The sequence below is a fragment of the Lonchura striata genome, chromosome 2 (genome assembly GCF_046129695.1).
Source record: "Lonchura striata isolate bLonStr1 chromosome 2, bLonStr1.mat, whole genome shotgun sequence".
Taxonomy (NCBI): Eukaryota; Metazoa; Chordata; class Aves; order Passeriformes; family Estrildidae; genus Lonchura; species Lonchura striata.
The window spans coordinates 84,225,173-84,361,610 of record NC_134604.1 but is presented as its reverse complement, the minus strand read 5'-3'; the positions used below and the strand labels follow the sequence as shown (position 1 = coordinate 84,361,610).

Here is a 136,438-nt window from a genome sequence, read left to right as displayed (position 1 = left end):
TTTCTTGGACCATATTTGTCCTCTCTGACATATACGGACAATACACAGAAGCCTTTTTAATTTCTTTAAGGACTTCTAGTAATAAGTCCTTAGAAGAAAGAAATAAAAAATGACTTCTAGTAAGAAGTTACCATATCTGAAGATGCATGGCCAAAGTCTGCCATCGTCACTTAGCTGGAATTTCAAAACATTTATAAAATGTGAACTAGTTTAGACAGGGCAATGCAGATTCAACCCTGTCTTCATGGGTGAAATTTGCTAGTTCAGCAGTAAGCTGAACACAGAGGATTCATAAAGCTGTGTCAGGAGAGTTTAAAAAGTAAATACAAAGATGAGAGAGGATAAGTCTGCTCCAATTCAACATTCTCAATGCATACATCTGCTTTGGCACTGGGCGCTCTCCCTGCAGTCAACTGAGAGCAACAGATGTTTCTGGGCATGACTCATCCCATTCAAAAGCTGGTACTTGTGCAAAGTGCACCTTGAGATTGCCACTCTCTCCAGTGACTGAGGAGGGCAGACAGGGTGATCAGCTCAGCCTCAAATGTTTCTGCCATAGATGCACAAAAACAAGTTAGAAGATTGAGTGTTCCAGCTTCAACCATTCTGTGAAGTTCAGGCCAAGTGCCAACAAGTAAAATTAGAGCAGCCAAAGGCAGTTGCCACTCAGCTCACCCAAAGTAGCTGTAAGTCCAGTCTTTCAAAGCATTTTAAATGAAAGCATGATGGGCGTGAGGAGTCAATGCTATTATCCCTTAATTTACTCATGTGGGTGAAAAAATGCAAACTTTGACAAAAGAGTATGTGCAGAGGCTCATTAAGTGACTGTCAGAAAAGCAAAAGAATTACTGACGTGTCTGGCTTGTTACTGACAACCTTAATTTTGTTAAGATATTGATCTGTGTACCAGTAGCCATTTTTAAGAGATAGCTGAAACTGTGACTCTTGGGAACAGAACAAACAACTTTTTATGTTCTGAGACTTAACCAATTCCTAAATAATGGTTTTTATCCCTTGTGGACTGAGAAACAGGTGCTGAACTGGTGTCCGAGCCACTGAGAAATATAAAGTGCCTCGGGCTGGAGGGAATAAACGTGCAGCTGCCATAGGAAAAGGAAACAACAAAAATTACATTTCTGAGGAGACTGTGATGGCCAAAGAAGAAACTAACTAGGAAATGATCACTTTATTTGCCTGAAAGCATCATTCTGCCACTAGTTTCTGGAAATAGATCAACTCAGAGGAGTAAGTATAATCATCTCCAAGCCATTTATGAGCCTGAGATTAAAGTGGGCTGGTGGGGTGTGAAAAAAATATGGAGGTGTGAGGAAAAGAAAATGTTCATCTGCAACTGCTGTCAGATACAGCATCCAACTGCCCATAGGCTGATTGCATATACAGAGGAAATGTAATACATTTTGTAATCATCACAGGATTTGGTTTTCAGTATTCTTTAGATTTGCATTTTAATGCAATTGTCTAGGCCCTCCAGGAGCATCTTGACCTGTGATGGCCACAATTCCCACCCCCAAAAAAAAAAACCTTAAACATTCCTCCATTCTTTTAATCAATTTGGGAAGGAAAAACCGAATAACCCCCTAAAAAAACCCCAAAAACCAAACTATAAACAAAAAAAAAACAAAAACAACAACAACAAAAAAAAAAAACAAAAACAAAAACAAAACAAAAAAACAAACAAACAAAAACAAAGAGAAGTAGCCTTTCTCATTTGCCCAAAACACTATTAAGTAATAGCAGGTAGCTTGGATAGGTGGACTTCCATGGCAGCAGTATTGGACTAATGCCTGCTCAGGAGAAAAGGGCACTTTATGTGCCCTTTCTCTTTTCAGCACTTTCAGCCTTGAGGATTCTATGAGTAAATCCAAGGAAAATACTTGGGTGTACAGTGACAATATCAAAAATGTATATTTACTAGACAAATAAATTTTGTTAAGCAAGCCAGGATCATGATAGAGAGAAAATTAAGGAAAGAGAAGAAAGAGAAACAAAATACCAATGTCAGAATTCTTGGTGTCTGTTTCCAAAACAGATAGAGAGAGAAAAAGGAATGCATTAGGTTGGCATTGGCAATTTTATATTCAACCTTTTTATTACTTTCCTGATACAGTTAGTTCATGAGGGATCCGATTCCTCACTTTGCTATCCAGTTTGAAATCAGGTAACTATGAAAGGTAATACCTGTATCTTTTACTGTGCTAAATGAAGCAAACTGGCTTATGTGGCAAGGAAGTAGATGATCTAACATGCATATTTAATATTTTAGTACAGTGTTGCTTAGTTTTTTTGTTCCTTACAGAAATATTTCTTCATGTTCCTAGCCAAAGGAACTTGCCATGCTCACAATTGCCAACAATTGCTGTCCTGAAGGAGCAGACAGGTCAGCACCTCCAAGTCCCATGTATGAGTTAAGGAACAGCAGCAGATGTCACAGCATGATCAATGCAAACTAGGAGTAGATCTTAAAAACCATGGACTCCTGTGCACTATATCAGCAAGGATATGGTGTGGACACCAATCAATTAGAAATCACTTTGTCCCAGATCTTTCTACCTTGAACAAGTGCAGTATCTCCAGGTCTGACCAGTGAATTTTCTGGTATTTGATGAATTCAACTCTAAAGTCACTCACACAAATACACAGGAAAAAAAAAATCAAGTAATGATTTTCTGGTAAAAGCATCACAGGAGGAGCCCACAGCCCTCCAGAAACTAGAAAAGCAAATTTTTTTTAATTAATAGATACTTCTTTTCAGCACACCTTAATAGTCTCCACTATTTTGCTGGTTTTTCATCTCGTCCCAAGGCATATTTACATGTTTGATTGTTTCTTTCCCTCTCAGATTTGCTGTGATATCATCAGCAGTTACAAATACTAGGCCAAAAAAGCATAACAAATGCTAGACCGTATTTATGGATTCTCAGTATCCCAGCCCTTTGCAGTTTCTGAAACTGGGGCCTGTCCCCTTCTCATCAAGAATTCCTGTGGACTCTCTCCTGGGCTGGCAGAGCTACTGGCTTCCATCTTCAGTAGCTTGGTTCAGATTTATAACTCCATACCCTCACCTCCAAACATGACTCTCTCTTAATTTTTATTCTCTGCTTTCTCTGCTGGCTGCTGGTTGCTTTAAGCAAATGAAAAATGAAAAAAACAAGGATGGTAGGTACTGCTTTAAAAGGAGTGCCCCCAAATCTGCCCCTCAAGTGAATCCTGCAAAGGTTAACCTGCATGACTGTTCTAAGTGCAGCTGCTGCTGCAGGAGCCTGGGAAAACCAGCCCCGTGACCCATTTTAAACAGACAATCCTTGATTCATGGCAGAAATCTCATTATGGACAAGCATTTTTTTAAGAACTGCTGAGTGGTGGGTAACAACATATCTTCAAATTAAATCCAGTTCAATAAATAGGACAAAATTAAATCATTCAAGGTCTGGTCTGCCTTGAGCTTTACTTAAGCCCTATGAATGATTAACAGATTAGAATGTGAAAAAAAGCAGCTTAATATGTCCACTGCAGAGATGCTTTTATTCCCCTGTGCTACAAATTGTTTTATCTCTAGATACTACACCAGCCTGCTCTGCCTGTAGGCCTGAGCAGATGGTGTGGCTAGAGGAGCACTGAATTTCCAATTTACCCTGAAACCTGGATATTTGTGTTGTGTCCTTTTAATGCTAATAGTGTTTTCAATTTTTGCAAAAAAACTATGTATTTGTCTGCATTTCACTCATCAGTAGTATTCCCAGTAAATATCAATATAAACAAATGCTGAGAGGCTCAAATTGGTCCCAAGCCATGCAGGAATTCAGCATAAAAGAAAAGGCAATAGCATCCAGATAGCCCAAATCCTGCCTTCATGCCTTATCTGTAACAGCACACTATCTGCCATAGGGCTGTCACCATCATTTAAATTTGCACTTTATATTAGGACATTTAAATCCTAAGTATTCCTGACAATGAACTTTAATTAATTAACAAAGCCAGTATTCTAAGCTTTTATTCTCTCAAATGGAACCTACTTTTATGCTTTTATAAGACTGCATAGCTGCATGACTACACCACTGCATGTAAAATACAAGTAACTAAAGTAGATTAATATAAAGCTCAATACAAGAGAATATAATTTAAATTCTTCTGGCATGGTAGGACCATGTTTCACTTTCAGCAGAAATGGAGAGGTGAGAGGGCTCAGCCTTGTGCAGGATGAAACCATTTGTAATATTGCATATGCTGTGCATAGCACTGAGGACAAAGAAAATCAGGCACACATTGAGACTATGCTCAGGTCTCAATTAGAAATATCAGTGATATTCCAGGCTCAGATGCCTCCAATATCACTGCAAAGCCTTTGGCACTTAAGTAACCAGAAAATTGTTGTCATAATTTGCATTTCATAGCTGAAACTCACTTAAATATAGGGACATATCAGAATAGCAATGAGAGGCACTGACATATTCATGTATTTTTAAATATGAAAAAGGCCACCCTGCTGTAGCAGGTGACATTTTGCAGTCTGCTCCAATACCCTCCTTCAATCATGCCAGCAGATGTTTTCTGCCAAAGTGCCTGAACAAATTAGAATCCTGCTGGCACAGGCGATTTTTCAAATTGAGCAGTGGGATTTAATTTAGTGATTCTCTTAAACATAACACCCTTAAACCCCTCTGTGGACTCACATGCTACATGGCCAAGTCAGACTCGCCTCAGGTACAAATCCCAATGACAATTAGCCTGCACCAGCTGTAAAAGGAGTGGGCTGGTGAGTACCACTGCAGGATGGTGGTATGTCACCTGCAGCTGCTGAGGCATAGACTCATGTCAGAAGAGAAAAGCTGTCCTAGGAATAGGTTTACCTGTGATATTGTTTCCTTTTGGTAAGGTTCCGTGTAATTTTCCTCTACAGAGATTTCAGAAATTAGTCAGGTGATAAATGACCCAGTTTTGAACAGGAAGGTTACACCAACTTCCTATGCTACTGTGAGCATGTGTAGTCATCTGATTTTAAGTACATCTAAAGAAAATAAGAGTTGATTAAATAAATCATTAGTTCTTGGTTGTAAGTTTTCAATGAATTGATGTTTGAGCAGCAAGCTTTGTTGTGTTAGAGTTTTTTCCCAGCAGCAATTTCTGTAATGACTTCTACTAAGACAAAGGCAATGTGGTTTTAAGACCATTTGGTGTGATAAGGCTGTGCTGAGAAATTAAGATCCTGAGATAATACTTTTCTGAGGAAATAAATCAGAACAGCAGTCTGAAAAAATCAGAACAGCATTGAAAAATGTGAGTGCTTTTCTAGTTGCTTGCATAAAAATGACTGCATTTTTAGTGCTCTGCTTCAAAGTCAAGTGGCCACGATTCTGTTACCTGATTGATCTGTAAATCTTGGAGTTTGGATTGTGCAAAACCCCTAAAAAATAATCAGATGAATCTGAGACATCTAATACGAGGAGAGACTGACTTTAGAGGCTCCTCAAAACATAAAATCACAGGAAAACATCCCAATGTCAACAGCTAAGCCTTCCAGATGCTCTCCAGTTCACCTTGAATCAGCAAGAAAACATCATTTTATGTGATGAGCTCATTGCCTGCAGTTCCAGACTCTGCACTTCCAGAATCCAGGTGCTGGGGAAAGAGTCACTGAGCCCAGTTTTTCCCACCTTTTCAGTCATTTATTATCATTGACAAAGGGACATCCATAGCCATGTTCTTACGCTTTTTTTGTTGCAACAAGGGCACTGACAGCTTTGCACATGCCAGATATAAGAGGCCCATGTCTATACACAGCCCAGCCAACATTAGCAGCCAAAAAGAAACAGCCAAAAAGATTAGTCCCAAAGTCTCAGCATCTTTCAAACATGTCAAATTTGCTGTGAATAGGCTGATCAGCTGGGCTCCTGCAACTGGTCTGAGAATGTCCAACTAACAATTTTAAGTTTGTCCAGGACGGCTGGAAAAGCAACCAACAGGGTTGGCCACCAGAAGTTCAAAGACTGCAGAAGCTCAGAGTATATCAGCAGCACTCCAGCCAAAGCTGCAGCAAGGTCCCCGCCTGCAAGTGATTTTTAGAGTTAAATGTTATATGACTGGGGGAGGAAAAAAAAAACTGTCAGTAAGGCAGGAGAGTGTAGGTGAGAAAATTTTCTCCAGATTTAACAAGATCTTAAATATTTTCATCAAGAGAATTTGTGAACAGTTTTTTTGCATCTAAAATACCCTGGAGACTGTTGCATTCTCTTGTTTAATTAATGTTTGTTACAAGACCTACTGAAACGATTTTTCTCATGTTGATATTATAAAGGCTCTGTGATAATAATGTGAGACCAACAGGAATAATCCCATCTGCACAACAAAAACTAAAGGGAGATCTCTAAGTGATTGAATTGTATTGTATTTCAACTACAAAATACATCTTTTTACATCAGAAACACATAATAAATTGCTTTGCTGTCAATAGGTAACACAGATGAGTACCCACTCTATCAAAATGAAATTTTAGTAATTTCCTGTTATTGCAGCCACATCCAGACTTTCGATGCAGAAGCGCATCCTTCCAAAGATGTTCCTTCTGGACTGATGCAGGCTGACAAAGAAAGAGAAAAGAGCAGACAGAGTTAATACAAGTAGGAGAACTGTGAGGTACAGACAGGAAATACCCTTTCTGGTTTTAAGTAATTTAGTTTAGTTTGTTATAAAACTTATATTGTTCAAAGATGGAGAAAATGAGTCCTTTTTGATTCCTGGACTTCAAAATTATGCATTATAAAATGATAGTAGAAAAACCCCAGTTCAGTTTGTTTGGAAATTACTTGGGATTGAAATATTAGTCATGTGCACTTTCATTTTGAGGGTTTTTTTTTTTTCCAAACTGAAATAGATAAATATATTTTTAATTTTACAATCCTTTTATGCTTTTCATTTCCTATAAATACGATTCAAGGTGGTTTGGATTGCAGTGAAAGCCTATGTATTTTTGCATCTGAGAAGCTACGTACTGACTGCTGAGGGTACTGATGACTGACAAATATCCATTCTTTGAAAATGTAAGATTTGTCACTATAATTACTAAACACATCAAATTATTTTTAATTTATTGACAGTCTTCCCATTCAATGGCAGCAGAAATTGAGACAGTATTCAGCAAAGCCACAACTTTGGTGTTGTGACCAGTTTTACTTTCATCAGGAGACATTTGGAGGCATCACTAATTAAATGAGAAAAGACATTGAATGCTTTTTACTAGAGCATGTTGGACAGAAGGAATTGTGGTTGAGGGAGTAAAACTCCATCCTACAACATGTCTGGCTGGAACTCAGATCACAGGAAGCTCTTATTTGGGCCATGGAGGGAAGGAAAACAGGTCTCTAAACAGAAACAGATAATTTTAATTACTTTAATTGTTTTTGCAGGAGCCCTTTAAAGAGAAACTCAATTTTTTAGGACTCCCACAGGATAAAGGTAAGTTAATGAAGTAAATAGACACAGAGCATCTTAGATCCCAGACAAAACATTTAAGCAAACTGATCTATTTGGCTTCCTTGCAGAATAACTGTCAGTATTCCCCAGAGGAAGAGGGATGGCACTGAGAAATCCCTAGGCTTCATCTCAACCCTTCAAGTCAGTAAAGCCAAACGACTGTGAAAAGTGGTGATTTAGACTTCCCTACAAAACCCTTTTGATGGTACAGTGAAGGTGCAGTACATCAAAGTCCAAGATACTCTTGGACTAAAGGCAGTTCATACTGAAAAGAAAAAATAAAAACAACAAACAAACAGTTTTATAAAAGCAAGAAACAAAATGGATCAAGAATGAAGGAACTGACTTTTAAGAGTTTTTCTAACTACCAGGCATGGCTAAAGTGACTGATATCCAAAATAACTATCAGTAAGTCACTGATGGCAGGGTCCAGGAGTGCTGGATGAAGGCCATGTACTCCTGACCAAGTCTGTGTTTTTAGAGGTGTGCCTCAGGAAATGACTTAAACGAGAGCCTCAAGGAAGGTCCTCAATGTTCCGCAGATGAAAGTCTGCAATGGTTGAGTCATTCAAGAAACAAGGTCGTACCACTGGTAAGAAATGCCTCTATTTCAAGTCATTCCATAGACCATGAACTTGGGTGAAACCTGTTTGAAAGCAAGATCAAGTAGATAAAACCCCCAAATAACTAAAATGTAAGCAACTGTTTAGCTCCCTACTTTGGCTAAGTTTGGAAGCAGCTGTGACTGACTCTTCATGGAGACTCTTTATTCAGTCTCCATACTCAAGAGGACATCCCACCCTCTTTGCAAAACAGCTGTGGAGGAGGCTCAAGAAGGCTCAAGGAGGCTCACAGAAGACAGACCCATGCCATGTTTGTGTTATGCTTGCAAGGGGACATAAAGACAATAACGCACTAGTATGTGTTTCAGCAACTCTGAGTGAGTACAAGTGGGAAAGCCTGGTCCCTTTCAGCAGCAGCTCAGCTCAGATGAAGGTGGGTGTCAGCAAAGTGACTCTCAGCAGAAATGAAATCCAAAGGTGCAGAAAATGTTCAGTTACAAAATGCTGAGCCCCTGAGGGCACCCACTGTCCCTGCCAAATCCCATGGGGCTCCCCCACCCTCCCATGGTCAAGGATCTCATTTCAGCCCAGCCTGGACTCATCAATCAGGTAAGGTCCCCATTAGAGTTACCTTGCTTGAGGTAACTTACCTTCCTCAGAATTCAGATGGAGGCAGCTGTGACAACAATTTCAAATACTTAAAGTATTAGGAAAATTTAGTAAAACTTTCTTCCTGCTTTGCCAGTAATCTTGCAGTGTTTTCAGGGGTATTTCCCAATGGTAGGTTGGAGGAGAAATCACTAATAAAAATCTCCACCCAGTAAAACCACAAAGTATGACTATTTCTCAAAACAAGATGTAAAGTAGGGGCATTTCACCACAGCACCAAAAAAAAAAAAAAAAAAAAAAAAAAAAAAAAAAAATTCTTCTGTAGCTCCTGCCTGGGCAGCTGCTTCAACTTCAAATGGATCAATACTTTTCCTTGGAACCTGAGTGACAGGACCATCCAGCAAGAGGATAAACATAAAAAACCCCATAGGTAAGAGCACTGAAGACAGTGAAGAAAGGACAAAGATAAAATCAACCACCACTGACAAGAAATACAGCGAAATAAACTAGAATAAATTTTCCTATAAGCAGAACAGAGGTATAGGGAGTTCAAATACATGTTCCAGCCTTGGCCATTCCTCATGGCCAGGAAGCTGGAGCAGCCTGATTTGACCACCAGCAATGCCTACATGCTCTTCTGCATACAGCAAAGACCAGCAGCTAATAAATAATGTGTGGAATTTGCCTGGACAGAGGATCAGGCTTTCCCAGACCATTCCCGTAGTCAGCCCAATTCTTCTGAGAGAACCTGAGGAGTATTGCAGAAACTTTGCTGATGTCAGCTTGAAGTTTTCAGGATGTATTTGAATATCTTCTCTTTGAGCTGCAGGGTTGAAATCAATTTTTGCAGCAGCTCAACAATTGCATGTAACTTTTTTATTGTTGTTCAGCTAGAACAACAGTTATCTCTCCTTAGAAAATCAACCTCTATATCCTGTAATGACCGTTTACTCTGGTGTTTTTTTCCTGTTCACCCACTTGTTTTATGAGCTAGGTTTGTGGGTTTTCTCTTCATTTTTCTAATAGGTATAATAAGAGTCAAGCTATTGAAGAGCAGATGATTTCTGTGCTAAAGCTTTAGTAAATTTTGTGAGGCAATTTTCACAGTCATAAAAAAACTGAAACTGCATTAAATTATCTACGTAGCTAAAGGAACAAAGTCTGACAATTAACATTTTCATACCAAAAACTGCCCAGAGAAAACTTCTCTTTCCAGAAAGTAGTGTACAAGTTCTTTGTTTACAGAAGTGTACAGTAAAACCAAAATGGTTTTCATCTAGTGTTTAAAGCATACAGGCATAGGGATGCCTCACTAAATAAATGGTGTGCTGCAGGTGCGTAGTTGTGCTATGATTGCTTTGGACAAATTTTGTGAAGCATGTAGTGAAGGCCCAAAGCAAAAGACTAACACCAATTTTCAAATCTGCTGCACTCATTAGACAACTGAAAAAAATAAATTGTGGACTGCTAACTACCGTTCCTGTTGGACACCCCCAATTAACAGCATAACAAGCCCAGAGAAGGCTTCCTCATTAATAACCAGTAATGACAGACAGGGAATTAAACTGGTTCCCAGGGGTTCCAGAAACTCAGCAATTTCCCAGAATCAGTATCTTTTTGCCTGCTAACATTTTCCTCATGAAAGTTAAATAATCTGGCATAAGCATATACAAGATTAATTTTCAAGTGAATTATACATACTGGCATTTGTCTTTCTTCCATATAATCACAGTAATGTATCCTGGGAATAATTTGCAGAAATTATTCAGAAATTCTGAGTTTGCAAAATTATCTTTAGAGAACTTGATGGGACATATTTATAAAGTAGGTGCAATGATTGAGCACTCAGCATTTACATTTGCATATGTCAGTACAGATTTGCACATATGACTGAAGTGAATAAAAAGGCAGATAGATGCTTGGTCCAAAACTATATTCTGTGCATGAAAGTGTTGCCTTAGGAAGTACAGGAGAATTGCAAGTATTTTGTCACAATAGCTTTCAGAGGGGTTACTCTGTGGGGAAAAAAAATCTCCCGTTAAAAATAGGTCTTAAATTTTCTAGTTAATTTCTTTGCTTGAGTGAACTGTGAAAGAATTAGTTCCCTAATTATACCAACACAATGGCTTAACTTGTTGAGCGTCGAAACCTTGCTGTTAATCAGCATCTCCAATTCATTAATTGTAAGCCTGTGACAATGACAGAAAGCAGAAAAAGATTCACAGTTTCTGCCATTAAAAACTATTATTTCCCACAAATTTTAGTATAGAGGTAGTTCTAGTACTCAAAGCTGTGAGACCCCAAACACATTACCATAGGAATAATTTTACTGTAGCTGCTACTGTTAATTGCCAGGCAGTGTGATGGAGGTGCTGGCTATTGGTGTACTTTAAGTGTTCCTATGCTGTGAGAGAACTGCCTTTCTGTTAATGGGACAACAGAGCCCACTCTACAGGGGACAGCTTTAAAGTCTTCAGATTAGTCATCCTTGGTGGAATTTAGGAAACCTCAAGTTACATTAGCATTGAGTTGGATTACAAGAATAGATGTTTTTTTCTTTTAATGTTGCTGATTTATCTGAATTTACATGGTTGTAAATACTAACAGACTTCCTTCTGAGCTTCTTCTTGAACCTCAACAAATACGAATAAGATTATTTTGCTCTGTCTTCCACCTCCTGCATTTTCTTATTACATTTCCTACTAGTATTTTCTATCATCTTCAATGATGGCATTAGCTTCTTTCTTAGAGGAAGTTAGAGGAGCTCACAAGATCACTGATGACATAACCATGTTTTAAATTTAAAAACCCCAAACCTCCTTGCTTCCTTTGTTGTTTTTTTTTTGTTGTTGTTTATTTGTTTGTCTTTTGTTTTTTGCCATTTCAATACTCAGATTTCACATTCTTGGAAAAACACAGACAATGTCACTCTGATAATTACACTGTAGTATATTTGTTATATTTTAATTTTTAAATAAATCAAAAACAGAAATAAAATGTCTGCTTGTCTTGGGCATAGAAGAGCTTCCCTAGCTAGGTATGTGTCAAGCTGCTGCAGCTGGTTCAGCAATGCTGCACTGAGTTATCAAGCATCCCTTAGCTCAAACACAGGCTGCAGTGCTGAATTTGGCTTAATATAAATCCCTTCTCAGCTCACTCTCTGTACCCAGCCCTTATGTCAGGAAGAAGAAAGCAGTAGCAGGCCTAACTTCACAACTTTACCAGTTCTTAGGAATAACTGGAGAAATTTGGGAGAGAAGGGAGAAATGCATTCACCCCCTTCTGACTCCATACATGCTGTTAGTCCCCAAATTCCACTGCCCTCTTCCCTCAGTCTGAGGGGTAGAGAAGTCTCATGCCTTTCTGCTGCCCCTGCTCTTTTGCAGAGCCTTTAGGTGGTATGAGATGCATGGTGGCTGTGTAATTGTATTAACCAAAACCTGAAGATGTACAGAATCACAGAATATGATGAGCTGGAAGGGACTCTCAAGGATCATCTAAGTCCAACTCCTGGCCCTGCACAGAACCATCTCCAAGAGTCCTATCATGTGCCTGAGTGTTGTCCAAATGCTTCTTGAACTCTGAGAGGTTTGGTGCTGTGACCACTTCCCTGGGGAGCCTGTTCCAGTGCCCAGCCACTTTCTGGGTGAAGAACTTTTTTCTAGTTTCTGAACTAAACCTCCCCTCTCAACTTCAGATCATTCCCTCAGGTCCTGTCACTGCTCACCAGAGAGAAGAGATCAGTTCCTGCCCCTCCTGTTCCCCTCATGAGGAAGTTGTAGACTGTCATGAGGTCTCTTCTCAGTCTCCTCTTCTCTAGGCTGAACAGACCAAATGCCTTGAGCCACTCCTCATACGCCTCATGCAGCATCCCCTCAAGGCCCTTCACCATCTTCGTCTCCCTCCTTTGGACACTCTCTAATAGTTTTACATTTTCCTTATATTGCAGCACCCAAAACTGCACACAATATTCAAGGTGAGGTTGCCCCAGTGCAGAGCAGAGTGGGGCAATCCCTGTGCCTGATGCACCCCAGGGCATGGTTGGCCCTCCTGACTGCCATGGCACAGCCGTGACTCATGTTCAAGTCCCTTTCCATGGTGCTGCTTTCCAGGATCTCATTCCCCAGTCTGTCCATACATTCTGCCCCACCCCAGGTGTAGAATCCAGCACTTTGCCTTGTTGATCTTCCTACTGTTGGTGATTGCCCAGGCCTCTGATTTGTTAAGTTTCTCTGCAGGGCTTCCTTTGAGGGAGGCAGTAGCTCCTTCTGGTTTTGTATTGTATGCAAACCTGCTTATGATCCCTTCTAGTCCTGCATCCAAGTCCTTATGAAGATGAGCACAAGGCCTATGACAGAGCTCTGCAGAGCCCCATAAGTGACAGGTCACCAGTCCAATGTTTGTGTTCACTGTAATCCTTTATGCCTGACCTGTGAGCCAGTTGCTTACCCATGTGCTTATCCAGCTGTGTGCTGGACATTTTGTCCAGAAGGATACTGTGAGAGACAGTATCGAAAGCTTTACTGAAATCCAAGCCCTTGATCACCTGGGTGGGTTACCTTGTCATAAAAGGAAATTGGGTTTGATAATGTCATGAAGCCATTCTGGCTGTGACCAGTAACTGTACACCTGGCTTCTCTCAAATCAGCCCACAGAGAAACTCAGAGGTCTGGACTTGTGCCAGTGTAATGATCAGGAGTACACAAGACCAATGTAGTTAGAATACTACACTTTCCTGCATCATTTCCTTGTCTTCCTTGCAAATGCTCAAGAGTGACATCAGGTGCACATGCAGAAAGCTTAATTGCTACCTTCTGAATGTGGCTTTGCATCTGAAGACACTTCCACCCGACTGCTTATCAGCCCCAGATTGGAAGTCAACTCTGCTTCTGTCTTACTTTCCACTTTCTTCAGATCCTCTAAATTTCCATTGAGTCTCTCAGAATTTCTGTGATGTTTTTGGCCTTTTTCAGGTCCTCAATCTCTGTTCCACTTTTGGGGAAACCTCTTACTGCAAAAAGTCCCTTCTGCACCAGCCATCTCGCCTGTACCAGCTTGTCCTTCCCGCTATTCTCAACATGCCCTTTCTAAAATGTGAGCTACTACGTCTGATCCCATATGTGAAACGTGTGGTATTGCACATGTTGGAACATCTGATGACAAAGTAACTTCAAAAATAAGGACATTTGTCCTAGCTTGTTGGCTTCTGGAAGGTTTTTAAGCTGCTGCTAACCACGGACTTCCTCTTGGCTGAAGCCTGTGAGTGACAACATGTGCAAGCAGAGAGCTCATTAACAGTCAGGATGTTTGAGGGCGGTGCTCTGTGTGCAAAGCATGTTTAATTTTATCAGCAAATCAAGCTATTTTTATTCACAAAGTACTCTGTGAAAATGACAAGAGCATGGGAGAGCTGAAAGATTGCGAGATATAGAGGCAACTATTTCTATTTTGAAGCCTCTGCTGAGAAGAAAAAAATTATTGAGGCTGAAATGCTGCATTCAAGCATTTACTGTCTCTCTTGACAGTAGAAGCATCGTAGGAGACAGAAGAGCAAAAATTAAGTTAGAGAGATAATACACAGGAAGCCAATGTTATGTTATATTAAAAACAGCCAGTACTTACAGTGACAAGCTTGGAAACTAGAAAGGAAATACTGCAATACTAAAGTATGCAGAACATGTTATGCCTATATTCTTTCCCCCACCCCTTTACAAAATAATATTAAGTGCAGAATTATCACCACAAAATGGCAGGAGCTAGATGCGAAATGGGTAGACTACTTCACAGATCACTGAAGAAGAACCTAGCTGTCTCCCTTGGGTACAGAACTGTCCTGATCTTAGAAAGAGATGCAGATTATTTGTATATTTAAATGGTGTCTTTGTGGTTTATAGAAAAAGCCTAAATATGGAAAAATTGTCTCTCTTATCTGTGCTGAAGAGACAACATAGTACGGAATTGAAAATTGAAAAAAGAGAAAACTGATCTCTTCCCATTCTATTCAGACCAGCAGTCCACCCCCCAGTGCTCAAATTAGGCACTTCTTAAGAAGTAGGTACTTCCTTCAGGAAGGCTGGCTCTCAACGCTTAAAATTCTAGCTCAGGCACCCACTGGGTGACAAAATAAATACTGGCTTTGCTGGAATCCAAAAACAGCTGTAACCCAAAACAACTGAAGTAAACACTTACAGCCTAATCCTCTTGCAGTAGAGGAACTGTTGTGAAGGTGGAGAACAAAACACTACTGTCATTCTTTTTGATCTGATAATCTTTTAGCAACTACAGTTTTATCTTTACTAAAATATGTAACTTGTGATAAAGCTATTTGCATCTTTCATTTTTTCTAGAACAGTTACCACAGACACACATAGTTTCATTTCTATGGTTTTGCATTTTTCTGATGGGTTGTCTTACTCTGTGAGATGTTTGATTCTTTACAAGACAGCTTTACTTCAGTTAGGCAGGTTTAAGACCTTGATTTTAGTTCTTAGGCCTAAGTATATGTCGTAGAAACCCATACAAAATTAGTTTAAAGTAACATGTCTTGCAGCGTGGCTCATTGGCCATCACTGGTGCTGATGCTACTGCCAACCCAAGTATTTTGTCTTACAAAGGGGAAATCCCGGCATCTCAGAGTTAGCCATTCTCATCATCACTTCTCAGGATCCCATCTTGGTAAATCTATCTAAATTATTATTTTGCAAGATGCAAAAGTCAGCTACTACAAGTTAGCTACACTGAAGATTCTCAAAATACTAAGTATAAATGGTTTTTGGATGGGGAAGGGACTTTTTGGACAAGATTTTAACTTGATTTTGGCAAGTGTGCTTTTATTCTGTAGTCCTCCTTTAGTTGTTTGAGAGTCTGGATGAAATCCTGGTATTATTGAGTCAGAGGTGAAACTCACACTGCTAAGTGTGAGATACTGGTGTATCTTGGTGTTTAAAAACATAAGCAGTGAAATGTATATTGAGGCAGAATTTCCTTTCCAATGCCATAATTCCAACATTATTCTGCTAAGGAGCTCACAAATCTTGTTTGGCACCTTCTACTCACTCAGCATGCTATAAAGGGTGGGAAGCCCAGTCTTTAACACTTATTAACATGGTAAAGCATTAGTAGGCAGACAACTGGCTCACCACCTGGACAGAAGAGAAGCATGCTTCTTCTCTCTTGCATTGATTTCTGGTCCTTGTGCTTTGCCTGACAAATTCAAAATTAGATTATTATTTAATAACTGGACATTCATACTATGTCCAGCATCTTCAGGCTGTGTATCTATGTATTTGTATGGATGGAGCATTTTCCAGACCCATGAAACTAATGGGTTGTTTCTGTTCTCAGTTGCATGTGGTGTCATTGACAAAGGCTGTGTCATGTGTCTAACCACAGGTGCTTATATACCATAAAGACTCTTCTAGGAGTCAAAGCATCATACATCAAGGGCAAGAACTGTGTTACCCTCTCTGAATTTCACCCTGCACACCATACTTAAATATTCGTATGCCTAGAGGTCAGGACTGTCAGCAGGTCGCACTACACCATCAGCAGGACAGGGACTTCACTTTCCTGATAGCTGGATGCCTGGACCAGGAACATGGGACCATGGTCCATCTCCTTATGTGAGCATCTTCCAAGGTCAGGCAAGGGCTGGGCTGGAGATTCTGAGACTATGTATTTTAATTGAAACACCTGAAATCAACATCTTGTTGACTTTCCATTTCCCAGATTTCAAATAATCTTAGATGTCTAAAAAACTAGAAGTCTACATTTGAACTGGTAATTTTATGCTCCTACTGTAGTAAATAAAGAGGGCTATCAGGAAGACATCCACAATAGGTTGAATGTCCCTCTGTGGATGCCCATTTCTTCCTTCCAGCTGCAAAGAGTGACCTGCTCAGACAGCTATGGAACTTACAGGTGTAAAAACTGAAGCAATGAGTCACAATCGAGATGTCCGCATCCCATCAGCACACAAACGTAGCCAAAAGTGTAGCTGAGAAACCCCGCAGCTCTGTAGAGCGCAGAACTGCAGCATTTCTGAAACTCACTGCAGATTTTAATAGCTGTCGTCTACCCTAAAAATACACTTGCACCTCTTCTCCTTTCTGTAGCGTCTTGCGTGTTCTTTCTCGGGAGCTCTGGTGAATAGCAGGACCAACCACTCCTCCTCGGGACACCCTCGGCTTGCCCGGTACGTGTCCTGACTAACACACCTCCTTTTCGGTGCGCCCCTTCCCGGGCGGGGGTGAGTCCCGCCGTGCCGAGCCCGCCCCTCCGGCCCTGCCCGAGGGGAGGGAGGGAGGGAGGCCGGGCGAGGGGCGGCCCGGAGCCCGGCGCAGCGGCACCGGAGCAGCAGCAGCCCGCGCCCCGCCGCCGGCAGCGGCTGCTCAGGCGGCGGCGGGGGCAGGTGCGGGCGCGTCCGCGTCGCGCTGCGAGGAGGAGCAGGACGAGGAGGAGGAGGCGGCGGCGGGCGGCGCGGCCGGCGGCCCGGAGCCGGGCCGGCGTGCCCGTGGGCGTGCTCCCCGGCGGGGAGGACCGCCCGCCGCCCACATCGCCGCCGCCGCCGCTAACTTTGCTGCTCCGCAAAGAGCCGCCCTCCGGCAAACAGAGAGTCGGCGGAGCCGGGGTCCGAGCCGGCCCCAGCGATGAAGGGCCGGCGACGGTGGCGAGGCGAACATCGCCGCTTCGCCGCGGTGCTGGTGCTGTACACGCTGCTGCTGCTCCTGTTGGTGCCCTACGCGCTGGACTACGGAGCCAGGCGCGGGCGAACGGACGAGGAGCCGCTGCTGCGGCGCTGCCCAAGCCTAGAGGAGGCGCTGAGTGAGTGGGGCTGGGAGCAGCGGCCGCCGCTGGACGAGGAAGAGGAGGAGGATGAGGCGGGCACGGCCGGGGCGGCGGGTAACGGCAGCGCGGGGACGGCGGGGAAGCGGCACATCTACCTGCACGCTACCTGGCGAACGGGCTCCTCTTTCCTCGGGGAGCTCTTCAACCAGCACCCCGACGTCTTCTACCTGTACGAGCCCATGTGGCACCTTTGGCAGGCGCTTTACCCGGGGGACGCGCTGAGCCTGCAGGGAGCCCTCCGCGACATGCTGCGCGCCCTCTTCCGATGCGACTTCTCCGTCCTGCGCCTCTACACCGCCCCGTCCGGCCCCCGCGACCCGCTGGCCCCCGCCCCGCCCGCCGCCGACAACCTCACCACGGCCAGCATCTTCGGCTGGCGGACCAACAAGGTGATCTGCTCGCCGCCGCTCTGCCCCGCCGCCCCGCGGCCCCGCGGGGAGATCGGCCTCGTCGACGGCGCCACCTGCGAGGAGACGTGTCCGCCGCGGGCGCTGCGGGAGCTGGAGGCCGAGTGCCGCAAGTACCCGGTGGTGGTCATCAAGGACGTGCGGCTGCTGGAGCTGGGCGCGCTGCTGCCGCTGCTGCGGGAGCCCGGCCTCAACCTGCGGGTGGTGCAGCTCTTCCGCGACCCCCGCGCCGTCCACAACTCCCGCCTGAAGGCGCGGCAGGCGCTGCTGCGGGAGAGCGTCCAGGTGCTGCGCAGCCGCCACCGCGCCGAGCCGCGGGGCCCGGCCCGCCACCAGCAGCAGCATCTCCTGCTGCCGCCCGGGATGCTGGGCGGAGGGCGGCCGCCGCAGCCGCAGCACCGCGCCGAGTTCTTCCTCGGCGGCGCGCTGGAGGTGATCTGCCAGTCTTGGCTCCGCGATCTCCTCCTGGCCCGGCGCGCCCCGGACTGGCTCCGCCGCCGCTACACGCAGCTCCGCTACGAGGACCTGGTGCGGGAGCCCCGCGCCGAGCTGCGGCGCCTGCTGCGCTTCGCCGGGCTGACGGTGCCGCCAGCCCTGGAGGACTTCGTGGTCAACATGACCCGCGGCGCCGCCTACTCCTCCGACCGGCCCTTCCTCATCTCCGCCCGCGACGCGCGGGAGGCCGTGCACGCCTGGCGGGAGCGCCTCAGCCGCCAGCAGGTGCGGCAGGTGGAGGCGGCGTGCGGAGAGGCCATGAGCATCCTCGCCTACCCCCTCAGCGCCGGCGACGCCCGGTAGCGCCCGAGCCGCACGTCCCGGACGGGCCCCAGGACGGACGGACGGACGGGCGGGCGGGCGGGCGCCGTCGGGCAGAGCTGAGCGCGGGGGTCACCGCTGTCAGGGTAGGCGCCCACTTGGCGGGCCGGGCGCTCCCTCGGGGGCTGAGGGACGCCTGCCTCGCCTCGGGCACAGGCAGCGCTGCAGGGTCCGGGCCGCCCGTGCCGCTGTGGCTTCATTGTGGCTGTGTTCCTTCTGGACTGCGTGGAGAGGGCAGGGGGATGTTTTATTTACGAGAAGGGTTTGGTAAGAGGTGTCCTCCGAGTCCGGCATCACTCTTGGAGGCTTTTAGCTTGAAATTGTGATCATGTACAAAGAACAGGTATGCTACAAACAAACTGCATGAAAATTGAAAAATCCTCCAGGTGAAGACTCTCAGCAAGGAACTAGAGGACCTGGAAGGTGCTCTTGTGAGAGCATTGCCCTCCTGGAGCTCTGAATCACACTGACCTCTGTCTTACTGCTACTGAAACACAAGAGGCTTCTGTGAAGTCGCTGCAGGGGTCAGCAGGGCCTGGACAGCCAGGAGGAGGGTGCCTGCTGCAGGGCAGGGCTCAACTCTCCTGCTCCAAACCTGCTCTGCAGGGATGGCCTCTGCCCCTGTTCATTGCTGGTGCTGTAGCGGGGGGGTGGGCTGAGGGAAGGGGAGCTGTGTCCAGCTCCGTCTGTCGTTCTGAGCAGCAGGGTAAGCATTTGCCTGCTTATGTGTTTTGAAGATGTTTGTGGCAGAAATCTTTGCTTTTCTAAAGAAATCTGTAATTGTTTTGAAAGCAGGATTTTTTATAATATACATACATTGATACAGTTTGGTGATATTCGTGTGAGATACAGGTGACTAGCGTGTTTCTTTGGAACACGTGTAGGGGCGAATGAAACTGGAAGGCAAATGCTTGACATTTCTGTTTTGTTTTCTCTCAGAGATGAGAGAATCACTTTTCTTCCCTTGCTTCCGGGCTGACACATTGCACCGTGCTCAGGGTCCTCCTGATCACATCCCTTCCAAACAATAACATCCTCTCAGCTGGCAACTCCTGGACAAAAGCAAATGTTTCTAAGAGGCTAAGACACATTAATCATTCCCAAATAAAATCTTACATTAAAAAAAAGTAAACAAATGAAGCAAACAAACAAACCAACAAAAAACACTGGAGTTTTATTTTGGATTTTAAAATTATATGTTCCTGCAGCTTTTGTGAGAAGAGGGTGTGTGTTTATCTTGAAGCGCCTTTGTTTCTTAATTTCTTTATGTGAGGATAGAAGGTTCAGTTGTAATTTAGGGATGCAGTTTCATAACTTCATAGAGACTGCTTTTGTATCTATTACAGTCTGGTAGTCTTTAAATGGCTTCACAAGAGTGTACAGGGATGTTTACATGCAGTCCTCAAATACAAACCCAGAATATGAGTTTCAAAATGAGAATAATCCAGGATCAAGACGAAAGCAGTATTTATATAAAGTGCTGAAAATAACGGCATTTCAAAGATGTTATGTTATCATGGAGGAGGTGTTTGAATTGCACGGTACATTTTTGTGCTCTGAGTGTTGTGCTGTACAGCATGTCACTAAGTTAGGATGAACCTTCATTTATTTTGGCTCTTTCTTCCCTTGATCTTCCCATCTGAGAGTATGTTGGCATAAGAAGCAGGTCTCTTTCATTATCTGACAGGAAAATGTAGTCATAACAATATTTTTGAACAAATTTATCCATTTCCCTGTAGCATACTTTATACAGTTTTGCAACCTTGGGCTTCTGCTTGAAGTATGAATTACAGGGTCTCATGTTGTGCTAGAAAAATGTGTGTATTATCTAGGGGATGTTTCTGCATTCTCTCACTGTGCCTGTGATGTCAAAATTTGTCTTTGGGTGTTCCAGTGGCATTTAATAATGATGTTTGAATAGACAGTACCTGTACAATGCCTTGATAACCTGTGTCAGGTAGCCTATTTTGGAAGGCTTTTCTGGGACTATACCCAGCCTGACTTGTACTGACAGGTTTGGAAAGAAATTAAGATTTTTGTGCATACCAGAAGATGATATGATACTTATTTTCTTAAATAGGATGGAAGATTAAAATCCAGTATATCCTCTTGATTTGTTCCTAGCAAGTTGCAGTCACAGAATTGTGTGATGCAACAGTTAAGCAGAGAATCTCATTACGCTCTTTTAGGTGGTAAATATCTTTCATAAGTCTTTCAAAGTTCACATTTAATTTCACTGAAAATTGTTCATCATGATGAGCAAAGAAGTGTTAACATTTAGCTTAACTTGTTTCTTATACCTGGGAGAAAATCCACTTACTGGAAATTATCTGGTATTTTCTCAAAGTGTTCCATGTTTGAGCTGCAGAGGTGGTGAAGGGCCTTGAGGGGAAGCCATGTGAGGAACATCTGAGGTCATTTGGTCTGTTCAGCCGGGAGGAGACTGAGAGGAAACCTCATTGCAGTCCACAGTTTCCTCATGAGAGGGAGTGGAACTGCAGGCACTGATCTCTTCTCTCTGGTGACTGGTGACAGGACCCAGGGAATGGCCTGAGCTGTGTCAGGGGAGGTTTAGGCTGGGTATTAGGAAAAGGTTCTTCACCCAGAGGGTGTTTGGGCACTGGAACAGCTCCTCAGGGAAGTGGTCGCAGCACCAAGCCTGACAGAGCTCAGTAAGTATTTGGACAATGCTCCAGGCCAATGGTGTGACTGTTGGGCTTGTCCTATGCAGGGCCTGGAATGGGACTTTGCTGATCCTTGTGGGTCTGTCCCAACTCAGGATAATCTATGATAGATGCATTTTCTGTATCAATAATTGTTTCTGTCAGCAAAATTTGTTCACTAGCTTGGTTGCTCTCCATGAGTGATTATTTTAATTTTTAAATTTTTGTATAATGTGAAAAGGGCTCTATTAGACAAAGTGTACGAAAATATAGCAGGTGTAATTTTCGGTTTGTATTCAGAGCACCTGAATTCATTAGAAAACTCATCTAAAAAGTCCATAGGGAATATCCAAAGCTGAGAAAGTAGCAAGTAGGCCAGAACGACATCTTAAAACAGTATGTGGATGACACTTGTTTAGTGACTGGTGATGTGACATCTGGGCTTCAGTCACTAGAAGGTTTTCTAAAATTCTCCTGCCCAAGGAGGACAACTAAGGCTCACCAACAAATGAATCCCACTTTTCAGGGTGTTTGGATGGCATTGGACAGCTTCATTCAGGGTGCTTACAGCATATACTTGGTCTTGAAACTCAGGCCTTGAAGAAAAAGCAAATGTACTGTCAAATGTCAGTGTTGGTATTTGTCTGGAAAGGCAGAAACATGCCTGATTAGGACAACCAGCATGGAGTTTCAGTGGCAGAGATCTTTGGAACCAACCAGAACTTGCTGAAAGCAGGACACCCATCGTTAGACTGCATTTTGAGAGCAGCTGGACATGTATGGCTTGAGCAGTTTGAGGTGAAGTCACCGTTCTACTGGATGATGTAGAAAATTGAGCTGTGACTGCTCATTTAGAGCAGAGCATGGTATGATAATCAAGAGAACAGTGAACACATTTTTATAGCCAACCTGAACTTGGAAGGCTTAGAATCACTTTGTCAGTGACACCACATGCAGAGAACAGAAAGTGCAGTCCTGCAGAGTGCAGGACTCAGCCATAAAGTTTTAGTATTTTGGACTGAGACTGGTGAAAATTACCTACTTATGGTACATTACATACAATGAAATAACAACTAATTTATTAAAAAGTCATAGTGGGAAATGGGTACCAAACTGACAAATGCTCACAAGACAACTCTGTTGTCTGTTTTTACTTAACTTTTGGTTGTCACATGTCCAAGTTAAGGGAGGTAGAAACTTGAGTAGTGTAATTATTCATAAAAGGCTGGGATATTTCCATGCCATAATTGCTTGTGGGAAATTATGAAAGTCTACAACCAAGAAATACTTGGGCCCTGCCTTATTTCTACTCCTTAGGATACGGAGTCCTTGTAGATAGCCACAGTATGTACTTGCATACTGCAGGTACAATAGAAATAGTTTGGTATCAGTTGCAGTATCTAACAAAAGTTAGATATGGTTGTGGAGTTACTTATTTAACAACTTCAGTATCGCATGAGTCATTTTAGCCCCTCCTCCCCCATCAGTCTGGGCATCAAGAAAAGTCCTGAATTTCTTCATTAAGTTCTCAGTACCACCACCTTCAGTAAAGCTCAACAAGAAAAATACTGCAGAGTTTTGGGTTTCTTATGGCAGCACAATTAAACCACCGAAACCTCGACAGCCAACAAGCCCAACAGCATGTTCTGTTCCTTTCTTGAGCACAGAGAGCTGTCACTGAGACTCTCTGATGGTGCATGTCGTTTTTCAGAGTCACCATGCAATCCGTGCAGCACTGGGACTACTTGAGATGTTGTTTTGTCTTTCCTATTTAACATTACACCATGGAGGATGACATGGGAGAAATATGATATGTCAAGCCTTGCACTAGCAGTTTTCAACATCCCACTGGCAGTGTGTGTCTGTGTGTGTGTGTGTGAATGAGGGGCCAGGTCCAAATTGTCTTTCTCTTGGCTGTGTTTCAAAGAGATGAAAGCTGGATGCAAACACATTGAGGTGGTGGGTTTCAATGCTTAAGGGGCCTGTTAGTTGATGAGATGTATATCTGGCAGTCTCGGCTCTGAACAGCAGGCTGGCAGCTGATTAACATTTTAGGACTTCCAGTCTGGATATTGAGTACTGTGATTTCTTGCTTCCAGCACTGAGATGTTAAGTTCTGCTGCTAACCTGGGGCACCTGCAGTGCCATTTCTTGTCGCTGTTGAGTGAGAATCCAGTCCTTCCCTGGAGCTTCCAAACTTGTTTCCCTGTTTCTGAAGGTTCAACTTTGCCAAACTTCAACTGTATATACACTGAAGCTTTTTGTCATGGGCATAAGGTTTAAGTCTCTTGAAATTTCAGTCAAAGCAGTTGCATATTCTTTTTAACTTAGGATGTGGTGGTCTTTTGCCTGTGTTCAAATATTCTCAGAGCTATTTCTTTGAAATCATTTGTCACTTCAGTGTTTTGGAACTCCATTTTGGGTAGGGGCAGTACCTCTGGGATGTCCCCTGTGTTTTTATTTTTACCTCTGATTTCTATTCTGATTTGGCCAAATATATTAATGTCTGTATAAAATTAATAGCACGTGCTCAGTAAAAGTGGTTTTGGTATGTGTGTGTATCTTTATTTTATACCAAATAAAATCTGCATTGGTCTTATCTCCAGTGAGCATGTGCAAACCTCTTTCTTTCCCATAGAAAACTCAGTGTGGTACAGAGGGAATCAAAACCATGTAATCATGGCAGGGGCTGCATCACTGGGCTGAGCAGAGAGGATTCTGCCATTCCTGGTTCCCACTGATGCCTGCTTCCCTATCCCCTCTTTCCCTGTGTAGTTCCTAAGAAAGACCCCCAAATCCAGTGCTCAGCTCTCCAGTGCTTAATAATGGAAAAGTCTATAGGTGGGAGCAAAAGGCATTGATGACAGATGAGGTAAACATGAGAGAATGGGGAAAGGAATTAAATTTTGGTTGAGGATAGTGGAATCTGTTGTGCAAAGGACTTGGGTGTGAGATGAATGAGTGACTCAGATTTGATAAAGGAGAGGCAGGAAGTTGTGGCTGCTTTAATTTGAAAAGTTACCTAAGAGTGTGAGGAAAGGAAGGAGCATGGAGAGAGCAAGCTAGGAGAAGTAGGGACCAACAACTGGGAATTGTCCCAAGTGTATTGTTTGGAAGAGATAGAGGAGGAAAGCTCAGGGCAGGAAGAGGGGGGAGAGCAGAGTGAGTCTGAGTCCAAATTTTAGGGGGAAACTGGTAGCTCTTTAAAAGCAGCTCTTGCCATGTTTCAGCTCAAATGGTTGTGCAGACAACTGGCAGTGGACCAGCCCCTTGATGGAGAGCTGGTCCACAGGGCAATGGTAACTTGCCCTCCCCTGTACCTTTCTCAGCCCACATAAACACATTTCTCCTGCAAACCAGACTCCCCTCTTTCCCTCTGTATAAGGAATTTATTAACTGCCCCCATGCTCTCCTAGCAGCATTGGGGTGGATGCATGGGAAGAAGTGCTGTCCTGCAAAACTCAAGTTTTAAAGCTCAAATTTGTAAAAATAAAGTCTTTGCCCACCTTCTGCTACTGCTGAGCTCAGTCTGTGAGTAAAAGGGATGATGTGAGAGCTGTCTCACCCAGCTGCCTTTGTCTGAGCTCCATTTGGGAGTGCCTTTGCAGTCAGACTCTTCTGCAGTGGACATTACCACTAGCCACCAGAACAGAGGAGTCTGGGGGAGGTCCTTGTCTGTGTCCTTGGTTCAAGTGACAGATGTTTGTACACTGGATTTAAACAGTCCCAGTTCTAGCAATGACTCACATGCATATCACTGACATCTATTGTTTTCAGTACAAGCTTTTAAAAAATGCCAGGAAACCTCTTGTCTATGCACACTGTTACAGAGGCGTTCAATGTCTGTGCTGCAAAGTCAAGCACTGAAGGAGTCAGACTCAGTGTCTGCTGCCTCTCCTTTCATGCTCCTTCTCAGTCATGTATCACAAGTGATTGTTTTTAATCCAGTGCAGCACTTGATCAGCACTCAAGGTTGGACCCACCTGGGACAGGAATGGATCGTGCAGCACGACTGGCACCATGAGCACCTGGAACCTGGTCTGGCACCTAGTCTGTGCCAGAGGTTAGAAAGTGTGCAGGAATCTGGTGGGAGACTGAAGGAGGTAAAAAGGATGGAGGCAGTATCTAAAGGCTGAGGTATTTAAAAGCTCTCAGAGGAGCTGGACTTGGTCCCTGGTGCCACAGTGTCTGTGAGATGTTAGACAAGTTAGATTTTCTGAAGAGGCCAAGTCCAAATCAAGCAGAAGCTGAGACACTTTTCGTAGGCTAGAGCTGGCTTTGCAAAACTGCTGTAGCAGCAGTGTTCAGGTGTGCCTGGTCAGGGGGCCCTGGTGGCTCAAGGGGTGACTCTGAACCCCTGAGTGAGCTAGTCATGAAAAGGGCAAATGTATGGTGGTATTAACATGTTCTTTGTTATAGGCACCCGAGCCCTAAGGGAGTGAAGTAATATTCTTAATAGATACAGAGAGATGTCAGGTGAAATAACTTCTTGGAGAGGACCAAGCTGTGTGATTTATTTAGTCTCGAAGTCAAGGTTGAAAGAGCACAGCAGTGCACAGCAGCATGAACAACAGTGTGGAAGAGAGGTAATCAAGCTCTGAACAATATTGGCAGAGGAACAGATTTTTACACATCAGTACTGAATCATCTCAGCCTGGAAGTTGGAAGAAGGTGGGGTTTTTTTAACCATAAGAACAGCACGGCAGGAAGAGATGGAAGATTAAACTCATTTTAAAAGATAGCTCCTAACTAGAAATAGAAAGGAACTGATATGGTAGACTACCATGTTACGACTAGATATGAAGCTGATGATACAGAAGCCCTGTGACCCATAGGAATTACAGTACAGAGTGCTGAAGTCTTCTGAAAAATCAGCTTTAATGTACCAGAGCCCTAGTTTAAAGGGCAGAGAAAGGCCAGAGCCCTAGTTTAAAGATGCTTTGTACATTTTGTTTGTGCCTGTGAAAAGGAGGGAATGCTGACTTTCACAGAAATGTTGTTAATTCCAGACTCCAGTTTTTTCAGGAGTACTCCACAATAGGTTAGTGTCTCATAGCATTTCCTATGAGGAAATCTGGAAACTGTGCCTCTGCCAGTATTTGAATAAAATATATTTGAGCTGTACAATAAATCAAGAGAAGCACAAGGCCCACACCATTTACCCAATAGTTTTTGCCCTTTTTTTCTTGAGATGAGAGGAGCTGAAGGGAAAGGAAAGGTGGGGTGTGTTTGTGTAAGCAAAGCCTGCATGGTTGTTCACTTGCCATGGGTAGAAATCCCAGCTGTACCAGCAAGTGCAGGATGTAGGACCACCCAGCCCTAGCACTGCCCTCTCTGTGGCTCAGCTGCCTTTAATGCTTTGCCATACAGCTGTAAAATGATTAGTCCCTTGTTTATTTATGCACAGGCATGAAACTAGTTTCAGGTGGGCTCTGGATAGGATCTGAAGTGCAGCACTTGTTGAAATAATGGGAAAGGGCTGTGGGAGATCAATCCAAGTACAGCAGAGGCCTGTCTGATGGAAGATTTGAAAACCTTTCCTTGGCTTTTCACAGTCATTTCAGCTGCTGCTTGAGCAGGGGTGACTTGGCTGAATTGTTGTGAGAATTCAACCCACTCTCTTATTTTTTCCCCTTTTTTATAAAACCAGTTTAAGAACATTGAGTGATACTCATAACTGTTTTTCAAATGGATTTAGAGATGAGAGTGTGGGACATTTGTCACCCGTGTCAAGCTGACTTTAAAATCATTAAGGACAAAGACTTCATCTAGCATTTATTTACTCCATTATGTCTGTATGCCTACTGTTAAAAACTGCTCTCAATAATCTGAGTAATTCTTGATTCAGTTTAAATCTGTTACTTCTCATACTGGATGCAGAAAACAGCCTGCTACCATAGCTCTGTGCTAACTTTTTCTTGTCACAAGCATGTACCTATAGAATTATTTTTTTTACACAGCAACAACTAGCCTCCCCCTGCCCCAAATACTCAGCTTTCAAGCTTATTAATTTCCAATTCAGGTCTCCATTTTACAGTTTTTGTTTCAATAAAGCACTTTGGTTTGTTCATCCTTGCATAATGATCAACTTCCATACTCAAATCCCAGTTCTGCCTTCATGTCCCCAAACCAGATAACCAGAGAAATATCTCAGTGATTTATATAACATCAATTTCTTGCATGAAAAGAGGTGCTGTTGCTAACCTGAAAATTGGTTTTGTCTGCTCACAAGATTTTTAATGTCTAAAATGTGAAAACTGCTAGAAAGCAGGACCCAGCCTCAAGCTGCTACAGCAACTGAGGCATTGCTTTAGCATTTATTTCATTTTGCACCTTTAAATTGTAAATTGGAAACCATATATTCCTATTGACTTGGTAAATTCTTATTAAAATATTTGCTAGTTGACTCTTCTAAGAACTTAAAATCACAGCAGTTGCATTTAGATTGGGTGATAATAACTATCTGATATTTCTAAAACTTTGTTCCTTAATAGGGAGTTAAAATCTTGACAAGCAGTGTTGCCTATGTGTAGCTGCCTTGATAGTTCTGCCCTGGAAAGTGGCCTTACTGCTGCTTTTAGCTCCCTACCAGAGGTTAACATATTGCTAGTAAATTGGTAATGCTACCTCTGAAGGAAGCAGCTAGTCAGCAATTTTAAGACTGCATAAACTTGGCTTATTTCTAAACTGAGTTTCAGGTTGCTTGAAGCTGTCAGAGTGTGTCTGGTCATGCCTGTACTTACAGCTTCACGGATTCCTGCCAGGAGGGATTCCAGTTCTGAGACACTGAGCTCCTGAGGGCTGACCTTGGAGCACTCCTCAGTATGCAGAGAGTAAAACTCCTTTATTGGCTACTGAGCAGTGAGTGATGCCCCAGTCCTTATAGCAAAAATCCTGTCCTTCAGAAGAGTTAGGCTGTGCCTTTAACAAGCATCATTTTAAAATTCTTTACTAGTGCATGAAAGAAAAGGTCCAGGGATAACTGGGAGAGAAGTCTCTTGTGATCTGTTACAGAATAGCTAGAATAATTTTGAGCTAGACATTTAATTAGCAATTTTTTTCATCTTCTAACGATGCTTTGATCTGGGGAATGCACAAGTAGTCTCGGGCCCTACAGAATAATTCCTGGGACTTATTTCTGAATGCCTGCAGGGCTTCATCACTGCTCTACCCATAAGTTCATTCCAATACTGAGAGGTTTTAAACTAGTGAAGGTAAAAAGCATCCAGAGAAGGTGGTAGTTACTCCTTAATCTAAACCAACTGTAGTATTAGATGTATCTAACTGTAAGCAGTAATTTGAATACCTGTGATATCATAAGTACAATTAATACAGAATGAAGTTTGCATCCTTTGAAATCCTTTACATCCTGACTTGACAGTCAAATTCTGTTTACATTTGACCATAATGTTTTAGTAGTTGATTCCTTCCTAGTGAAGGGAAATCTGTGGAAATTTGCTGGCATCCCCTTCTCCTCCCTTTCTAAATACCAATGTCCAGGGTAAATCACATCTTGCCCTGTTTATTTTTCCAGTAGGGTTCTACCAACGTGGGTGTTTCTTGTGCTTGAAGAGACTTTCTCCCATGATCCATTAGATGAAAGAGCACTATGGGGTCCCCTCTCTTTCACTGCCTGAAGCTGCTCAACACTGCTGCCTCTCTGGGGTCTAACCCCAAATTCCTGCTGTTGGCTGAAAAGCCCAACTGAGCTGGTTTTGGGAAGTTAAGTTTTTCCAGAGTAGCTAGTGTGGGGCTGTGTTTTGGGTTTGTGCTGCAGACAGTGTCAATAACACAGCCCTATTTTCCTTATTGCTGAGCAGTGCTTGTACAGAGTCAAGGCCTTTTCTGCTCCTCACTCACCAGAGAGGAGACGGGGTGAACAAGGACTTGGGAGGTGACAGCCTCCTGGCCCCAGCTGGCCACAGAGGTATCCCACATGATGTGGCCTCATGCTTGGTGTGTAAAGCTGGGGCAGAAAAAGGAAACGGGAGACATTTGGATGATGTCTTCCCAATTTACCGTTGTGTGAAATGGGCCCTGCTCTCCTGGAGATGGCTGAACACCTGCCTGCCTGTGGGAAATAGTGAATGAATTCCTTTTTCTGCTTTGCTTGTGTACATAGCTTTTGCTTTCCCTCTTAAACTTTATTTCAACCCACAAGTTTTCTTCCTTTTGTCCTTGCAATTCCCTCCCCCGTGGCACTGGTGGCGAGTGAGCAGGTGGCTGCATGGCCTCAGTTGCTGGCTGGGGTTAAACCACATCACTGACCATGGCTACACACAGTTCAAATCCCACTCTTCAGTTAACCCAGCTGGCACTTGGTCTGTCAAGGTCAGAGTACCAAGGACTTGGGTGGGATTAGGTGGCTGGAGCTCCACAGCCACATGAAACCCCACAGCATCTGGTGCAGTGTCTCGGAGCTGGCTACCTCCCGCACCATGGAGGGCACCAGGAAAGCTCTGCTTCCTACTGAGTGCAACTTCTATTTGCTGTTTGGAAACCTACCACACAAACTCACTGCTCTAATAGAAAGATTTTTTTCTGCTGCAGAAAGAATTTTCTGCACAGGAAGACCAGTGTAGTGAGAAAAGTGGCGCATAGCAAACCATGGAGAAGCACTTTCTCCTCATTGTAGTACAAAAACTAAAAGCACTGCTGAGCACATGAGGGTGGCAGTTCTAGCAAAAGACAGGTCCATCTCAGTACTGCAACTGTTACAGAAAATTCCATGCCATAAACCAGGTTTCTCTCTATAGCTGTGGCTTGTGTTTAATAGTAATTAAAACTGTCTCTAACAAAAGGTGCTTTCAAGATGTCTGTACATTTACCTCAGGTTATGATTCCCTTTTTCAGATTGTATGTAATCATTTAATATTTAAATTCGATTTCTTGTCCCATAACAAGAGAGCAGACATGGTTTTGTTTAAGATTTTTAATAGGGATGGATTTGATAATTTTATTTCATTGATCAAATGTCTCAGGACACATAGTGTATATAGAAATAGTCACATTTTCAAGTGTTACCCTATACAAAAACCGAATGTAAGCTGTCACTTTTTATTCTTCTTAAAATTCTTCTTGAAAGGAAAACGGCTTCTAACTGCAAAACACACATAGCTTATTTTAAGTGCTTCTCAGAAATCGCTTTGTCTTGGACTGTGGATTAGTTTAGCAGGAATAATTTTTAATTTGTGAACTCACTCTTGTTTAGGAAAAATAATAGATACCTGAATTAACAAAATTCAGTTTCTTTGAGATTATTGAATTCAGTTGTGGGAGAGGTGCCCTAGTCTTAGAACAGAAGCAATGTTAGATTGACAAATACCCTTTATTATGTTTAAGAAAAGACAGAATGGCTGAGGAAAGAAAGAAAGTCTGTGTGAAGAATGTCTGTAGCTCTTCCACCAGAGTTAAATTCTGATCACCATCTCTTTTCATTATTTCCACTCCTCCTTTTTTTGATTCAGTTCAAATATTCAGCTGATGTTAGCATACTGAAAAATTAGTTTCTATATATGATGGGATAATGCAAGACAAAGCAGACTCTCCTCTGGTATCTTTCCCAAAGCTCCACCTCACGTCCTCAGAGGACTGGCAAAGCCACCCACACATCACTGCTCTGGACAGCGCGGGTGAGCAGCTCCCGTACTGTATTTACAGTGCCACAGATGGTTTGTGAGTTTGGCTTCAGCTCTCAGCATTGTCTTTTTAATCACTCCTGCTGTCTTCTGAACACTAACCAGGATGATTCCAAGCTCTTTCTGACAGACAAGAAGCTATTTTATAGTCTGTTGCACTTGTAGGCACACATAAACTGGAAATGCTTTACACTAAGCACAACACCCCATGTTACAATCAACCTGGGGTTCCAAAATTAGCTGAATATTCCTCACAGTTTTCACTTTCCTATGATTTCCCTTTCCAGATCCAGCCCTGTAAATCTCTAGATGACAGTGCTAGTAACTTATCTCCATTGTGAAAACTGGTGAAAACAGAACAGAGAATTAATGGTCTGTTATAAATCCTCATAGATTCATCTTCCTAGAGTGACTAAGAGAGCACGAGCCAAGGCTTTTTGAGAAAGAACTTCCCAAATATTTCCTAGAATTAAGCATATTATCCAGACCTCATTTGTCTGCATAATCATTCACTCTTTTTAACAACAGATTTAAAAATTATAACACAGCTATGTTGATGTAAATCTATATTTATTTATCTACATAATGTTTACTTTTTGTCGTACTCGTACCTTGCAATCCTTCCTAGGGTGGAGATGCTCCAAGGTGGAAACCATTAATTAGATTTTAAGGAAGGGAATTCTAAATCAATTCTGTACTGTGAGAAGAGAGCTGAGTTGCTGGCTTTGCCTTGAGGAAAGACCTGACAGTATCAGCCTTTTTCACTTCCAAGATAAAATACAAAGTTCATGTGTATCGCAAATGTGTCAAGCCACAGTAGGTTTTGCATTACTATCAGCTAAAGAAGAAGAAAGACATATTTCTGATGACTACAAATTACAACTATGATTATTTGTTCTAGTGCAGCCAATGGTGTAACTCAATGTGAAACAACTAACTCCACAAAAGCTACCACCACCTTGTACCTGCTACTTCCCAGTGACTCCAAGGTCTATTTGAAGTATGGAAGTAATAAGAAATTGAAAGGTGATGCTGATCTAGAATAATAATACCATTTTCATATCTTACCTGAAACTTCTTGACAGAGCTGGCATTTCAAGCAGCACTAACATTTCTGCTCTTGAGAACAGAATGCTTGGATGAAGCCTCAATCAAGAGACTCAAAGCTGACGTTACTACAGTATCTTGTCCACATGAATGAAAGCTTAGCCAAACTTGTACACAAGCCAGCCAGTGGCAGAAAGCCCAGCAAATGTTTATTCCCCATTGTCCACTGCTACTATCCTCACAACATCAAGACCTTTCACAGTATTTTGCTTTCTCTCTCCTCCCCACTCACTGTTGTATTTAAATTATCCTTACCATTTTAATTCTTTAGGATACTGACCTCCCAAACTAGGACTTGGAGGCCTGCACAGTGTTGGTGTGCTGAAGACCAAGAAACCAAGCCCTGGTAGTGAAGAGAGCTGCTGTTCTCCTTACATCCTTACTGCTTCAGTGCAACTTCAGTGCAAATATTGAAAGGACAGCTGTCATGTAGCTGTCAACACGAAGACGATGTGTCAGGGAATACAGGACTATATTCCACTTCTACTAGCCTCTGCTTATATAATTACTTCAGCATTGTTAAAAGACATTTGGTGCAGTAGCACACCGTTTCTTGTACACAAGAAACAGTGTTTATCTCCTGGAAGGAAAGGGAAAAGATATATTACAGCCCTCCCTAACAGCAGTTGGACCACACCCATCTTGAATTTATCATACCATTCAGGCCTCAAGGGAACTGAACCACCAATAGTTTTGGACAGACTATCTACCACAGCAGTCCTAGTGAGGACAGCATGATATGCTTTGGATACCTAGTGCATTTTTATGTTTGAAGTAACTCTAAGACACCTCCTGAAACCTTACTGATATGTTTATATCATATATAACCAAAATGGCAAACTGAAAATTCAGACTAAATGCTGCTTCTGATTTTGAGCATTATGAACAGACCAAAACTAATTAACAGGCAACCTGTAGCAGTCGGCCTGTAACTGCAAAGGCAAGGCATAGCATCCGGTCTCCCTTAAAGGAAGGAAGCAAATCTGGGACATCCTTAGATGGCTTACATTCTCTTTGCTCCACCAGAACCAGCTATGGTCATGTGATTTTACCTCTCTTTCTTTACATCCAATATCCCAAACTTAAATCAGACAAACTTACCTCAAGTGACCCCATGTGCTGGAAGTTATTTCACAACAGCTATTACTAATCAGCTGATGTGATCCAGAATGCCTTCTGGTGTTCTGCTTTCTGGTATTAATCTGTGTCAACATCAAGACATTCAAGCCAAGCAATTTAGGACTGAAATTCAAAATCAGGAAGTAGAGGATAACCTCCCTGATTAAACTAAAGTCTGGAAACAAAAGTCATAAATATATTACAACATGGAGCTGCATGACCTACTTCTTCCTGCTTCAGTAATAACAACTTCAGAGATTTTACTAGTTAAAAAATAAATCCAATTCATTTCTCGTAGCCTAAAGTTAAGTATTTTAACATTGCAGCAAAAACCTTCTAAGTTGGGCATTCACTTTCTCTGAGGGAATGCAAATCTGGAGGCTTTTTATTTCAGTTAAAAGCAGGAAAGCAACCTTTAATTGCAGCATTTCAAATTATTGCAATTTAATTAATCAAATTTGCATAAGTTAGCAGTGTAGCATAGCTTTGAAATTGCACTCCGGCGCCAAAGTGAAGTCTGACTATTCTGCCTCCCTCTCTCCTTTTTTAAAATCTATACCTAATGTGTTTATATGTGACATTTTCAAGCTCCAAAAGATTAAAAAACTGCATGAAATGGGGCTTCAGAAAATTAAACTAAAAATTATTATGTTAATATAAGCTAGAACTAACCCAAATATTTTTAATTTTCTAGGACAAAGATTGCTGCTCCTTTGCATGCACCAATAACAATCCTTCCTGGCTCTGTACTACACGAGAACCTGAGGGAAGCACTGGCTTTATCCATGGCAAAATAGTAGGTGTTCAATAGGCCAGGGCTTCTCTCCCTCCCCGCACATATCTTTCTCCACCAGCAAGTTCCCTGATAGAGACAGTGCAGGCAACTAATAAAGTCTTTTATTCCAGTATAAATTATAATGAACTGTCTCACCCATTTAACATTCAGTCCCTAGAAAAATCTTCAAACCCAATGGCATTTTGGATGTCAGCAAGTCCATGTGGGGCAGTGCGAAATAGATTATTATCAAAAAAGTACCAGAGGAAGAGTGAATAAATCAGCCAAACCAGATAGATAATTTTTTTACCTGAAAATCTGAACTGATTCTAATGTTCAATTGCTTTGTTGCAACTGTTTAATTTCCATAACAAAAACTTATATAAACTCTAAGTATCAAATGAAGATATGAAATGTCATTTGAGTCTGCAACACTGATTCAAATATTAGATAAGCATTTGCATCCTGTTTGTATTATGTGCATGTTTCATAAGGCTCCTCCATGTTTATCACACTAATGCTACCTTAAGAACTGCTGTCAATATTACTATAGGCATTTTAGAATCAAGAAAACACAGTGGTGAGGTTACTGTAGAAAAATTGTTCAGTTACTTTCCTTACTCTGGAGTAGAAGCAAGTCAGTGCTACCCTGTGAAAGCCTTTTCATTGTGTGATCAGTTAGAATGGGGTGGTTTTATTACTTTTGCATTATCCCACAGCCCTTGTTTTAGATAAGGTATGCAGAAGGCAACATAACTTCTCAGCATTTAGACCTGCAAGGTTAAGAATAGCAATTGTTTACAGCGCTGTTCCCACAGTAGAGCTGCCTGTTTAAACCATTTCCTGGCTTTGTAATTCACTGTTTCCTCAACACTTTCCTCCTCTTTCACTTTGCAGGCTTATTTCTTCTGGCAGTTACTTTTCAGAATGGCACTCCCAAAAATTCAGACCAAGAAATATCTGTGGTTTTCCCCTGCACCATATTAAGCTCTTCCCTAAACCTTGGGAAGCAAGACCCTGCTTCTGCATTGAAAATAAGGTTTGCATGGGCTGCTTCTTACAATGAGTGTTTTCCAATATAGGGATATTTCAGTTTCTTAATCTATGTGATTTTGACCAATGAATGTGTTCAACATAGTCAGCAGCTTTTTCCTACTTTCTGCAAGTCTAATTATGACCAAGACTGTTCATAGCCAGTCCAGGGTATTTACTGGCTGCTTTTCTCCTGGATGGGTTGTCTTCCTTTTCTTCTAAAGTTTCAGTGGATCATGAGTTCAGTAATTTTGGAGAGGAATACTCCCTGCTGATGCATCTATAACTTCTCTGGTTTCTCCCCCAAAAAGGTCCTCCCCCAAATGTTAAAGAAAAGCATATGAAGTTCAGACTTGAGAGTATCCAAATTCCATTCCCACACTTGTGCAGAAGCAGACACCATGTCTGCCAAAGCTGAGGTCAAGCATGTTATTCCAGGGAGCTGCTTTAGAGTTAAAAGAAACACTGAACCTTTCTTTGAAAGGCATGTGAAGCATATTAGTTCTTATGGTTTTACTGTCCAGAATAAAAGACATTCTGCTGACTAATACTGTCTAAAGAGAGACTCAATTTGGAGTTAAATTGATATTATACATGAAGAACCATGTCAATCTTATTATAAAGATGAAAATCACAGAATCTGGCCTCCTAAGTAGCATGAGCAGCTCACAATATCTGTTAAGGTTGCTAGAATTCCTACTGTGAGAGCTTTCCCTCCCCCCCCAGGGGTAAAACATAGTAGCTATTATTTCATTAATAATAATTATAATTAATAATAATAATAATAATTTTAACCTTTGCTATTTACTAGTGTCAAATCAGCTCTTCGGAAGTTCAACCTCCAGTTGTCTCCTCCAGTAAAAATTCCTTCAGTCCTTTCCCCAAAGGCAATTCCTTCCTTGTAAAAGTAAATACATTTTTTTCATCTTTTCTTAGGTCAGAAAACATGCATTCTTGGAATAGGGCTAGACTTGGTCAAGTACGAAGTATGTGATACTTCACCCTTGCTTAGGCTTATCAGAAAAGCCAGTTTACATTGCATAGTAGACATGTAGCAGAGAGTGTAAACACACTTGTCACAGTGCTCCTCCTTTCTGATAACTGGAGACCGAGGATCAGAGCTGCTCCTGGAGCCGGCGTCAGCAGCACTTGGAGCACCTCTCACGGAAAGCACCCTGGAAATTCCAGTGTTGGGCCCCTGTTAGTAGCAATGCTCTTGGCAGTCACAGGATCTGCTCATGGCTCCTCAGCTTTAACTGATAAACTGCCTGTGCTCCCAGGGAAGTGAAGGGAATTGGCCTTTTTTTGCAAAACACATGCAGGCCTGAAAAGGAGTTGTTTTGCTCAGTGATCTGCATCAGGGTTTGTTACTCTGCACCATTTAAGAGCAAAGCTCCCTCATTGCAGTCTACAGCTTCCTCTCGAGGGGAAGAGGAGAGGCACTGGTCTCTTCTCTCTGGTGAACAGTGACAGGGATCAGGGAATGGCCTGAAGTTGTGTCAGGGGACTTTTAGGTTGGATATTAGAAAAAGAACCTTTTTCTAATATCAGAACACCAGAGGGTGGCTGGGCACTGGAACAGCTCCCCAGGGCAGTGGTCACAGCACCAGCCTGACAGAGTTCAAGAAGCATTTGGACAACACCCTCAGGCACATGGTGTGCCCCTTGGGGATGGTGCTATGCAGGGCCAGGAGTTGGACTTGATAGTCCTTTTGTGTCCCTTCCAACTGGGAATATTCTGTGATTCTATATTGGTCTTAGAATTCTTCCAGAAAAACACTCCTGGTTTCCTTGTGTCTTTTCTTAATAATTTGAGACAGTCATTATAGATCAATACCCTTTATAAATTTACCCTGGAGGGACAGACAGGGAGGTAGATCATTGATTAGAGAACACATTTGAAAGAAAGCAGACTAGACAACACAACTGCAAAGTTCTTCTGCAGCAGGAAGCTCACGTACTGAGGTTAGCCCAATAAGTTTAATAGTTAAGGAAAAACAGAGTGGGTATTTACTCACACACAATTTTATGAGAGGAACAACTGAAATGACAGCAAGAAAAACACACTTTTTGGACAAACTGATATTACATCACGTTAGTGGGCCACAAACTCTTTAAAAAAATAAATCTTTTGAGACATGAGAATGAAATCACATTTTAGCATGCTTTAAATAGCTGAAAGGCTCTTCAAAGCATACATTTTCAGCTATTGGCAGAGACAATGATTATCTCCTCATCTGGAAATTAAAAAGCATTTAGCAATAAGTTAAAGCTAGCCTACATGTAAGTGGGCTAAATACTAGTCAGAGATTTTTCCCTTTTCACATTTAAGATGATACTACAGTTTATCACTTTGGGAGCTTATATGCTGTTGTGCAATGCCCCACTGAAGTTTCACATCTACTCTGCAAAAGAGAATAAGGGTAAACAGCTTCTTTTAGGATAGTCACAAATGGTAAAAACAGTAGTATTTGTTTGTCTGTTTTAATTAGATGTTTGCTGTTTATCACACACAAGAACTGTAAGCAGAGTCCATGAATTCTTCTGAGAATTATGAAACCTCCTGGTTCCATGCAAGTCCAATACTGCTTCTCTCTCTCTCTCTTTATTTCCCTCCTCCTCCTATCTGCAGTTTTCCCCAGCACAAGTTTCCAACTGTCTTCATATGAAAGAAAATTTTACTTCATGACTGCTACCCGAGAGAGCCTGGCTCCAGGCTCACGTTGGCTTCAGGTACATCTTAAACCACAGGAAGCTGCATGTTTTTCTTTTGAGGCACTAGAAGTTAGGCTAAGAGTAATAGTCAAGTTGCCCAAAGCTAAAGGGACAAGTAGCTTTCATTGCCTTCCTATTTAAACAGCTGGCCAGCAAAGAAATCTTATTTTCCCTTTTTTTCCCTGAAATAGATTAAGTACATTTTGCAGTAACAGATTCCCCAGTCTTTCATTCACACATCTGTAACCCTAATGTTTACTGTCCCATTTCACTTGAATTTCCTCAGCCTCACGAGAGAAGTTAACCATGGATCTCTTCACATTCAGATACGCGCACAATCTTTTTTGTCTCTTAATAATTATCAAATTTGTACTTGTCTTTTCACATTCTCAAGCTAAGCCAAGACAAGCTTGGTTCTATGACAACATTTTCAAGTATCTCTCTTCAGAGAGAGCTGCTGCAGCTGAACAAGACAATTGCAGCATGCTAGTTATACTTGGATTTGATAAGCAGTTGGAAAGAGGAGAATAACCAGTTTTCTCATTTGTCTATTTTCAGACATATAGAAAACCCCACTGTCAGCAACTTGAGTAAAAAATAGGTGACATCTTCAGACCCCAGTAAAACCACTTATGTGTGTTAACTTGTTTAAATAAACACCCCCACCTCAAGTGACACAGCGGCCTGCAGTCTTCCTTGATCCATTCACAGAGCAAGAATTATTTTACTGAGTCAGTAATCATGCATTGTATTCCAGAGGAAATACTAGCCGGGTACCCCTGTTTGTAACTTCATGATCTGCTGCTCCTAAATCACGTTCCAGTGCTTCCTCTGAACTACTTTTTGTTCTCCTGCTGTCAAGGTTAGTGGTAGCTGTATGGGGGCCAGAAGAACCATTTGCAGTTATTGTTGTATCACCATATGTCACAGTAAGGTCACCATCATTCAGAATAAAATCAGAATCCTCTTCTCGGAGCTGTTCCTGATTCTGAAAAAAAAAAAAAAAAAAAAAAGAAAAATCTCTATACACATGCACAGCACCTTTCTTTGCTCAGAACATAACAGAAGAATTAACCTACATGTCAATACAGAAGAGATAAGGTTCCACCTTAAGAAATGTTAAAAATAACCTTGAACCCAGTGTTTGTAAATCAGCTTACTGTTCCCTGTATAACTACTGCTACTGGGGAGAGATGAGAGGGAGCTGAAGCCAAGAACTAGGTTATGGAACGAGTGACCCAGGATTTAGTAGCACTGGAAGGACACCAGAAGTACGAGAGATGAGTGGTACATATTGGGTTTTGCATGACAATTTAGAGGGCAGTACACGAGGATCAAGTATAGTTGAGCCACTTACACACAGAGTTGCATCTGTTGCTAATTAGTCAAATTCATTAGTAAACTTTTCATGCAAGTCAATAAGAACACAGAAAGTCCAAAATCTCAATATTCAAGGATTCCTCAACACTTTTTTGTTACACATCAAGAACTAACAATATTTTTTTCAAACTATCTCCTTACTTTTGCCTATTACTAAAGAAAGAATTACTTGACCTAGTTCTTCAGAATGCTTCTGAGCCATAAAGGATGGATAGAACAAAATGCTTGCTTCATAGTTTTGTAACTAGTTCTGATGTATTTTCTTCTCAAAATCATTTAAGAAAGTGGCTCACAAAACCCTGTGAATTTATTTTGGCAGAGATGGGATGAAATATTTAGTCAGGGAATAGAAATTGCCAAAGCATAATAAAGCACTTCATTTCTCTATCACAACATAATACAACAACAATTGTACCGTGTTCCACTCCTGTTTAACGTGGTAAAGGGCAAAATAGCTGAATTGGTCAGCAAATGGGCTTTCTTCATATCTGAAGAAAATTCTAATTACTGCTATAAGCTTGCTTTTTTGCAACTGAAAGCAATTATTTCCCCACATGAATGGCTCTGTACGGCTTAGCAGGAGCTAAAATGTGTATTGCTGTTCCCTCGGTAGACTGGACACGGATCGGGCTACGTTCTCAAAATACATTATTTTCTTGCACTGCGGCAAAGGAAGGGGGGCACAGGCCATGTGAGATGGGATGTCTGTGATCAACGTGAACAGAAAGCTCTGCTTCTACTGCAGAATAGGAGTTCAGGGCATTAGAGATTGAAAATGCTGATTAACCTGTCCACGATGAAAAATGCAGCTCCTGGCTAAATAAAACTTCCTGGGAAAGCTTCCTGTCATTATGTCAGAAAGATAATCAGACAAAATGAAGCTGCAAAAGCCTCTAGATGATACAGAATATATAACTAACGAGGACTAGAAGAGGTGTCAGGAGTTTGCCAAAATCAACAAAAGAAATGGTGCGCTTCAGTGTTGTCTGCAAGACAAGCTCTACTTTGAAGGAATGCTAATTTCTTAGAACCTTTATGGCATCCAAATTTATCATTGCTTTTTTGTGACAGGGTTAGTCTGATAGAGAGCACTGTTCTCAAAGAGCAAATATAGGTTAGGACGCTTGCTTTTTTGGTCACAAAGAAAACACTGACCTACTGTCACCATCTTAAATAGGAAAAAAAAAGGGGGAGAAATTAAGGGGTTCAGCTATAATTGACAGAAACCGCTTTTGAAATCTTTTAGTTGCAAAAGAAAAAGGAAGTCTGATGTATAAGACGAAAATGATTTAAAAAGTCACAAAATAATCAGTTTAAGAAAATCTGCAATCTGTATATATATTGTTTTGAAGAAGAGGTATTCATATAAGGATGAAAATCAGAAAAATAAGCAAGAACCAGGAAGTTTGTGACTGTTGACTGATTATGTTTTAAAAAGTTGAAGAAGCTGCTAAGGTCTGTCACACATTCCCCTTCATGGTTTTTGCCCTTGGAGAAGCACCAAGGAGGGAAAGGCAGCGTTAACAGAGCACAGAAGGTATGGCTGTACAAGGGCCACATGTGAAGTGGCTGCAGCAAGCTCCCAAAGCACCTCCTGTCTCCACAATGCTATTGAACAGTGAACCCTTGCAGCCACCTATCAGATAAGAAACTGTAAGAACACACTACACCTGAGCTTCCCCAAAGGCTGAGGAGCTCTTGGAAGCATGATACTGAAAGAGAGGGTCACAGGCTTTGTAATATATGGCAAGTACTGACTCAGTCTTACTTGGTTTGTCCCAGGCTGCACTTACATGTGCCTAAACATGATCAGTTCCAGAGAAAACACTGAGCTTTCTCTCAAGGTAGTGAACAAAAATTGCCTTGTAGAAGCCAAGGTCCACTTATTTGTTTCTGTTCTGAAACTGCAAGCAGCTTGTATTTTATTTCCTATATTTCTCCAGAGAACACCCACGAAAAATCTCATGTACTATACAGTTTTACTATGTTTGCAAACAAAGAGGATGGGCAAATAAACCTATCTTGCTTCATGCAGCACAAACAATTCATTCAAGAAAGACAGGAAATGTATCCAAATAGATCCACAGAGACTTGAAATACTCCCAAGAATAACCCTGAACAGGCCTCTGTAATCCCCTACGGTTCTGTAGGAAAAGCTTCAATTCACTCAGAAAACATAGGCCTGAACAACACTACTGAACCTGACATACTAAAATGGCTAAAGACTGAATCCAAAACTCTGCAAAAGTCTGAATTCTGCTTTGATGTGCTGACCATAACCTTGAGGGACTTCTCTGCAGACTATCCTCTTTGTGGTGAAAGCTGTTCCTGCTCCTAAGAATACATACTGGAGATGGTTTTTGTTATAAAAGCTTATTTAAAAGGAGTTACTGCTTACAAAGCCAGTCTTTATTGCCTTCTAAGACAATGTTTAAAAAAAGCACAAGCAAAGTACGATGCATGTGCAAAGTGCTGGCACTCACCACAAATGCTGTTGCTGAGCACAACACAGGCACCACAGATAACAGAACTTGCATTAGAAGTTACTTATCTTGTGGCTCCAAAACAAAAACATTGAACACCATGCATGCAAAATATATTCCAGTTTAAACCTGATGCTTCATTTAGTTTCTCTCTTTCTCATCTGAATTTAAATTCACCAAGGAAACTAAGTAATTTTTGCTATGAAGCTACAACCACTAAGGAGGGGGAAGGGGGAAGCCTGGCTGAACAGTTTTCTTATCCATTTTGAGAGTTCTCTCCTCCAAAGATTGCAAATCAAGTTTCTTCACTGGGCTTGCATATTTATAAATGACTTCAATTCCTTCTAGTCTCATACCAAGTTGTCATACTATGTATATGCAATAAATATATATGTTTTTAAGTGTGGAAGAGCCCCGAAACAAACAACAACAAAAAATATCTCCAGGAGGGCTTCTTTCAGCTGGAATAAATGACTGATAGAACAGAAAATTACTAAAAATTGCAAAGGACATTTCAAGAGGAAAAGCAAAATAGGTGATCTACATCAGTTTGGGATAAGCTGGAAAGCCCTGCCAACAGGTCAGGCACCAAAGATAACACCAGAAGAGGAAAACTGTGATTAAAATTATACATTTCAAAATTTAACTGCTAACAGCAGCAACTTTTCATGCTTTAAATTCCAACTTGTCTGTCTGGGTTGGAAACAGCCTAGTGGCACAGTGTTAAAGCAGTGGGAGAATGTCAACAAGGAACAGTAACATCATCCCTGGAAATAATCCACTGTATCTCACCCCTGTGGACTGACTCAGAGCCCTACACATACTCCATGCAAATTGAGGCTTAGAGGACATGATCTCATGCTGAGGTATAAGTTGTGGGTGGGCTGCATTGGAGGATTATTTGACTTTCAGACTTCTGAACCCCCCTTTGGCATTTAATTAAAAATACCTACTCCCACTTGTGGAAGTGAGAGTGAATTCTAAGTAAGGTTATGATAAAGTCAGAGAAGAAAAAAAAAAAACTAAAACAACAAAAGCTAAAAACGATCTACAAATATACAGTCAGCATAGCCACATACTTATTGCTTTCTTCTCTATATAGATATCATAGCTCAGACATGCACCTGGAATGAGATCCAAGATTTAACACTTGTTTGGAAAACATATTTCACAGTTATGTTATACTTTATTAAGTATTTACAGACTTTTTTTTTCTTATTTAACTGACAATCTTCAGTCTTTAATTCTCACAGGTGTACCATTTATTTTTCCTGGAAATACCTCAGAAAAGCACTATTCCAAGCAGTTTCTGTCCTCACAAAGACATGGCTGTCTCTGTTGCTTCACCTGCATTTAATAGAAAGGCGAAAGATTCCATAGCTTATAAACCAGTAATGAAATGTCACAGCCAAGCACTGTAGCAAAGTCAGCCATGTAAAGAAACAAAAAGACACAAAGCAACTGTAGGGTTCAGAAACCTTGAAAAGAAGCTAGAAATAAAACTTCAAAATCATATTCTTTCCTAAGACAAATGCGGCACCTCACTGAAAAGGAACAGGAAAGAGAATACAATAGGAAAGTTCTGTATTATACACCTTAACGAAGTATACAACATAACAAGCCTTTTTAATGAAGCTAATGTCCTGTGTGTGCCACTGAGCCAATCCATTGAATAGTAAGTTTCTATATCTGGTGGTAGCCAACAATGGTGAGTAATGAGGGGAAAAAAAAAAAAGAAGAAAAAGAGCCAACTATAAGAGAAAATGAGAGTCAAAGCTTGCATATTCATTCTGGTTATATCCTCAGTTACTGGACAACTACTCTGATAAGATCATACAAAGACAGACTATGGGTAGTGCACAAGTGGGCTAATTGATCTGATGGATGCCTTCCAATCTAAACATGTTTTAAGACCTTCAATGCCATTGCAAAGATGGGAACTAGGCCAATTTCTTGTATTGCTATAGTTCCAAATGGGCAACAAGTACCTCAAAGTTCTTTGAAATTTTTCTATCAGGTATAAGTAAGATGCTAATGATACACAGAAAGAAATGTAGGTAAAGATTTCAATGCTGCAATTAGAATTCATAACTCTCTAGGAAAGGATTAATACACAACTGGTCCAAGACTGCTTGAGCATAGTGATATAAACATCCCAGAGAACCTGCAAATTTGAGATGTCCCACATGGTACTATGGCTTTATTTACAAGCAGTTTATGAAAAACTGTAGATTTCAGAAGCACTGTACAGATAAGAATGACAAGTATCAGGATCCTACAAGACTAATATGAGAATAGAGCACAAATTATTGCAAGACATGTCTGTAAAGACAGTATGGTGACCTGCTAGACTGAGATAAGTAACTGATTAATGGTTTCTGAAACCTGATCTCAAATTTTGCAGTGGAAACAATGCAGGGAAGAGCTACTAGGTTTTTTTTCCAGCTGGGTAAATGTGTCAATGACATCTCCAAGGAGAGCTCAAAGTTTAACAGCAACAGGCAAAGAATGCTGTCCAAAAGCCTTGAGAGGGGACTGAAAATTTTGAAGTACTTCACTGAACTGGGTTATTGATTAGGCCTGAAATTTCCCCATATCCTTAAATGTTATTTTTCTAAAGTAGTATTTGAACAATAAGATAATTTCTGATCTTAAACAACAGAAGCTTTTGCCTCAGGGGAGACAATCTTAAAATTTTTCTGCCTAGGAAAACCATGACTTTCTTGCAGTATGTCTATCAGACCAGCTGAAACCAGGACATTACCTAAAAAGAAAAAACAACAATTTGCTGAAATTAGATAAATAAAAATCAAAACTAAGAGGTATTGAATTGTTTTACTTACATCATAAACCTGGGGACTTGTCAGACAGCGGGCTATCAGGCCACACCAGCTGGGCAGCGTTGTGGTCAATGGAGGGCCACTGTGAGTGAGAATTGGCTTTAAATAACTTCAGTAGTTAAGGAAAACACACCAATGCTCAAAAACCACTACTGAAAATAAAAAGACAATTGTACATAAATGTAGTTCTGCCTTTGAACTGTGATATGCAATACTTGGACATAAAACACCCTCCCAACATTTTCCCCTTATTGTTTCAAGGTAGGTTCTTCACTCACTAATCTTCTGCAAGGACTACTAGCTAACTTTCTTCTTACAAGTTTCAAGCAGTTGCAATGTTTCCAGCTTCCATGCTCTTAAGTAAAAAGGAGAAAGCAAAGGTGGTTTAGTGTTGAAATATCCAAGGGTGTTTCTGCTCTGAAGATGGGAGCATAGTGTCAAGGTTGCAAGCTATGGGCAGCAAATGTCCTAGGTGTGGCTTAATACAGGGAAATACAGAAATTCTGTCCATTCAATGTCCTCAAAACAATATAACCACTTATCTGCTGGTTACTGAGCCACAGAGGTGCAGCCAGAGATACTACCCTGGTAATACTCACAGACATTTCTCTAGTGTACATATATTTACCACACGGTGCCAGAAAGGCAAAGGGAAAACTGTATGAACCATGTACCACAGTGTCAAAGGAAAGTAGTGCTACCTAAATGACACTGAGGGGACATGGGTGTGGGAAAGTGTCTTTAGTCCTATTTTACAGGTCTATGCCCTGGTAAATCCACACTTTTCACATGAGTACTCCATACTGATCATATGCCTGAAAAAATATACCCAAGATTCAAAATATATGTCTCTGTTAAAAAGCAGCATATTGATCTTGACTAGCACATTAATAAATCAATTTTATTTTAAATTCAAATATATAAGTTGCAGGTATTCTAGTTAATTTCTTAGGCACAGAGATAATAAAGTCCATTTGTTAATATAACAGTTTCCCTCCCAACCATTAAGATTCTTAGGGCAAAGGGGCTGTTTTAGCAGAGCTACCCCTTCCCTTTAGCAGAGCCTGGCACATCTGTTTACTCGAGAGGAGTTATGTTTCCTCCTTTCCTCCTTCACTAGGAGTGTGGTTACACCCATTCCTGGAAAGTAACAAGCTCTTCGCCCTTGCACTAACCCAGGCTCCACGCTGCCCCTGTGCCAGACAGGCAGCAACTCAGCCGTGAAAAAACAAGCCCAGTTGAAGACATCTGCTACTTCATCAAACTTGCAGTTTTCTCCCTGTTTGACAGTTGTGGGTGAGCCCAGGGAACAGCCCACAACATTAAGTGAACTCTGCATTCCACAGGAATGAAGTTCCCACTCATCCATGCGTACAGAGCTCTGCAGGCAATAGTGAGCTCTGGAGCACACTTTTCCGTCATTGCTTACATCTTTTTCAAGTTAAGCTCTCTTGCAAAGAGTGAATTTTGAGAGAATCTGCCTTTCTACCCAGAAATCAAGTGAATGCACCAGCAAAAAAAACCCACTTAGACATGGATATAGGTGGCAATTCTAAAGATCATCCCATCTGTACAGTTTAAGCCCACCCAGCCAATGCTTATCTGAATGCCTTCTTCCAACAGAAGGAGCAGACTTTTATCTCTACATACAGTAAGACAGTTCTGCCTCTCAATGTCAGTTTCCTTGGCACAAACATCACAGAAATTTTCCTAAATATTGCTAGTCATCACTGGGAAAAAAAAAAAAAAATGCACTGTCAAGATCCTTTAAGTTTCTGTGAAACAGGTAATTAGGCTGTAATTTTCCCCAGGCACTCCCCCCGCCTTTGCTGTAGCTGCTAGGGAGGGATGTTCTTTGCAAGCGTCAGCTGAGGGAAGTCAGCATTGCCAACTACTCCTTTCATTGGGCACATCCCTTTTGTAAAGGCAAGGGAAGAGGACAGCTCTGCTTCCTCCTTAAAAAGACAAAAAAGAAGCAGTCAGCCACAGCCAGATCTTTCATGCTTTTAACACGGAAGTCTCTCTGGTTTTTTGGGGTATTTTTAATAATAAAAATTGACCTTGAGGCACTTTGAGGCCAATCACTAGAAGAGTTAACTTGGAATTATGAACATTTATGGATGTTTAAAATAGCACATACACCCCCGTCTGTGCTTTGGGTCAGTACTACTGCAACCGAAAGCATTGGTCACAAACAGATTTTATCCCAAAGATGCAAGTGCTATTAGGATCCAAACATTTTTAACATACTAGCTAGGTTTGTCTGGGTGTGAAAGCCTCATGCACAAGGCATGGAAGGAAACTACTATGCTCCAACCAGCCCAGCAATCTCTCATCAATCAAAGGCCAAGACCCCAGTGGAAAGACTCACATGCAATCTACAAGAACATTAGGGCCCTATCTCTGGTTAGTGTGTATATTTAGCTGCCCCAGAAATTACTAGGAATTCAGTCCTGACATTTCTTTGGGTTTCTAGGTATAAGTGACTTGCCATGGCCACAAGATTATTTTTGCCATTTTCCGCTAAGTGACTCTAAGCTGTTGAGGAGGAGCAGCTGTGACATACTCAATGTGTCATAATTAATAACATACTATTAAGTAGATTCAAAAAAAAACCCAAACCCACAAGCATGAAATACAGGACAGCTACACAAAAGTTACTCAGAATCTTAAACAAGGTTATCTAAATAGTATAATAATAGCTTCAGAAAGGTTGTTCAGTACTATACACACTCAGAGACACTCTGCTTTAACACCCATAGTACCTTCTGGATATACTTAAGGAGATCAGCTGGATCTCATGTAGATTTTTAGTTCCAGAACTTCCTCTTTAGGAATCAACCACAGATTTTGGGACTTCATCACAAAAGCAGATGGCTCTGCAGAGCAATGAGTTGAGGCTTAGATATATACAATGAACTGGAAAACTAGTTTGTGCTATTAGCATCATTGAAAAGAAGCACAGATTAATAGAACAAATTAGAGGTCCTGAAACAGTTAATTGTCTGTCTTATTGTTTAGGAAGGTACTTCATCTCTGACTGGCTTCTGTCCGCCAGCATGTGTCACACACCCTACATTAGGGAAAGGAAAAGTCTGCTGAGCCAGTGAGTCCAGCTTCAGTTCTGTGCCTTGAGCCTGTCAAATACTTGAGAGAGTCAAACAGGAGAAAGATCAAGTGCTTAAGGCTACATATGGGTACATGGAAAGGGAAAAAGTGAGCATTTCATGCCTTGTAAGTAGGCTGTGTTTTCAGAAGGATACTTATGATCAAAGCTATACCACAGCCTGAAGAGCCAAGCGCTTTCCTGCTTCGTTCTGTTCCTTCGCGCAGAATCTTGGCCATCCTAAAAGTAAGATAAAAACATATTCAATACTTCAGGCAGAAAAACACAGAACTATATACTCCAATAATTCATAATATAATGTCCTGTCAAAAAATAAAATAAAAAAAAGCCATATTACTTCAATACTTGAAACACAGAAGTACTTGAAACACAGAAGAAATCTGTTTAGAGACTTGCTAATACTGAGTTTACCTTCCCTAGAAAGACCAGAAAGAACTGTAGAGAACCAGGCTTTCTTCATTGCACTCAAGTTACCTTAACAACTCCACTACCACCAAGTTCCCTGGAGCCTAAAATCTTTTCTTGCTGTTAGTTTAGTAACAGATATAGAAATAATTTCCAAACTGATAAATAAGCCTCATTGATATTCCAAGACTGATACCTATTCATTACTTGGCTGGCTTCCTTAACTCTAGGTCTAGGTCTAACTGTATGTTTGATGGTTTTTCTTAAGCATATTGCTTCCTTGGAAGAACAAGTGAAATTACCATATCTGATAAATTCTCAGAACTCTGATGAAATTTATCACATTGAAAAGAAATGTCCTTAACAGAGAATCCATATAAAGATCACAATTGAGGGAGGTCATGCAAATCTCCGAAATGCTGGATCAACCTTCAAAGGGCCAACAGTGTTAAATGTAATCTCTTACCTAGCTGTGCTGCAAATGATCACACCAGCTGGTCTGCAGCTGCATTTGTTTTAACTTTTGTTACTGTTTAGGGTTTGAGTGCTTTGCTTTGTGTTTTTGTTTTGTTGTTTGTTGTTCAGATTGGAGGGGGGGGGGGGTGTCTGTGGCCAGAGGCCAGAGTTAAACACAGGAAAACAAATAAAACAAATGAATGCCTTGTATGAATCTTCCAAACTACTGGAAAAGGGCAAGACAGGATTACACTGCGTACTTCTGACCTGCAAAAAATCCATTATCCACCAAGAGTTAAACCAAATAAATTTTCACTCCCTCCCCTTCCCAAATGATATATTTTCTTTAACTGTGACATAGTGCTAATCTTGGCTTGGTGAAAGAAAGATGATTCCAAAGGGAACTGACTAATGCACTACATTAGCAATGCAATGCACAGCTAAAGAGGGATAGTAGAAAGGGTTAGTTTTTTATGTTTACATGGGAAAAAGCAAACATAATATTTCCATGGCAGACACTGAATGAGAACAGAATACCCATGCTCTGTTCCCATTAGAGCAATTCCTCAATTACTGAGGACAAGCTCAGTCTGAACTGGCCAAAGCCATCTTTCCATGATACCAATTCCTAACCTTGAAATATATATCTATGAATATATGCAGTAATTGTGGCCTTCACTGTAAAAACTCTTTTGAAACCTGGACTTCTTGTTACTTCCAGATAGTTACAAAACAAAGTTCACCCTTTCTTGTAGCCAACTCCGCCATTTCAGCATCTATTTTGTGTGCTGGACACAGGCTTTTACAAAGAACATAGAGATGCCAAGTGTAGTTTCTGAAATGAAAGATGTGCTTCCTGAGCAAGTATCTCTTACCTGTACAACATGTACCATGAAAAGAAAAAGGAAGGATTGGAAAAAAAGCCAAAAAACCCCACAACCAACTAAAAATACACCAAACAAACAACCCCCCCCCAAAAAAAAATAACAACCCAAAAATCAACAAGAAAAAACACCAGAAACAAATAAACACCACCAACAAAAAACCTACCAACCCCCCCCCAAAAAAAAAAAAAAAAACAAACCCAAAAAACCAAACCTACCCTAAGGCAGGAGAAACCACTATGAAAAATAGCTAATCCTAAATACATTATTCTATCTCTGACCAGCCTGAACACTGGCATCATCATACAACCCTTGCTCCCTAAACATCCTCTAGATCCAAAGTTGTCTTCTTCAAGTAGGTTCCTTCATAAGCCACCAGCTGTGCTGCTAAAATATCAGTGTCAAGCAGAGCTCTGGAAGAGTGCAAACCAAGGTCTGGACAGAGGAAATTCCCAGTTAAGCCTGAGGAAGAATTTTTGAGTTGTTTTGGTTTTTTCCAGATCTTTCACTCCTCCTGTGAATCAACTCAAGTTTATAGATGAGCGAAACTTAAAATTCTGCTATGAACAACATTCTTCCAATGATCTTGTTTACCAATAGCATATTTCAGGGGAAAAAAGTCAACTCTTGGGTTGTTACTGATGCGTGGAAAGCTTCAGTAAAGATTCACAGCAGCAGTTGGCTGAATACAAATGGAAGCTTGCCCGTGCTCCTTCTGCTTCACCCAGGTGATAGGTAGTGCAGGCAGGATACAGCTGGCATGTGGTTTGGTATACAAGAGTTGAGATCAGATTAGCAAACTTAATCTTGGATTCTAAGCAAGTCCAAGGGCCAAAATTTGGTATCAGTTAAGGAGGAGGAGCTAAGAGTGTTACCTCTGAACTGAGAAGAACTATTTATGCAGTAGCATGCCAAGAGCAAGCATGTTGGTAGGTGAGGGAAGAAGAAAGTGCATTGTTATACAGTGTATTAGTAGATTTGGGAAGGTTTGTGATGCCTTACGTGTATACAAAAATGTGACCATGACAGCGTTGCACCCAAAATCACTGAATGTTTTTCAGTGGGCATTACTTGAATATTACAAAGCAAAATCCCCTACTGTCTTACTAGCTCGGACAGAAAGGTTTTATCCATGCATACAACTTCTGCAGTTTTTTATTGTTTTAGTTATAAAATAAGATCAACCTATTATAGAAGTTATGTAATTACTTACTCCTTGTAAGACTTGAAAGCTGTCATTAGTAGGTGGAGGATCCTGATCTGGGTCAACCCCAACCCTACAGAAACATTAGGAAAACAAAGCAAGTGGTGTTACTGAGGGTTGCAAATGCTGTAAGTTTGGCAGAATGCATTTTAAAAGCACTTTAAGCACCCAGCAAAGCTGCATCAGAGAGGTTATAAGAATAGATTGAGGAAGAGCTGTCCATTAATCCCCTGCAGTTACATAGCTATAAACAAGATACTTTTTCACTCAAGAAATTGCTTTAACTCTATGTCAGCATCAACTTCTACTGCTTACCTTTGTTGCCAATTTTTTTAGAACACTGGAAAATACTATTTTGCCTTAAAAAGTGAATGGCATCCTCTTCAGTGGACAGTATCCCTCAGGTCCAGCAGGAAGAAAACAGAAACTAAGGATAAAGCCCAGCCTAAATACTTCTCCAGCAAATAACTGCCAGATAAATCTGTGAATGGCTGAAATACACTGTTTTTAACAGACACACTCCATGTTTTAACACACTATGGGAAGCAAAAAAAATATTTTATAAAGGGTCACAACATTAATTTGCTGCAAGTTTCATTCACCTAACACAACACAGCCACAGTGGACTAACACGTGGCCTGTAGTCCAGCCTCCCATCTGAGTGAGGCAGGGTTTGTGTAGCGAGGGTGTTGACACAGAATATGTTAAGAAGAAACTGTCTACTCACTTTTGCATAGTTAGAAACTGAATAGTTAGAATACTGAACCATCCTTGCACATAGGGCTCCTATCCAAGATTGGCATTTAATTCTTGTAATTATGTTCAGGTTTTTCTGGTCTGGTTTGGGGTAGACTGGATTTGTCTATTTTATATCCTATTCATGTCCTGTTCTCTGTCAGCTCTTGTAGAACCTAAGCCTCCAACCTTAAAAGTTAGGTAAGATTCTTAGTCTCAAACATGCTGTGTTTCAGTTCCACCATGTCACATAGTAAGTGTAGGAAAACACATGCAACAGCCATCTCGGACAATAAGATTTTGTTAACATTGTCACTTCTACTCCCTTAGAAGGGACTGAGCTGGTTTGGTGAAATTTCCTTGTCACTTAGACTTTTTGTATGTTTGCTAATCATTTTATAGCTATGGTGTTTATGCAACAGCCCTAAGAATCACCAGAAGCCAAGAGAACCTTGCTGGTCAGGCCATATAATTGGTTTGTCCCAGGGACACCATGCTTGGATCAAATAAAAGGAGAACACTTTCAAATAGCTTCCAGGGCAGCATTTTTTGATAGAACAATAGAAGAAGAAAAGTTTAAAGTCATCCTTGTAGACTCACAGCCAGCTCAAGGCCCCACATGAGTTAATGTAATTCAGAGAAAATCCAGAAGGCTGCTCTGCACCAGCCTCCTATGAAACTAGTGCTAATCCAGTCCTTTGCTTGGATTTTTTTTTTTCCTAAGCCTCTTGCTCTTTCCTCATCACTTCCTTTTTCCACATATAGAATCATCTTGAACTTTAGGCACATTTAGCCTGGAAATTCCTTGGCACTCACCAGCCTTAGAATGGAAAAGCTTCACCAGTTTAAGGGAACACTGGATAGAGAGACTGAGTACTGGATTGTAACCATGCTAAAATAAAGCACCACACACAAGAGCTCTGTGAGCTGAGAGCTGAGGTGTTACTGCTTTGGCTATCACTACATAAGAACAGGTTTTGACAGGGAAACCTGGTTCTAATGCAGAAAGCTGACAAACAACATCAGGAAACTGACTTAGTACAGTAATACAAGTATATACATAAGAGTATGCATTCCTTTATAAGTACACATGAAAATAAAAAAAAAAACACTTGTGGCTTTCCAAACTGCCCATGTGGGAAGGTTCAATGTGTTATGCAAAGCAACCAGGCTCATGTTGGCTGTGTAGCTGACACTGTGAATGGGGAGTTCAAGAAGTTTGTTCCAAAAAATGAACACAGCCCACATTCTCCAAATTGTTTTTACTCCCTGGGCTACCTATTCACTTCACAGTACATAAGAAAACCAAACAATTCAGTGTCTCAACTTTTACTTGACTTACAAGGTTGTGCATTTGTTTTGAGAATTTTAACTGCCCTTAGGCAGGGGAGTGGGGCTTAATAGATGACCAAAGCAGGATAATGACACTGTTCAATGAAAAGTCATAGTATATCACAGATCAGGAATTTGGGTTCACTGTTGTGCTGAAGAGGGAAAAAAAAAAAAGTTTCTATATTAAAATTGTTCAAATTTTAGGAAAAAAAACATACTACAAATGTTCCTTTCCATATTGAAATAGTATATCCACACAGACTTGTCAATTTAAATTTTTTCAGTTATTCTACAAATTAATTTTGAATATTTGTAAATAATTATTTTCCAAAAATCACAGTTTTAAAAATAAATTCACTCTTGAAGTCTGTTCCTCAGAGATTAACAACAAATAATTGCCATTTTGAATTCTCACAACTACTTTTTGTATATTTCAAACAATATGCTTTTGTCCTCTATTCTAGCATCAATTGTATAGGAAGTGTAACTTTTTGGTAGCAAGCCTTCCTGTTTAACTTTCAAGGTTAAATACCCTTATCTCATAGCAAGCATCACTTTTTTTTGCAGGCCCAGCCCTAGAATTCTAAGGAAGTGTCACTTTAATCACCTGAAACAAAACAATACCAAAAAACAGTCAAGTCTGTCCCAACCTCCTTTACAGTGAAAAGAAGCACAGAAAACACTTAGTTACTTCATCTTTGCTTAACTTCTTCAATAGTTAAAAGTACAAGTAAGGCTGATGCACTTATGTCTTCAACGTTGATTTTCTTCTTATGCTGAACAGAAAAAAAATACATTTTATATGCTTTTATTTTAAAAGCTTCCTGTCATTTACAGGTGCTACAAAGGTCAATATCAGTTCTCATTTATTTAACCTGCTTTATAAATTAGACTGTTACTGGATGGATTTACACAGATCCCCTCCCAGAGATCAGAGGCACAGAGAGGGCCTTGCTAAAGGCTGGACCATTTTGCTCAAACCCCACACTGTGAAAACAGTGTTTGACTGAAGAGGCACCTCTGTGATGGGGACTGAGTGGCACAGCAGATGTGGCACAGCCAAGGCCAAGGCAGTGCAGATGCTAGCAAGCATCTTTGTTTTCCCCTCCACTCTTTCTGAGAGCCCTTTGCAGGAGTTGTTTGGGGATTCCCCAAGGCTGTATAAATAAGTAATTCTTAAAAGGAAGATTTCAGATGAAGAATACTAGCAGTCTTTTAGCTGTAACAATGCATATATGTTTCAAAATCAGTGAAAAATCCATTTACTTCCCCCATTTTAACTTTGGTATCTGATAGACACCTTATTCCTCCAGTACAGACAATTAGTACTATGTAAAGTTCAGACACCTTTATTTCAGCCTTGAGAAGGTCATTAGAATCTGTAGACAAGAGTATGCTATAGTAAAAATTAATACAATTCAAGTGTATTTCTTCATTCCTCTCTAATGAAAAATTTTTTTTAAGGCAAAAAAAGCATTTTGTGCTTTAAGATCTCTGTAAGAACAAAGGAACTAGTTTTGAGCTCCTAATTCCCAACACCACAATACAGCATTTCTGCCATTAACTGATTCCTGGACTTCTTGGTCTTTATCCTACAGCTACAACTCCAGCATCACATGTAGGAGAGGAGCTACTCAGATTTGATCTCTGAAAACATTAAGCTAATGTGTAATTCAGTAATTCAAACACTGTGGGAGAAAGTGGTTCACACACAAAACTGAACTAAGTGGATGGAAATGAATGGTAAAAAGTCATATAGAACTACATCAAGTTCTCTGCTGCATCATTTTAAAATGGGTGGAATGATTTCTTCTGATGCTTCAGAAACTTTTCCAGTTCCAGCCCTACAATACATGGATGACAAGTTACTGAAATACCAGGCATTATTAGATTTAGCATGTGTAGTTACTATGGCAACAGCCAAGAATGACTGTAATAGATAATAGTTCTCAGATTGTCTGTACAAACTAACACATTGCATCTCTGGCAAATCTAGTGGTTTGCTGGAAACCTTCAATTGTGACAATGTACATGAAAGTTTTTCATTGCCCCATCCCACAGAACTTTCTTTACATAAATATTCTGTATGTTTTTATATACATACACATTGCCTATAGATGTCAGTTAGAGACTTATTTTAAATTCTCTCTCTAACCATTTATCTGTTCTAAAAACACCATACCAGAATCCTAGTCTTCTCTGGTTGTTATCTCTCTGTTTTCAAAAATATATCCCCAAAAAAGCTGGGATAAATCAGTTATGAAGTTCCTTCCAGCCTGAAGAGTTATACAAAATAACCTCAAGCAATGCTTAAGAGTATCTTTGTGGTTAAAGGCCATAAGATCAAATCCATGGTTTTCAGCTCTCAAGTCTTCCAAGGTCAGAGATTCAAGTTTTGCTTTATTAAATATCTATACACAGAGTGAAATAATGTGTTTTATAGTTAATTTTTTTAGACATGATGTGTGATCCACACTCTCACAGCTCAGAATAAGTGAATAGACTCAGAGTCGAGGAACATCTATAGTACTCTCAGAAAAGAAGCAGCAGCAGCATGCCACAGTATAGAAAAAGAGCACACACTCAGTGTTACAAAGATGAAAAAAGCCAAGCACCGGGTTAATGTGGTATCAAGGAAAGCACAGTGTCACCTGAAATACAGCCAGTGGCTTTCACTCATCTCTTCCACCGATGGAACATGGTCACCAACTCTGGTACAGTACAAGAATGCAACGTGAGTAACAAAATGCTCATGAGTTGGGGGCTCTACAGACTTTTCAGCAAAACAAAGCAAACCAACAAAGAAAATCCATACCAAATCAAAAAACACAAAACATACATGAACAATAATGGCAGAGCAATGACAAAGTGACCAAAAAAACCAAAATTAGCAACACCAGCAATTTATGATTGACATATCCAGTAATATTCTTCATTCATTCAGATCCTAGCTGGCAACACATCTGCATTAATGACAGACTACACCCCCCAGAAAACCAGATTCAGTAGCTCTCTTTGGTGCTGCACACAGACAGAGCCCATCTAAGATAATTCCTACCACTTCAGACCTGCACAAGGTCTGAAAGAGAGACATCACAGGAATCCATACATGTGTGAGAGGGGTCACCAACACTGCCTGGTGTCAGAGTGCTCCAAGTCAACTGGTAACAAGCACTAAATCACTCCATTGCTTTAACTAAAAATTGACGATCAATTTTTGATTTAATCTCCTGTCATAGCAGAGTCTGGTTTTACTCATTGCTTTGGCCTTTTCAGTTGGGTTTGTGAGGGCTTTTTAGGTGCAAATGAAAGCAATTTTGGGTTCCAGTATTTTTCACATAAATTCCTTATCAGCCTGTGGGGGTTTTCCCCCCAGATTTTTCCACAAAGGCATGTGTCAAGAACTGTATATTGCTTATGTGAAATAAAAACCCAGATGATCAGACATCCACAGAGGCCTCACTGTAGAAAAAGCAGGTGTACACACCCTGGTTGCAGGCTGACATCTTGACTAAATATTTAAGGCCATAACTTGTGATACAAAGAGCATGTACTCATCTAATCCTTGAATATCAAGGCAAATCCCAGGCTTTAGATAGCTTTGATTTGGATTCCAGGTTCAATAGCTCTTTTCCCATGCCAGCATACACTCTAGGTCAGAGTACTCTGCTCCCCAAGGCCATCAGTAAGATTGTTTTGCATGTACAGCAAAAACTAAAATTAAAAACTGCCCAATAACTTCCCTTCTATGACTTCTTTCTCTTTCCTGTATCTTTGCCAAGTTAGTATACTAAAGTTTTCCCAGATGTCTGTAATGAGTGCAGCATTTTTGGAAAATTTTAGCTATTTTGGAAGAGTTCAACAGTTTCTCAGAAGAAGGGCGAGAAAGAAGAGAACTCCCACCATCATGTTTTAAAAAATTAAAACCCAATCCCTAAAAACCTCTGGAATTAGGAAAAGTTGTCTCAAGTTGTTTATAGGATGCCTTTGGATATTTGTTTACTTCACCTAACCAAGATAATGACTCCTGAAAGGGCTGGCTGAGGCTTGCCAGAGCTTGTCAGTTCAACTCGTATCATCTATGTGCTCTAGATGTGTCTCAACCCAAATCCTTCAGTGTCTTCCCCACACTTTTTCTCTGTGGTGTGAATTGGTGTGTTTCAGAGAACAAGAAGAGAGAAAAGGAAACATGTCCCGTGCTTACTTCCAAAGGAAGAGTTAATCTCTTTCCCACTAAGGGAAAAGCCCAGAGGGGTGAGACTGGAGGCTTGCAGGCTGCACTGCCCCACTATTAAGGGAGATTCAAGACTGATGATGAAAAACTAGGGATTGGGAAAGAAGGAGGAAAACATAGAAACTAGGGAAAGACAACTGGAAGAAACAGTACAGAAAGATGGGCAAGGAAAAAGCTCACAACAGAGGGCAAGGGACAGCTCTGTGTCTGTGCATCTGTCTTCAAGGGCAGCAGAGGGTGGGTGAAGGCAGTGAAGGATCTAAGTAATACATTAATGGAAACAGGCTGCAAAACAGGAGGACATAACCTCCACCCCAGCCTGGAACACAGCATGAGGCTGGATCCCAGCAGCAGCACTTGCCTCCTGCCATTCCAGCACACCGAGGTGTGGTATGGAATGCACATTTTATCATTGCACCACCCTGGGTAAGGGAATGGAGTATAACCACCAAGGCAACACTTTAGCACCATCCCAGATAGGTAGTTCACCAAGCAGCTGGATGAGAGTTAATGTTTCCACATTTCTTTTTCAGTTTGCTCTTTTACAGGAAAAGAAAAAACACTAAATAGGAAGCTCTTTAAAGATTAGATATGCAAAGTTAGACATAAGGCACTAAATATCTATGTTGGTCTTGCCTGTGCAACCTTTAGCTTTTATGGTAAAAAAAACCTTAAATTATTGTAAAGTGTAAGGTATAATGCTTTGAGATTTATAAAAAGGTTTCTAAGTATAACTGAAATTACTTCATTAAAATGAGAAATAACTTCTGCATTTGCAGCAGGTTATGAAGGAGGGGAAGGCACTAATCCATGTGTTGCTTCATTCAACATGAAAAGAACCAAGTTACAAACCTCTAAAAAAAAATGGAAAACACAGTGTATTGCAATACAAATGCTAGGAGTTCCCTTTTTTCCTGTGACAGATAAATGAAACAAGAAGTCAGCTATTTTTTTGAAAAGAGGAATTTTGCCAGTGGTTTTGATTTACATAGCTCTCAAGTTTGCTGAAACTGTTAAAGCTTCAGCCAGGAAATTGTTTCTTTGTTTCGATCTTAAAGGATGAGTCTATATTTTTAATATCCAGGTCATGCTTTAGTTTCTAAGAAAAAAAAAATCTACTACTAAGAAAATGTAACTGTTTACCACTCAAATGTTGGATGTGTCTCACTGATAGTCAGCCAAGGAACTCTGACACATGATATCAATGTTTCTCTAGTTAACTCCAGTTAACACAGTTAACTCCAGTTTCTGGTGTTGGTTTTTAATTTTCTCAGTGTTAAGTGGCAGAAATCAAAAGCATTAAAAAATCCTGTTATATTTTTATTCAGATTTTGAAGCTGTGACCTCACTTTTCCAACCAGTTAACCAGTAAACTGAAGTTAAGTCTCTGCTACAAACCATAGGTCCTTTGCTTAGCTGTACATGAAAGCCTGGTCAGTGGTCTCTGGTAACTTACCCTAACTGAAAAGATACCTGCTCTTCCAAATATCTGAAATTTTCAGAACAACAAGAGGAGGCAGAGAATATTTGTTGCCTATTTTCCTCCTTATACTGCTTTTTACTTTACTAAAACTTCATTTTCATGGTAGCCTCTCTACCCTTTAGCTACTTTTAATATTTTGTATTGTGGGATGGAAGGGACCAACAGTAAGTAAAGAACCAAGCACACATTCCAAATGCTACACAACTAACAGTGTGGCCAGAAAGTGTGTGCCTCTTCCTCCAAGCCACAGCAGTGCAGTTCTGGATCCCTGTGTAGGCATTGCCTCTTGCACTCACAGCTGCTTCCCCATGAGCTCAGTGGTATCAGGCCAGGCTGACACTCCTGGCTGCAGTCAGCTCCCCAGCATGCTTAAATCATGCAGGCATCACCTCAAATAAGCCCCTTGGCTTTTGATGTCTGTCGTGGCTCCTCTGACTCGCCCAGACATGGGCCTTCTACAAATCCTGACGTTTATGTCCAACATACACATGGCATGAATTTTCTACATCCCTTCACTTCATCTAGGAAGCAAAACCACCTTTTATCTTGCAACACCTTTTCTGCTAAATAATCCTGCATGCGACCACTACTTATTTCCAGTCTCTGGCAATCGAATTTAATGGGCAAGTACCAAGGCTCAGCAAGCATCCTAGGGACAAGTTACCTACTGTACAGCCTCGGGACTGCATCAGCACTATGCGCTGCTGCTGAGGGAGGCACTGGGACAGCATCTCAGCTTCATCTCCTCCTGTTTGCTGCTTCCACTGAGTAGAAGTAGATGGAAAAGAGATAACTGGCATAATTTTATAATTCAGCTGGAAAATAATTTGTCTCTCGCTTTTTTTTTAAATCTGTACAATCAGAACTATTTTTCCCCCCAGCAGAAAATGTTCTAACCACTGAGTGTACCTCGCCGCCACCGTTTCTAACTCTCCATCAGCTGCACACGGCCGCCACCTCCTGGCACAAATCTGATTTCTTGTGGTCCCAGAGGGTGCCAGCTGTAAAAATGCTTCCTATGTAGAGTTCCATCGTTATAGATGTTATCCTTCCTTTGATAGGAAAGTTAACCCTTTATTTTCCATCAACCATGCCAAAAAAGTGACAGTTAAAATTACTGCTTACTCGCAAGGATGGGTAAAGATCCCCCTAAAACTACAGCTAAGCACTCAAAACTGTGCTTCAGTCAGCTACCTTTTGACAGTTACTTCTCTAGGAATGGTAGCATAGCCTTTCCAGCTGTTCTGCCTTGTTGGTCACACTAATCTTTCAGCCACACTATCCCCCAGCCACCTGGAGAGATAAGTCTGGAATGGATATGGGGTTAGTTCTCTCTGCCCACGGGAGCAGCTCATCAGCCAGGCTTATGGAGTCTCACTACTGAACTAGATTAGCTAAAGTGTATAATCTAGGATGCTTCTTGGTTTTGATGGAGGAGGGTGTGAGGAGAAAAAAAGCTGCTACCTAAGAATGACTTTGCATTTGGCCAAGGGTTGGGCCACATGCAAGAATTCATTCCTGTCCTGCTGATGACTGAAAGAGCCTTGTGGCAGAGGTAATGGTTGATTGCACTCAGGGCTTGTACAGCTTGTATTGTTTTAATTCCCCTCTATTTATCTCTGTATCCCAAACCACCAAAACTTCCAAAATTATAATATTCAACAATGATTGATTTGTAATTCTCTAGCACATCTCTTGAAAAATATTCTCAAATATGAAAGTACATGCAGTCAAAAGTACTAAGTATTAGCCAGGATTTATAGTCAGATATCTATAACATGCAATTTACCATTTTCACAGATCTCCTCAAAACAAGAGGAAACACACACTGAAGACCAGCAGTCTTAGATAACATCAGGTTTTGTTTAAAGTATGTTCACCTTAGCACAATCCAATAAAGAATCTACTGGACTTAAAAACCTTAACAGGCCCACTATGAAGAGCCAAAAGAAAAAAAACAGTCTTGAAGTTTATATGGAACTAGATTAATTCTTTCTTTTCAATATAGAGCTGCTTTATCAGGCAACACTATTTCATATTCTGCTGGACTGACATAGACTTAGATGTCTATTTGCAGAGCACCAGAACACCTTTAGGCTGAATCCCAGAAGCATCAGAACATTTTCTTCACCAGACTGCACTAGCACCTTCCTCTATAAAGTATCGTGTTCTAAATACCTACATATATAGATATGTGAATACTATGTTCTAAATGCTTCTAGCAAGTATCAAACAAGTTCTGTAGAACTATGCCAAAACAGCACAGCTGCCTGTTGAAAAGTGAAGTTTCCCCAGCACACAGCTGCATACCAACCTGATGTTCAGCCAGGACAGCATGGGGGTTGTACCTCCTCCAACAATCCACACAGTGAAAAACACGATGAGCAGAGTTGTTGAGAACATCATTTGGTGGGAGTAGGTAGCAGTATCTCGTATAGCCAGAGCAAATGCCATGGCTCCCCTGAGACCTATCAGAAATAATGAAACAGCACAGCTTCAGAAGTGCAGACATGACTGTGGACAGCATCTTCCCTTGCTCCCTCCCACAGAGTGTCAGGCAGAAAGCACTGGGCTCCAGAAGCTTTTAATTTCCTTAGATTCCCTGATAAATTATGCCCTGAGACAATTTACAACAGAATGTTCTAACTGTCCTGGTTTCTTATAACTTATAGAATCTACAAGTGCTGTGAAAAGGTGTAAATACTTCCAGAAACTAACAGGAAAGGAAGACAGAAACAAACAAGTTGTGAACAACAGCAAAACATTATGTAAGTTAAGCAGCTCCCTGAATTGGATGAAAATTCAGACTTTTCCAGTTGAATCCATAATTGGAATGTAAGCTCTTGGCCTGACATTTTTATCAGCTAGAAAAATATTCTAGTTAATTACATGGTCACAGGCAGACTATATCTTTCCTCCTCTCCTCTGCTCTCAGTTATGAAACTTCACTAGCAAGAACAAGCCATGGCATTGAACACCTGCAGATTTCTTATGCAGAGGAATCACAGGATGATTAAGGTTTTAAGGAACCCCTGGAGTTCATCTGATCCAATTCCCCTGTTTAAACAACCCCTGCTCCACCTGCAGTAGGCTGCACAGGACCATGTCCAGATGGCTTTTGAATATCTCCATAGATGGAGATGCCATAACCTCTCTGGACAATTTGTACAATGCTTGGACATAATAATAATAAATAAAATAAATAAACCTCATGTGTTCCAGTTTGTGCCCATTACCTCTGGGCCTGGCACTGGGCACCACTGAAAACAGCCTGGCTCTATCCTCTTTATACCCTCTTGTGTACAGAGGATTCCCTGGAACTTCTTCAGGATGCACATGTCTAGACACACAATACATAATTTGCCTTAAATTACAGACTTCAACAGTTATCTGTGTGACAGAAATTACAAGGCAATTTAAGTCAAATACCTTTGTCCAAGTAAATGGGAAAAGGCACCTATTTTCTCATCAGGTATCTCTTTCTGCACAACATGAACATCACCTCAGCTAGAAATAACCTTTTGGAAGAGATATATCCCAATTTTCCCATGTCCTTCACAAGCACTTCAAATTAAAATGGTCTATTCCCAACATGAGGTGCTGCCTGCTGTGAGCAGGTAGCATTTCAAGATGATACCCACCCCAGACATGGCACAGTTTCTGTAAAGGCTGAAAGACATATGATGGCATGCTGCAACAATCAGTAAAGCCTTCCCTTTAGGATGCATGAATATGGATCACAAAAACAGAAGGTAGCAAAGTCAATTGCTTATGAGTTAAAATTAAGACTTTTTGCATTGCCCAGAATTTTTGCTCTTACCTGAAAACATCATCATATGCTGAAAGCTCCAGCTGATCTTATGCCTTCTGCCCAAATTCAACAAGAAGGAGAGGGGGTAGATATGTGCAGCTCTGCCCAAAAAGATTGCAACCTGTTTGCAGCTGAGGGTTAAGGATTTCTTTTTCCTGAGGTATACAGTTTTTAGTACCTGGCTTTAACATGAAGCTTTTGTTTTAGTGAGATATTCACATCATGATATCAAGTGTTCTTCCTATAGCTGTGTATATAAAGCAGACTTTCCCCAATTTTATGTAACTTGTGCATTCGAGAGCAATTGCACAAAATGCAAATTTTTACTAAGATAACTAATTTTTTAGATGCACAGTGAAATTATACCTAGTATTAAAATGACCAATTGTACAAATGAAGACCTTACTTTGAGAATTCACACTTTAAACAATTATCACTAGCAGCATTCAATTTTGAGTTTTGGAGTAACAGAAACACAACTCTGTATACAGAGGGGAAGCCAACTTAAGACCAGCAAGTGGCCACCCCATTATGACTCCTGCAGAGGCAAAATATCCTAATGGCTAGCAAACACCAGTACAGAGTTACTAAGAATATAAATCCAAAAGCCATTTGTCAGCACTAGAATGAAGTTGAAAAAGAATAGTGAAAGTATTGCAGAAATTCATGACAGTAGGTGGTAAGCATCCCCATTGTGATGCAAAACATCCAGTGGCTCCAGTGAAGAAGCAGAAAGCTGAAAACACTCTCCACTGTATAAGGAACACTTAGGGAAAAATTAGAGTGGTGGGCTGAAATCCTGTAAAATGCCAACACGGCCAGAAGCCAAGCAAACACTGATCATTTGCTGCTGGGATGGGAACATTAGAAGAATAATACTTCTCCCATGAAAAAGAAAGAGTATAAGAGCTCTAGACACCACTGGGTTGTTGTCATAACTAAAGTAAAGCAATACTGTCAGCAGGGAATATCTCTAGAAAAATCAGATTTTGATTATTACTTTGTACAATAACCCTTGCACAACTATTCCAAGCAATTTTATACCAGTCCTTTTGAGGACTGCAGAAATCAGACACCAAAAGCAATCAAGACTAATGTATGCAAGAATAATAGCTAAGATTTTGCCAAGGACGCTGAGGCTCTAGCTGTGTCTTTACAGTCCAGCCTTTCACTTTCAACAAGGGGTGATGTCCCTACATTTCACCCCTGCAAGTTGTTCACTCAGTGGGGACCACAGGTCTTGAGTAAAACACCAGTGCTAGTATTAGTTGCCCTCCTCACAAAGGTAGAAAAGCACTCAAGAGACAACATGTAAGCAGAGCTTACATGAATGTGACTACTAACAAGTGTTCAGTTCTGGGGAATTTGAGAGTCAGGTACCAAGTCAACCAGAGACAATTGCAGAACCTTTAATTGTGTACCCTTCATGTAATGGTCTGTACCGCAGTTCAGTTCCTTTCTCCTCCCATCACCTGAGATGCTGACCTCTAGGGAATTGCTCAATGATCTATTCACTCACATTCCTATTTATGTATTTGAAGTTTGCCCCTTAATTCTCAAGGGGCCTCTGGAAGTGGAGAGAAAAATTAATCCTTTTCTAGGTCTCCAAAGTTCAGATACAAGAACAACACAAGCAGTGTTGGCTGTCAATAGCCAGAGCACACAGTAAAGCATATTCATTTATTTATTTAGTGAAATGATATAGCTTCTAACATTCAGGTACAGAGGCAACAACCATGTGGCACAGAGGCCATAGAGCTTTGATGTAAGGTGTAACCAAAGATTTTTCTCAAAATTATTGTTGCCTGCAAGGCATTATGAAAACTTAGGCCAGCCACCATTCTCTGTTTGGTAAAGCAACAGACATCACAAGTTTTTTGGCACATAAGAAAATAGAGAAACCTCACACAATGTGAAAAAGGATACAAAAGCTCCAATAATGAAAACTGGGCTGAATATGTGCTTCTGGAAAGTAAACAGTGCCAAGCCCATATAAGAAAATATGAAGTTCTCAGCCAGGAAATGCAACACCTCAAAGAGCTAGAGAGAAAACCATCACATGTTAAAGGCTGAGTGCAAAAGATGCTGTAAAAACAAAAGTACATGGACTACTACAGAAATGCACTGTATAAAAGGTAAAAGACATTCTTGCCTGCTTAGTGCGGCTTCTTGATTCAACTGACAAGTTATTGTATGTATAATGTGCCTGGGTAATTCCACAGAAGAGGACAGCCACCACACCTGTGTACAGAACAACATGTAAAAATCAGCCTGTTTAGTGCCAGCTCACCACACTTTCCCTTCACAAGCTCAATTTAATTTATACATAATTCTTATCCTTAAGATTTTATGATTCTTCCATTCAAGTGATTGAGATACCAGGTTAGGGATACGGTATCTGAACCAAACCATTGCCTTTGCTACACAGTCAGCTGCAACTTCAACATGGAACAGAAGGCAAAAAACCTTAACAACCCAGCTTTAGGCACAAACATATTTCTCATTGAAAAGCTTTAATGATAAAATAGCTGCTGAGATGGACTTCTGTGCTTGAATCCAAGCAACTCACCAGTAAATCCACAAGCTTCTGCAAGCAAGAAAGTGCTCCAGGACATCAAGAAGAAGAGAGCCGTTTCCAGCAGGGGGAAGCAGTGCAACTTGGTAAACTTTGTCACGTTAAGTCATTTGTTAAGGAATCAAAAAGAAATCCTTTGGCTTCTCTGTTCCCAGTACTTCTGAAAAACACTTTTATATACTAACAGTGCATACTTCTTGGAAAACAAAACTTTTGATGCTGAAAAAATGTGAATTCCAACACATCAAGGCAAACTTCATGCTCAACTTGCAACAATCAGTTCTGATTACTTTTGTTTTATATCCATAGCATAAAATGTGGCTCCACCTCTTAGAAGTAATATTATATTATTCCATGGTTCCCTTTGAAATGCTAGCAAGGAAGGGATATTTCCCTGCTATTCCTTTTAGATTGTGTGTGCCTTGGCTTTTCAGGGGATTGGTGAGGGAATGATGTTTTGTTCCCCCTGCCAACCTCAACTATAAGTTGCACTCCCACCTTCAAATAAAACATAGAATGCATTCAAAAGCATTTAATTTACAGAGCTGTTCTTGACTACAGCAACCCTAAGATGAACAAGAACTTTTCTTCTCAGATTTTTTAATAAATCTTTTCCAGCAAGTGTGGCTACTTCAGTACTTTTAAGGCAAAGCAATTACTGCCTACAAAATGTATTTCCTCTCCTTGTGCTGATATGTTTTAGAGAAAAGGCCACCTCAGAGCAGCTCAGTCTTTCAAAGGAAAGAAAAAACAATTCGTCTTGCAGAGGAGAGCAAAACCTGAGGAGCATCAAAGCATACACTGAATTAACAATTCATACAGCTCTGAAGAAGCAGAACAGATTTCGGTAGAGTTAAATTTAGCTCTTCACACACAACGAAAAAAGTTGTTCATCTATTTATAGAATCCTTTAGGTGCTTTTTTTTTACCTAAGCACTACTCTGGCAGCAGGTAAACACTGAACAGCATGCTATGTCTGTGGTGCAAACAGCTGTGCACAGTTCATATGAAGGCAACCAGTACCAGCTCTCCACTCACACCTACTTCTTGCTGACATTCTCTTCTGACTTGGACTAGGGCAGACATATATTCCAGACACACCTTCAGCCATGACCTTACTTTGTTAGAAGTTTGCTCTCAAAACAAAGCCCAGACAATCATTTAAAAAAAATTAAACACCATGTTGGCATAACATCAAATATAAAATGCAGCATACTTTTTAGACAGCTGTTAATTCTGCAAAGAAACCACCTCTAAAACTTTTGAGCTCATTTGAATTCCTCCTCACCACTTCCCCCAAACAGATCTATTTTCTAAAATCATGCTTCGGAAGCAGTAATATCCACCATAACAAAAACTTTCCCCACAGAGTAATCAGATAATCCCAGTGTCTGGATCAAGGGACATTCATGGATGCCTAAGGAAACTGGATAGCCACAGCACTCCATGGGAGAGGAAGAAGTTGAACCTTGTCCCCCTGAAGTTAGACAAGGGATCCTGTCAGAGCCAGTTCCTTATTTCCAGTCTTTTCTGGCAGTTTTGTGAATCAAACTGTTTATTCCCCTTGCTGTTATTATAAGTAACCATACCAAAATAATTAATTAAATATGAATTTAGAACCTTTGCTCATCATTTTGGAGGAAGATCAAGGTGAGAGGCAAGAAAAAAAAAGTTTTATTATTTCATATAATTGATCAAATTGAAATGTTAGCTGAAACTGAATTATTTTTTTTTCTTAACTATTTTCTTTATTTGTTAGACATGGTTTTGTATTTCACATCTTTTCAATCAGTCAGATGCTGCTATTTAGTAAAAATATACAATGTGGTACTATAACAACTATTTTTTAAAAACCACAGACAGCTTGCTGAAAGCCAGAATAAATCCTTGTACATTATCTGCATAATTTGGAAACCAAGCATTCTATCTATTCTCAAAGGACAGTGCATGACTGCATGAAACCTTTTACTCAAAGAGGTACAGGTATAGGTACTTCACACTATAGGAATATTAACTTAATCCTTAATTTATGGGTACTAATCAAGTATGAATAGTAAAAGGCAAATTTTTTTTGCTTCTACAGCATTGCATAACATTAAGGATGTTTCCAAAATAAAATAGTCATATAATTAAACAAACAAGGAAAAAGAACATCACAAAACTAAAACAGAACAAAAAGAAAAATATTCCCACCACACACACAAAATGCCACCCCAGAGGCTTTGTTCTGAACAGCCTCACATCACCTTCCTGAGCACAACCATTAGAAAAAGCAAGGATTGGTTGCTGCTTTAGAAGCATAACTTTACAAAGTGGATCTGAAGGCATTTCAGCCTTAATTAGTATCCAACCAGCAAGCCAAAACCCACAACAACTGCATTTGAGTAGTGAGAGCTATGGATGGCTGCTGGTAGCCTAAAAGCCAGAGGAAGAATTGTGGTTCTGGGTCACATAAATTGCAGATCAGTGGAACTGAGACTGAACATTAAAGCATCAACAGCACATCTTCCCCATTATACTTAAAGGGTTTCCATCATGCAGACTTGTCAGGCAGTTCTGCATAGTGTGTGTATATAAGATACAGTTCAGACAGTTCTGCTTCAGAGTCACAGGTTCATGATCCCTGTACAGAACAGCACATTTTACCCCTTTCAGGTCAGGGTTCAGAAGCCCAGACACATCAGAGCAGCCTGGGATATGTACAAAAATGGCCATACTAGTCTGTCAGAAAGCAAAGACTTCATTTGGTTCCTGAAGGAGCATCATGACTCCTGGAGTAGGTCAGGCTGAAGGTCTACTACCTGAGCCTAAAACAAGACCCACACAAATTGCATGCTAAGCACCTCAGAAATCTAACCAAATAACAGCAACAGGGATCAAGAGAACAGCATAGATCATGCAAGGCACATCATGTTATTGAGTTAAACTCTCATTGAGAATTGAGATACAATCTTATCCAAGATGTATGACATCAGATTTCTGGAAGGAAAAAAAAAAAAAAAAAAAAAAAAAAAAAAAAAAAAAAAAGCAGGACTCAAAGAATGCTGTGGGGGTCAGAAATAACAGAGATTTTGCTGAAGGTAGAATCAAATACCATTTATCACAGGAGATGTCTTTCAAGACTATAAAACTATGTTTTATAACTCCATAAAAAGAAATTAAGCATTATTAGGACACGCCTGTTTAATGCCCTTCCTTGGTTTGTTGCAGCAACACCACTAAAATTTCTACTATGGCCTCAATTTGTTGGAAAGAATTGATTTCTGTGAGTACCTATAATGTCTTTCTATAGAAAAGAAGTCAAATGAATACTTATCATATCTTCATGCTCATAATTAAACAAGCTAGAGTCAATTCTGCTACAATGGGAAAAAGGAAAGCCCTGATAATATCTACATGTGCTATTTCTGTTGTAATAACCAAATATGGAAAAGGATATCAGAGCTGTCACAACTCCTGTCACTGCTCCCATCATGAAAGAACCACTGAATATTCCCAGGAAAACACCAACAGACTTGAAAAATGCTGCAGCATCAAAAGCATGGGTATTTTCACCTGTTGGCTGGTAAGCAACTATAGATCTAGAAAGAGAGAACACAATGACAAGTTAGAAGTGATATCAGGAAAGATATTTTTGTAACAACACTACCTGAGCAACAGGGAGACAATCCCATGCTGAAGGCATGTGTGTCATTCTGGCCTATATATGCATTAGGGGCCTTGGAAAATGTTTGGAATGGTTATCAATCCAGTTAAAGGCAATCCATTTAAACTTGAAATAATGTTTCTCAAAAAAAAAGCATTTATTTTAGACAAGTGCCAAAAGCAATTTAGTAATTTCAGAGTAGAAATTCCCATAGTAACTTACGAGGATAATACAATGGCAACAGCGTCATTCAACACGCTCTCTCCAAACAGAAGGGCATAGAGATCGACATCAGCATGCAGCTCATTAAATATTGCTAGCACGGTAACTACAGAAAGAAAAGATGAAAACAACACTGCAATGACTACATGAGCTGTGGAGCAGACTTTCCAATTTGGCTAAAGGAAGAAAATGCAGGAAGTGAAGTGCAGGATCAAAACTAAAATGGGAAACCTTAGTCATGTTTACCTACAAGTAAGCAATTCCTCCATCAGTTTTACACCAGCTCCATTAAGAGGTGGCTCTTTTGTCCTCCCACCTGCACAGCGCTCATAGCAAGGCCCCCATGATCAAGGGGCATGGGGCAGACAAAGTCCTTCTACCAAAGCCCTGTATTATTTTAGAACATCTTCCATTTAAGACAGTAAGCAAAATGTTGTGCAGCTCTTCCTGCTTTTAAAAGCTGGTATGGATTGTTGACATAGGTTTATTATTTCAGCCATTGTAAAATAGTACAAGTTATCCTAAGTGTTCCCTAAGTATCCATTATGCCACAGGTGTGAATTTCCACATAATTTAAAAAGGACAAGAGTGCTAAATATTTATAATCATTCTCCCAAGAAAATTCTGAGATGAAAGACCATGATCTTGAAGTTGTTCCCATAATATGCACTTCAAAAAATCACATGGTGATTTTTTGCATAAATTGTATGCAACCACCAGCTGTTCAGAGCTCAGCTCAATCACAGGAGCTACTTCCCATTTTCACACTAATCACCACTAGGCACCTCAAATAAACTGCTTTAAATGTCAAGCTTCATACTTCAGCACTCCCCACCCTGGCACCTGACCTTTGCCAGCCCTACAAACTGATCTGTCAAGTGGAGACTTCAATGTGATCCTGCTTGACTCTGAAGGATGTCTACATTGTTTGGGCAAAAGATGAAATTACTTGGCCAGAAAAGGATTCTTCTGCCCTAACTTATAAAACATGAAGTTTATTTGAAAGAGGAAAAGAAAATCCCCCACCTAAAGACTCTAAAAGCTTCAAATATTGCTCTTAAATTTCCTAGCCCCAAGCAATGTAGCTGAAGAAGGAAGTCCTGCTATCCCAAAAATGCAATAATTTCATCTATTTTGTTGCACAATTAACAATAAACCACTTAACAAAAAACATATTTAAGTATTTGAAAAGGAGGAGTGTTAGACTTTTCTCCAAATATACTATGATGTCATGCCAGTTTAGTCACAAATCAGCAGAGAACAGTTTACAAAATGTTTTTCAAAATGAATTTGCATGTATTGCAGAGAAGAGGTTCAGAGATGCTAATAACATAACTGAAAATAGAGTTCTGTTAATATGCAGCTGAAAATCCTAACAATAGCGTTATTTTGGAAGTTTATTAAAAATGTTCATCAAGCTACCTGGATCAGTGGCAGATATTATCGCTCCAAAGAGGAGGCAGTCTGTATAATAGAATTTATCAGACAGCTGACCCACCAACTTCATTAGTTTCACAACCCCATACATGAGATTCCTGAAGAGAAAGAAGATAAAACATTCCAAGTCAAACAATATGGTGCCTTTCAGTCAGGCCAAGGGAAAGCACAAACAACAATATTTCAGACAGGCTTGTTTATGCTACAGCTCAGTGGGACACTGCCACAGTGTAGCACAAAGCTCTCAAAGTGAACTTTCCTCTTTTCCCTGTGAAGCAAATCAAGCAATGTATGATCCAGAAGACATAATATAAAACCAGTAAATCTGAAATCTTCACACAATTAGCACAGAGTCTACATGTTTCTTCCATTTCCACAAAGTTCTCTCTGCTCAAAATTCCCCTAGAACTATTTCTCCCAGCACAAAGGCCAAAAGCTCTGAGGTAAGAATAATCTACAATAATAGATTACTTCTCTAGTGAATTTTTGAGAGACAAGTCAAGGTCACCAATACAATTCAGGATTTCTGTTAATCAGAATATCCATATAAAAGACACAGTAATATGAGCAGGATAAGAGATTGCAGGCAAGCAAATCAACATGACCAGTTATCTTAAACTAAATGTGTGTGTATATACATACATAAAATATATATATGTAGGCAAAGAGAGAGAGTGTTTATCAGCTTAAACTTTAGTGTAGAGAGGAACTGATATCAGTTTACTTACCCAATAATAAAACAAGACACTGCTGTTCCTAAAAAGGCATAAGCCAAAATGGACCCCAAATTCCTGAAAAAGTGTCTCTGCACAAGAAAAAGAGGTTTATATACTTCAGAAAAGTTATATTGCCCATTCAGAACCATGTAGCACACTACTTCATTTGTATCAATAGAGAGAAATACACTTCTATTTCAGAGAAACATTTCAATTACTGCTATGTAAATTCAATCTAACTTCAATAAATTGAATAAACCAGATCTGTGCCATGCATTAGACCCTACATGTAGCTTACTGACAGAAGGCTTATTGACAGAAACCAGCACCAATTCATGGTGTCTTCAAGCAAGATCACAATCTGGGCCCTACTGCCATTAAGGGTCTGGCACATCTTCACTGGGATTCAGGATTAGGTCTGCCTCTCAGCATAATTTATTATTGCATTTTGGACATTTGAGAAGGACCAAAACAATTCATAACAGAACATCTTTTACTTTAAATGAAACTGATATCAATGTCTGGCTAAGTTCAAAGGAAAATAAATCAGCAAAATTAAGTAAAGTTTAATACATTTTTACTCAAAAATATATGTATTTTCTCTTAAAACAATATGACCTAACCATCTCTGGAGGAAATGAGATTTTTCTTACTGTAAGTAAATGCCTGAAAGGAGACTACAATCCTGACCAAATCAGCAATCTTTCATTTTAAAAAAAGGATCTATTCTCCTCAGAAGATATTGCACTTACTTTTTTCAGGCTATAACCAGCATGAAAAATAATAGGAGGCAATAGAATGTTGAAGAACACTTCTGGGTCAAATGTTACCTAAAAGATAAAATATGAAATTTCAATTAGAAACAGACATACACAAATTGTTGGGACTTTTTTCTTCATTCATTTTCTGACAACAAGTATTTATGGTTGTTGAAATAGATAAGTTGAGCCTCTAAAACATTGGACAGTTCTATTTGTACATAGCAGCAAAAAGCTGCAGCTCTTGTTGGTAAATAGCATCTAGAAAGAACATGCATTACATCGTGATCTGGCAGCAGTCCAAACACAGTCTCCTATTTTAAAGAAAAAAATTCTAAAATTATGCTGGAAAAGATCTCTCCTATTGTGATACCTGATATTGGTATAGCTGCATATGAAATGCTATTTTAGCTTACTTTTTTGTGCAAATTTAGCCACTGAATAGTTAGTGTAAGCCTGGCAAATGAGATACAAGACTGGTCTTCAGAAATTTGGATCATACACCTCTTCCATGTATTTCAGTAGAAGTTCCACATATCCATGAAGGACTACACTACACTAAAGAACAAAAAATAACATTTTAAATGCAAACAGAAGACCCTCACACATATGACAATAACTAGGCTCTCTTCACCTGCTGCCTAAGCCCAGGTTAGAAGACAAACACTACAACTGTGCCCTCCCAGAGCAGTACTCATTTCCTTGAGATACCTACTGCAGACAGATACACATAGACAGCTAAGCTCTCTTCATAATCTGCAGAAAGAAGTAATTTTAGATCACAATCCTATGCTTCTAAGTCTAGCTTTGATACACACAAAAGGTGATTAATTCCTGACACTGAATAAAAAAGCAAATAACACATCTGAATAACTGCTGATAAGTGAATTTTACTTCTAACACCAGACTGTCTCATTTGCTGGTTTATTGGGTGGAAGCAGTAACTATTTCCTGACAATACGCAGATTTTAAAACCCTGGAAAAAAACAAAACAAACAAAAAACCCACAAACAAACAAACAAACAAAAAAACAAGGAACAATCACTTTGCACTAAGAAATTATCATTTTCCTTATATTGCATTTATACAAAGCAGCACAAGGCCTTTTTTTCTTTTTTTCTGTTCAGCTGGTCTCTGTGAATTCTACAGATACAGAGTTAAGTCTTCAAACCAAGGCCTTTAGGACAGCACTACATACATGTAACAGAGCACAGTTTCTCCAGCAGTGGTATAATACAGAAGGTGGTTTTGAATGAAGCATTAAAGTGCTGTTGCTGTTGACACTACTTAAGGTTCAAACGGTATGGAGGGAGGAGAGAGGGAAGCACAGATAAAGGAGAAATACTTAGTCAGTCATGCAAAATGGTGTAGCCTCACCTTTCTCAACATGTCATTCTGCTCCACGTTGTGGATCTTGCCAGGGCTGATTTCCCCTTTGAGCGTGTACTCGAAGAACTTGCCGCTGACGTTGACCAGCAGGGTGGTGAAGGGCCTGTCCTCCTGCGAGCAGCTGAATGGTTTGTCATGGCCACTCGTGGAGGGAGTCCCGTACCTCAGGATCACCCCAACTATGAGTCCTGGAAGAGAAGTAAAAACCTATGAGCCTGATCTGCTACTCCTGCATTTTACAAGTATCAAACATTATCCAAGGGATCATGCATGAACTTTACAAGTATATGGGCATCATAAACACGTTGAAGTGAATTGTTACTATCAGTTTGCTGCAGAGGAAGAGAGGCTCTGATCACATCAAAACTACCAGTGGATCTGAAGTACCTGCTACCTGACTGAAGTGACAAACAAAAGGTTCCATTTCAGTTTTTGTCTTCTTCACCCTCATTCACACCTCAAAAGTGTAAAACCCCTGTCACATGAGAGGCCGGACATAACAAATGCATTTCACCAGCCTTAGGACAGAACCGAGCAAACACTATTGCCAGAAAACAATGACTGCTGAAAACATGTGACAGTAACTGATCTGGAATTGTGATGTTTGCCATATTATTTTATGGCTGCAGCAAGAACACAGTTTTTAGTCTTATAGTTCTAGGCAAGTAAACAATGCCTGTTGCACAATCTTCTGTTTACTCCACAAACTTTAAAACTAGGACAGATGACATGCACAAAGAAGCCACTATATGTCATTTGCAAGCATTCTCTACATAAACAAAAATAAAAGAAGGTGTAAGTGAGCAATCATAAGAGGCCCAGGATTCAGGAATACAGGACAAATCGCTTAGGCAGCAGAGAAAATCCAGCCAGAAAAGACTATTAATAACAAATGCACCAGACACAGTAACAAAAATAATTTGTAACTTAATGCCAGGGGGCTGGAGAAGCACAAAGTTCTAACGGAGCACCATCCTCTTATAATATACTAAGAAAAGAACATCTGCAGAGAGAACATATAAGAACGGTAAAAGTGGTTTTGGTCTGGTAAGTAAACAAATTGATACCCACTTACTAAACGCTCCCCTGTTGGCTTAGGATGATCTGCAATTTAATCCTTGTTCCAGACAACTGCAAGATGAAGATGGATGTTTGGTGCTTTTGCTCACAAGTCATAGTCAGTGTTGGATTTGCTCCCTGTGACCCTCCCTCTGCATCCAGTTTCCCCAGAGAGTAAATTAAGCTCACAGGTAGTAACCAAAAAATAAACGAGGTAAAACAAACCAAAAATCTACTATGCATGACAAAAACATAGGGCAAAGAGTAACTAAGCTGCATCCCCAAAAAACCAACCAAAGAAGTACACCTCAAGTCCATACAAACAAAACTTTTAATGCAAGAAGATACAGCAGGTAGCAGCGGTGACACTAGTGGGAGGCTCATCTCCAGCCTTCCTTCTCTAAGAACAGAGCAGCAACATGATAATTCCAAAGTACCTGGAATATTAAGATACATTTTATTTAGAAAAGGGAAGTACATACTCAGAGAGAACACTGGAAGAGATCTCCTAAACAAGATATTTCTACTTACTGAAATTTCAATGCTAACAATTCAAAAACACAGATTTATAGAAGTATCTGCTAACACCACCAGAGCACTTTGCAGCTATATATGATGGATGAGGCAGAAACACAGCTCTGCACAAAGTGACAGGTTACAGCCAGTCACCTCCAAGCCACTTGCACTACCAGTTAAAGCTACAGACCCCTTCACCAACCCAGCCAGGCGAGCAGCCTAAGATTTCTGCTGCTCTCACCCTACTCACAGCTAGGAAAGGCTACGCTCACAGAAGACATCAGGAAGACTGACTGTGGTAAAAATTGATCTAACCAGCATCAGCCAGAAATCCTGCAGTAAATCAGAATGCAAAATAAAACTGTACAGATGAACTTATACATAGCTGTGGTATAAAGCCAATTCTATATTGCTACTCAGCTGAGAATAGAGGGGAACATTGGTAGCTTCTTAGGGTCAGAGACTATCCTTACTGAATGCATTGCAAAAACAGATGGGAAATCTCATTACTATTTCATTAGGAAGAGAAACCTGAGAACAGGAGGTAATTGCACTTTATAACTGGATATAATCCACTTGTACATTCTCCTCCACAGTAAGATATACCAGTTATATGACAATTATATTCAAAACTAGTACTTCACATTTGAAGTGAAACATTCTATCCCGTATCCTCGGTCTCCCATAGCCCAGCAGCAGAGCTACAGGGCATTTTTTACACCTCCTATTGATAAAAAAGCAAAATGGATGAGGTTTTTATACTGAGATCCATGCAGTTTAGGAACACATGGTCTTTGCTGTCAGGGTGCTCTCTTGCAGCAGGATGCACCTGGACCTTTGTTGAGGCAAAAGGCTGTCAGAAGCAGTCAAGTGGATAAAGCCACCCACAGCTCAGTCATTAAAGGAAATATGTATGAAAACAAAAGGGCCCCAAGGAAGACACACAGATTCCTCAGCCAGTTTCATTGGAAAAATACTAGACATTTGTTATTTCAAAAGATGAATTAGAAGAATAGAAAGATCCCTGACTTTACAAAGGTACAGGCATACTACTATATACATCATATAGTCCCAAACCAACAGGTTTTGAACATTGAAGTGAAACATTAAAGCACACATTTGACAATAAGTCATTAGTGCTTTTCCTAAAAATATTTGAAATCTTCACAAAAAACTATTTGGAAAAGTTTTCTGTTTTCCAATGAACATTGCATCTTTTACACACTAAAAAGTTCCTTGACTTGTTATGTGATTTCTACGTCGCATCTCACTTGATAATATGACATTAGCAAAGCTCAGACAGCTCAATCAGCTCTCCAGGATCACAAAAAACAAAATCCCCAAATGCTTTTCAGGCAGAAGAAACTGCCTGACTTAAAGCCTCAGGAAGGATGCCCTTCTAAGCTGTCTGCCATTAGGTGTCATACAGAAGACCAGGGCATCCTCTGTAATTCTCCCTGGATACTTGATTTCAACCATTCCTGAAACATCAGAGTTGCAGCTGAAGAACAAAAGTAGAATAGAGAGACACCTGGAATTTTTCAGTGGATAAGCCTAGACTAAGTCTTACTTACTGTTAACATAAGCATAAATTCAGTATAGCTCTGTTGCTTATTTGGAAGCAAGGAATGGCTGCTGGAACCTAGGAACAGATACAGAAGAATCAGTACATAAACTCTGTGTTACTCCTTCCCAAGGTGTTACTGCTGGAGAGTTATGGAGAACCTGGAACAAAAGCAAATATGTTTCTGACTGCTTAAGAAGACTCTAGCTCTTCTAAAAGAGAACCTCTAGGCCAAATAAATCCAGCAGTGCCTTTTATTGCAAGACTGCAACAAGATAGAAAAAGCCATAACTGGGTACAAATATTTCAAAATTTGAGAAGGGCCTTACTTTCAAAGTTTTGGTTGTGGTAGCTATTGCAAGAGCAAGTTTACTTCATTGCTCAAATACTCTTATGAAGAATTATCTCAAAAACTAATATGTAATAACCTGTATGCATGACTTGCACTCTCACTTTTAATAGAGAGCATTTATGCCAGCAGCTTGCCTGTACAATGCTGATCATGCAGGTTGTATACAAAGAATATCTTATTAAAAATGAAGTGTTAAATCCTGGGAATATTTTGTCCCTTCTGAAACAAATCACTATTGACAATGAAAAATATTGGATTTCAGATATAGTCATAGCATCATTTAGGTTGGAAAATACCTAAGATCACCGAGTCAGAAAATACCTAAGTAGGAAAATACCTAAGACAATCTAAGATCAACAGTTAACCTGGCACTGCCAAGCCCACCATTAAACCATGCTCCTACGTGCCACACCTGCACATCTTGTAAACACCTCGAGGGATGGTTACTCATCCACTTTCCCGGGTAATTCCAATCCTTGATCATCCTTTCAGTGAAAAAAAATAATCCTAATATCCAATCTAAACCTCCTTTGATGCAAATAGATTGGTCAACACCAATCTAGCAATACACCATTTAAAATGTCATCTTTACTTTTGGTTTGTTTGAGTACAGAAGTCACTGAAGCGAGAACATGAATTCAGAAATACACACATAACCACGAGTGCCTTTATCTGCTAAGAGCTGTGGTCTGTGTGATTTCCAGCCCAGCTCTCTGATGAAGCAGCCCTGAGGTTTCAGGGGGTGCCAGCTGGCAGCTGACTGCAGGAACCAGAGGCATTCACACTTCACATCACACAGTTTGATCGGTGAATTCAACTTGATCTGTGAAGCAGTGGAGTGGATCAATCCGTGAGCTCAAACCTGTTCAGATACAGGTTCCTTCATACACTTCTGGTAAAGAGCCAGGTGCTGAAAATTGAGGGTCCTTCCCTTCCAACCTTCAAACTGAAGAGACTTAGTAGAGATTTTACTGCTGTTTGCAGCTACACTCTGGGGAGACAGAAGAGGGAGGGACAGGATCTTCTGGAAAGTGTACAGTGATTCATATTAAAGGCAATAAACTTGTTGCAGTGTACGCAAAAAAAAAAAAAAAATTAGCACTTTTTTTTTTAAAAAAAAAAAACAATGAAGTGGTTGAGTACCAAAGCAGGCTGTCACAAAGGCTGCATAATCTCCTTCCATGCATATAGCCAAAACTCACTTGAGTATGGCCATAAGCAACCCAAGCTGTGGGGGACTGCTGTGAGCAAAGGGCTGGACAAAACTACCTCCTAAGGTCTTTCTCATGAACATTTGGACTCCTCAGACAGATACTTCCTACTGCAAAAAATTATTTTAAATCACCTTAATTGCTTTCTGGATCAGGTCATGGGGCTTTTTGTTGCTTTGGAGCTGGGTTTTTATTTTGTTTAAATGACAGACTGCTCTCCTAACTCAGTAAGTCAGAGCAAAATAAATAGCAATGAGTCTTATCATGAAAGCCAAAAAGACCCAGCAGACTAGGAGGGGGCTGCTTTTACTGCCTCAGTCCACCCTGACTTCCACCCGCCTTGGGCCTCAACTGACCCTATCAAAAGCAGGCAAAAGGGGTGACCAGGAGATCCCAGGCAGCTAGCAACAGGACAAGTGGAAATTGCCTAAAGCTGTGGCAGGAAAGGTTGAAGCTAGACATTAGGAGGAATTTGTTCACAGAAAGGCTGCTTAGACATTGGAACAAACAGGGAGGTGGTGGAGTCACCATCCCTGGAGGTGTTTAAGGAACAACTGCATGTGCCACCCACTGCCATGGTCTATTGACATGGTGGTGTTAGGTCCCGAACTGAATTTGATCTCAGAGGTCTTTTCCAACCTAATTGTGATTCTGTGATTCTGTCTTGCACTCAGCATAGCTAATCATCAACTACTGTCTCAATGGTGCAATGTTGCCTTGTGGCATTCACCAGCTTGTCACATTGCTGCAGAAGATGCAAACTTTGAAAAATGGGAAGCAGTTTATGTTCAGCAGTGTGAGCACTGAGCATAATAAATCATCACTATATTTCAGTTAAAAAAAATTTAAAACCAGCATTTTTCATCAGAAAAAGAAGGCAGAGGATGTCTATTCTTGAAGTTGGGAAGAAATTTTGAGGATATCCAAACCCTAAAATTCTGAATAACAAGTTCAAGGTCGTGCTTTGTCATTGCCTTAGGGCTATTTTGGATAAGGAAGTTAAAAGACAATAAACAAGCGGGTAGTTCTTCCTCCTTGTAGGCAGACGTAGCACTATGCTATCAAGGGCATCTTTGTAATAAGCATTTCATTCACTTTTAAAACAAGCCAAACTAAGCATAGTTTTGAATTTAAAAACAGATTACACAAAAAACCATTGGCACACTGTGCAGAACCAAAAATGAAATTAACTTGCTGGCTTTGTGCTGCCAGACACATGTGCACTGTGAACTCGTGCATTCTCACAAGCCTTTGGTTCCAAAAAACTCACAGGAGCATAGGGATATAATTCTTTTTCATGTTGTGTGATTTACATACTTGTATGTATATCAAAATGGTAAAAAACAAATTATGAACTACAGGAGTAGACAGGTATGCTTTATTCTGTAATGCACATTCTTACTGATGGTGAGGTTAAAGAACAGGTTCAAAGTAGAAGACCAATTTAAAAACACAACTATCAGGAGACTTAAACAGAAGACTCCTTTGGAATTTCAAAAGTTAGTTTCTAAGAGCTATTACGTTTCACATACAGCTTTACATTTGCACAGGAGAGCTATAGTGCCAGAAAAATTAATTTGTTCCAAATAATTTGGAGGGATGAGTAGACTCTATTAGCAAAAGGGCAGCCACAGAAAGATGACAATATGTGGCAAAATGATAGCCAGTAAGAAAAATTGCTGGTTTTATCCTCCCCTAGAATCTAAAATCCAGAAAAGACAAAAAAATTTAGAAGCGTCAAAAATACCCCTAAAGCCACAAAACACACATGCCCCGAGCCAACAGCATCTGTCAAACAGCCTGAACTGACAGGCAGCCCTGGAAGAAGCTGCTGTCCTGTGGCAATCACATGTGGCCTCTGGTCCAAGCACAGGACTATGAGTCAAAGCTCCTGGGCCAGCCCCAGCCTTAGAAGTGACTCAGTGAAAGACCTTGGACAAGCTACAGAGGACAGTCTCAACTTAGAAATAAAATACCACAGTTGTAAAGGGCACAAGTATTTGTCAGAGATTACAGAGTCTGCAACTAATCTCAACTCAGGGGCATTCAAGTTTAGTTACTGCATGAGCATTGTTTCACGCAACACAGATTTAAGCATTTAAAGCATTTGCTGTTAAATACTTTTTAAACAACATTTTAAAAGCTCCTTTATACTTTTCAAAATGTAAGTTTCCCTCCTTATTTATAAACCCAAATAGTGAAAGCTATACATGTACCAATATGTTCCTAGAGATGTGAGCAGCAATGGACCACCACAAAGACACCAACTTTTGCCTCACTGTGGCTCCCTTTCCTTCCTTCACACAGGAGTGACTCCCTACCAGAATGCCAGCTGCAACTGGTCCCAGTCCCCTGCAGCAGCAGCAGAGCTGAAGCATTTCTTTCAATACAGAATTCTAAGCAAGATGAGTAAAACCACAAACACCAAGATTCTTTCCCCCAGGCACATCAGTGACCATGCTGGCAGGCACCAATAAGAAAAGCAGAAGCAGCAGCAGGTTTTTTAATTTTATTTTTATTATAAGTATTCATATTTATATTATTTAATAATACATTAATTATATTTATATAATTGTGTAAAACAGAAAGCTTTCTATTTAATTCTTGTGTTCTGTTACTGCTTTTTTCTCCCATTTGCATGGCAGAACACTCAGCATATCTCAGACAGGAGGCCGCAAGTTCCTCAGAGTCTGAAAAATAATGTAAAATCTTTTGTTACAAAAAGATTTACAGTAACAGCATCTGGCTCAGGCACTAGCAAGAAAGAGCTTTTCAGTTAAAAAAAAAAAAAAAGAGCCCAGAAAATAATTATCCCCCTCATAAAGCTTCAGCAGAAGGAGTTATTAATCTGTCATTGCAAGGAGTCAGGCTTCAATCTATAACCCAATTGAAACTCATTAAGCAGCAACAATCTCTTTCCTGACACTGTCATTTAATTTTGAAGGTTTTACTTAAGGCAAGGGGGAAGGGGCAGGAACTGCATGCATCTTGGTACAGTTTTGGGTTCAGAGATCTCACAATAGCTACAAGGAGGGTAGCTAGGTCTATTTTCGTACTAGGAACATTCTGACATCACATCCTCAGGCCTTTGCTCATTTGTAGAAAGTAATAGATGTGTGTGGAGGCCTTCATCCTAAAAACCATTTCTGGGAACTTGTGATTAGGATAAGGGGCAAAACAAAGTCTTAGGAGGAAAAGAACAAGAAGAAATTTGAGCAAGGTGAATAAAATAAAACATGTACCAGAAAAGTTCTCCTTGAAACAACTGAAAACATTACTTCTCTCTTCCCAAAATGTAATTCTCTCTTCCCAAAGATCTTTATGCATCAAGCCCTTTCCAGTTACTAACAATATAATCTTCTACATGTAGAGGGGACAAAGATTTCAAGTTGACTGAATTTTCAAGAAACTAAATTTTTGCTGAGGCAAGCCCCATGTTCTGTAGCTGTGGGCAGAAAACCAACCGGCACTTGTAGATAAAATGGTTTGCGGCTTACAGAGAAATTTACTGACCCAAAATACAGAAATAGCAGCAAGATGACAACTCTAGTTTTCTGTGATCATTATGTCTGACCATAGAAACCTTATTATTACAGCATCCAAACACACACAGTCCAACAGATCTATTCCATCTCACAGAAGCAATCTGCCCCTTACAGACATGTCCCAAAGCAGAGCCAAGAAGCCACATGTTTCCTGTTTCTCATTTCTGGGTGACTGCTCTGAGCACAGGCACCTCATTGACCATGGCCTTCTCACAACCACACCACAATTGTCAATCCCCCTGCACAGCTGTTCTAACATCCATCCCCCTATATCTGCTTTGAACCGGGAAAAAAAGCCTGCAAATGCTCTTTTAGGACCTTATGGACAGCTGTCCAGAGGAGCAAAGGAATCTACTATTACTTGCTTTTGTAAGTAGTTCAAAATTTGATTTAATCAGTTGTTTTAGTACTAACTGCAGAAGCCAGCAAATTACTTCTGCCACAGCCTGCAGTGCATGAGCAGTTTCACAACACTTCTGCTTTCTTGACTGATTCCCATGAGTTGGAGAAAAAGAAAGAATTCACTTTAAGCTGTAACAAAAAAAAAAGCTGTCCCAAAGCTCAGCCTGCTTACAAGCAGTACATTGTCCAGAGGTCCCACAGCTGCAGTTCCCAAGCCCCTACACAGCCTGTTACCACCCTCCTTCTTTCCCCCTGAACTGGCACAGGCATTACCTTTTTCCAGCCAAGCTCACCCTACAGCTCCTAGCCACGAACTTCTTGCTCTGCTCTCACTACACACTGTTGCCTCCTTGCCTGCTCCAAACAGATCACAGGTGCTGCTACATCCTGACATTTCTGCCATCCCTAACATCTTTTTTAGCACCAGTGATGCCAACAAGGTGCCCAAGCAATCAAATCCATTTCATCTCTTCTCTGCATGCCACCTCAACTCTAATCCCAGCATGTCTCATTGGTGGCACAGAAGTGGATGGGAATCTATGACTTCATGTTTTTTCCTAGGCAAAAGGTGTCGTCAGATGAGGGCTAATAAAATCAGATTTACTAGAGAAGAGGAGCAGCCAATTGCTGCTACATGGAATAATCTGGTCCACTGGCATCAAGGGCAACTACTGACACCACAGGGATTTGGTGCAAGATCCCTCGGCAAGACAGAAAAAGGTGAGGAGTAAGCCCTTCCAAAGGCTGATCCCAGCTACATGAGCAGAACCATCAGAATCATTCCACCTACATCAGCAGAATCCCATGAGCTTCCTCTTAAACAACCAATTTTAAGTGTGTAAACCATATTTTTTATTCATGCTGTCTTTTGGTCATTCATTCTTCTTCCCTGCATATTCTCTTGAACGACTTAAAGAACAAACATAAGAAATACTCAAGTTAAGACAGCAGGTTTTCCCACACAATTTCAACACAACAGCTCTCAGTCCTACACTAAAATTTTGGGTTTAGACATTTGCAAAACAACCACTATAAAGCAATTATTGCATCCCAAGGTAGATGAGTACCCTGTCAGGAAGATACTAAGCCAGCAGAAGGATCTTCATTTCACTTTTTTCACACCACAGCATTTTCAGGGCTGTTTCAGATAAGCATCACCAGAATACCCTCCAAAAATCCTTAATTTTTTTCTTCTTGTGACATGATTTATTAAAATATAACCATTTTCATCAATAAAATTATGTCTAACCAGTACAGTTGAAAAATTGCTGAAGTAACTTGCTCTTTAGATAATTACTTGCACATGATACTTTTAAAAATAATTTATACATTTGCCACCAGAAGTATGAATATCTCCCTCTTGACATAAAACTAGAGGACAGGATGGACCCACACCCATGCTCACAATGACAGAGAGTAGCAGGCCATGAAACCAAGCATTGCTGCTCACCATGCACATTCTTTATCCATTTTGCATACATGAGTTTAAGTAGCCTGCCACATCACTGCTCAGATATAACCTTCACAGCCTTTTCATTTCACTTTTCTATTTAGATTTTTCAAGTAAAATACAGTGTCAGCTAATTCTGGCTTCTATTCAATTTCACTTCTCCAAAGACTAAGAAAATTGCATGATAGAATAATGCAAGTGTCAGTGACAGTAACATGCAATATATTATAATGCATTTGATCCAGTTTGCAACTGCCATCCTAGAAGCACCTCATTTAATAGCAATGTGCCTGTTAGGGCCCTGGTATCAGATAAGTAGTTGAAACTAAGAGAAGGAAAAAAAAAAAATAAATCCACAGAAAAATGGTATGTGTAGATAAAAGGTTACACACCCTGCCCTAAGACAATCTATATCCATCAACACTGCTCATGGAGAGAGCTACCTCAGGGAGCATGCAACTGGATTTTTGTTTTTAAAAATCATGTGCTAGCACTGCTGCTTTTGGACAGCATAGTTAAGAGACAGATGACTAATTAAATACTTAGAGAAACTCCTCTTGAAACTTTAAAAAGTACTTATTCCAAGATTTTCTACCATGTGAATTTGCAGGTTAAATGTTATGTGCACTTCTTCATATCCTCACAGTACAAAAGCTTGACTAGTACTAACCTCAGATCTACCTCAGTGGAGGTAAAGTATCTAGAGCAACTCATTTCAACTCCTATTTTGCCTCCACCAAGCTTTGGTTTGGTACCAGCCCTCTGTATATCTTGACATTTAGGGAAACCACTAGAAGTGGTGAATAGCCCAGAGCCAACAGGAAACACAGCTGTCATCTCTTCCAGGCACCCAAGCATGAAAACAAAGATAAACCAGCCTAGGATTTCCCATATCTTCAAAGCACCAAGTCAGAAGATAAATAACTTTTCCTTTCAACCCACTGCTTGAGGCTTCCAGTCCAACAGCATTTTCAGCACAACATGATACTTCTTACACCTCAGAAGAAATGTTTTAATGTCTCAGAGTATTAGAGTTGAGTTCATATACATCTCATAGGCAGAAACGGAATGTCTTTTGTGCAATTCATGTTAAAAAAAGCCACAGGTGTGCTTTAAATGAAGTTCATTTTTTTCAGACACAAAGTCTCTGGTGCACTTGAAAAGAGCACAGATTTAATGATTTGCCTTTTAAAAGCCATTAGCAGTTTGCAGCAGCTCCCACACTTTTATCTTCCATGCTGTTCATCACAATGAGTGGGGAAAAAAGAAAAGTACACAACTGCAAACAAAACAAATTGAAGTGTTGAAGAGTTAGAACTGACTTAAGTCTGACAAACAAATCTAAAAGTTCAAGCTCAGATTCAAAATTTAAAGACCTATTAGGACAAAGCATTTGCAACTTGAAACTGTCATAACTACAGAGAAAAAGAAATTACCAAAAATTTACTCAAGCCTCCAGGGAAAAAAGAAAATATAAAAGGAATTTTTTTTTCCTTAGATGTCAGCTGAATGTTGCTTGCTAAAACCACTTTTGAGACCTAAAAAAAGCCACTTCCGGGGTCTAAAGACGGAAATGCTTTGGAAGAGTTTTAGAAAACTCCCAAACCACATAATAGAGCTTTTCAATTTCAGCTACACAGCTTCTTACACAAAAATAATTAAAAACGTTATCACCTCAAGCATGGATTGCATTGGTGAAATACACCAACATATTGACAAATACTTTTAAATTTGTGCATTACTTTCTACTGCTTAAGGGTTTGCAGAACGAAGGAAGTCAGCTTCTTCCCTTAGACTGCCCAAAAGCCAGGAGAGGCAGTAGCTTCAAAGACAGCCTCCAACTCAAGCTAGCAAATTTGGAGTACACAATGCAAGGGGTGAACACTTTCCACTATGACAAGTCCAACTGGTTGAAACCTGCAGGTTTTTAGGATTAGCGATCTTAAAAATTGACTCCTGTGTATACAAAGACAAAAACAGAGTTTAAATCAGAAGTTTAGAATGAAAGTTTATTCAGACTATATTTCTTAAGATTCTCTGTGGTTTTTTACTGGACACAAATGCAAAAAAATTGTCTTTATGGAGTAGGCTCAGCTGCTTTTTCCTAGCACATCCACAAACCTTTATCTACTGCTTTCACTGTTGCCATTTCACTGACAGATATGGGTTGCCCCTCTCATTCATCTCCTCTGTTCCCTGTGGAAAATCTAGGTGTCAGTGAACCATTCAGAGACAAGTGGACAACCAGAATATGCAGCACTACATGGACACTTCTAATACTCACCCTCCTAAAAAAGCAACTTGAACCTTGCCACTGTCCCCACTGATCAGGAGCAAACCCAAGGTCCTGATGTGCTATATAAAGTATTCAGTCTGCAAACTCCTTAAAAGTTTAATACAACAGGAGCATGGAGCCATAAAATTGATGACTGCTCTACCCATCACACATGCAAGCACACCTCTAATTTGAAAGAGTCTGGTAAGAAATCTGACAAAAGTAAAAGGTGGTTTTTAAAAGAACTGCCCTCACTCTGAGGTTGTAGAGTATGAGGCTTATTAAATATTAAGGCCAGACAAATTGCAGAGATGTCAACAAGACTCAAGATTTTGCAATTTAATACTGACAGGCTGAGCAGCCACTGTGGTATCCTCATCTAATATTGCTGTAGATTTTGCAAAAGGCATGATTGCCTAAAAAGTAATTTGATTTTTTTTTTCAGAAAAGGACTAGAAAATATTTCTGTCAGAGCAACATTTCACAGTTCTAGTTTCTGAGAAAATATCTCATAAAAGCAAGGCAAGTTCTAGCCAATAAAATCTGTATAATTCCATCTTGCTAGACTTAAGCCCTAGCCTCATTGATGCCTATGCTTTATAATAAATTTACTGTAAAATATTAACTAGAGACCTCTATAAAAGATTTTTAAACAGGATTAAAAAAAATTCAAGACTACTTAGATAAAAAGCAAACCAAAAATTTGACACTAGTAAGAACAGCTATTTTAGTTATTAAAATAATCACTTACTACACTAGGAAGAAAAAAATCCAAATAAAGTTATTAATATTTCCAAAGAGACTTCCATCAGAATTCTACCATTAGTTATGAAAGATTTAACTATATATTTAGCTAGGCTTCCACATTTACCTTGATCAAAATTACAGCACTGACTCACAGGATGCCAGAAACCCCACAGATGCCGGGGCAGGGAGGGCACTGTGACATAGCTCAGAGAGCTAGAAAAAGGGCTGGGTGATGGCAGACTGACTGACAACAAAGCAAAGGCAAAAACACTTCCCAAGAAGCAAAGTGCAAAGAAGCTGTAACCGAAACTACATAGAGCTGCATCCCCTGGCTTTTCTTTTCCCTCCATCACCGGTATCATTGCTTCATCTTAACACCAATATCATGTTTCTGTGCAGAACACAATTTTCTAAAATAAACTGAGGTGTTCCACTCTGCACAAACAGCACAATAAACTTAATTTCAGTTTGCTTTAGAAAATTGCTCTCCACTCCCAGAAATCAGCAGGCAGAACATGAGAACACTGCACTGGTTTAGACAGCTCAAACAAAAAACCCAGCCTCATTCCAACACATGCCTAAGATTAGCCTTGCTATACCTCACAGAAGGTTGCTGAGCACTAGGATCATGTCCAGTTTGTTGAAATTTGTTAATGATATCAGCAAGGTGGGTCTCTTCCAAGAGTGACAAAGCCTTAAAGCAAAGCCATGCTGTCTGCAGAGTTAGATTCCAGGCTTGAGCCTATAAGAGCTACCAGGTGATGCCAACAACCACAAGTCCCTTTTCACCAGGGGGCATGACTTGGCATTCTTGAACACCTAAGTATTTAGGGGTTTGGTTGAGAAGAGTACTGGGCTTTCCAAGTTTCACTGATACATAAGAGCATATGTGGGAGCATAAGAAAAGAAAATCCCAATTGCAGGCATCAGAAAGGAGCAGCTGAAAGCTGTAGTGAATGCTTTAGGTCTTGTTCCTTGCCACAGCTTCTCACCTGCAAGATGAAGCCATAGTACTGCTCTGCAAATGCATCTCAGAGTTTGATGGTTGTGTGAACCTTGGGAGTAGCCATCAAATTTCCAAATAATAGAAGGAAGGAAAAAAGCTTTACAGAAACATGTTACATGATAACAGCTTGATATACCACATTGAAGCTCTCTGTTAGAAGCTAACAGAGACACTATGAGTAAAGTAGGCCTTTCAAATCAACTGCTGGTGATGATTTGCTATTTTGGATACACCATCTCCAACAGTAACCACAAGCTGTTCCTGACTGCTGCTGGAAACACAATATCCTTCAGTCTTAGATAAAGAACAAGATGGACCAGTGCAACTGAAGCACAGGTGAGGCACAGTGAAACAAACACAATGATGCATTTTCTTGGAATGGGCAGAAGCAGTGCACAGGCTGATCTGGTACACTTTCAGAATATGACAGTCATTATTTTTGCAGTACCCAGAGACCTGGTTATTCAATATTCTGTGCTAGAAGTAGCATGGAAGCTGGTTCACACAAATGTACTATACAGTCTAGTTCCTTCAGTGTGACCTGTCAAAATCATCAAGTAGGAACATGAAAAGAATGTATCTGTGACATGGTTATAGTAATACAAATCCAGCCTGACAGATAACAGCTGGGCAACTTATGTCTACAGAAGTGCAAATACTCAATTAACAACATCTCTGAGCAATAATCACAGGTGTCCTGATGTCAGGAAATGCAGTCACACCATTACCTGTCAAACCAGGGAACACGTACATCAGCAGAGAACTGCAGAAAAGCATGACACTGTGTGCTCAAGTCTAGCACTAGAAAAGATTGTAAAGATGGCAAGTACATACAAAATAATTTCACTGAAAAGCTGAAGAAAAGTGTTTAAAATATGCACTTAAGTGGCTTATATACACTGTGTCTTTATCAAGAGAAAATCTTTCCCCATTGCTTGCTTCCTGTCATATCTCTCTATAATAGCTGCTATTTTCAAGCTCTTAGTTTGCTGTTTAAAGGCCTTCATGCAAGAGTTGCCAGTAACATACTACCAGTAACAAAATACTGTCCAGAGAAGACTGTCTTCAAAAAGCCCCACTAACATTCACCACTTCAGTAGGTATATCAAAATCTGGCTATATTTGCTTCTTGATTCAGCCAGAAGAGATTCCATAGTGAAATCTCAAAGGCAAGAAAACCTTCTTCAGATCAGAATATTAATATTGTTTGCAATAAATGACACTCACTGAAATGCTGTATTTTTACTTTATATATTTGGCTTGTGCACCTGCTAAACCAGCTCCTGCCAATGGAATCAGAAGCCCCAGGCAGTCAAGATATATCTGTACCAGACACACTACTCACACATACCCTCCAAAACACTTACAAAACAATTTCAATGTAATCCTCTGTTTTAAATTGCATTGTACTAGTTTCCTATGTTTTATCTATTTGAAATGTTGGTTGTTAACATGAGATATTCCTAAATTGCTCCACTAATGGAGCACTGGGAAGTGCTATATGCCACCTCAAAGTACAGCAACTGCCCCGTGGTCATTTACTCCTGATAAACATCTTCTGCAGAAGAGATTGTTACCACTGAGGATAGAATTGCTAAAGTGCTTTATCCAAACATCATGGACACCGACCTCATCAAGGGCAAATTGGAATATGAAGGCACACAACTCTTGGTCACAGCACTACTTATATTTGAGAAACACAGGGAACATTTCAGACTCCAGAAACAACTCTGATCTTCAGCCAGTGAAGCAAAGTATTCCTTGTTCAGTGCTTCTGGAATAACATAGTGCAGCATCCCACTCAGAATAGCAAGCACCTTTTGATAAGACTTGTCTGAGAAGATAAGCACAGCTAGCAATGGAAAGAAGAATTAAAATCTCAAAATTACAAGCTTTCAGTGAGAAATAAATCAATCACACAGACAGCATGTGCTGTACTAGTGTGTCTTGGACTATACACCCTCTCTGAGTACTCTACTGTGCTTTTAATAAAAAGAGTATGTTACCCAATGCTAACATTTTTTTTTCAGCCCAAATACTCCACAATATACTGACAACTGAATAAATGCCCAGGACAATCTGCCCATTCATGACCACTGGAGTTCATCATTCCTACTTATCCTTCATCCTTTGCAGATGCAGTAATCCTTATGAATGCAGGCTTTCTTCAGATTGTAAAGAATGGCAATAGGGCCATAATGAAAATCAATCCAAAGAAATCCAAGCTTTCAGAGCATGTACTGAAGATTTGCTGATCTGAGCAATGGTCAGCTAGAAAACATACACATTACAAACAAAACATAAAAATGGTGGAAATTGAGTAAAAATGGTTTATGAAGCACTGCATCATTTAAATGTTGCATTTCAAAAACTACATGTGCTTCTGTATGAATAGAGTTTTTTCACAGTACCATCCCTCCCAAATATGCAGAAGGGCTACCTTTCCCCATTCCTTTTTATTTAGGGATCAGTAACTCACAGAAAGAAGGAATGACAAAAATTAAGAGAAGTTACAGATAGGCTGAAACATTGCTGCAGGTATTGTAGAGTTTTCTGCTGCTTCTGTACAAAAGTATTTTCATGTCAGGTCCTGATGTGTTCTGAAGCTGCAGCAATTAAAATAGTTCCTGAGAAAAGAAAAATTATTGCTGCAATGCCTATTCATGCCAGGACCTCAAGAGAATTACTGCTTCAGTGAGCCTTTCCTCAGTAGCAGGCAAACCAGCTTCACAGTGCTTCTGCTAGAGCTCAACAGAAATAATTATAATAAAAAAAAAAAATCTCCCAAATTCTAAAAGTAAATCACACAATTGCAAATGCAACCCTTTGGGGTTTTTTTTTGTTTGTTTGTTTTGGTTTTTTTTTTGTTTTGTTTTAACAAGCTGTATCAATTTAAGCAAGAGGAATTATTATGAAATATGAGCAGGTTAAGTAACAATAAATGGGAAATCAAATTGAATAACTGCTCCTTACAGTGTAGTTTTACCTAGCTTTTACACTCAGGTATAGAGAACCAGTTTTGGGATTAGAGCTAATTATCCTGAGAAAGCAAATAGACTCTTCATCCTACCATATTCTTCTGGAATAAATAGTTGTAATATTTCAAAAGGAACAAGAGGACTTTGGGTATGAGCACAGCATTATCATTGTTACCATAATGTTTCGGCCTATGAGATGCAGAGAAACTGTCATATTTGTTACAATAGGAAAGCACTGACAAAAGGTGTGCCCAATTGCTCATGCTCAATGCTGACAGACTGAACTACCAGGTCATTGAGGAAACACTCAGAATGTCAGACTGCCAAGTTGTAGGCCACAAACAATTTTTAAAAAATTGGCAGACAATATCACTACATATATAAAATTCACATATTCGTCATCCTGCATAATGACTGGTCACTACTAAAGTATTTGCTTTGACGACTGGATTTAGTTTTGATTACTCTCTGAGTAAAAGATCATATTTTCCAGCAGTCTAAGTGGAAAACTTACCATTAAATTCAACTGAAAGTTAACAAGGTATGCCACAATCCTTCTGCCACAACAGTAACTAAAAATTGCACCAAATCAAATGGAAATAACGACTGAGAGGATCTTGGAATGTGAGTAATGCACACAATGGCCAGTATTAAGACACTTGTGGCAAACACCAAAACCCCACAAGCAGAAACCCCCCATTAATTGTTTTACCAAACTTGGACACCCTTGAAAAAAAAATTAGTCACCTCTTTTTATAATTGTTGACTAGAAAAAAAGGGCCACAAGAAGTCACTCTACTCCTGTGTGCCAGGTTAAGATTCATGGGCACTCCAACATCCCCACAGTCTCTAACTCACACTTCTCCCATAAGAGACGTGGCAGCCTGGGTGCTTTGAATGGCTATTATAAAGAAAAAAGGATGAATGTGTTGCAGGCAAAGGTGGATATGCAAAGTCAGCTCATGTTTAGCTGGGGCTCTGTGTGATCATTACAAGAGCAAAGAGCATGTACAGCATCAACTGCTTCAGAGTAGAGGTTCCTCTTTTCCTGGAACTGTAAAGACAACGCTGACAGAAATCACTGAGCAAGGACAGAATCACAGCTCATGATCTGATTCAGCAGTGAGTTTCCCAAGATATCTTGAGAAACCTTTCCTGTTGCACTTCAGACCTAGTGCAAAAGACTTTCCACCTTTAAGAGGCAAAAATTAAAATGAAAAGGTTTTCCAATGTTTGGATACTTTTCATGGAACTGTAAATACACACACACAATTTTTTTTTTCCATCCCATATAAACAGGCAGAGATAAAAACTGGGTTCCAGGTTCAGGCTGATGAGCAGCATTAGCCCAACTATTCCCCTACTCCCTGCTATCATCCTATACCGTATGATATACACTGTACACATACATACTGTAGCTGTACCAAGCAAGGAGGAATACACAGGAAAAAATCAGCAGCATAAGCAGGTAAATAAAAATATTTTTAAGGGCTGAGCAATTTACTTGTGGTGGTTCAGAAATGGCACAACTGACATTGACCTCTGAAAACTTTTGTTGCTATTTACCTCAAGAACCTAACCCCAGACACAGCCAGGACTCCCCTCTTTCATTAAGTTCCTAAGAGAAAGTGGGTTTTTTTTCAGGATTTCCTATTTATTATCTCAAAGATTAGAGATTACTGGACTGTGACCCACAGACTAAATAGAAAGGTTAAACAAACAGCACAGGAAAACAGTGAGGAAAATTAGACTAGGAAATCAGAATGTTTTTCTTCTTTGCAGAAAATGTCTAGTTTTTCAGCCATTGATTTGCCACTCCTAAAAAAATTCTTATCACCTCCCAATATTTCTGTCTTCCCATAGTCAGCATCTCAGTCCATTTCAATAAGCCTGAGTGAGTCCTCTGCCTTCATCGCTCCCTGTAGACATAATTAAGCCAAGCATTTCTCCTTGTGGTACCTTTTGCTGCAGGAAACTGTTCTGCAACTTCTTCTGGCCAGGCTAGGTGACTTTTTCAGTACTGGTTGACCTCCTGCTCACTGAAGCTTACAGCAAGACTGGTTGATTCTTAAGCCCATCAAATCCTAAGTCATAGATAATTTTTTATGGCCAGTATGACCACTTGTCCAACAGAACATGTCCTGCAAATGTGACATTCCAGTAGTAATTCCTAGTCCAAGGAACTTGGTCAGTCCAAGTTACAGTATGAAAATGAGCTTTGTTCCAGATATTACAGACATTTTAAAATATGATACTGTTTTCAAGTTAATTTTCCTTAACTTTGAAGCCCAGCAGTATGGAGTGGACCTCTGGCAAAACGCTGTTAACAGAAATAAGTAATGTCTTCCCAAACCTTCCTGGTTGCACCAGTCCACTGCCTCCAAGCCTCAGAAAGTCCCTGCTTGAACAGGAACTTCCCATAAATCTGCATTTGTCAACAAGCTGCTGTTTCAAGCCTCTCAACTAGTAAGGCAAATACAATGTAACAGGAAAACCATCTACAGTAAGAGCAGTTAAATTTAGGAGTGTACCTAACTATTAACTTCAGGTGTATCAGCTTTCCACCAGTCATATATTTATCTCAGTATATGATTCACAGACTTTTTATATTCTCCACACAACATACACTCAGTTTATGTATCAGGACAACAGAAAGATGAATTTAAGTTTTAGCTAGAAAGTTTTACTGATGTCATTAATACAATAAATACCATATCCATATGTAAAATGGTATATTTTCTATACTAAATCAAATGCAAAGAAATACTGTTTCCAATCAAGTGAAGTGTCAGAAGTCTGTCTCTGCTCAGAGTATTACACAAGAACAGACTATTCTGGAAAGGGAGCAATTCAGCTCTGAGGTGTGCTTGTTGTGTGTGGGTGCACACACATGGGTCAGCTGTGATCTGTTCAAGGATCAAAAATGCCACGCACATGTTGCATCATTGGGATTCTGGCACCTTGACATAATTACAAAAGCTCCAATTATTGTTCTTATGTATTGCCCTTTCCTGCACGTAAGTATTCTAAAGATCTTGGAAGGTTTAACTTACTGAAATACTGGTTTTTTTTTTACAAACTTGTTATAACTTTGTTACTTACTATAAATGTTACAAATTAACTCAAATTTCCTCGCTGGCTGTTCAAGGAAAATTCTATAACACAACCCTGGTGGTAAATAGCCTCAGTGGTCCAAGCTTTCGTCTCATAGCTATAAAATCCATGTTGCTCATGAGTTGAACTTTAGGCCTTTTTTAAAAGTATAAGGGCTAAAAACCAAGTCTTTGTCTTGACCCAGTCTATTAGCAAGTTAAAAAACATTAGTTTGATTCTTGTTATGATTAAATGGTCCTAGAGATAGTGGCATCTTTATCTTTCACTTTACTGAGGACAGCTGAGAACGAAGCAAGAGAGGGTCAGGAAAAAAGTTTCTTATAACACAGGCTAAAAAAATTTAATCTGAACAAAATTCTCCTGTACCTTGAAAACCAGAACATCAAAGGAGCCTATGTTGAAATGAAAGCCTGGACTGTAGATGTGTAGAGACACAGGAATTCATGCCTTACTCATGTGTTGCCTAGAAATATCTTCCACAGCTTAAACAGCTTACAGGTGAAGACAAGGCACAGATAGTTTCATTAGTGGCCAGGGGAACCAGTCTCAGTGATGAAGACTGTGGTAGCAGAAGGAAGATAAAAATAACAAGCTATTTCAGCCAATCCTCACATTCCCACGAAGCAGGGAAGTGAGCAAAGGTTTTCAGTTTAGAATGGAAAAAAAAAGTAGGTCTCATGTATGGAGAGGAATCCAGGCTGTCAGCTTTAAAACAAACTATTGGATGCACTGTGGAGACAAATGAAGTAACAAGGAAAAAGTGTTAGGAGGTTCCCACAAAAAAGCAGGCAGTCAGCATAATAGAATTTCTTGGAGAGCTAAAACACATGACAATTGTAATACCTACAGGAACCATAGAAGAGCAAGGCTTATGTGTCATCATCATGCAGATGAAGGAAGAAGAGCAAAAGGAGGCTAAAAAAATTGTTTAGACATCATGCTCCAAAAATTGTGGGTCCCAATCTTCTCTTAGAGCTGTGGTAGAGGTAGCACTGAATTCAGAAAAACAACTTCTGGCCAGGTCACAGAGAGGTAAAGGCAACCTCTGACTTTGGCTAGTAAGCTTAGCTAATCAAATGCTTCAGAGGTAGATTTTAGGGGTGTTTGACTCAGTTGGTGTTTTTTTGTTTGTTTGGGTTTTTGGTTTTTTTTTGTTTGTTTTTGGGTTTGTTTGTTTGTTTTTGTTTAGAACATAAGTTTAAGCAGTATCTAGAAGATTGAGATCCTGATAGGGGGCTTTAGCTTTCACAGGCTAAGGATAAAGTGATCATAAATGCAGAGTAGGTCATGCTTAAACCTCCTGGCCCAGCCTTTCAGTCTTTAGAAGAGGGGCTATATCATAAGTACAAACAAAAGATAAAACAAAGTTTCCTCTATCTGTAATTTGGGTTGACAAAACACTAACATCATAAGTACCTGGTGCAATGAGGTTAGATATTTGTGTTTGAAGTACAGAGAACAAAAAAAGAAAAAAAAAAGTAACTGTCCCATCTTTTATACTTTGGAAGAGAACCCAAAACCATTAGGATCAAAAAATGAAAATGTTGAAATAAGTAGACTTGAGCATTTGCCAGCAAAAGCAATAAACCCTTTTTATGGCTCCCTGAGGAAATGGGGGACATAATCAAGTACTAAGTATCACCAAGATATCTATGTTGACATTTCTCTGTTTCATGCAGGCACATGTATAATCAGAGAAGGCTGCAATTATATTTTGTTACTACATCTTAACAAGCAGATCATCATTAGGAAATCACTCACTAACTCTTCAGTCATGTACAGCTGAGGAAAAGATTAATTTTATATCTATATATCTCTGTAAAAGATAATCAGAAAGAGACTCTGTGTGTGTGTGTATACATATTGCTTCACCACAAGTGAACATGGTTGAAAGAAGGTTAAAAGTCTCTAGATATAAAAATCAACTTCATAAACAAATTTTTGCCAAGTCAGACATACTGCTGTGCAGAGATCAGAAGCAATAAAGGTTAGCTTGAAACAGTGTCCTGACACTCAGCTGCCTATGGAAAAGTCTATTCCAGCATTAAGGTTATTTCACACACACCAACACATCTTCAAAATACTCATCTTCTTCCAAGAATGATTCACTGTAACCCATGTCTGGTGGGAATATGTTCCCTGTAAGACACTACTATTGCAGATAGGTATGACAAAGCCACACCCTTTATGCTATGCAGAGTATAAACATGACTCTCAAAGTATAAATCTTCAAGACAAACCAAACAAGCAGAAGTGCCCACTTGAATTCTGTGAGCCAGGAGAGGATGCTACAGCCGACCCTGCCAGGCATGTCTGTGGAAGGTCACTTACAGTCAGCCTCTTCTCTTAATATATAACATTACGTAATCAACTAAAATATCAAAGATAACTCAGGAGAAACAATCAGATGGCACTTCCCCAACAGAAATAAACCTTTACACCAGTTTTCTTCTTACGTATTTTTCCTGTATTTTCCAGAGAGTGCAAAACTGCAGTGCAGCCAGTGATGCCAACTCCACTCACTGCTTCAATTCTTCTGTGAATACCCTTTCCTCCCAGCTAGTCAGGGAGCCTTCTGTGTTTGCCACTTTGAACTTTTCTAGGGTACCTAACTTCTAAAGCGTCAATTACATAGCAAGGCTAAAAGCCAATTAAAATAAGTTGGTATTCACTCACTAAGAAGGCATTTTAAAGAGAACAGTCAAGTTTTCCCATGGATGAGGAAAATCTTTTCAGGAGAAAGGCCATTACACAATCAGTAAGTACAATGAAGACTGTCACAAAGGAATGAGAAATAGGAAGGATTGTGCAGCAGTAAAACAACAGCAGAGAGGTACATGACACTTAAAATGTAGGTTCCCTTTCACTACTGAAGGACTTGATGTCAAGTGCTAAGAAGTGTATGCGTGGGGGAAAATAATTTCTTAGAATTAATGTGGAAGCAGTAGCATTCATTTTAATGGATTCAGAGTAAAAACTAAAAGCTAGTCATATCCATGTGGGTCACTTGCTATTTTTAAAACTATCATCAGTTACAGCATCCTTCTGTTAGTATTTCATATTCAAAGCAATGGCAAAGGTTAACAGCAGTTTTCATATTGAATCCAGTTCTTGAATTAATGGAACAGCCTCTGAGCCTCAGAAGCAATAACTAATCTCAGTGTGTTGGCACTGCCCATGGACATGGCGTGCCTGGCTGAAGAGCTGACACAGGGAATACTCACATGTAGGTGACACCAAGCCACATGAGCAGCTTTCTCTTCACCTAGCTACTGATGGCAAGAAATGCAGGTGCACACACCACACTTCCATAAGGAGCCAGCACATTAAAGACTGTCATCTCATGCACAGACAAGTTAATTGCATTTTAGAATCCTTTTGTATCATCCTTTGTTTCCATCCCTTTCTTCATTTAGAATAGTCCCCCAGTTTCATAATAAAATAGCAAGCGAACATGTCAAGCTTACTTAAAAAAAATCTCCTCAATCTTAGCTTGTTTTTTCTTAAGTCTAAGTGAGAAGTGAAGACATCTATGGAAAAGTGGAAAGGCATGGCATTCTGAATAAGCAGACCATTTTATTTAAACATTTCCACAAATCTAGCACACCAAGACCCACACCTTTGCTGTTCAAACTCCCCTCTCCAAGGAGCTTACAAGGTAACGGAAGAGGAATCAGTAACACACTTAAAATATGCAACAGGTATTCTGGTGGCTTCAGGTGCCTTTAAAACTATCTACTACAGACCTATTTCAACAAGAAAGAGACATTTTGAAAAAAAACTACAGAGAAAGTGGCAGCTGTGGAGAAGTAATCCAGGCTACAGCAAACCTGCAAGTCCCAGCAGGGTGGCATTAGGGCCAGGACCCTCCCATGGCAGCAGATCCACCCCATTGATGAGCCTTCGGGGTAGCAGTGTAGCCAAGCCCACAGGCACCCCTGGCAGCAGTGCTGACCCACAAGAGCTCTGCCAGGAGAGGCTGTGATCTTCCTCCACGTATCACTCACACATACATCCGCATCAAGAGAAATAAAGAGCTTCCACCCAGCCTTTGAAAAGTAACATAGAATACCAAAGCCATGAAGAAAGCACAAGAAACCACACACCTCCTCTGGCTGAGAGCAGAGTTAATCTCAACTTTAAATTAAAGAAGCCTTCAACTCTTTCTCCCCAGTAAAATTAAAAATTCCCAATGGTTTCATCCACCATAGGCTCTTTAGGTACTTCTAAAGTGATTTGTCTGATTTCAGGACATGGGGAAACAAACAAACCAACAGTTTCCCACAATTTGCTTTTCTCCCTTCATACTCAGTTAATTGCAGGCTGAAGTGCTTTTTAATAGGGGAGAAAAATGCAGTGCATTTTAGCTAAATTACCTATGTCTGGTAGACAAAAAGATCTGAACTACTGAGAATGACTGTGTATTCTTTACACCACTAGTAAAAAACCCCTCAACATAAACACTCTCCTAAAAAAATTGCTTGTATCACATTCTTTCAATGTAGGCACCACTTAGTGTAAAGCAAGGCGAGAAAGGCTATATTCAGTTTTTAATGGGGATAAAGCTTTAATCCTGAGTCACAAATAAGTACTCTGTGTTGGGGGAAAAAAAAGTCAGTCTACAAGCTGGTATTTCTGGCTGTCAGCATGGAAACAACAGACTTGAGTTAAATACTGAGGCTGTCTCTTGAACACACAGGGACAGTTCAGCAGCCCAGTGCTGGACTCGCAGCATTCAGCAGGTAAGCAGGGAGAGAACATCCATGGTACACAACACCTGTGAAAGGCCTAGATAGGAACCACAAAATATTTTTAGTTCTGGTCAAGATGCATAGTTCTGGAATGCAAACTGTGTCCTCCAACTGTTTTTTTTTTTTTTTCTTTAATAATGATGGAGCTGAGGTTCCTGCTTCAGATATCTGGTTTTTAAATCAGTTGAGGGTGAAGCTGCTACCTCTACCTAATGGAGATGATGGTTGTTCAGATAGCCGCAGATAGGGGTGGGAATAGCTCCCTACCAGAAGCAGGAAAATGTTTCACCCAGCTCTCTAAGATGTTTTGAACTACTCTGCAGAGTCCATATGTAAGGGGAGCCCAACCTTCCTAAGGAAGGAATGTGCTGCTATGCACCCACAAAGCAAGTCCCTCACCCACAAAGGGACTGAAGATTTAAGAGAATCATAGCTAGCTGAACCATGAAAATTTTCTGTCACAGGGAATTGAGCCTTCCCATCACTGCTTCCAGAGCTATCTCCAAGCACTGCAGGAAACCATCCAGCTTGGAGTCAGGGCCAAACCCTTGAGATGGAAGATTTTGGGTAAGTCAGAGGCAAGACTTACATCTGCTTCCAGTTGTGCTGGGAGCACACAGAGCAGAGGTCTAGAGCTCTCTTTAGTCACTCTGTTAGGGAGCCCAGAACACATAGTGTATTTTATAAAGGTGTTTCACAGATACTCCTAAATGGTGCCCAGGACTGCCTGTACAGGTGACCCAGAAGCACTTCCTGAAGTATAGATAATTATTAAACTTACACTGCAAAGGAATACACATATATAGCCACTTCTATTCAGCACAACATTTTTAAATTAAATTTCTAAAAGAACAATATCTGAATTGTTCATTCTGTTTGAATGACCAATTATAGTTCATTACAGAAAATTTACAATGCAGTATTGTGAAATCCAGAGATAAGATTACACACTAGTTGCCACACATATTTTTGTTAACACAGCCAAAGAAACTTGCCCTATCACCTTTCTCTGACCATCTTAAAACAAAGGCCTACTTTACCAAACAAAAAGGAGACAGGTGAGAACCCAGGCCTCTCTCCCATCAACCTCTTGCCAGAAATATAGACACTCAAATACTACATAAAGAAGCACTAAGATGGGGACACCATCAGCTCCTGAGAAGTAATTCTGGGAATCCTGTTGAACTTGATAGCTTTTGTATATTCCTTCAACATCTCCTTTTCTTTTTTCTCATCTGCACCAAGAGCAGAAGTTACTAGAGTTGCTGCAGGTGCTCTGCATCTACAGACCAGTTCAGTCCTTGTGTTCTTTCAGAAACAATCATTGGCAGACCTATTTAGAGATATTTCTATTGCAATGCAGCAAAGAAAAATTGGAAGTGGTTCCAAAAGAAATTTTCTCAAGTGGACAAAAAAAAACCTCCAGCTCCTACAGGGCCCAGACATGTACAGTATTAATCTGTCATGGAACCACCTCACTCTGACAACAAGCTTGTACACCAGACATGAGGTTACTTCGCCTCAGCTCAGCACAGTCCAGCAAACACAACCAGAGTGCTCACACAGGACCAGAAGGCAGGCAGGTGTGTGAGCTCTGCAGTATAACAGATTTGGCATCTGTTTGTGATAACTTTCTAATTTAAATGAAAATAACAGGACATGCAGAGGAACACCTTCCCCCTTCAGCCTCTGCATGGTTTCTTACACAGTGCTGCAAAGCAGTACCAGCTTTAACAGCCAGCTGTTCCACCAAAGGCTTCCTCATGCAAAAGAAATCCAAGTTGCCATTTCTCTCTTCTTTGGCTTATGCCATGATCAGGGGGTATTCTAGTGCTGATTTGACAGAACTTCTCATGAAGATGAAGTTAACAAACATAAAAATTAACTAATTTGTCTTAATGAAATACACTACCCTTATAGAAACAAATTAACAAAACCCCCAAACCACAGAAACAACAACAAAACCCCAACCCACAGAAACAAACAAAGAAACCCAAAATCACTGCCCTGAGGACTATAGATTAATTGTACTCCAAAGATATTTCAGAAACACCTGCAATTATAAGCTATCCAACTACCCCTGCCCAAAGAGCAGATCTGAAATACATGCAGATTAATAAAAGCTATATAGCATTTCTTCTAAATTTCTCTCAAAAGAAGAATTTACAATTTTTCTACCCAGCCATACATCATAAAGCAAACTTAAAGATTTGTATTGCAATTAAAACATACTGAGCAGTCAAAAAAATTTAGCAAAACTCACTTTAAAAGCCTGTAACAATGTGATTTAAAATAATATTCAGGAAGAACAAGCAGGTTGCCAGAGAAAGGATAATGTTCTCAAAACTGGGTGCTCAATTATGATCCTAAATCTAGTATTAGGAGGCTTATGTCAAAGTGGCTTATTAAAAATGAAGACTAACATTATTTTGCTGGCAGTGGGGATGAGTTAGGTCATCTCTAGCACGTGTAGATAGATACTACAATTCTAACAGAGAGCACTGCAGCCAGATGAGCTAAAAATAGACCTTTTCTGTATCTACTCTGTGGGTACAGAAACTTAGTCTGATACAGAGTATTGCAGAACAGATACAATCTTTTTTATCATGAAGATTTACAGTTTCTCTCTCATTTCTGTTCCCGGAAAGGTAACAGACGTATTATATTCCTCTTCATATATGGATTTTCTTTCACTGTACCCAAGTCCCATTTGCTTTTACTTTTATCTGCAGCACCAGCACATGTGGCCCACAGACAAGAAGGTACCTGATAGGACTGACACCTATGCTGATTCATGGGTGGCCAGTTATCTGAATTGCCACTTATGAAAAGGGACAAAGTAATTGCCTAGTGGCAGTGATACCACTGCATCTGCCGGGAGACATCTACTTATCCAGGTGGCTGCCTCCTAAGGAGCAGCCTCAGGATGCCCACCATCACCTCCCATCCTTAGTCCACCCTGAGCTGCCCAGGTGCACAGTCTGTGTCTTGTTTCTCCTACTACAAGGTGACGCCTCTCAGTACAGAACCAGGAAGCCTGCATAACAGAGTCACCACCAAACCTCTTCAGGAAAAACGTGTCTCGAACACGTTATCCTCCAACTCAGACCGACATCACAATCATTATCACTAGCTGAAATACACAGTCAGCAAGGTTTCAATTCCCTTATTTCTCTGTTGTGGATTGGGGCTTGTTTGGGTTGGGTTGGATTTTTTAATTGTTCCATAACTTGCATTAGCAATACTGTTGCTGGAGCAGCTGACATTTGCTAGTATTTCACTTCCACAGAGCAGCACCCTTGTTACAGTTTCAACCTTAAACTTCAATTCTATTTAGCATGAATAGAACTTGTGCTTTTGGGACTACATGCTCTTTCTTTGACATATTGCCTTATGATTTTGTGTTTAAGGCAGAGTGATGAAACATATGCACTTTAAATAGCTATATAGCTTTTTTAAAAGTACATTTCTCAGATAGCAAGTTATCAGCAAAACATCTATCAGTTTAACCACAGTTTAAACAAAGAAGAAAGAGGAGACTTAAGCCCAGTTAGCAGACGTGTAACAGAAAATTACTACATCACTTACTAGGTTGTTCTTGGTGCTCTATAGAAAGTCTGTGAAATGTTAAAGTGAAGCCAGGTCTCAGCAGAGTTTAACCACCAGCATGGAGGTTAACCATGTTAGGTAGGAACTGAACACACAAAACATGCTTCCTAGGCTGTTTGCCATGAAAAGCCAAGAGTTAGTTTGTTTGGGAAGGAGAAAGCATGTATTTTGATATAATAAGGGGACTCATTTAGAAGGCAAGTATATTGGGGAGCAAACTATGAAAGCAAAATTATTTAAGTGAGGACACACACCTAGTTTGAGCCAATTATTATTATTTGGATGCTGCCGGGGGGCTGAAAGAGACATAGCATAGTGCCTTTCCTAAGACAAAATTTCAGTATTTGCACATCAAATTGGGGACCAAACAATCTTTTCACAGATCAGGAACTGCGTGTTAGAGGAAACTAATTTGAGTCTAATGAGAGGCAGAATCTCTCCAGCTGAACAATTTCTCATTTCCCACGCAGCTCATCAAAACACATATCCAAATGCCCTTGATGCCCTGACATTTGTACCGCATGCATTAGCACACCCACATACACAAGATTTTCAGCATAAATTAAGCCACTAAAATGATCATAAAACATCATAAATGAACTTTCCAAAGGTGACAACACTAGGGTAATATCTAAACATCTTCAATACTACCTTACCCTGTCTCTTTTCTGATCAATACAGACAGTTAATCTACTGTCTCCTGGGCACTCTTCAGCTGCTAAGCATTATCATGCCAGTGCATAACTTACTTATATGCCCAGTTGTTAATTTGTCAGTTTTCAGCAGTGAACATATGTGAAGTACACAGCAGTGCAGCAAAGAGATCAGTGACTAAGAGCAAATTGGGATGGTTTAAGGGAAGCATCAGCAGAGGAAAATTCCACTGCTTTGCAAGCAATCACATAGCTCTCAAGAGCAGTAGTACTTATCGGGGAGGAAACGCTTCACTTTCCCCCTCCCCTCGAGTGCTGAATTTCTCATGTGTGGTTACCCTCAATACGCTTATACCGACCAACATCGGGCAGGTGTTTCACACGGTTCAACAGGAACAGATTCCGCTGGTGAAGGAGAAATGCCCCCGGCGCTTATGGCAGTAGCCAATCACCAGCAGACAAATAATTTTTCGAATGGATGGCTGCTCTTCGCCGCAACCCTCTATGCTCTGCGTAGCAAACTGCGCACCGAGCACAACCGTGGGGTTCCCCGCGGAGCGAGGGCTCTGCGTCCCCAGTTCAGGCTCACCTGCCGCCCCCTGCGCCAGGCATTGGCAGCACCAGGGAGAGCAGACGAGCGGGCGAACCCTGCTCAGCAGAGCCCTCGTTCCACCAGGAGGGCTCGGGATGAGCCGCAGACAGCGTCAGGGTCTCTGGTCAGTGTCACTGCGGTCAGTCGGGATCCGCAAACGCGAGCCGCAGGTGACAGCAGCGCGCTGACAGCCGAGGAGCACACCCGGAGGCTAAACACGCTCCTTTCCGCGTGGTGAGACCACAGCACGGCGAGGACAGCGCGATGGCGCTTTCCAAAGTCATCTCTGCGATGACCTGCGCGGCTCGGCACTCCCGGCTGCTGGAAGTACGGCCGGCGAGCTGCCTTTCTGCGGCGGGCAGGGTCACCGGAGCGCTGTCCCCGGCAGCGCGGCCACGGCGGCGGGACGCACCTTCCCGCAGGACACCGCTCCGCTGCCGCACGGGAGGCTGCGAACCGCACGTCCCCCCTCAGTGTCATTCTGTCCCCAACCCCAGGAAAGGCGCCGGCAAGGGGAAGGGATCCAGGAGCACCGGCGGAGGCGGTCGGGCTCTGCGGCGAGGGGCTCCCCCTGCCCGGGGCTTGGCCTACCGGGCGCTGCCGCCCGGCAGCCGCAGCGGCCCGGCGCTGCTCCGGCGGCACGGAGGGGCGCGGCCGGCACCGGCCCCCCGCCGCCCCCGCCGGGGCTGACACCGGGGGCTGAGGCGCGGGCGGTGCCACGGCCCCGGCCGGACTCACCGTAGATCATGGCCAGGCCAGTCTCGTGGAGGAAGCGGACACGCCGGTGCTTGAAGAGCCAGATGGTGAGGATAGTGAGGGTGAGGAGCAAGATGAAGGTGAGCAGGCTCACGCTGTCCTGCCGGTGGCTCTCCTCCGCCTCCTTCTCGGTGGCGAGCTCCTCCATGGCGCTGCTGCTGCCGCCGCTTCGCTCCGCCGCTCGCAGCCCCCCGGCCGCCAGCAGGAGCAGCGGGAGCAGCGGCAGCCGGCGGCGCAGGGGCTCGGCCATGGCTGCGGGAGCCGGGATGCCGCGGCGCCCCGTCCCACTCCCGCGGCGGCGGCCCACGGGCACTGCCCACCGCGCCGGGGGAGGGAGCGGGGAAGGGAGGAAGGACGGCGGGAGGGAGCGGCCCCGGCGCGCCGGAGCCCGCCCGCCGCCGCCTCCCCCGGCCCCTTAAAGGCGCAGCCCCGCCGCGCTCGCCTCGGCCGGGCGGCAAGCGCTGCTCCGCCGTAAGGACGGTGTCGCTGCTTCCCCCGTGCCCGGCCCGGCCAGCCCCGCCCGGCGGAGGTGTAGGGGTGGGCGAGACTTCTCCCCGCCCCCGGGGCTGGTTCTGCTCCGGGAGCTCCAGGTGCCGCCTCGGTGGCGCGGGCAGAGCTGCGGTGCCGGTGCCGCTCTCCCGCCCCGCGGTGCAGAGCGAACCTAGAGCGGCTCTCACACCGGGGCGGTGCTCGAAATCATCACCACAGAGCCCGCCCTGCCCATGGCCGGGCTCGAACTGCACCACGAGCGGACGGTCCCCGTGAAATCTGGAGATCTGGCAGGGAATAAGCACTGTAGTCTCTCTCTCGCTCTCTCTCTCTCTCTCTCTCTCTTTTTTTTTTTTTTTTTTAATACGACATAGGAAAACTTACTAAACGTAAATTGCTGACTTAGAGATTTTTATCCAGGTACATCCTCCTGGACATTTACTTCTAGGTAACAAGACAATTGTAGGAAATGAATAGAGGACTAGTCAGCAATTTTCATTTGAAAGCATATGTTTACTGTTTGAAAATAATCTCAATTTAGGGGAAGGAAAGTCACTTTTTGCAAGCAACCCAAAATCAGCACTTTCCCATTTAGCTTTTTATTTTTCTTTTTATTAAATGAGTTACAACCCCTTTAAAAGATGAAATAGATGAAACATTGAGCAGCAAAATTATTTGTGTTTAAAGAAATACAAACAGCTGTAAAACCGGGTTTGTGTTTTCTTTTGGGGTTTTGATGGTTGGTTTTGTTTCGTTTTTTTTTTACCAGTTTTGGCAGGAGAGCACTTTGCCTTTTTCTACCAGAGGAATACCCCCCAGCTTCCTGTGGTGGTGTAAGCAGTGCTGACATTTCTGCTGCTGTGGCCTTTCTCACAGAGTTATTTTCAGTCACAACATCTAACATGCATTTTTAGCCATTATTTTGCATAAAAAGAAAGCACAATAACTTTGGCCACATCTTTAATTAGTTACATGCCAGGTCTTATCTCCTTTAGCATTGTGCTCTTTCTTAACACTGTTGCCATGTTTCTGAGGGTGTTTATTGGGATGCTCTAGTTACAAGAAACTTGTATCTCCTGCTAATGCATCTGGAATTATCTTTGTGTCATGCCATTTCTTAGAAATTCCTTTTTGTAAATATCTCAAGATGACAACTAAGTAAATCTACAGTTCTATTTATATGTAGTCCTTTTAAAGACAATGTTTATGCAAACTCTCCTTAACAACCTTAAAAATCCAGCATAATTAAGTGCAATTATATTTAAATATTTGTGCAGGGCTGAAAGCTTACTTCGATAGTGCCATAATCTGTAAACCTCTTAGAGATGAAAAGAAGTAATTTGCCTTGAAGACCTAACTCTTAAACCTACGTGAACCATTCAAAATTAGTGCCTCAAGGCTGACTTATGTTAAATCTCATATTCAAAATTAACATTTCTGGTATAATGAGAGCATTATACCTCTAAATCTTTAATGTGTGTCTTTAGGATATACAATCGACATACAATGTAACATACATCTTTAGGTTATGACAAGATAAAGGCCTCCTAGCAGACTAGAGTTATGCACTACAGTCTTAAGTATGTGTAATGCTGGTAAAGTTGTAAAATAAAAAACTGGATAGCAATAATAACCTCTCCTCTGTGGCTTTAGTTTTTATGTGCTGCATAGTGCTGGGTGAAGTCTGTCACTATGTGATGGCTCTTTTTAAGGAGACAATTTCCATGTATATTGTAATTTTATCCACCTCTCAGCTAAGCTGCAGTCAGGGTCTTAAGTTACTTCCTGCCAAGTCTTCCAACAGTAACCTGTGTTTTATCCTTCTACAGTTCACTGCATACTATGCCTTTTGCTCTCTATTCAACAATGAGAAATATTGAAGCATTTTTCTTAAGGATAGTAGACAAATTTTCCTTTTTTTTTTTTCCCAGCTGAACTTTGTTGTTTATGGAGGAAAGCATTCATCCGTGGTTTGACGTATCAGTGTGTCCATACCATCAGCTCAAGCCTTGAACTCCCACATTCATATTTACCCATTTTTTTCACTGCTGTTCTGCCCCTGTACAGGTATGGTATGACCTTGTCCTAGGAATCTTTCCCCAATTATTTTTATAAAATTAAAAATATAATGTTCACTGCTCTTGTATGCAAAAGTGAGTACAGCTTATTCTTTCTCTGGACTGTGTGGGTGTAACTAAATCCTGTGTGCAAAATGGTGATGGGAGCATGATTGTTTCTGTCTGTGCAGAGCATCAAAGTTTAATAGTGATGTAATTGGCTTCTCTTCAACTCAGAGTTCCATCTAATAAGTTGTTGCCAGGGAACTCGATATGCAGAGCATATTTGATTTGCACAGGCCATAACTTGCTGCCTCTTTACACTCATGGATTGGTAGCATGGTGCATAAATACTTAAACTGATTCAAACAGCATCATCTAGAGTGTATGCTATCAACTAAGGAAAAAAGATACCAAGTTGAGCTTCTTTATACATCTCTGTAAACCAGGCTGCATCCTTATAAGAGGGTTGTGTTATCACAGCTCAGCTCCTTGCAGTGGTGTAACTCCAAGATCTCCATGCTGTTTTCAGTCCATTAGGAACACCAGTACTCTCTCTTCAAAGGGTAGCTCCACCACTGTAATAGCCCTGCAGTTACAGTTTTTGTTCCAGACTTTTTGTGGCAGGCCTCTACCTGCCTTCCCAAGCTGTTGTGCACTAAAACTTCCTGTGCTCTACAGGTGGGATCTCTGCCTGACAGCCACCACATATGTTGCAGAAGTCAGCCTGCCTGCTTAGCAAAAATGTCATCAGATTCTATTCCTGCTTTCTATCAATTTGTTAATTTTGATCTGGACCCAGGCAGAGGTCTTTGATCTGCTTGCTGTTTGAGAGGCCCATCTTGAGGCAGAAACAATGAGGTGTGCTTTGGGAGATGGAAGGCCAAGTGAATAACAACAGAGGTATGAAAAGCTTCAAACTCAACTATAGGATGGCAATGAAATAGGTCACAGGACAAAACAGCCATTAAACAGAGTTCAGCCATACTAGGAGTGATGCAGAAGGATTTTTGTATTAAATGCTAATAAATATTTACATTTGTACATAGTTGGTAATTGACTTGAGTCACAGGAGTCTGGCCAAAACACCACAGAGACTGATATGTTTCAGCCTACGCTTTGCCTACCAGTCTTGTTTAATTAAAATGTTCATTCTGCCAGAAGCAACATCAAAGAGTCCATTCAGCATTTTTATAGCTTTGTTTGTCAAGAAAGTAATTGTTATCACATGAACTGATACACACTTTGGGTTTATTCTTATTCCCGGAATTGAATAATGTCATGTAAGGCAAGTGCAAGGTCCTATTTTCAATCACTCTCTCTCCAACTGTTTGTAGTAACATCATCCACTCCTTGTCAGTCACACTGGAGAACTGGTGCTCTATTGAGCCCTTTTCTGTATTATGCAAGTCTGTTCAGACTGGCCCTTTGTGCTGCTGAAAGCAGCAGTTTTGAAATATTCACTGATCTAACATGCTGTTGTAGGACGAATTCTGGAAGAGAAAGGTCTTACTGTTGCTTGGGCCTATAAAAAATGGAAAATCAAGCAAATCCGTATCTTAATACATGGCATGTTTATGCAACTGCCTTTGCACACTCACATTTTCTAGCACATTAATCCAGAACGCAAGTTGATTGGCTGTCAGATCAGCCTTGTAGAGCAGCTGCCATGTCAGCCACACTCCATTTTTCTCCTTTCTTCTCTTTTAAGCCAAACTCTCCCATCACTGTGCTTTAAAATGACAACCCATTTTGAACCTATGGCTAACTTCTGGCACCCAGTGGCATCATCATGTGGGCAACTCTCCTGTGTCTGTGTAAGATATCCACATACCCCAGGATCCCATAAAACATGCCCTATTGAGATGTGAGGTTAAAGAAAACTAAGTGTTCTGCAATTGAATTCTGAAGAACATGTCATGTTTTTACTGAAAACCATTTATTTACAAATCTCCAGCTTGTTGGAGGTGCTAACAATTGTGACACATTTCTCTGCTTTTACCAGTTCTGCAGAGGTGTCATATAGTTGAGAAAATGTCAGGACTGCCATTTTCCATCAATGCAAGTTCAGAAATCATAATTAGCCTTTCCAGCAGACAAAATCTAGTTAGAGTAAAAGCTGTTTTGTGCTATTTGCAAGATGCAGTAGTCACTCATTGTGCAGCTACATTTCACAGCTTTTGAGTCATGGTAAACTTTCAAAGTGCCTGGAATGGATATGACTAGAAATTTTATCTATGTAAGAGTGCTCTGTCATCCCCCTTGTACCCAAACAGATTTATTTCTCCTTCTGGCTGTATGTGATATCAGTAAGTGTCATTCTACTAGGGTAGGGGCAAAGCAGGTTGTCTCTTTTTCCTCAGAATAAGGCAGTTCATTACCCTTTGCAGGTGCACATCAGGCTTATGACCTTCAAAGTTACAATCACTCAAAGAAGAAGCTAAGCAATCATTCTTTTCATCACTTCCCACCATGTTCCCCATAAATATTAAAACAAGTGAATATCACAGCTCAACAAGTGCCATGACTCAACCTGTGCCAGCAGAGTCTGAAAAAAACATTCTGGAAAAGAGTAAGTGAGCCCCCGTTGAGACATTGAATTATTATTTGACCTTGTGCATAAAAGAAGGGGCTATGTGAACATCATTTGAAACTGCAAGTATGCACATTGATGCTGTTAGTGACAGCTGTCACTTGACCACTACCAGAAACAGTGCCTGCAAAAGGTTTCCCTGAATGCAGTTCAGAAGCATAAAGGAGGAAAGATTGGGAAAAATGTGGGTACAGTGTTGTGGCATTCAGATTTGTCATAAAATATTTCTCTTCCGTATTTACACAAAAGTAAGAAAAAAAAAAACAAACCAAAAAACCCAAAAAAACCCCAAAACCAAAAAAACCCTAAAGCCCTCTGTTCTCTTCTTGATAGAGAAACAGAAAGTCAAAATTATGCTTCATTAAATCTTGACTATGTTTAATATGTGTATGCCTGTAGGCATTGCACAGGCTACAAAATGAATCTTAGTCAGTAAAGTTATGCTAAGTATCTTGGCTTCCTCTGAATTAGGAGCTCAGAGTTGTGGTGAGACATTGGACAGAAAAAGGTTAGATCTGTCCTGAAAAGTATGTCTGAAGGTGCTTGTTTTTGCTCTTGTTCTGGAAATAAGTGATCAAACAGGAAAATTCTAGTTTCTTCTACAGGAAAACAAATTTTCCTAGAAATAAGAGATCCTAAAACAACCATGGATGAATGATAAACAACATGGATAAACAACTATGGATAAATGACTTCCATCATGCTGGACAGCAGCTGTTCTGCAGTTTAGAAAGAAGCCTAGAGGTTTGAGGCATAACTAGAGGTAAGAAGCTGGCATAGACTCTAATTCTGCTGAAAGAGCTGAATTATTAGCAGTATACTAATAGAGTCAATTCATATAATCAAAGAAATTTTCTGCACAAATTGGAAATAACTAAGGGAGAGACAGAATGTCAGATAACTGGCCAGAAAGTATAGGATGGCTGAGGCTGGAAGGGATCCCTGTAGTCCATCCTGCCCAACCCCCTGCTTAAGTAGAGACACTTAAGAGCTGGTTGGCCAGGACCATGTCTATACAGCCTTTAAACAATTCCAAGGATGAAGATTACACACCCTCTCTGGGTGACCTGTGCCAGGGGTTGTTCACCTTCAGAGTAAAAACTGTTCTGATGGTCAAAGGGAACCTTCTGTGTTTCAGTTTTTGTCCATTTCCTCTTGTCCTGCTACTGAGCACAACTTGTCTGCACCTTCTTCACAATTTCCCTTCAGATATTTATAGACATTGATGAAATTACTAAGAGATGATAAAATGAGATTAGATTATCAATTATGAGATTGTGAATGTAATATCTATTTTAGCAGCAATATTCATCTCCAGAGCTTTCCATACTGGCAAAAGTCTAAGAGTGATGTTTCAAAATCAAACTTAAATTGTAAATTTGTATTACTGTGGAAACTAAAACTTTATTTATGATTGACCAATACCGGCTCATTTTGAGTTCCACACAATTTGGGAGAACTCTGAGTCAGGGAAGCAGAAGTGGCTGCCTAGCTGAAAGATGAGGATTAGACATAAGTCCAAAACAAGACCAGGTGATGCCAGTACTGAGAGATGGTTGTTCCTTTCCAAGAATAACCATATTTGGTCAGGCAGTGCTGTTAGGCAAGATTTAGCTTCTGGTGGACTCTGGCTAATACCAATAGGAAGCTCTAAAGGGAAACATGCTGGCTCCAACAGTAGAACCCTCTCACCATAGATGTGCATTTATTGGAAAATTTATGATAATAGGTCTGGGCCAAGTTGTGACAGAATGAGACGCCTCTAACAGCTCCCTAAAACATTGGACATGGAGCTTTCATGTGGATGATGCAGATAGGGGTGTTTTTTATTTGGTTGATTGCTAGGCTGCTGGCCAAAGGCAAAGAGGAGAAAGATACAAAAGACTGAAATCAAAAGACAGAGAGTAGTTGTCAGCTGCTTTGAGGTGCAATCAATATAATTGCAGGCTGCAACCCCAAGATAGGAAACATCCAAGACAGATGTGTTGGTGGAATCAGTATCACAGTAGTCAGGTCAGACACAATTAGTATTGTGGGAACAGATGCCGCCTACAGTATTGTAAGGGAGGATTGGATGTTATACTTCACTGTCATTACTTGTTTATTCCTTATTTTAGTAAACAGAGTATTTCATTCTATAAAGAAGGATTTTCATGTTAATATTATTTGCATATTCCCAGTTCGTCATGCTTCCCCTTTTGTGTGCTAGTTGAGATAAATTCCAGGTTTGGGCAGTAGAATAGGTGGGGTGATCTACTGTGCTGTAGCTACAACTTGCCTACAAAGCTGGGACATCTAGAGGCTAGAGCAGTGTCTGCAGACACTGTGAGTACGGATGTGGGTATTAGAGCATTTTTCAAAAGCAGCTTAGATAATAAGTACATCGCATGACCTCTAGTGGTATTAAGCCCAAGGCACTGTCAAAGTCACACGTAGCAGTTTCATGCTGCTGGGGAAAAGCCAAGGTCATAAAAGAACTATCACATGTGATAGTTCTGTGCTGCCAGATTTATGCCAGCCCCAATTTTGGCCCATTACCAGGGTAAGACTGAGAAAAGTTTTTAATTCAGGAAAAATTCCAAACACTCAGCAGAGCGAATGTTTTGCAGCAATGTTTTCATTGTCAACTAATAACACATTGTCATTAATCTTTCCTGGTGTCATGGTTTAACCCTAGCCAGCAGCTCAGCCTGACACAGCCACTTGCTTACTCCTTCCACAGTGTGATGGAAAAGAGAATCAAAATGGTAAAAATGAAAAAAACTCTTGGGCTGAGACAAAAACATTTTAATTTAAGGAAAGCAAAGGCTATGCAAAACAAAACAAAACAAAGAGTTAATTCACTGCTTCCCATGGAGGTGGTCAGATATCTCCAGGGAAGTTGGGCTTCATCACACATAACACATGACTTGGGAAAACAAATGCCACCACTCTGAATGTCCCCCGGTCTTTTTTTAGTTCCGCCCAGCTTTACATCCTGAGCATGAAACCGTATGGTGTGGCATATCCCTGTGGCCAGCTGGGGTCAGCTGTCCCAGCTCTATCCCCTCCCAACTCCTTGTTCACCCCCAGACTCCTTCCTGGTTGGGTGAGGAGCAGAAAAGGCCTTGACTCTGTGCAAGCACTGCAGAGCAATAAGGAAAATAGCCCTGTAGCTATCAACACTGTTACTATGGAGAAAATTAACTCTATACTGGTCAAAACCAGCCCACCTGCTATTATCTTCTTGTAGAGAAATAAGGAACATGGAAGCACCAGTGCAAGAAGGAGTGACAATGAGAACCAGAAGGTAAAATAGGCAGTGCTTTCTCTGAAGTGACTCAGAAAGTCAAAGAGGAGTAAGGATTTCTGTTAACATCAGCAGAAGAATAATGCCCTGATTCCCTGTTTTTGTGGGTTCCATTTCATTGAAGAGATGCAGCCGTCATTGCTGACATCCTCTCAGAGGGTCTGGAATCCCCACAGCTTGAAAAAGAAGGTAGAAATTATCTGCTGCTGCTGCCTAGGATATCAACTTTGGTAGCAGGGAAAGGCAGGATCAGGTCTGCCAGAAAGAAGCTATTGACATGAAGATGAGGTGGAAATGGCAACAAGTGTGGCAGCAGAAGCCACTGAACACTGAACACCTAAGCAGCTGTGTGATTAGGAAGCCAGGCTTTCCCACAGGACTGGCTGGGGAAGCCTTCTCTCATGAGTTGATGATGCAGCTTCTGGATGCAATGAACAGGAGGTTGCTGGACACCTTGAGACAGACAGGTTCAGTTCTTTAAAGCTATGGAGCCTGTTCCCATGATTTCCCTTCTCAAACATCATATTCTGTGGCCCCTGAGACATGCAGAGTGTGCAATGAGTCTGTCCCCAACAACCCATCCAACAAAATTATTTCAGTGCTCTGCTACAACTGAGATGCACTCACATTTTGATAAAATGCTCATTATGGAAGGCATATTTTGTTTCATTTACTCTTAAATTTGGTTTCACTCCCATTCTGGTGTTTGGGTTTTTTCTCTAGTGTACTTCTACATTCATGGCACCAGCTATTTTGATGTTTTCTAATTATATTCCTGTTGCTTTCTATTATTTACTCTTTAGTACTTTGGTGCGTAAATAGAGAGAGGGACTTAAAAGCAAACTATTTTAAGAAGAAATAATTTAAAATAGGCATTGCAATATTTACCTCAAGCCAGTTTAATCCAGAAAATTAATATTGTGCTTACCATAACTCATTTAAACTGTAAAATCTTTTTGTATGTCTGAATAAGGTCTTAAGTGGATTTTTTTTTCAGGGTATGATCCAGGGTTATTTGCATACTATATTTATCTCAGTAGATATGTCACCTTTATAAATAACAAGTGAGTATAATTTAACCAGTTGTTTGAAGCTGTGTTGTTACAGCAGGCACCTCTTTAATGTGTGAATTGATTTGACCTTTTATTGTGTGTGTGAGCTGCTGAGTGTACTTGACTTAGCTGTTTTCCAGATGTCAGCCATTTCTGGCATGGACTGTGGTTTCATTTATGTATATCATGTATAAGTTAGAGAGAACTCCTGGAAATAATCAGTGACAAACAATTGAACATAAGAAGTGTGATTAACCCAAAACAGCCTTGCCTAAAGTTTTGGTGTCTATGTCTGTGTTCATCACTCTTTTTTTCCTTTACTAAGAAAAAACAAATTGGAAGTTGAGATAGGTCTGGTTAGCTACTATCCAAAAGTGCTTATCAGAGATGAATTGCCACCCCCACATTTTTTTCCATGGCCTACAAAAAGATTGCTTGGGTGACAAACTCAGAGCCCCATATCTAACAAGTAGATCTACCATACTATGGCTAAGGAAGTCTACCCATACTCTAGTTTGTTTGGCAGCAACAGATTCCAGTGAACTGTGAACTTAAAAATAAAATGAAAAAAAAAGCACTTTTTGATCACTTGCCTGTACTGAGTACTGAAGATGTTCAGCCACTAACAGAAGTACAGGAGAGATAGATCCTTCCTTATACAATTAAAACCAGAGACAACTATTAGATTGTTTTTCTGGGTGCATAGGTCCTGCTCAATAGGTCTGAAACAGAGTAAAGTGTGATCCCCATACTCAGCTGTCATTATTGGATTTTCGTTCTTTTTTTAATTTGGCTTTTTCCTGACACCTTCCTGGTTGGAAATTTTTAGAGAGTTTGAATAACCCCTGAGCTCCTAAAAAGAGAAGGATTGAGAATCATCAAAACACCAGAAGGTTTAATGAGAAATTACTTAATTTGCTCTAAATCAAAGATATTCACCATTTTCCCAATGCTCAGTGGCCAGCTCTGTATCAGTTTCTTGTGACTTGGATGTGCTTTTGACTTTTACCTCTGGACCAATTTGCCTAACTACATGCAGATCATGTGTAGTGTACTTAATGCTGTTTATGATCACAGGATTGCTTTGGGATTTCACCTTACAATATTAGAATTTATATTTCTTTCTAGTGAATAAGTCTATTTTGCAAGAGAACATATCTTTCATTCCACTCCAATTCCTCTCTCTCTGAGCATTTTATTTACTAATTTCTATACTGAGCATTTTCGCTCCTTCTGTGCAAAATACGTTATTTGAAAACCAGTCCTAGCGTGAGTCTTCCTAATAGCCAAGCAAACTCTAGAGTTTAATCTCTTCCCAATAATAATTACTTCAATATTTTCTTTCTATCTGCCATCTCTGCAGTATCCCTTGCTATTTTGTATTATCAACAGTTTAACTAATTTATTCCTCAGAGTCTTACAGTGACATAGCACTATTTCCAAAAACAGTGTCTAGAATGCTAATTGCACATTCTGCTGAAAGACAGAAAGGGAAGAAAAGGCAAAACAAATGGAATCCTGTGTTTGTTTACTTTAACAGCAGGATTTTTACACAGTTAACACTGAATATTTAAACGTGCAGTTTAGATCTGATTCACTGGCTTATTACTATGCTGATGAAATTTTATAAAGTCTCAACCTGCATGAGAGTTGCTCAAGCTTATAGATTCCTGTGTAATTCCCTAAAGTTGATGTAGGCAAACTACCGCCTTACTGCAGCCTTTCAGTATATTTTGGCAGGATTACAAGGTTCAGATCAGTGATTTTTGTCTACATTTTTGTTGAGGATCCCACTTTTCTCACTTTTTTCCAGTCTCACTTGGAGCATCAGGCAGCCACTGCTCACACCCACAAAAGCAATATGCATGGCAGGTTGGCACCATAGATAAATACATCCCACAAAACTGATGTTAAGGGCTTCAGATTGGAAGAACATCAATAAACTGTGCAACAATGTAAAATGAAACTTCAGATAGACAAAATATGATTAATTGTGCAATAGCAAATTAACACTTTGCCATTTCCTATTACCCATTTGTCATGGTCTGGTGCACCAGGATTAGGAAGACAGTCTCTACTCCAGGTCTCAGCAATCCTTTTTCTGTGCCACAGCAGCAGCTGAAACCAACAGTGAAAGAAGATTTGTATTATGTCAGACACTAAGCAAGAAAACTCCCCCCAAAGAAACAGAACATACAGTCAAAAAGGCCCTAAAATGCCAAGTGGTAAGCCACTTTTACCCAAGTGTTTTATGGACTTTTCTGCATTAGGACTATGACAGAGGGAAATTTTCTCTGACCCTACCTTCGCAACAGTGCTCCACTGAGCTCCCCAATGTCAGGTGCTAGAGACCTGGACAAAGTAGCTGGAGACAGATGCTGGCAGATGATTTTGTCAATTATGACTCTGATTAATGGGGAATCAGAGCACCTCTCACTTTTACCACAAAAAAAGGATAATTCTAAGTTTGGGAAAAATTTAAGGTCTGCTGGGCTGTTATGCAGCAAACTGTTAAAATACATCTTAATTTTAACTATGTGTCCAACTCTTCACACTCCCTCAAATCCCACTGAAATATGTAGGTTTTAGCACGTTAATGTACCTACATTGCATTTTCATTTAACATTAAAGTGAAGGGTCTGTCTGCTTCAGCTAGAGGTTCAGATGGAGCAGAAGGCTTTCTGGCAACCTGAATGTTGGGCAATAGCCTCATTATGGCAGCTCTCTTCATATCACAAAACTGGATCTCAGATATAGACTCTAGTGTGAGATCTATCAACCTGTAAGTGTTGCATAAGGATAAGCTTTATAGCTGAAAACTTAATTGTGTTCTGTTGGATGGAGTAACTGCACCCACTACATTAGCACCCCTTAAGCCAATTGTGATCTCTCCAGCTGCAGAATTTCTGTCTCAGAGATGGCTTGAAGCAAAATTCAGAATTAGTGTGGGGTTTGTATTACGCATTATGCTGTCCTTTATGGTAATATTAGGATATAGTCTTTCATTCCTTCAGACAACAATATTTAATTTATGCTTTTTAAAAATTATTGACTACTTGGATCTTCATTATGACTTGTAGTTCTATGTGGTGCTTTTTAAATTATGATTTAAAATACTGTTCTGTCTGTCTGCATCTCATGTACTGCATAGAACACTGCTCAGTTTTGTTCTGAACACCAGTGACAGAAAAAGATCTGTAGACAAGCTGCAATTTCTTACAGGGGAGGTAATTTTTGTTGGAAGTATTTGGAAGGTAATTTTTGAATAAGCAGCTAAGCAAACATTAACCATGCAGTTTGGCTGTTTGTGCTTTTCCTTGTCCTGTCAGGTAAGTTCACAGTAACCTGGGACACAGGCGCACCTATCCATTGTTCCCATCCAAAGAATCCCAGCATTAAAGCTGCATATCTCAGACTCTATGCTAGAGACAGCTACCCAAAAACTACAAGAAAAGAGTGCATTTCCTTTTGACCAGCAGCAATGTGATTCAGCACAGTTACTCATGATCAGGGCTAATTTCTGTATGCAAGGAGATGCTGAAAACCATATATTGCTTGAAAATGGGGAGGACATTAGTCCAAAATCCCCATTAGCAATGCAAAACAGATTCTAGTACATCTTGTCACAAAATTAGCCATATTATTTGTTCTACCCAGTTTCAAGTTGCAGACTAGCTTCTCTTGGGTGTTCAGTCTGGCAAGAATCTCCAGCAGGAGAGAATCTGATAAAGAGACCAAAAAAGGCCAAAATGACCTCATAGTATGTGATGACTCTATGTGAAAATCCTAGTCTGTATATTCATCATCTGCTTCTGAAAAAGAAAAAAAAAAAAAAGAAAAGAAAAAAAGGGGAAAAAGTATATGAGACTGAAAGGCATAGATGTCTGATTGAAATGGTTGTTTTACACATTTGTCTGTTTTCCAACACAGTTTACCAAGTCTGCAAATATTTGTGCTGTCCCACTGCATAGGTGGTTGAGGATTTAAATAAGCTGCTGGAGGCAAGGGATGATTTCTGTGGCAGTTCTGTCTTAAATGTGTATGAAAACACAGCCTCAGAGAGTGAGCCCAGCAGTAAAGTATCCTTCCCTTCCTTTCTGTTGAATACTATGTAAGGAATTGAATACTGTGGAAGGATTCATCTGTAATTCGCAATTTTGTATGATTATAGGTTAATCTAATCTTAACTAGGAATTATTTCCAAACCTTTATATCAATTTTAGATAAGTTTCTAGGATCTCAAACACAGGATTTATAATCTTTCCTGATAGAAAACATGAAAGGAGCTTTTAGAGAGTAATAATATTTAAGCTCTTCTGTTTTCTTTATTTTCATGTCTTGGAAATTATATTTTCAAGGTTTTCTCTATAACCAACAGGATTAAAAACCTGCTTTAAACAAAACACACTTCGATTTTGTCATAAAGGTATGATTACAAGCGCTTTAAGAGAACACACAGAGGATACAATGAATCTCATGAGGAAGAAGACTGTGAGAGTTTGGCTTTGTGCATTTTGTCAGGCTTCCAACACTACCAAGACAAACAGATCCTAGCCCAAGACAGGAGAAGTGCGGATGTTCACACAGTGAGCTCTTGCTTCCTTAAGATACCTGCTTAAGACCTGGGCAGGTTTCCAGATCCTGATGTTTACTGAGAACTCCCTCTCTGTGCTTTTGGGGCAATACAGAAGAGTGTCAAACAAAAGGAGGAAAGGGAGTCAGAATCTTATCTGTGGGCATGCAAGCACTTTCAAGCATTGTGGGGATAAGAGCCAGTCCATACAGAGACACAGCCCATGCAGGTGCTTTGCCCACCTGCCTGAGAATGGCATCACTGTCCCCCTGGGAAGGACAACAGAGATCTGAAAGCCTCCTTGTGAGGCTGCATGTGCCCAGAAGTCATCAATGGAGCAAGTCTCTTTCACCAAATACCTTAGACTATAACCTTTACAAAGAAAATGTTTTATTTTTCAGTTATCTACATACCACTCTTTGAGACCACAAAACTCTGTATTAGACTGTAATTAGATATATTTCACAACACCCCCATGAGGCAAATCACTGATTACAGCAGTTTTTTGAAATTAAGATGAGTGTAGTCATGGTTGGTAGTGACTATGATACTATTGCAATCTTGTATTACTACACTTCGGTCTATGACTGTATCAAATCTCAGAAGCCAAGAGGGTTGGGTCTGGCTGGCAGATGAGTAGAGAATGAAGAATTGAAAGACGCATTTGCGATTTCTTAAGAAGTTATGTGCTTATAGAAGTCATATTAATTTGCTCAGGCATAAGTACTCTGGGGCTTTGGTGTCAGGAGACACCCTAGAGCTTGAGAGGTTGTGTTATGACAGAGAAATAAAATCTATGGCTTCTCCTGATCAGCTGTAGTCATACAAAAATCCTGTATTTTCATAGGACTGATAATTTTGCAGGACAAGTATGGTATTTTAATTTTTAACAAAAATGCTTTTTATTCCTTCTATTTATTTTTTTAATGGATGCACAGAAAGAGGAGCCTGGTAGCCTAAAGGCTGCAGAACTTTGCTACTCTGTATGAAATACACAGGGGTGTTGGAGGACTCTTAGACTTTCAGAGAGTGAGCAAGAAGAGGTGAGGGTGTATCAGACTCCTGCATTCGCAAACAGTCTCAGACTGTCCTAGCTGGACACACCATGTGTAATGGTTTAAGACAAAACTTGGGAGGAAAGAGCTGGTGCACAGAGGATTAGATGAAGATCAGCAAACCAGTGCTCAAGAAACCCAGGAAATGGCTCATAGAGAAAATCCACTTTTCAACTGAGATGTAAAGCTGTCCTTGGTGGTGTTGAGGGTAGCTATTGACTTGAACTGTAGCTTCAAAAGCTCAGAGCAGGCTTCACTACTGCCCAGGTATATGGTTTTGCAGCACAGATGACGCCAAAAAGGGTGTCAGTCACCCCTCCTCTTTAGCAACCATTTATGAGCAATTGCTTCCACTTCCTCCTTTCTGCTGTTCTCAGGGCCCTGAGCTGGACAAGCCTTTCAACCTGCACAACTGGCACAGCACTGCTCTGCTACATTTCCTGGTTCTCATCTCTTCTATTCCTACAGCAGGAATGCCATCCTCTTCTTAACACAAAATGTCCCAGAAGTTTTGTTAGTGGGTATGAACTATGTGTAGGTGACCAAGTGCTGGCAGCATGGGTGGTCTCTGTGAGGAAAAAGGGCTGTCCCACACCGGACACAGCCACTTCCAGACACCTCCAACAGACCCACCATGGGGAATGGCTGAGCCTCAACAGTAACACCGGTGGCACCCCTGGGAAAACATTTTTAAGGAAGGGCTACACCACTATGTACCAGTGAGAGAGAGAGAGAGGAGAGAGAAGAAAAAAGTGGGGGAATACCATTGTGAACATCAAGGTCAAAAAAAGGAGGGGATGGAGGTGCTGCAGGTGCTGGAGCAAGAATTTCCCTGTAGCCCATGTAAAAGACCACAGTGGGTGCAAATATCCGCAGCGTGGCCCATGAGGGAACCCACAAGAGAGCAAGTGGATACTTTCTGAAGAAACTGAACAAAACATCATAGACAATTTTGAAGAGAAAATCTCGGGGAAAATGTTTTTGACTGGTCAGACAGTCTGATAAAAAGAGTGTGAGTTTTTCTTCTGGGGTAAAAAACAAAGCCAAAACAAAACAAAAAACCAAAACAAAAAACAAAAACAAACAAAAAAAAACCCACCAAAAAAACAACCGCTAAAGAAAACCAAGCCAAACAACAAACTCACAAACGACAACCCAACATAGGAAGCCCGACTATTTGCAAAAGGAGGCACAAAGCAGCAGAACGCTGTGGGTTCTCATGCCGCCACTTGCTGCTTCTGCTGCTCTGAAACACTTGCAAGAAGCCGGGTCTTCTGGGGCAGCGCTGCCAGGGAAGCGAGCACGGCGGTGGCACGCGTCCCGAGGGGACCGCGCCGGTGTATCCATAGGAAAAGGACGTGATGCAGGATTAGCCGGTTTGTATTTACACCCCGTACAGGGCGTTTTGCCTCCGACTTCCACAGCTGAACCCGCACATGGCTCCGGCGGGGCACAGGTTTCACCTCGGTAGAGCGCTGGGTTCACGGCCAGCCGCCGCCTCTTCCGAGCCGCTCCCGCGGGACGGGCGGGAGCGAACCCTCCCCGGGGCGGGGGAGCGATGCGGATCACGACAAACCGCGGGACAAACCGCGGGACAAACCGCGGGACAAACCGACTGCCCCGCTTGCCCCCGGCCTCTCAGCCCCGCGGCGCCGCCTCGCCGCTGCCAGGCACCGCCCCGTCCAGGCGCCTCCGCCGGCCGGAGGCGATGGCTGGAGCGGGACGGGGCGGGGAAGGGGAAGGGAAAGGCGAGGGGAAATGTCGCGGTCGCTACGGGAGACGGGAGCAAACCGGAAGCCGGCGGGGCGGGGCGGTGCGGCGCTGGCGAGCCCTTCCCCGCCGCCAGCCTCTCCCCGCCGGGCGGCGGCGGCAGCGCCATGGGGTGCTTCTTCTCCCGCCGCAGGAAGCCGGCCCAGGGCGGGCGGCAGCCGCAGCCAGCGGGAGCCGGGCAGGACGCGGGCACCGGCGAGCAGAAGGCGCCGCAGTACAGCTGGGACCTGCGAGCCAAGGTACCGCCCCGGCGGCTGCCAAGGGCTGGGGCTGGGGCTATCGCTGTCGCCTCTCTCAGTGGGCAGCATCTCGCTCTCCTGCCCTCCGGGCTCTGCGGCGGGGTGTGTGCACCGGCAGGGAGCACGCCTTCCCCGTCCCGCTGTTACGGCTCGGTCCGTGCAGTTCAGTGCGTTTATCTGAACAATTAAAAAGTGTTTAGCCTAAGGATTTTACCGGGCAGTCTCAAATTGTGTAAGCGGAGAGGGCGGCGCGCTGGGTGCCGCGGGTGCGGGCGGTGCGAGCATCGGTCCCCGGTGCGGGGCTGCTCCGGAGGGGGCTGGGGCTGCCTCCCGGTGGGACGGCGCCCTGTGGGCAGGCAGCTTGGCTGTGACAGTCCCCACGGGTGTCTGCTTGCTTCCTGATACAGCGCGGAGTCCCCTGGGTGCGTGCTTCACTCGAGAAAACCGGGATTAATGGCTGGGGAGCTGCTTGTGCCCGGGCGAGACCCTGCACCGGGCATGGAACGGAGGCATAAAACTCGTGCCGTGTGTCCTGACTGTCTATATTGATTCTTCCTGCTTCGCTGTTTGCGCTGCAGGTTTGGTTGGTTGGGTTTTTTTAAGACTTTGGGGTGGTTTTTGTTTGTTTGTTTGTTTGGGGTTTTTCTTTTGCGTGTGGTTGTGTTTTTTTTTTTTTTTTTTTTTTTGAGGAAGTAGAACCAGTTTATTAGCCCCTAAAAAGACAGAGGAAGTCAAATCCTTTCCCGTGCTGTTTCCAGAGCTCCAGGAGACAGTCACGAAGACTCAAGCGGGAAAGCATTTAAATGCTGGATAAAATGTATTTCATCCTAGCCTCATTTCAAATATCGCTTCTTAAATATGTAATGACATTGTAACCCTACTAGGCCTCTCTTCCTCTCCTCTCTGGCTACCTTCGGGTGGGAGAGGCAAAAACTGGGCAGGCGAAAAACATAATTAATGTGATTTCAACAAATAAAATCCTCAAACCTTTAGGCCATATTTTACAAGTATGTAAAAGAAAATGTGTGAACTTATTTGAATGTTTAGCTTGCTTGTTTTTTAAACTTGGCCAGGTGCTCTAGGGTGGCCCTTAAGTCTTTCAAGTAGATTAAGACAAGCTTAGATGGAGATGAGCTAGAGAGTGTGCGTGTGGCCTGGAGGAATTGGCTCCTTGATGATAAAGATGAGGAATCTGTGTTGGGCTTATTGCTTTGACTGGATAGCAGATATTTAGGGAGCAGACGGAGAAAGATAGGATAACAGCCTGTCACTTGTATGGAGACTACTCTCACAGTGGGAGTGGCTGTAGTGAAGCCATATTTTAGTGAGAGAACAAAACTATATCTAGAAGTAAATTACCAAATCAGCCTTTGGAATACTATTTTTTAATTTTAGAGCAAATTTACTGGCTAAAGCTCAACAGAATTTTTACCCCTTCTACTTATATAAAGCTAACTTTGAAAACTAAAAGAAGGAAAGTCAGGATATATAAAGACTTGATTCAGAGAATAGCCGGCCTTGTTGCTAAGGAAATGTTTGTTGTTAACTTGCTGGAAGTAGGCTCAAGCTAACATATGAGACTGTTACAGCACCAACAATCTATCTTTGTGGAGTAAAAAAACCACGGTCATGTATTGCATGTAAAACTTCCTCGTTTTCTGTAAAAGACTCTTAGAAACCAGAAGAATCAGTGAGTTTGGGCTGTGCTAGTGAACTGTGTAAACCATCAAATTAGCTTCTTAGTGTTGTACTGTACAGCCTAAAAATGGCTGTTTAATGTCCAAGTTAATTTCCCTTGCTCTTTGCATCCTTATTTTTCATTGGGCTTTTTAGATGTAAGAGTAATACATTAAACTAGGAAAGCACCCAGAGTTATCTTATCTTAGGTGAAGGAGTACTGAACACTTGGTGCACTAAACTTGTTGATCCCAGTTTGTATTAGGTGACACCTTGTCAGTGTTAATGTAGTAGCTTTAAATGTTGTCTGTGATACCTTGTCCTGTTGTCTATTGCTTTCTCATTTCTGATGCTTCATATATACTTATTTATTTCACAAGTTTGTGCTTGTACACAAAGTTAAATTGAAGTAAGTAGGAAAAGAGTCAATCAAGACTCCTTTTTGTTCATCAAGTGCATTGAATCATATTCTAAATGCTGAAAACCTCAATTCTGTCAACAGATGTGCTAGGTTTTCTTTTGATGTTTATTTCCACTGTTTGGGTTGGGGATGTGTTTCTGATTTTAGGCTCTACTACTTTGTGATGCAGTTGTGGTTATATAGTTCAGTTTCACAGGCAGGTTTGGTAATTGTCTGTAGTTTTTGTAAACTATGCTCTGTATATTCTTACAGGTATCTTGCTGCTCAGACACTCCAACTGTCTTCCTGTAAACTAATGCCATCCTGACACGGCAGAAAAATGTAGGCACACTTGTGTGCATATTTGTGTGATTAGGGATGTGTAGCAGGGGGAACCTGAGGGGTTCCTCTAACAAAACTACTTCTGCTGCTTCTGAAGGACATCATTGCTAGTTGAGCCTATTTTAATCATGTTTTGATGGCAAAAAATGGTTAGTTTTGATACTGTCTGCTAGTGTAGCCCTAGACAAAGAGTAATATGATGATATTACAGTGACCATGTAACCTGTGTAATAGTCCCAAAAACAGACCATGTGGTAAAAAATTCTAAATAGAAAATATTATAAGATGCTGATAGCTAAAGTGAAATTAAGGAAAGTATATGAACTTGAGGAACCTTTTCAGATTTCTGTGTGACTTTATTAAGTGAGGACAGAAGTTTTAATGTATACAAAATGTAATCAAATTTAGATTACATTGTAAATCTGCTGGAGTCTGTAATGCTTACTCAGCCACAAGTTCAGAGAACTGTGTGAAGATTACTTATGGTGCAGTAGAAGAAACAAAGGATCAGATTATCTTGAAAACAGAAAGGAAAAGGATGAGTATTCCGTTTATTGCTGCTGTAGGATTCTCAGTCCATGAGTGTAAGTCTAGCACAGTTTATTCCAGAGTCTGCTAGTACTGTGTTACATCCTGAGGACTTATTATTAATGTCTCTCGAAGTCTTTGGGCTGTCATGAGAGTCTCTTTCTGACCAAGTTTGGGAGAGGAACTTGGTGGTGCTCAGCCCTTCCCAGCTTCTTCAGCTAGCTTTGCACCTGGGTTGTTTTCCTTTCCCACTGTATGACTAACAGCAGTAACTGAATGTGGGTATGTACACACAGGAACTGGGGCTTTTGTGTCTCATGATGGCAGATACACTCATGACCTCCACAGGAGAAGAAACACAAATAGCTGCATCATCTTTTTTGCTTTAGTCTCATATTCAAAGAAGTAGGATTAGATTGATTATGATTATAGTGGCATTTAGAGCTTAGAGGAACTTTCCTTCTCGGATTATTTTTTTAACTTTTAGGAGGAACAAGTAAAGTTTTGTTTTATGTCAACTGACTTACAACTTAACTGGTTTAGTTGATAGGAAACATGCAACTATCATTGTTTTTGTACTGTGTAGCTGTATTTAAACAGTTAAAAAACCTCAAGAGGTTTACCTTTTTGCCTAAATCATAGTCTTTTGTTAGTTACCTTACGTTTGAGGGTTTTTCATGAATGTTTCTCTTGTATCTTGAATTGTCTAGATCCTGTTTAGGTAGCCATTTTTTACTTTATTTTTGAATATTAATAACTTTTTTTCTCTAAACAATTATTTTGTCCTTAAATCCAATGTATCTCCCTTATGCTTCCTGGTGCACCAGAACTATTGCTGTATTTCTCAAAATGTGGTCAGATCAACTGAAAAACAGTCAGAAGGTTCATATTAAGCAGTATTTCCAGTTAGATCAAATACAGGCCTGTGGTAGCTTCCTCTCTTCTTTCACTTTTTCTGTATGCAATATTTGGCAGTGGTTTGCTGAATGTGAATGACTGGGTTATGATGTTATGGGCATTATGGAAAAGCATGAAGATTCCCAAGAATAGAATGAAATGTTCAGACTGTTGTATTGGCCACTTCTAAAGTCACTGTGTGCAGGAGATGCTCCAAAAAAACTGTTTGCTAGAGACAGGAACCTGCATTACATTTTCCACCTTTTCTTGTTGTGCAAAAATCTTGAAATCTGCCAGTGGATGAGTAACTTCAGCAAGCGAACTCCAGAGGATGTTGCAACTCATTACTTGAGGGCACCAAACCCATGCAAGTATGAATATGCAGAAGTGTCTAGGCCTGGGAATGCACTTTTATTTTTTATTTCCCTAAAGTTAATTCCCCTGCTGACAAAAATAGTGCTTAAAGCTTCTTAAGTTGATGTGCCTACCCTATAGGTGCAGCTTTTAATGTCACTGGGTCAGCAGCCAACTTCTCTATGTCATCAGCTCTAAGTTAATTTCTGTACTGCCATCTATAGTGACTTAGAGAGGGGATGATTTTTTGAGAATTATATTTAAAAGAGAAAACCTTAGTGTAAGGGGTTTAGAAATACTTTACAAACTGTTTGCTCAGCAGCCTAGACACAGATAACTAGAGGAGAACTGTAAGGATTTCAGTACCTTCTCATATTTATAGGGATGTATCTCTGTTGACTGAAACTCCTTCCCTGATGGATCCTGTGGAAAAGTCTTGCTAAGACATGAACTCATACCAGAAACACTTCAAGATGTTGGGATCCTTTACTATTCTAGGTACAGTTACCATTAAAAGCTGTGAAGCTCTAGCACTTGCAAGTCTTTTTCCAAATGGGAGCTGCTGGGTTTTAGTGCGAGTAAACTGAATAATGGTGGCTGAGGAGATGTATGTCATGTGCAGCTTTCACAAAGCCTCTGACCTTCTTGCAAGACAAGTGTTTGCAGGAAGGAAAGCTACTTAATATATCTTGCACTTGTAGCAGGATGTCCTGGAGCTGTAAGCAGCCGTGACAAACTTGTTTGCCTTCATTTCTCTCCTTTTTGTTCTTTAAAATCCTTGCTTCTTACAATTTATCCTCTAGCCCTTTGTAACAGGTTTCTCACTATTGCAATTGCTAAGAACCAAAGATTATACTTCTATGCCTGTTTTGAGAAGGAAAAATATTAACCCTGTAAGAAGGGCTGGCTTTTTCATCATCACTTCTGGTTATGTTAGGCCATTCTATGGAGTAATGCCTGAACCTCTGCATAGCTACTTCAGTTAGAAGGTTTCAGCTCCTAAACTGCGCCAATATCTATTAATGTACGACTCTTATCTACTCTAAGAACTCTTTAAATTCAGCTGAAAATATTAAAAGTGACTGCTATGAATACTGTCACCTTTTGAACTTATAGCAGCCTGGGGAAAAAAAGGATGTTTAAAACAACCTGTTAAGGGCTGGAGAGTAGAGTGTCTGTCTGGGTGAGATGGGTGGATTTGGACAAAGTTTTTTGAAATTTTATCCAAATACAAAGGACAAGTAGATGAATTATCAAATACTTGAATTTTTCTGACCTGCCATGTGCTGAAGATTTTATAGCCAGTGGAAGACCAAATGAATGGGCAGAGAAATGTATATAGCCCTGCTTATGGTTGTACAAGACTGCAGATGTTATTTTCTTCTGTTCCTTTTGGCTTTCCTAGCCTGCTTTTTTTTCTTGCTATATTGCCAAGACAGAGCTTAAGAAGCAGTTGGTGTTCACTGTCAGGGGAAGGAAGGTGCTTGCAGTGATTTATTAACCTGTTGATGATACCTGCAGACTTCAGAGATGGTGAATGTGCACCAAGAAGGCCGATGGCATGCTGGCATCAAAAGTAGCATGGCCAGCAGGACTAGAGCCATGACCTGTACTTAGAACTGTTGAGGTTTGTACCTCAAATCCTGTGTTCAGTTCTGAATTCCTAACTTCAGGAAAGATGCTGTAGTTCTGGAGCATGTCAGAGAAGGGCAATGGGGCTGGTGAAGGGTCTGGAGCACAAGTCTGATGAGAAGCAGCTGAGGGAGCTGTGGCTATTGGAAGAAAAGGAGGTTCAGGGAAGACCTTATTGCCATCTATAACCACCTGAAAGGAGGCTGTTGGAGGTCAGGCTTGGTCTCTTCTCCCAAGTACTGAGTGATAGGACAAGATGAAAAGACCCCAAGTTGCTCCAGTGGAGGCTTAGATTGGACATTAGGAAAAAAATTCTTCATGGAAAGAGCTGGAGCAGGCATCCCAGGGAAATGTTTGAGTCACCATCCTTGGAGGTATTTAAAAGATGTGTAGATGTGGCAGCTGGGGATATGGTTTGGTGGTGGACTTGGCAGTGTCAGGTTAATGGTTGCACTTGATGGACTTAGAGGTCGTTTCCAATTTAAACAATTCTATGAGCATATAAGGAGCTGTTGGATGCATCCTCAAAGTCATGGTTCTGCCTTCAGGCCTGTTTCTCTGTCCAGGAGAAGTGAAATATTTATATCTGCTATAGTCTTATATCCCCTCCTCTCAGGGGCAATAACCCAGGTGGGAGAGAGTATCCAATCTATTTCATGCAGTCTCTCCAGTCTGTACTGCAGTGTTAATGAATACTCTTAGTCTTTAAAAGGATAACTGCAAAGCAAAATCAAAGGAAATGTGCAAATTCCTTGGCATGGTCAACAAATTGAGAAGTAAAAGCTGTATTATTTCTGGAAAAAAGGTAAACAGAGGAGCTCCTGAATCTGATAATAAGCCAAACTTTTACCTTCAACTTGACTACTGTTCTTACTCAAAAACTCTCATTTGAAAATGTCTATAAGCTGTGAGTTTGCTGACTAAGTGTTTCACCTAGGCCTAAATAAAATTGAAGTTTCACACATCCTTGCAAAGGCCACTGGGTAGGATGAGGTAGTGCTGCTTCAGAGGCTTTGTAGAGCAGAGCAATTCAGAAAGACATGCTTAGTTCCAAGTTTCAAAAAAGCTCTAAATTCTGGAAACACTGAAATTCTCATTCCTAAGAGAAGTAATTGTTCCTTTGTGCCTCTTTTGAAAGTGAGTCTGTCTCCCATGGTTATTAAGGAAAAAAAAAAAAACACCTGACATACAGACATACACAAACATACATAAATGTTCTAGGAGAAGCCTGGGAAGAATATGTCCAAAAGCAATTTTAATATTTGTGTTCTCAAGTAAGAGAGAATATGAGGACAAATAACTTGTATATGGAACAAATATGTAACAAATATGTAACATTACTTGAGAATAAAGACCTTGAAGAGTTTGAATCCAAAGCATACTGTGTGACTGAGTCTCTATAAGGTGTCCCTTATCTTTTGAGTCTCCCAATTTTATTTGTAACACTTCCAGCAGCACTTTCCTGAAGGTATACTAGTGGTATTATGTATGATTGAGGAGAGACTTCTAGAAAGCCATCTTCATTGTCTCAGCTTGCATTTTATTTGGAAGATTAATCAGCTGCAAACCTCCTTTCCTGTCTGAAGGTCATATAAGTTGCATAGAACAAAATATATTTTATCAGCTGGCAGAGATTTTTAGCTTCTTTTGGCTGTTCCAGTCAAAAGCTACCTAAGTTGATTTAATGAATGGCTGGCGCTAGCCTGTTCTGGTTTATGCTTTTTGCTGGTCTCTAAATATTGTGTCAATGTTTGACATGCTAGGAAGAAGTTTTTTTAGGAATTGGGCTACACCAAAACTGTGGTAATGCATAACTGATTATGGTAGAGCAAAGTTAGGAGCCTCAAGGCTGATAATCAGATAGCAAGTTGGTGAAGTGATCTTGTGCTAGTTATTCACTCGTACACTTCTAAGTGCTATTTTAATGAGCTTTCACAAGAGGGCAGAGTCGAATTTGCTCCAGAAATTGTAGATGGCTTGGGACTTAACTTATATCTAGAAATAAGCTAGCTCAAATTCCTTTGGTTCAAGGACAGCATGGGCTGTATTATTAATGTTTTCCACCTGTATTGCATCCATACCAGGTGCTGGGAGGCTCATGACTTGCTGCTCTCTAAACGAGAGTCCCAGGGAAAGCCACAGCCTCCCTCAACTGTTCTGCCCCAGCCAGAGGAATGCTGGAGTGTGGAGGAGATCTGCAAACATGACCCTTGTACCGCCACTGCCAGTTTTTGCTTCTTGGACCTAGCTAAAACAATCTCTTATGTGTTGTTAGCACAAAAATCCTGTCATTGTTAGCACGAGGTGATGTTGTGGCACACGTTAATGAGCTCTCTGTAGTTTGTAAACATAATAGAGAAGATACTATTTGACACCAACAAGGTTTCCTTGCAAGCTACTCAAAAAGGAAATACTGTGTATCTCCAGCTTTATGAATCTGTAAGTATGTTGGACAATTTATTTATTACAGTTACTACTCTACCCAAAACCATCATCCTTGTTGAAACAGTTCAGAGTCTACAGTTGAAACTAGCTCCCCTTGTCTCTTTCTTTATTAAAGGACAAACTGAGTTGCTTTTTTTTTTTATTCCCCTGGAGATTCTCAGAAGTGTAGTTTCACTTCTTCGCTGTATCTCAATACTGTGTATTCCAGTAGTTTAGCTGAAAGAGTTGCTTCTGATCTTTCATCACTCATTGAAGACCCTTGTGGTAGTTTATCCTGTACAATTCAGTGGTACTTCAATCAGTGCAAGTCAATGGGCATTTAACATTATAATATTCTCTGCATTTGAAGACTTTAACCTTTTTTTTTATTTTATTCCTCCTTCAGATTGACCCCAAAGATTACACTTTTTCTGGACTGAAGAATGAAACTGTGGGTCGACTGCCTGGAAAAGTAGCAGGGCAACAATTTGTCATTCAGGACTGTGAAAACTGTAAAATCTACATATTTGACCATTCTGCTACAATCACGATTGATGACTGTGTAAATTGCCAAATCTTTTTAGGACCAATAAAAGGCAGTGTGTTTTTCCGTGACTGCAAAGACTGTAAATGTGTGGTTGCCTGCCAGCAGTTCCGCACGCGGGACTGCAGAAAGCTGGAGGTGTTCTTGTGCTGTGCCACCCAGCCCATTATTGAGTCCTCCACAGGTATGAAATTTGGATGTTTCCAGTACTATTATCCCGAGCTTGCTTTACAATTTAAAGATGCTGGTCTGAGTATCTTCAATAACACGTGGAGCAACATCCATGACTTTACCCCTGTGTCTGGAGAAAATAACTGGGGCCTTTTGCCTGAAACTGCTGTAGTCCAAGATTATGTTCCTCTGCCCAGCTCTGAGGAGCTGAAAGCTATCAGGGTTTCTACTGATGCTACAAAGAGCATCGTACCCATAACTCGAGGACAGAGACAGAAAAACAGCGATGAATCGTGTTTGGCTGTGTTTTTTGCTGGCGACTACACAATTGCAAATGCCAGGAAGTTAATTGATGAGGTAAGCAACCTTTGTCTTCATTCAGGTTTTTCAATTCCTAATTCAACGTTCCTGTGGACAGCCTCTGATTCTCCCTGAAGGGAGAATATAGAGGCTTTGTTTGTCTACTGACCATACTGATCAACTGTGCTGTTTAAAACTTTAAAGCACGGTAAAAGACTGAATCTCATTTGATCAGTCAGTTCTTTACAACTGACATCCTGTGAGTGGCACATCTATGCTCTAACAATTCTGGTGTACTTTTCCATCATGGCACAGCAAAGTGATGCACTGAAGAAAATGTGTAGTTGATTTGATGAACTTGTTCAAATATAGTGTACGTGATTGACAATGCTTGTGAGAGAGATGTAACCAATTAACTTGTTAGCTTGTCCTAAAAGTCTCAGCTAACAAAAGTCTGTCCTGAAAGTTTTTCCATTACTAACAGAGAGTCTTTAAAAAAAAGTGTTAAAGTGTATCCCCCATATCATCCAGTATTGGAACTTTTTTTCTGAAAGGGGCAGTGAGTGTCATGGCTGGTCAGCTGTCTTCAATGACTTAAACAGCTTTTTTATTGGTCTTTTTTTTTTTTTTTTCCCTCCGTGAGACAGCAGCTTCCAAGCTTGACTGAGTTTGTACTTTCCTGGGGCTAAAACCTGGGAGCAGCTGGCTGCTTTCACCATCCTGAAGTGCCAAGGATGTCACAGAGCAGAGCCAGTAACTCAGTAACCATAGGCTACAGCATCTGAGAGTGGTATCTGCAAAAGCTGCTGATCACAGTGTTGTATGATCAACTAAACATCTGGTGGAGCTCTTTTCCTTGGGTTTTTATCTGCAAGGAAAGAAAGCTGTAGGGTGTCTCCTTGCCTCCTCGCTGCCCAGCTGGACTTTTATAAGTCTGAGCTACTGAGTTACTTGAGTGAAGGCAGATAATGATACTTAAGGGTGATTTCTGACAAAGGAACAGCTACAGGAGGAGAGTAATAGATGTGTTCTCCTCTGTTAGCAGTTATTTAGAAGTTAGAGTTAAAAAGATGCTAAAGGACTAGTTAGTGAGTTTGTGTGGGAAATCTAACTGCTCTGTAGATTAATGGATGTTTTGGAAGCAAAAATGTATTTGTTCTTTCCCCATGTGCTTTTAGTTTCATATTAGATTTGGAGTAAAAATGAGGGGGTGGAATGTGTATATGTGTTTTCAAATGTTGTTAACTCTTGTTCCAAAACTGAAAACTTAGCAGTGGATTGATGAGACTTTGAGCTAATGCTTGACTGAACGATTGCAGACTAAAGAGAACTGACTGCTTGTTTCCAGATGCTGAATGACTTTAACTCCCATTAGTTTCTACTTGTGAAGGATTGTGGGGAAAAACACATAACCCCAGGCCCTAATATATAACACAAAAACATTCACATTTATTCCTCTAGGTTCACTAGGGCAGAGGAGAAAATCTGGATGAATGGAATGAAAATAAACAGAAGTGTAGAAAAAGCAAATGATCTCTGAAAAGAGCAAAAAGAGTCCCTTTGCTCTGAGACTTAATATGTATGGGAAAAATGAGTCTATTACAGTGTAATCTGGATACTCAAGTTGAACTCTGCCTTAGAAGCATTTTTAACATGAATTCTTCCTCTGTTAACAGATGACTAGCAAAGGCTTTCAGCTGGTACAGACTAAAGAAGTTTTAATGAAGGCAGAGGATGCTCACAGAGTTTTCCAGCAGAGTGCATTAGAATTCATTCCACTGCTGGAAAAAGGTTTGTGTATTCTTTCTCCTCTTGTTATAGAAATCTGTCACTAGAGAGTTCTGGAGAAGAAGGAGGAATGGAGGACAATTTTTTATTTCAAGGGCATACTGCAAAACCTGTTGAGATGAGTTTTGGAAGCCCCAGTGAGGGCCTAAACCAGCCAAAACTCCTGAAGGCATCAAAAATAAGTTATTTCACATATATTTTGTGTTTCTGTTCCCCCCCTAGTGGCCCAACTGCATAGCTCAGGAGCAGTGGCACATGCAGATCTGCCTGGAATGGTCAAAAAAAGCTCATGCTTTTAGACTATTTCTGACTTATCCCAGTGATAGCTCAACCACTGAGCTATTCAGTGTTTATGTATAAATTGTTTAACCAAATCAGTATAGGTGTACATAAAGCAGATAAGTATTTAAAATTTTCTTGACAACTGGTGTACCGTCAGAGTATTTCAGAAGTCTTTCTATTGATATGACTGCAGTTGGGTTTTGTCTCTTTTTTCAGAAGTACTGATGTCTTTTTACCTGTTACACGCTAAAGCTCACTGCACATTCCCAAACTTAGCAGCAACAAGCAGGTTTTTTCATGGTGACATGAGAGGTCTGTAATGCTCATTGCAAGAACAGGACAAGTCATTGCACTTGTAAGATGATAGTCCTGCTTATAGGCTATATTACAGTCATGTGGGAACAAATACCATGTTCAGAATGAAACCAGAGAAAGCAGATCTGCAAATAGTGGGTAAGAACAAGTCTAAAAATCGGGCAATTCACTATCTTAGACTGAAGCAAAAGTGCTTGAATGACTCAATCCCACTCCAGATGTCTGTGAAATGGCTCACTATTTGAGCAGAATAGTCTGACTCACTTCCATGATGCCTTGCACTCCTTAGCATTTTTGTGCTATTGCTGCCTTTCAAGAAGTAAAGCTGGAATCCTGTCCAAATATCTAAAAAAAAAAAAGAAAAAAAAAGGCATGGAATTGCACATAACATGGTAGCTTTTTTTTGTAACATGTTTAAGTCTTTTTAATGCTCTATCTGCCACTATGGGGTGGCTCAAGCAAAAAAATAAAATGCTTGTTGCAAGCTTCACAATTCCCTATGGGTTGAGAAATCTACTGTTTCAATGCCAAGCTTAAAAGTATTATTGATTTTAGACTAAACTATTTTCTAGGTCCAGTGGTTGCTTTGGAGTTCAACGGAGATGGTGCTGTGGAACAATGTCGAAGCACTGTAAATGAAGTTTTTAGTGGGACCAAGGTAAGCTGGTGTATTGCTTTGTTCTCAGAAAAATTACAGAATGTCTGAGCTATTTCATGGTCAAGATACAGTACTGAGATACTGATAAAGAGATACACATTTTTTTTAGGTTCATGGGTAGTAAAATTGGAATATCCTTTTGTTGTTGTTTTATTTTTTGTACTCATTAGTTACTTTTTGCTGACAAGAAAATTGTCCTAGGAGAGTTCTGAATCCCCAAATCCACTGAAGAATATAAGATTTCCACTTAAAACTTTTTTCACATAACACAAAATCAAGTTCTATAATTGTAGCACAAAAAAGTTCCACTTCAAGTCTTGGATTTAGTCACTTAACTTTGTGGTGTCCTGTCTATTAAACCACAACAAAGATAATATGATGAGATTTCAACTTTTTTCCATGTTTGCTTTTGCTGTGTAGGATGCCACAGAATGCTGTCCTTCACAGACAGTGTTCTTTTTTCTTCTGTCAGCTTCTTTCACTTTAGCTTCCTTACACCACATCTCCTCTTTCCTTGCTGTTTGATTTCTCTAAATGGCAATGGTTTTGAGAATGCTTATGGAAACATTTAGAGCACTCCTGATAACAGGAGAGTGACAAAACCTTTGCTTTCAGGCAGCTGTTCAAAGTTGACTAGAATGTCTTTGAGACATTTCATCCATGCAGCTCCTTGCTGTCTTTCAGTTCCTTTCAAAATACTTGGAACTAGGCTGCCCAGTTTCTGGAAAAGAGTTATCTTGTAATAAGTAATCCCATTTAATTTTTTGATTGAGGCTATTGCTTGCATATTGAGATGGGTAAACACCCACAATGTCGTCAATTTACTCTCAACTGTTTGGATACTACCTAAGACTATTATTGCTGGTCTGCTGAAAGCTTTCAAAGGTGACTGTCCTGGAGCTTGGACTTTAACATACATTGATACATTTTGAAAAATGCAAAAGTAATTGAAGTTACCTTTTAAAAAATAGTCATCTTCTGGAGCAGATATTAAGATATTTTATGGTAATATAGTACAAGGAAGTCTTTCTTACAAACTCTCCCTTTCTGTAAAGGAAAGTAGTAGTCTAAGGATTTTGTGTATATATTTTTTCCCCACTCTTCTGGAGAGAGTTGACTTTACCAATCAAAATATATCTAAATAGACACTAACTGAAGCTGTGACCCCTGAATAATGAAGCCCCAAGCTCCTGATCCTGAAGGCAAGGTTTAATGCAGCCAGCATGTGTGCTAGAAAATGGTGATGATAACAAATGGTGGATGCATCAGGGCTGAGAGATGCAGTGAGAACCAACAGAGTTGTGTCTCTCATGAAATGCAAAACTAAAAATGAGCATTACTGGTTCCAGTTGAGCATGACTGCTTTTACTGATGCATAACTGTTTTTTTGTTTAACAAAACAGGTTTTTGTGTCGGAAAGCAAAGCATCAGCATCTCAAGATGTAGACAATTTCTACAATTTTGCTGACATGCAGATGGGAATGTGAAGTTTAGCATGAAGGTGCTCACATATGGTTTGTCTTAGCACTTGGACATCACTTGGCTTCAATATCACAGTAGTTCTGTCATTTAGTTTTGTATTTCTCATATATCCCTTTTATAATGCCACTGGTGGTTTTTAATACCATATTATCTCAACTGGAGTAAACTGCATAGCTAGCCATGTGCATTGTGTTTGAAACTTAAGTTTAACTTCAAAAGCAATTGAGCTTTTCTACTAACGTTTTTACAGTGATTTCTAAAAATCTATTGACACTTGAATGTTTCTTGACAACATCTAATGGTTATACATATTTTAAAGTGCAATGCTGATCCAAGTTGGATGCAATAGTAATTGTTATCTTTCACTCAGATGTATTGTTTAGAAAGTGTATTTATGTGAAATTTGCCCTTCAAAATTTTCCCACATGCAAATTTGTCTTCACTGGGGGTCCAGGAAGGAAGCAGTCGCTGAGTTTTTCTGAAAGCTTAGTCTGAAATGAATTGTACTTGTAGCATGCTTTCAAAAGTTTGTGACTTTGGCTTTACTCTGCTTCAGCATGCTTTTTGAATAAATTTGTTTGCAACAACATTTATGGTGAGAGTTGTCACAACAGCATTCTGGTAAGTGAGCACTTCCAGGCTTTTCTGCTTTGAGGTGAATCCTGAGCATGAGTGCTCTGCTGAAGCTACTCTAAGATCTGCACAGGTTCTTTGGCGATACATCTGCCTCTGGCATTGCCAGCTCACACATGGGATATATTTGAGGTTTCTTTGCCCTTGAGCAATAAAGCTCTGGCATATTATTGTTTGCTAGAAGGGACGTAGCCGGAAGTCAGAGAAGGACTCTGATGGCATTAAAAACCCTTTCTTCCTTCCTAGACCCCAGGAGAAAGCTTTTACATGCGGAAGTAATATAGAAAGTGCTGTAAAGTGCTAGACACTGCCATAGGATTTATTTTGTATTAATTCTAAAGACAGATGGAAGGAGTGTTTTGTAAGATGCATCTGAATAGTGCTCAGTAATAATGCTTATTGCTAAATAATGCATATTATAATGCAAATCTATATGGATATTAAATACATGATTTACATGATTGATTTATTTTTGCATATTACATCCTGATTTTTCCACATGAACTTAAAGCTTCAGTCCAGGTTTACAAGCCCTCTGTAATACTTGAATCAATTGTGCATGCAGACACAGAAATCCAAATTTCATAATTAAAACATGGGTTGCCAGCTTGCATAGCCTTTACAATTCATTGAAAGGACTGGGGCTGTGTTGAGGTGCTAAAGCAATTTCCTCATTATGGTCATCCATCAAAAGGGAAGATCTTGCAAATTTTAACTTAAGATGCATCTTTGAGTCTTGACTCATCGGTTTCACAGCTCTGGAGCTCCAAAGTGGTTGGCTAAAGACATCTCTAATTTTTTTTTTAATTAGCACATGAAAGAATCTCTTCGGAAATTCATTGTTCTGTAATGACCAAAAGAGGTTCTGAATTGTCATTTTGTTGCTACTGGGCACATGCTTGCTTTTAGTTTAAGCGCAAGCATATGTCCTTAGGACCTCTTGTTACAGTTATGCATAGATTATATAAAGAAGAATATCTTCTGAATAAACTAAACTATTGGTGTACTGGAGGTAAGAAAGTTGCCTCTTCTTTGAAATGTTTTTATTTAACAAAGTCAAGCCACCACCAGAATTCAGCTGGTATCAGAAATTACCAGTTACTTGCACTTAGCTAGCCAGGAATTTTTTTTTTGGTTTTTTTTTGTTTTTTTTTTTTTTTTTTTTTTTTTGGTTTTTTTTTTTGTTTTTTTTTTTTGTTTTTGGTAAGTGTGAGGTGAGGCTGTAAAAAGAACTAAAACCTTTATCTTACTCTCTAAAGTACTAGCACAAGTAATCAGTCAACATTTACAGGAAATAATCTAGACATGTACAGTAAATGTATTATTTTGGTATGGAAAGTACTTTGAAATTGTATAATGTACTTCAGAGCTGTCATTGTGTGATTTCTATCAGCAGTACATATACCAGACTATCTTGG

At 40.7% G+C, this 136,438-nt stretch overlaps 3 protein-coding genes across 4 annotated transcripts; 2 read left to right on the top strand and 1 right to left on the bottom strand.

The window, feature by feature from the left end:
• The first annotated feature begins 17,176 nt into the window (after nucleotides 1–17,176).
• CHST7 (carbohydrate sulfotransferase 7) lies at nucleotides 17,177–18,712 on the top strand. The gene has a single exon (XM_021546655.3). It carries the CDS (start codon nucleotides 17,309–17,311, stop codon nucleotides 18,710–18,712), a length of 1,404 nt encoding a protein of 467 aa, XP_021402330.2. The 5' UTR covers nucleotides 17,177–17,308.
• An 18,313-nt stretch (nucleotides 18,713–37,025) lies between these two features.
• Nucleotides 37,026–103,754, bottom strand: SLC9A7 (solute carrier family 9 member A7). 2 transcript variants are annotated; one of them, XM_077781517.1, is made up of 17 exons: nucleotides 103,459–103,754; nucleotides 72,885–73,084; nucleotides 71,502–71,579; nucleotides 70,762–70,838; nucleotides 70,019–70,131; nucleotides 68,597–68,702; nucleotides 68,163–68,309; nucleotides 64,723–64,823; nucleotides 64,306–64,394; nucleotides 64,080–64,193; nucleotides 62,163–62,274; nucleotides 60,657–60,810; nucleotides 55,277–55,336; nucleotides 50,568–50,631; nucleotides 47,746–47,828; nucleotides 44,486–44,591; nucleotides 37,026–38,767 (listed from the first exon to the last, which is right to left on the bottom strand). In XM_077781517.1, exons 1-17 carry the CDS (start codon nucleotides 103,724–103,726, stop codon nucleotides 38,519–38,521), a joined length of 2,121 nt encoding a protein of 706 aa, XP_077637643.1. In that variant the 5' UTR covers nucleotides 103,727–103,754; the 3' UTR covers nucleotides 37,026–38,518. The 2 variants fall into 2 exon arrangements, with proteins under 2 accessions (XP_077637643.1, XP_077637644.1); XM_077781518.1 differs by lacking the exon at nucleotides 55,277–55,336 and having other exon boundaries at nucleotides 103,459–103,753.
• Nucleotides 103,755–120,413: 16,659 nt separating this feature from the next.
• On the top strand, nucleotides 120,414–136,135 carry RP2 (RP2 activator of ARL3 GTPase). The gene is made up of 5 exons (XM_021546592.2): nucleotides 120,414–120,593; nucleotides 129,254–129,919; nucleotides 131,539–131,653; nucleotides 132,820–132,905; nucleotides 134,309–136,135. Exons 1-5 carry the CDS (start codon nucleotides 120,462–120,464, stop codon nucleotides 134,390–134,392), a joined length of 1,083 nt encoding a protein of 360 aa, XP_021402267.2. The 5' UTR covers nucleotides 120,414–120,461; the 3' UTR covers nucleotides 134,393–136,135.
• The last annotated feature ends 303 nt before the right edge of the window (nucleotides 136,136–136,438 follow it).

Bases quoted from the DNA above. Each gene is read 5' to 3' on its own strand.
- RP2 (XM_021546592.2), top strand. From the start codon at position 120,462: ATGGGGTGCTTCTTCTCCCGCCGCAGGAAGCCGGCCCAGGGCGGGCGG. The intron at 129,920-131,538 runs GTAAGCAACCTT...CTCTGTTAACAG, and splicing joins CCAGGAAGTTAATTGATGAG to ATGACTAGCAAAGGCTTTCA. The intron at 132,906-134,308 runs GTAAGCTGGTGT...TTAACAAAACAG, and splicing joins AAGTTTTTAGTGGGACCAAG to GTTTTTGTGTCGGAAAGCAA.
- SLC9A7 (XM_077781517.1), bottom strand. From the start codon at position 103,726: ATGGCCGAGCCCCTGCGCCGCCGGCTGCCGCTGCTCCCGCTGCTCCTG. The intron at 68,703-70,018 runs GTAGCTTGATGA...TTCTTTCTGTAG, and splicing joins AATATCTGCCACTGATCCAG to TTACCGTGCTAGCAATATTT. The intron at 44,592-47,745 runs GTATCCTTCTGA...TAACTACTGAAG, and splicing joins TGGTATAGCTTTGATCATAA to TTATTTAAAGCCAATTCTCA.
- CHST7 (XM_021546655.3), top strand. From the start codon at position 17,309: ATGAAGGGCCGGCGACGGTGGCGAGGCGAACATCGCCGCTTCGCCGCG.